Source organism: Tiliqua scincoides, chromosome 7, assembly GCF_035046505.1.
Source record: "Tiliqua scincoides isolate rTilSci1 chromosome 7, rTilSci1.hap2, whole genome shotgun sequence".
NCBI lineage: Eukaryota > Metazoa > Chordata > Lepidosauria > Squamata > Scincidae > Tiliqua > Tiliqua scincoides.
This window is the reverse complement of record NC_089827.1, coordinates 43,719,730-43,843,352: the sequence shown is the minus strand read 5'-3', so window position 1 is coordinate 43,843,352 and position 123,623 is coordinate 43,719,730. Positions and strand designations below refer to the sequence as shown.

Here is a 123,623-nt window from a genome sequence, read left to right as displayed (position 1 = left end):
ACGGCCTGATCCAGTGGGGCTGTTCTTATGTTCTTAGATTTTGCTTCTACCTGTCCACTGACTGAGTTCATCCACCTTCAGTGGGGTGTTAGGTTGGGGAAGTTTTTCCTCACCACTGCACTGGCCAACAAGGAAGGCTGAACCCCCAGACTCCTGGTACCCAGTAACAGGTTGTTTGAGAGGCACACATTTTCTTTTCCAGCAAGAGCTGGGTTATTTGCTCAAGCCCTTCAGTGCAGGACGTGAACTTGCTTCCCCTCTTATAGGGACTCTTTAGTTGGAAATTGATTTTGTTTTCTTTTACTGGAAGTTCAAGTATCTCATTTAACCTATGCTTTGTGCCAGTGGTTGTCTATCTTTAAAATAAAATTACAAAAAGAAATATCTTGTCTGTCTCATTAAGACAAAAACACAAGCTATTGCCCTCCTTTCTCCATTTGACTGAGTGAGCCAACAACACTACTGAAGGCCCTCTTTGTCTGAGTCTGTAAGGAGCAGTATAGCTGGCAACATTCTCTCCTGAATCAGGTTCCTGCTGTTGGGCTGCCAATTTCTGGTGGGAGGAAGACACAAAGTGATGCTATGAAGTCAACCCCTGGTGGCTTAAACAGGAGGACAGCATCCCATTCAGGATAACAGAATTGTGAGCTGCTGCATTGCTTTTGAAAAAGCAGTGCCCCTTACTGCACGCCCCAACTTTGAGCCAAACTTTAGGATGGACGTACAAGAACAGTGGCTGCAGCCATTTCTCATCCTCTTGTTGGGACACTCACAACTATCTCAGCAGTTGCTAGACTGTTGTCCTGGATTCTGATGATCGGTGGTGTTTTTTTTTTTCTTAGCATGACTCCCTCGCCTTGTGTTGAAGACCAAGAGCTAAGAACCATAGGGAGGCACATGGATGAAGGGAAGGCTTTGCCAACCCCTCTCCACCAATTATGTTTATTGAGTCTTTCTTTAACAAGTGGTAGAGAAGGAGACCCCAAAACATTCTTGCTTCAGTTAGGGCATTTCTTAACATCTTCTAAGGCTAAGAACAAACTACTAGGTGGTCAAATACCCATTGGGTTGCAAGCAAAATGGGAACTACCCCAAAATTAGATTGTGGTTTCTACATACTTGGTCGCCTATGTAGACAGCAGGTCATTGTTTTATGAATTATACCCACCCAGCCTGATTTAGACTGTACATGCTCAGTGCCTCCCAGGAACCAGGTTGTGGTGACAGATGGAAATAAGATAACAGCAAAACACGGGCCCTGCTTGAGCCTTTAACAGCTGAGGGTGGGATTAAGGTTGGAGAGATGCAACATTTTTGCTGCACGTCTCTCTTCTATAATAGCCATTCTGAGCATTTGGTTTATGCTCTAGAGTGAACAGAAGAAGAGCCCTGCAAGACCAGATGGACCTTCCCTGCTGTCATTCCTCAGTGAGTGGCATTCAACAATCTGCTCCTAACAAACATGACAGTTCTGTACGGCCATCTTTGCTAATAGCCGTTGATAGTAGGCTTTTTAATTTTTCCATTTCTAACACGCCACAAATGACTTAACACAGATATTTGTGAAATCCCAATATATGGTGGCAGGTTAGTGAGCATTATTTGTAAACTTCTTTGAAAGGCTCAATGACACCAGTCCGTGTTCATAATGTTTTAAAGATGGAGTCGTCTAGCAGTCACAAGTGGAGAAACGTCAGAGCGTTTCCAGGGGCAGACTCAGGGCCTGTTTTCCAGTCCTGGAATCTGTGAATGGATTGATCTTGAGCAAGTACAGAGGGCCTTTTCCTCACCACTACATAACTTTTACCAGCTCCTGCACACTTGAAATTAAGATCAGGCAACCTTGGTAGAAGCAGGCATGATTTTCAGAGACATTTGGGGCCTGGCATTTCTGAGGAAAAAGAGCATCTTATTCCCACTTTGCAAGCACTGTACACACATTCCTGAAGATGGGGGTTAATTAATTCTACATACCTGTATCTCTACAAGTCCTGGAGTGAGGGAGGAAATGGATAAATGTTCTCACTCACCAAGAGCAATCAGCAGGGTGTGCTTGGCCATGTGCCAACTCATCTTATTGGCAAACACCTTGGGTACAAGATTGTTTTAAAGGAGGAACCATTTGCAGAACTGTGTGGATGAAGGAAGTTCTTGGGTTTGTTGAATCTCCGCTTTTGAGTTCCATCTGCTTACTGGTGCTTCTATGCAGGCATCTTGGGGATGAAAAGAAAACAGAATGGAAGGCCAAAGTAAAGTTGACCTACAGTGTGCTAGGTCACAAGAAATGCTTGTGACATCACTGGTTAGGAAGATTCTTTCCCTCTTATCCTTTCCAGCAAAACAATTTCACTGTCTATTTGCATTTGCATGATTTTCTATTGCTAAATCATTTCTTGGTTTCAAATTTGTTCAGCAACAACTTCATCAGCACTGTAGAATCGACAGAGAAGACAGGGAAGATGGGAAATTATGTATGAATTTGATCTTAATCTCAAACAGGTAATGAGCAGAGCTGTGTACACATTTATACATCCTTTAACATTTAATGAGTCAATGAATCAACTAGAAGTTTGTTGACTGACTGGTGAGAGCCATCTATGGAAGCAAATTTTAGTCAGGGAGGCTGAGAGTTATGTATTTTTAAAACTAGCCTGGTTCATTTCTGTACAAGAGAATGAAAGAAAAAAATGTTGAATGAGCCTGCAACACCCCTTCACACTTGGGTGTCTGTGTTTATGTGTGCAGTTCATGTTAAAACAAAAAAAAATACAAAATAAATCAACAGAAGTGACCCAGGACTAATGGAATGTGCTATGGTGGGGTGGGGGGTGATCAGACGGCCAGCAGGATGTAAGCAAAACAGCTTTTTACTTAATTCTTGGAAAGTCGGAGAAGAGGAAGGGGGCAGGTTGGAAAATTGGCTCCAGGGTGTGCTTTGCAGCCAAGATCCACCCTCTCCAGCCCACTCCCCATCCATTAACCTTCCCACACCGAACTTCCCCTTCTTCTACCTGACCTGTGCTGGTGGTGTCTGGTTGATTCTGGTATACACACATATTCTACTGTCTGTGCTGTAGCAGACAGCACAGACGGTATGACGGAACATACCAAGATGTTCATCCGTCATCCGTCAGTATGATGGAACATACCAAGATCCAGGTCTACAGAGCTTGCGTCCTGAGTACTCTTCTGTACTGCAGCGAGTCATGGACTCTTCGCTCACAACAGGAGAGGAAACTGAACGCTTTCCACATGCGCTGCCTCCGACGCATTCTCGGCATCACCTGGCAGGACAAAGTTCCAAACAACACAGTCCTGGAATGTGCTGGAATCCCTAGCATGTGTGCACTACTGAAACAGAGACACCTGCGTTGGCCCGGTCATGTCGTGAGAATGGATGATGGCCGGATCTCAAAGGATCTCCTCTATGGAGAACTCGTGCAAGGAAAGCGCCCTACAGGTAGACCACAGCTGCGATACATCTGCAAGAGGGATCTGAAGGCCTTAGGAGTGGACCTCAAGAGGTGGAAAACCCTGGCCTCTGAGCGGCCCGCTTGGAGGCAGGCTGTGCAGCATGGCCTTTCCCAGTTTGAAGAGACACTTGGCCAACAGACTGAGGCAAAGTGGCAAAGAAGGAAGGCCCATAGCCAGGGAGACAGACCAGGGACAGGCTGCACTTGCTCCCAGTCTGGAAGGGATTGTCACTCACGAATTGGCCTTTTGAGCCACACTAGACGCTGTTCCAGAACCAACATTCAGAGCACGATACCAGAGTCTTTCGAGACTGAAGGTTGTCTACAGCTGTAGCAGGGGCATTTATGACAGCAGGTCAATAGATCTGCTGTTGTAAATGGTTCATAGGACTGGGCCTTAAGTATTTTTGGGCTGGAGCCTCAAGTGAGGACTGCTTTCCACATGACAATTTGCTTTGAGACTATATTTCTAGCACCAAAAATGTGCCATGCAGAAAGTGGATATTATTACTGTATTTGGACAAAGTGAATAGGATTAATGTTTAAACTGGTGAGGAAAGAAAAGAGAATGTTAAAAGATATAGGAAATAGGAGGGGTGTGATCATACCTGCCTTCCCATTCATTTACTTGGAGGAAATGGACTCTGCAGCCTGGTCCTCTGCAAAATTATGCACATTTAAGCCTCTTGGAATCCAATGGCTTCAGAACACAATACTATGCATGTCTGCTCAGAAGTAAATCCTACTGTATACAAAAAGGCTTACTCTCCCAGGAGAGTGTATATAGGATTGCAGCCTTAATTCTGTATGTATAGGTCTGCAGCCTTATAACCTGATCCCCTTAAGAATGTAAGATGAGTCCTGCTGGATCAGGCCAAAAGCCCACCAGCTGCCTCAGGGAGCACACAAAAGAAACCTGCATTCCAGGGCCCTCCCTTGCATCAGGCCTGCAGAGACAGCCTACTTCTGAAACCAGGAGGTTGCACATCCCCAATCACAGCTTGTAACCCATCACGGGTTCTTCACCCAGTGTGTTCTTAGCCTGTGGAACTCCTTGCCACAGGATGAAGGATGGACTTTTCCTCCCAAAATCTGTCCAATCCCCCTTGAAAGGCATCTGTTCTGGGTGCCATCATCGCATCCTGTGGCAAGGGGTTCCACAGACCAAGAACAGAGTGTCAACATGGGCATTGACCTGGGCGTAAATCTCACTGAACACAGTGGGGCATGCCTAGGAGTGCAGTAGGCAGCCCAGGCTCGCAGTGCCACGCTCTACACAGGCTGACCTGGGAGCAAGCTCCATGGAACACAGGCTGCAGCTGGAAGCCACGCCCCTTCCACATAAACTCCTCCCCTCGAGATGACGCAACAGAACAGAGTCAGGTTGCGCACGCTATCTTTTATGCAGGTGGGAGACTCGAGACACACTAGAGGAGGAGGAGCCTCCTCTTTCCAGCCAATAGCGTTACAGCGCGCGCGCGCTGAGCGTTCTAAACAGGCCCACGTGGGGAGGAGGAGGAGGAGCCTCTTCATTGCACCAATAGTGTTGGAGGGCGCGCGCTGAGAGGAATGTTCTAAAGGGACCCGCGTGGGAGAAGGAGGAGCCTCCTTATTTCAGCCAATAGCGTTGGAGCGCGCGCGCTGAGCGGAATGTTCTAAACAGGCCCGCGTGGGAGGCTTCCCTTAGGGGAAGGAAAGCCTCTAACGTCACTTCAGGGAAAGGGGCGGGGCCCACTTTGGCGCTTGCTTCGAACGATCGCGCGAGTGGCTTGTAGGGCCGCTGGTTGGATGGAGGCTGAAAAGGGACAAGAAGGTGGGGTAGGTGGTGAGATGATGCTTCGCGACCACCTTCAGTCGGGGGTGTGTGAGTGAGCGTTTTGTTTCCTGCCCCTCCTAGCAACAGCTGCGGGCCTCTGCCCCAGGCAGTGCCTGCTTGCACGCGGGGACCACCTGGATGAGCCCTGGCTAGACTGGCTGGGCGACTGCCTCTGGTCCTGATGGGGGGATCTCTAAGCTAACACTGCAGCTCCTGGAGCCCCTATTTCAGCCTGGGGATGGATGAGACATGCAAAATCATGCAGGGAGTGGCAGAGGGATGCTCTTTTCCCTCCCACACCACACCAGAACCAGGGTGAGCCACTAAAATGGAGCTTCTGTGGAACTCCTTGCCACAGGATGTGGTGATAGATAGAGTGGAAGGAGGGATGCTCTTTTCCCTCCCACACAACACCAGGACCAGGGGACAGCCACTATAATGGAGCTTCTGTGGAACTCCTTGCCACAGGATATGGTAATAGATAGAGTGGATAGAGGGATGCCAGTCTTTCCCCTCTCACATCACACCAGAATCAGCGGACAGTCACTAAACTTGAGTGTCAGGAGAGTTAGGACACACAAAAGGAAATGTTTCTTTGCCCGGTGTGTAGCTAGTCTGTGGGACTCCTTGCCACATGATGTGGTGATGGCATCTGACCTAGATTCCTTTAACTTTATTCCCATGTCAACACGAATGTGGACAATGTCAATTTCTTTACCAGCCAATTTCTTTACTGTGGAACTCCTTGCCACACGATGCGGTGATGGCACCTGGATTAGATGCCTTTAAAAGGGGACAGGACAGGTTTCTGGAGGAAAACTCCATCATCACAGGTGACAAGCTGTGATGGGTATGTGCAACCTCCTGGTTTTAGAAATAGGCTACCTCAGAAGGCCACATGCAAGGGAGTGGCAACAGGATATAGTTCTCTTGCTTATGTACTCCCTGAGGCATCTAGTGGGCCACTGTGAGATGCAGGAAGCTGGACTAGATGGGCCTTTGGCCCCTGATCCAGCAGGGTGGGGGGCCTCTTCTTAGGTTTTTATGAAATGGGGAGAAAATATCACAAGCCAGATCATTCTGCATCTTATGAGAGGCTTCCAGATCCTGTGTGTCCTTCCACTAACAACACAGTTTTGGGCATGTTTACTCAGAAGCAGGTCTTTCCTTTATTTAGTCACAGTTGAGTCCCGTAGAGGACTGCCTAGGATTACAGCCTTAGCCAGGACTTATGAACACTAGTCATAATAGAACAGCGGTGCACTTCCCTTCCTTCCATCCCTATTTTGACAAAGTTATAAGATATACCCATGGTCTTCAACCTTTTTCATGCCACGACCCCAATAATTACGAGAAGGATTAGGCTGAGGACCCACTGTTGATCCCTCCCACCCCAATGCTACCCTTCTGGCAACCCGTACATTACTGCTGGTCAAAAATGGGGAGAGGTGCTGATAGAGTCCCCCAAGAGGTATCCCAAGCTCTCCCAGGCACACGAGGGACAAGAGGCTGAGAGCCAGTGGGCTCAGGCCTGTCTAAACTACAGCAGCAGCAAATGTTTGACACTGGGAGGGAGGAGAGAAAAGCACAGCGCTCCCTCCTCCTCCTCTGCCTGGACAAAATGAGTATGAGCTTTGTCTTGCCCAAGTGAGGAGGTTCCCCTTTAGCAAGATCACTATAAGCCCACCACTATTCCCTTTGAAGTGCCAGTCTCCTTCTCATCAAAACAACAGATAGGTCACTCCACTTCCTCCTTCCCTCCCTTGTCATGAGCTGTCCCTCCTTTGTACTGTTGTAGCAATAAGTAGCAACAACCTGCCACAGGGCCCAATTCTATCCAATGTTGTAGCACTGATGCAGAAATGCTATTTCGTCGTGTGCTGCATTCTGCACTGCGTCCAGTCTTGGAGGCCTCCTCAAGTTAAGGAAACATTTGTCATTTTACTTTGGAACTGCATTGCTGCTACATTGGCACTGGAAAGTTAGATAGGATGGTACACACAGTGTGTTTGCTCTGTCGCCCCCCCCTCTTCTCCCTGCATTTACAGCCACTGATGGGGATTGTAGTTTTCTTGTGTCGCCCTTGTTTGGGATACAGTGGGCGCAGGGACTACTAATCCCAAAATGCATTACTGTGCCTATCCTTCCATATATATATATATATATATATATATATATATATATATATATATATATATATATATATATATATTAAAAAGAGTCAACTCTGGAGGCTTTGAAGCTGTCTTGTTTGCTTGCATACTGCACAGATCATCTTAATGTGTGTTAGAGAAGCGGGCAACTGGAAGAACGCACAAGAAGGGGCTTTCTCGTCCGTCCTGCAGCCTGATAAATCCATATCTGAACAGGAGCCAAGCAGAGAGGTACACATGCACCTGCAGAGGGACAGTCTCTCAGCTATAACCTGTGTTGGGCTGTGTTTTGTTTTTCAGCGCTAGTGTTGTAAACTTCTGCTGCCTTTCTTGCAGCAAAAGTTTTTCTGTCTAGTTATATGGGTAACATACATCATGCCTGGAATGGGCTGGAATTGGGGCTGTGGAGTTGCTACACAAACCTCCAGCTCCAGCCGAAATTGCCTACAACTCCAACTCCAGAGCGCTGGCTGGATTGCCATCCCATATCTGTTCAGGCTGCCATAACTGGCCTAACCATCCTATTTCCTCCCCCACCTTGAGCACTGTTAATTTGAATAAAAAAGCCACAATCATGGATTTTGCCCCTCCAATACATGTTTTCTATATGTGGGGCGGGAGTGAAGGAACATTCAAAAATGTAGCTCTCCCATCAGAGACCTGAAGTGGTGCAGTCCAAAATTCTGCCATTTTATACTTGAGTAACATGGGCCCAAGTGAATATGCAGTAGACCCAGCCAGCCATGAACAGTGCTTCACTGGGAAGAAAATGAGGCCCAAAGGATGACTCAGAGATGGTTTAGACTGTGAACACAGTTCTGCCGACATTTGGTATAGTCAAGGTAGGATATAAATAAATAAATAAATTGCTGGATATCTATGGCTAAATCGTTTAAAGACAACATCAGTTGTGAATATTGTGGAAGAGGAGTGCCTGTGAGATGTTCTTTGCATTTATTATTAGTTAGTTCTCGTTATCTGCTAGGGTCAGGTTCCCGGAAAACCTAGTACAGTGGTTCTCAAACTGGTGGGTCGTGACGCACCAGTTTGTGTAACGCTTCCCCCATCCCTTTAAGGGGTGGGGGAAGGGGAGGGAGGCAGCGATACGATCCAAGGGATTGTGTAGCTTCCCTATCCCCTCCTCCGCAAGAACTTACTGAGGGAGTAAAGCTCCCTCAAAGTTTGAGAACCTCTCGCCTAGTGGATACCGAATTAGCGGATACTGAATTATTGAACCTATGGGGAAAATGGGATTAGGTTCCAGGGAACTCTTCACCACACACTCTATGAACCTGAATGTGTATGGGGATGAGTGATAGTGAGAACTCATCTACATCTCCATCATCTGATGCTTCCTCCTCCCTGCTGGATATCCCTTGATGCAGCAGTTTTCAACCTTTTTCATCTCATGGTAAACTGACAGGGCGCTCACTTTCTCCATTGGTCCTACTAATTATTATTATTATTAACAGTATTTACTGCTTTTCAACAAAAAGTTCACAAAGCGGTTTACAGAGAAAATCAAATCACTAATGGTTCCCTGTTCCAAAAGGGCTCACAATCTAAAAAGATGCAGAAGAACACCAACAGACAGCCACTAGAAAAGACACTGCTGGGTTGAGGAGGGCCAGTTACTCTCCCCTTGCTAAATAAAAGAGAAGCACCCACTTGAAAAAGTGTCTCTTACCTTGTTAGCAGGTGTTATCCCTCGATTTGTTGAAGGTTGCTGGCCCAACAATGAGGCTTCAGAGATCAGCAGTGGGGAGAAGGTTGTTTCACATGTCTTCCTTCTCCACCTGTCTCTTGGCTCCTTCTCTTGGCTTGCCCCAGCCCAGAGGTAGCCTTTCAGAGATCTCTCATCATCAGCCTCTCTTCATTGCCAGGGTTGTGAAGATTCTACTGGAGTCCCCGAGATGGTGCCCAAGATGGCACGGCAAGTCTGGAAGTGGACACAAATGGGTCCAACAATTCTCCATGGGCCAATACCAAAGCCCACTTGATGTGGCACCAGCATAGTTTAGTGGATAATGGGAACAGAGTCGCAGATAACGAGAGATGGTGGCAATTCTGCCTCTCGCAGATAAGCGAATTCATGTATAAAGAGAACTGACTGTATTTTTAAGGCTATGGTATTGATATCCTTTTAGTCTATTTTTGTAGAATGACATCTACATGTTCAAGAGTAAGATGACTTAGATATGTTATAGATCTCTTTTTCTATACAGGAGATGGCTGTAGAGACAGACGAAAAGGTCAAGATAAAATTTCCGTTTCCTTATACGCCATATCCCATTCAAGAAGAATTTATGGCTAAACTTTATCAGGTCCTGGAGGCAGGAAAGGTTGGAATATTTGAGAGTCCTACTGGCACAGTAAGTTTGGGTTAACCTTCATCATATGCTTTTTAAGCTGTTGCAGTCTAGACCTGTGAAGTCAGTGACAACCAGAGGGGAGGAAAGTGAAGGAACAGGACAACTGGTGAGAAACAGTGGTGTAGTTTTCCTCTTGATTCTCTGGTTTGAGATAATTGCTACTCTATCCATGTGAATAGCCGGATGTCAGATTGCTTCTCCAAACTTTTAGAGCTTCAGCTGTAAAGTGTGTATGTGTGTGTGTGTTTATTGTTTTAGTGTTTGAATGTCCTATCTAGGCTTTAATGAATGTATTTTTTTTAATTCTTGAAAGGGAAAATCTCTGAGTCTTATTTGTGGAGCTCTTACATGGCTTCAAGACTTTGAAGAGAGAAGGAGGCAGGAAGAGAGCCAGCTACTTGCAGCAGAACTTAATGAGAAGAATATGATAGAGCAGCCCAAGATGTGCAACACAGAACCTGCAGGTAGCCAGACCAGAGAGCCAGAATGGATCACCCAGTTTGTGCAGAAGAGGGAAGAGAAGGAAATGATACAGAGGCTGAAGGTAAAGTATTGTGCTTGTTGAGTAGAGCAAGATAAACCTAGGTGTTGAATTCAGAGGTATAATGAAAGAGATATAATTGATATAATTAAAAGGACCTGTTTTATATGCTTTTTTTGTCTTGTGTCATTCTTGTCTCTTAACGGAATCCATTTGGCACCACCTTGAGGGTGGAGCTAGAGGGATGGGGATTGTCTTCACAGTTGTGCTGGGTTTCTGCAACTGTAGGAATGATCTCCTCATTCCTTCATAGCTCCAGATATGGACTGGATACTGTCCCTGACCTTGTGTTGCACCTCTCTGTAAGGTGAGAGCCAAGGACCTGGAGTCCACAAGTTTGGACTGCAAAACCAGCTGAAATTTTGAATCTGCAACCCATGGAAAGCAGGAGGGCTGTTCTTGAAGTGGGAAGAACTGCCGAACACAATAAAGCCCAAACTACAGGCATTATCAAAAACAAAAAAGAGCCTTGTTCCATCTTCAAGGTAGAATAGATTTATTGTGAGAAAAATTATTGTGGGCTAGAGCCTGCTTAATTAGGTGCCCAAGTTCTCTTCTTGCTAAAATATCTGATCAAAAGCAGTACTTTAGCTGGAATAAAGAATACTACAGATTTTGACTGCTCCTGATGAGAAGCATCAGCTCAAAATGTATTTAGCACTATGTTCCTTGTTATTAAATATTTGATAGTACCTGTGGCATGTGTGTGTTTATACTATTATTAAAAATAGTTTTAGTATTGCTGTGCCAAACTACGTGTGTCCTTTTGTACCTGCTCACTACGTCTACCTCCAATTTACACAGTGGTCAGTTTTGTATAGTTAAAGGTGTGTGAATCACTGGTTTTCTGAAGATGCTGTACTGTTTGCTTGATGTATTTCTTTATCCAGTATTGCAGCTATTGTGTTCGAACATACTGCAGAAATGAGGGATCAGAAGAAATATATCCTCTATGAAAAGCATAAGCTGGGATTTAGGAGGGTCTAACGTGCCTGGAATTCACAATGGGGACCAAGGCAGTATGTTGATACTCCTGTTCTAGTTCTAAGTCTTAAATGGCAAAGCTTCCCTTGATGTTGCTTGTCTTTAGGAAGAGCAGTTGAGAAGAAAGAAACGAGAAGAGCGCCTTGAGCAAATTCGTCACAATGTGCAGCTGAAATATGCATCTAAACGAAAGGTGAGCTCAGCCAGTCGCCAGAGGTCTGTTCTTGAGTCTGTAAATGTCACATGTGGCTGCTGGAATCTTGCAGCACTAAGGTTTGCATTGGACTAAACCAATTTCTGGTTAGATAATTTTAAAAAATTGTCATTTAGACCCCAGTCGAAGCTGCCAATGAGTAATGTTTAGTTTTGGACAGGTGGTAGGCAATCTGGATGATCATTAAGAATGGTCGAGCTACAGTTAGCTAAGAATTGCCTTACTGGATCAGTTTTCCACTCTGTCTAGTTCTGCATTCTAGTTCTGCATTTCCAGCAGTGACCAGGCAGCGTCCCCAAGAAGCTCACAAGGAGAGTGATGGTAAAGGCCATTACCTGTCTGCCTGGTAGTTAGAGATACATTCTTTTTGAATATGGAGGTTAATTGTTACCATATCTAAGTTATAGTTACCATATCTAATAACCTACTCTAAGTTATCTAAACCTTTTGAATGCTATCAGTGCTGGTGACCATCACTAAATTTGTGACTGAATTCCCCAAGCTGATTGTATGTTTATATATATGGCTTCCTGAGTTTCTGGCTGTAGCACACAAGCAAGAGTTCAAGAGGTATCTTTTTATTGCTGAGAGCAAGCTACCAACCATGCAAGCTGTACTCCTTGTGGGTGTCCAACAGTAATCCGTGTTAGTTGTGAAGGCTGGTACACAGACATGGATTGAAGCACGTGAATGCACTAAAACAAATAATCCTTTATTTGCAGGCTTTTATGCTGAGTATCTGATTTTTCTTGACTACTTTCACTGTCTTTTATAGATACGTACAATAGAGACATTGCATTTTTAAAGATACATACAGTAGAGAAGCTGCATGTTTTTTTTTGTGGGGTATTGATTAGAGCTAGGAGTGAGAAGACCTGGCTTTAAATTCCTCTCTGCCACAAAGCTCATTTGGTGACCTTGGGATCAGTTGCTATCTTTCAGTCTAACCTACTTCACAGTAGTATTGTGAAGATAAATGGGCAAGTGGTGGAAGAATGACGTGCTGCCTTGAGCTTTTTGGGTGAAGGACAAGCACAGAACAAACAAAATACTGTGCTGCCTGAAAGGTCCAATACATTCTTCTCTGGTCTTCTGGGAATGTATTTGAGAACTAGTTCCTGGGAGAACCGAGTTCACAAGTCTTGTGACATTTATTGGATGATGACTTAATTGACTTGGAGTGAGTGGTGACTCTGTACTCATTTCAGAGAATTGAGGAAGAAGAGACAGAGCAGCTGCTCCAACACAGTAAGGATATTTTGTCTAACCTGGGTGAGTCGGGTACTTTGGAGCCATTGGATCAGAATGAGGAAGAGCTGATCCTTGTGGAGTACGAGAGTGATGAGGAGAAGAGAGTGGGAAGTAGGTAAGGATTACAGTGGCAACATTAACTTCCAGACTATAAGATGCTCAAGTAAGAGATTAAATTGCTCAGGGAAACTATGGAGTTATTCCCTTTAGGTTTAAAGAAAGGTTGGACCAGTACCTGCTGGGTTGCTCTCACTATTGAATATCCTGCCATATGGTAGGGGTTGCACTACGTTAAGGGTTGGCAGCAAGCTCCCCCAGGTCAAATTTGTCCCTCCAAAGGTGACTTGTGGTCTCTCAGCTGCCAAAGGTGGGAGTATTTGACTACTATTTGTAGCAACAGATCTTGGCAATGGACTCTTCTGCGGTGTGGGTCTTGGGACATGTAATGTCAGTAGGTGTGATGTGGGAACATCTTTTAATCAATTCCTTCTTAAAACATTTCAAGAGGTGGGGGAATCTGGAGGGGAATGTAAAAATTCTCCCAGTGCATATATTAGAGGTACAAGACTTAGGACCTGGTTAGAAGATGTTGACTCTATGTAGTTGTGGACTGGGCCTTAACTTGACACAGTTGAAGGTTTTTTGTTTTTTGTTTGCCATCTAGCAAACTAACTCAAGAACGTGTTTTCAGTGCTGTATATGATAAAAATGTTTCAGAGACCTGCTGAGAAAGTGTCTCCCTTTTGATTTCACCTCTTAGATTAGGGGAAGAGGAAGATGATGATATTGAAGAAGAACACATAACTAAGGTAAGATTTCCAGAGGCATCTGCTTAGTGATGTGTGGCCCCTCTAATGAATGTGTTTCTGGTTTCCAATTGTGTTTTTTTGTCTTTCTTTTTCCCAGATTTACTATTGCAGCCGAACACACTCTCAGCTGGCCCAGTTTGTTCATGAGGTTCAGAAGAGCCCTTTTGGCAAAGAAACTCGACTAGTATCCTTGGGGTCTAGGCAGGTACACAGCACCCAGATGTTCCACAAGGGAGCTGAATAGCTGCTGAGACTTCTCTTGGGGTGGAACTAAATGTGATGTTGAGTAGAGGATTACACATCCAGAATCTTGGCGTGTCCGATTTTGCCCCTTTCCCTCCTTGTAACATTCAGTAAGAGAATGATGTTCCTCTTCTTTCCCATCACCAGCAGCTAGTAATGTGGGACAGTAAAATATGTGGTAAAATGGGAGAGAAGGGGAAGCTGGCTTGGATGCATTGCTGCTGTGTTCAACAGCAATCATTTGAACTACGTCATGTCTAGTTCAGTCTTCCCTGTAAGCTGTGTGGCAGTATGGCCACCCAGCTATAATGGAAGTCCCGAGCAGCTGAACAAGGTTGCTGCGACCTGCCTACAATTTCATAGCCACACTTTCTCTCTCAGCACTTTGGAGCTCAGTGATGATGTTTCTGCTGAGTGCTCAGAAGGGCAAGAACTGTAGCGGCTGTAGGGCTCTTCGTGTTCAAGGTAAAAAGTAGAGGGAATATTGGCCTAGTTGTGACTCGGAAACATATTTCAGTGAAACTTCGGGAAAGTGAGAGAGAAAGTTTTTCATATTGAAATTCCGCACAAGGTTAACAATTGCTGCAATTGTTTTTATAAATTTCAGCGTGCAGTATAAAGAAACAGTATCATCAGGAATCCAAATTCAGTGCCAGAGACCAGACCAGTGCCAGAGCTCTCTGTCAAGCTTAAGGCATTGTAAATCTTGAACGTCTTGGGTTTGCATGGCTCTAACCATTTATAGTGTTGTCATAATATAGAAAGGACCATTCTAAATTGCCTTCCATTCCTCAGCCCATCCCGACACCATGAACACACTTCAGTGTGTCTTGATAATGGGTCTTCTGTCTGTTCTGACTTCTATTTCTGCCTCAGAACCTGTGCGTGAATGAGGAGGTGCGCCGCCTGGGAGCCATCCAGCTTATCAATGATCGCTGTATGGAGATGCAGAAGAATAAATGTGGTATGATGATGATTCATGTTGGGTTTACTGGGAGCTGTGACTAAAATGACAAAAACACAAAATGGAGGGTGCCATGCATATTCCAAGGGCAATTTATTTCCTATCCTTTCTCAAAGAAATTCAGGTTTGCATACATTGCCCTCCATCTCATTCTGTCCTTGCTGTAACCCTGTGAGGTTTGTTAGGCAGAGAGAGAGAGAGTGATTGCCTTTTTTCTGCAGAGAAGAAGAGTGTGGATGAGGAGACAGAAGGAAAGAAAAGGCGTGTGAGCCGAACGGTGTGTCCATTTTACTCCTATGAGCATATGCAGTTTCTTCGGGATGAGGTTCTGGCTGAAGTGAAAGATATTGAGCAGCTGGTCAACCTGGGGAAGGAAGCAAAAGCCTGCCCTTATTATGGAAGCCGACATGCCATTCCAGCTGCTCAGGTGAGCACATGTTGCTCTTAAAGCTGGAATATTACACCTTAACACCGGAATGTTTCAAGCAAGTGTACAAACTGACTGCAGTATTCTAGCTTATAGAATAACCTAATAGGTGAGGGCAAGTTTTACTCAGAAGGGCTGGCATTTAAGACCACACTGGTTTATCTGCATGAGGCACTCTTGTTGTTTGAATGTTACTGTAATAGGGAGTGAAAAGAAACTATTAAAGATGGCCTTTGTTAGATTGTAAGCTTCTTGAGCTCCTTGAGTGTTTGGTGATATACAATTTTAATTGATCAGCTGGAGATTGGTGATTGATCAGTTAAACATTATTTAATTGTCTGTCAGCCCACGTACAAACCAGATGGTGCCTGCCATTTAGAAGTCTGTTTTGTCCTCTGGAGGAAAGAGGGTTAACTGCCTTCCTGTTGCTTTCTTCTTTATCTGTCTCCTACAGCTCTTTCACACATTATGCAGTGGCGAACCTGGATTTGCTACTGAAGGACGTTCAATAGAAGTCATAGCTGTCCTCAACTTCTTAAGAGTATTTGTACATTACACACGTTTGCGAATCCACTTTGTCTCTACTTATTGGTCATATTTTACATTTTCAAGAGTAACATTAACTTGGCAGTGTGTGAAAGTGTCCTTTATTTCTGTTTGTCCCAGAAATCTCTTTCTGCAGCTAGTATTGCAAAAATGATGTATTTTCCTTGTGATTTAAACTTGTTTCTCTGCTATAGCTGGTGGTGTTGCCTTATCAAATGCTTCTTCATGAAGCTACCAGAAATGCATCTGGGATCAAGTTGAAGGATCAAGTGGTGATCATTGATGAAGCACACAATCTGGTTGATACCTTAACCTGCATCTACAGTGCTCAGATTAGTGGTTCTCAGGTGAGTGAGACCTGAAGTCCTCACCTCTGCTACCTGCTGTTCTGTTGCAGAGACTTCAGATTTCCGTGGTGTTTTTTTCAAACCTCCTTCAATGCCAGTGTTTTATTTCCGTTGCAGTTGTGCTGTTCCCATTCTCAGCTGTTGCAGTACATGGAGCGATACAGGTGAGGACGTTTGGATTTATTTGTACAACCTGCAAGGCCTTTTACCGAGTGCAGGCAGTAAAGTGTATTGCAGACAAGAGGGTGTTTTAAACAGTGTTGCAGGTTTTCCAGCCTCCGGGAATGCACCACAAGGAGAGTTCATAGTTCTACAGAGCACATGCTTTGCATGCAGATGGTCCCAGGTTCAGTCCTTGGCATCTCCAGCAAAAAGCTTTTAGTGATAAGAGAGACTTGGGTAGTCACAGTAGACAGTACTGGGCTGGGTGTTTCAGTCTCCAGCAGTTTCATGTTCTTAGAGAAGGAATGTGGAGACAATGAAATCCATTGTCGCCTTTTTCCTTATGATTCTTGTTGCCCTCTTAGACCCTATATGCCTAGCCTGTAGGACTGGTTCTGTTGGCAATGAGAAAAACACAATTGGTAATGTCTTCTTTGTCTTTGTACTCAGAGGAGCAAATCATGAGCACTGTGACCCTTGGCTGATATTTAGCATATTTTTATGCAGTGCTTTAGTTTGCACATTAAACACTTATCTGATTCTAGCCAGGACGTCATTTTGTACGAAAAATCCATGCTCTAGGCTTTGCTTATGTAGTGCTGGGCTGACAGTGGCATCAAATCCACAGAACAGTGGCTACTGCTGATTATGGAATCACTAGGGGGTCATAGTGATTTAACTGGGCATGTCGAGGCAAAATTAGATTTGGGGATTCCTGCTTCAGTCTTAGCTGCTATACCATTCCTTTTTTTAACAGAAAGATATTTACAGGTGTGCACTAGTCATCATTAAAGGTGTCTAACAGTAATCATGCTCTTTTTCAGCTCAGGTGGTAAAATGCATATAATAGTTGACTATGTATGATGTTACTGAGTTGCCACCCATAGAAAAAGTCTGTCTTCATGCACCCTAACATAGCGTTTCTCAAACTGGGTTGGGGATCCACTTGGTGGATTGTGACCTGATTTCTGGTGAGTCCCACAGAGCATCCAATGAACACAGGATGATGGAAAGATCAGACAATTAATTGCCTCAAGCCCTGAGGCTAGTTAAAAATCAAATAGCTGCTAACTGCATTACAAAGAGTTGAGCTCCTGCAGTTCGAAAGCTTGTGTAAATACCGTCATGCGCCGCTTAATGACAGGGATTGGAACCGTGATACCTGTCGTCAAATAGTGCTTTTCACAATCCGGACCCTCCGCAGGGAAGGGGGATGCTCTGCTCCCCTCCCCTCCGGAGGGTCCTCTGAGCTTCCCAGAGGCAGTGTGTGTCCGCTTGCTGCTTCTGTAGAGCTCAGACTGAGGGAAATCGTGTCTCTCACGCGACTTCCAATTTCACAGAGGAAACCGGAAATCGTGTGAGAGACGCAATTTCCCTCAGTCTGAGCCTTGCAGAGACAGCAAGTGGTCGTCGGTTATGTCATCCCAGAATGTCACTAAGGAGCGCACACCTGTATAGGGAAATAAATGTTTGAGTGTCTTTTTTCTGGTGTGTGTGTGTGTGTGTTTTTCCTCCCAAGTACATCAATTATAGGTAGTGGGGGCAGGTGAAGGCTGGGTTACTAAACTAAGAGCCCAATCCTGAGCTCTTAGCGCCAGTCCAGATGTGCCTTAAGTCATGTCTGCAGCCCTCAGCATTGGTCCAGTGCCAGCTCAGCGCCAGCCAGTGCTGGGCTAGCACCTGTGGACTGCCACTGCTCTGTGGTTGCCTGAAAGCGGGGCAATGGAGAGGTAGTGGGCAACGGAAAGTGGGAGCGTGGGGAGAGGTGGGAAGGAGGCATTCCGGGGCAGGGGAAGGCGGGGGGAGGGCGGGAAAGAGGTGTGTTGGGAGGGGGCAGGGCAAGAGGGAGGCAGGACCAGAGGACCTCTGCTCCTCCACATCCAGAGACTCCGTGTCAGGTCACTGGCCCAACATGGATGCTCTTGATTCTATGGCAGCCCAAGGGCTGCCACATAATTGAGTAGCTCCATTGTGGGGCTGCATGCCTTACCTGGGGGAAAGTCCCCTTCCCCCGAGGAGCCACTGGTGGCTGCCCTGTTGCATGCAGGATGCCGCAGCAGCTGTTTTGGCATCGTGTCAGTCCCGCCTTTCAAGCCCTGAGGTTATTCATTAGGGCTACCTCATGACGGGAAATGGATCAAGTTTTTTTTGCAAATAAAATATTACTTGTAAATAAAATATTATTCCTTTCTAGATCACCTTTTATTTTAAAGTCTTGTAAAGCTAGGTGGGTCCCATTTTAAAAAGTGGATTCCGGTGCTAAAATGTAGGCCCACAGCCCTAGCACATATAACACCAAGCTTCAAATTAGTTGTATGTTGTATCAGGACTCGTCCTTGTGAGCTTTTATATCACATCACTGTTATCTCTTATAGGAAACGCTTGAAAGCCAAGAACCTGATGTACATCAAACAGATCTTATTTTTGCTGGAGAAGTTTGTGACTGTTCTTGGAGGTGAGAGAAAGAGCAGGTCTGTCAAAGTCCACCTGATTGTGTTCAGCAACCTGCTGCTTTTCCCAGTGGAATCCTGTACAGTTTGAGGTTCAAGCCAGATCATTTTGCAAGTTCTGAGGAATTGCCTCAAAGCCCTTGAGGGTAATTCTGTTTCTGCCATTAGCTTGGGTGCAGTAGCTCTGTGGGACTTCTGCATTACCCTAAATATGAGCAGGGAAAAGGAAAGGGTTCCCAAAAGGCAAAGCAGGACCAGGATAGAGGGTGAGACTCATTTTATCTTTCCCTTGTTTCTTTCCTCCTTCAAACCTGGTCCTTCTCTTGTTGCCATTATTATTCAGTAATTCTGCTCTTATCAGCCACCCTAATTGGGAGTTATAAGGAGGATGCACACAGCAATATATCACTGAAGACCAGCTGCTAGGAGACAAGAGTGGGAAACCCTCTAGCACTGCCTGTGGGTTTCCTACTTGGCCACTGTGGACAGTGGGATGCCAGACTACATGGACCCACTTTGGCCTGATCCGGCAGAGCTCTTCATATACAGCAAAATGAAGGGAAATTCTCTGATTTAAGGGAACGGGTTAAAGGAAACGCTGTTTCCCTTAGCTTGGCATGCATAATTTACTTCAGGTATCTGCTTCTGCCTTGGGTAAAGGCTGTATAATTACACTAATATTCACTTCAGTTATTTACTGAAGTTGCTACAAGCTTAATATAATCAAGTTCAAAATTGCTTGTAGAAAATCTTATTTTGTCACATGTACAAATGTAATAAACTTTTTAATTGGAAGCAAATTAGAATTTGTATTTACAGAATTTGCACAACACTGAGTGTACAGTATCAGAACATTTCCCTCTGAGGAACAGCTTTGGAGAGATAGTAAACCAGGCTTTTTCTTTACTGGCAACTGCTGATTGGCTAGACGTTTACAGAACACTTCAGTGCGCAGTTACTCAGGAGTAATCTCCTGAGTAATTTCCTACTTTCAGTGAGGCAAACTGTTTAGTCATGTGCCTAGAACTGTAGCCTTATTGTGGTAGTGTTTCTATGAATGTGTCCATCAAATAGTTTTGGAACATGTGCTTCCATTTAGAGTAGCTTGTAAGTTTTTTCCTTCTTTTTTTGGTGTGTGTTCTGCAGGAAATGTAAACCAAAACCCAAATACTCAGAGCATTCCACAAGCAGGTATGTTTCACATGTTTCACATTGACTGTATGGCTAGGGGTGGGAGGGATGCATCTTAAAATGAGTGTGTTGCAAACGTGCCGTAAAGCATGTTGGTGCCAACTTGGGACCAGCTGGTCTGGCTTGGAGGCCTGCACCAGATCTTGAAGGCCGGATTTAGCCCTGGACAGGGTAAGTTTATGCCATCCGAGGCAGGCCAGCACAGGGGATGGGAGAGGGTGGCGGGAGGGTGTTCTGGGGTGGGGAGGGGGTGTGGAACAAGAGGTGGTTTGGGCCCCACAGGAGGGCAGGATCAGCTGTGGTGGCAAAGGCTTAATCTTAACCCCCACTGTGGCCCAAGCAGGCTTATGTGGGCTTCTAGATTTGTGCCAGTGAAATATCTGGCAAAGAGCCAAGTACTCCCATAGGTGTAGCTGGGGCTTGTAAAAAACATCCCCTTGCCCCAAGGTGACCTCCAGCCTGCACCTAACCTGTGCTGGATACAGTGCAAGCCACTCGGCCTGCATGTTCTGGTGTTAGGATTGCGCTCTAAGTAACATAAGAATAGAGAGTGGCCCTGGTTCTCCTCTCTCCCCACTGTCCTGTTTGATTACAATAACTGGCCTTTTTTTTTCTCTGTCAGGTGTACAAATGAAATCTATTAATGACTTCCTCTTCCAGTGTCAGATTGACAATATCAACCTCTTCAAGGTAAGGAATTACTTGTTTTGTGCCAATGACTAGAGCTGCACTTGTGGAGTTTGTTCTGGGGCTGAGATTTGTGTCTCTGTCTTTGTGTGGTTTTTTTTTTCTTCCCGCCAGGCCAGGCTCTTTGCAGTATTGTGCTTTTCTCTGAACTACTTAAACAGTAAAGATTCTGTGGTTTTCTCCCACACCTTTGACCTTGAACCAGCAGCCCTTGTCTTCATGGAGAAGACATGTCAGGTGGCTCAGCCACACTCACTTGCTGACTGCCTAGGGTCACTCACAAGAACTCCCACCAGAGCTTACAACCTTTCTCTTGTTTTCCACCAGAAGCTTTCCAGCCCCCAGGTCTCACCGTACAATGTTCATACGGCCTACTTTTTTTTTTTTTTACATCTTGTTCTGGTTCCTGAAATATGTTTATTTCTATCATCTGTTTCATGTGCCAACTTATGCTGAAATGAAAGAGGACACTTCAGCCCTCATTCACCCCTTGGGGGAAAAGAACGATGGCTGATACACTGCCTGTCTTAGTTTTGCAGAAGGTGTGTGCATGCATATGTGGTTCTTAACCAGTTACAATTGTATTGCCCTGGTCATGGGCTTGCAGGTTTTGGGGATGTCAAGGAAAAGACATGACAGATGCAAGGTTTACTTATAAGGAGTTCTTTATTTTAAGTGTACCAAGCACTGGAATAGGCAGCTGCAAAGACACACACACAGAGCCCAGTTTCAAGGGCAAAACAAAGCAGCATGGTATATATACATGGGCTGTAGCTGGTCACATGGAATGTAACAATAATGCTAGTAGGAGCCATAGTGAGTTTGTGTGGCAATAACAGAATGTCAACTCGTAGAGGCAGGCATCCTTCCAATATGGTAGGACTTCTTGGAGGATATTCTTATGTAAAACCACAAATAAGGTGCAATTCACTGCTAGAATAGTTAATAAAGTGGTGAATTAGGGCAAACAAGATGGGCAGGAGCCTTTTAATGCTTTTATCTTCTGCTTCTGACAGGTTCAGCGATATTGTGAAAAGAGCCTCATCAGCAGGAAGGTACGGTACTGTCTTTTATCCAAGATAGGATGCTCCTGTTGTCCTGGGTTGGGTAAAGAACTTTGCAGTGCCCTAAAATTCTGCCACATGTCCAGTGGTGGCTTTTTTAGGTATCGCTGAACATTTCCTTAATAACTTCAAAGATCCTGCCTTTGCAGTTTCAAGGGCTTGAGATGCCTTCAAAAATGAAGCCTGCTGTGCTGAATTCTGCTGTTGCTCAGATTGGCTGCAAAATGAGCACAACCCCTGGGCACAGAGCTCATATTAGTGTGCTAGATGTTCAGTGTTCAGGTTACAATCAATGTATATGGGATAGAGTAGAGGGTAGGGGACATATTTCTTGGGAAAACTCTAAATTAATGAGAGTTTAATATTGATTCTGTTTGATGTGTTTTTGTTTTACTTGTCTTTTGCTACTTTGGAGGCTTTTTTTTTGTTAATAGTGTATGTTCTTCTTTTTCTTCGAGTGATCCCAACTAGTGGGTTTCACATACTGAATGTGATATAATAACATTTGTGCTGACATCACTGAAGCCTGATGAAGCTAATTTAGAGTGCTGGTAGTGCTTCCTCAGCTAGCCACATGGATGATCTAGCCCAGCAACACCCAAACTCGTGACCACTGTGTAACGGGAATGTGTTCCCTGTTTGGACTGCAGCTTACTGTTCCACCCCTGAACGGCTTATCTTTTGAGTAGATCTGGGCAGTCGTGTCTGTTGCCCGGCGTCCCGGAAGGCTGCGCAACAGGATGTCTGGATAGATGCAGCTGCTTAAAGAATCCTGGCACCCAGATCTACACAAAAGATGTGCTGCACAGGGGCGGAACAGTAAGGTCCACTCACTAGGCGGACGGGTTCATCCAAACCCTGAATCTGGTCCCCGGCCTGGGGTTTGGACCACACTGATCTAGCCAGTTAGGATATATTATGAAATAACTGAGGGCAAAGGAAACCTGTTTGTCATGTTTCCTAACTAATCAAGCACTTTAATCACCTTTCTCAGCAGTGCCACCTTCAAGTTTTGACCCAGACATAGGTCATTTGGATGTAATTTTGTAGAAAGATGGTTTATAATAAAGAAATGCAATTCTGTTGAAGATGTTTGGGCTCATTTCATTAAGCCTGTTTGTGCTTCTAGCACAGCATTAATTCTTTGTTTCTCTCTCCTGTGAACCCCTCTGCTGTTGCTAAAAAAAAGTCGCCCTTAAAAACTGTCATATTGCCTGGTAATAATCAATGTAATATTTTTCTACTATGAAAATTCTGTGCCTTTTGTGAGAAAAAATCTGTGGGCAGTGCTTAATTGCACCCACAAGGCCAAGGGAAGGATTGGCACTTACCTGCTTCTGATCTTTCTGCTCCTGGCAGCTGTTTGGGTTTGTGGAGAGATATGGAGCTTCTAGGGCTTTGAAGCCTAAGAAAGAAGACCAGAAGATGATGGGCTTACAGAACTTTCTGCAAACCTTGAATAAAAGGCAAGGGAAGGAAGGTGAGGCTTATCCAAATCTGTGTTTTGTAGAGTTAGGAGCTGAAAAGAGAGTGACTGTAAGATGCAGAAGAATAATGGTTGTCAATGCAGTGATTTTTTAATAGGTTTGGGAGTTCTGATAGAGATCTTCTACGTAAGGGTACCTCCCCTTCACTTCAGATCCATTTCTGCATTTCTTTGTATACTTGGATGTGCTTGGTCCATAAAAATGAATGGGAACTTTATGTATGTATCTGTGTATCCAGTTGCTCCTGGGGAAAGAGGCAGTGATTACAGTAGCAGTACGAGAAAAGGAGAGATATGGTGGATGCAGCCTGATCTGTGGTCTATGCACATTTCTAGATGCTGGCCTCTGCATACATTTTTAGGTTTGAAATGATTCAGTTTTGGCAAAGGCTGCAAATGTTCTTGCACTTGGGGCTTGAATCGCCTTTCCCTTTACACTGGTCTGTAATGCAAATAGAAAAACTACATTGGCAAGAACATAGTAGGACATTTCTATGCTGGTTCTCACATTGATGTCATTGGAACTGACATAAGCTTTTCAGGGCTGAGTATGAAAACAGTCTTGTAGCGCTCACAGCTGATGAATGCTCTGGGCCTGTGGGACTACTTTCTTCGGCTGAGTTCTCTTTTAATCTGCAGGCATACCGCAGAGCGCTCCTGAAGAGGCGGAGGATGACCAGCCCAAGATGGCATCTCCTCTGATGCACATTGAGGGGTTTCTAGCTGCACTCACAAATGCAAATCAAGATGGGAGAGTAATCCTCACCAAGCAAGGTACTGTGTATTTTGATGGCAGCATATAACTTCCAGCTACTGAAGTAGACCACGTTCAGCTGAGATGCCTCCCTTGGAGCCAAAATCATTTTTATTTTGTGTTTTGTTTTGCTTAAAAAAGTATCTGTCTAATAATTGTATTACCATTTCTGCACTGTGTGAAGTAGACAATCAAACTTTAATGTAATGAAGTGAGGTACAGGTGCTAGCCAGTAGGAGCCTGCAGCAACTGTACATCCAACTGTCAGGGTTCTTGCTTTTCAACCACAAAAATTCTCAAAATGGTTTATATAGATATAGAATCCTTTATTGGCATAAAAACAAACAAATCTACAGCTATATAGATTTGGTCAGCCAGATAACAAATCAACTTCTCGATTGCACAGCTCAATGAGCTGATGGTTCATATAGCAGAGCGTGCTATGGACAAAGTTTAATGCCAAGTGTGCCGGAAAGCTTTTGCAGTAAAAGCAGGACAGGAAAAAGTACTTGTGAATTGCAGGCAGTGAGGATTCCATCAGTCTACCTCAGGATGACAAGATGTCCTCCTTTTCCAGGACATGTCCTCTTTTTAGTCTCATGTCCTGGGAAAGAACTTAAATGTCCTCCTTTTCCCTGTGAGCAGGCAGCACATAGCCTTCTTATAATTCATAAATTATATGTAATATAGTTTTGGATTTAATAATAAGTAATATAGTGTTTAAATTAACCACATGAAATCAATATATGTGTTGTTAGTTTTTATTTTGTCATGTCCTACATTTTTCTTGGCTGCCCTATATTTTGGGGTGCCTTGTCCTCTTTTGCAGTTATGACATCTAGTCACCCTGGTCTGCCTCTACTACCTTGCTGGCTATCCTGATGTGTCTCTTTTCCAGGTACTGTAGCTCAGAGCAGCCTTAAGTTCCTCTTGCTGAACCCAGCAGTGCACTTTGCCAAGGTGCTGAAAGAGTGTCGAGCTGTGATAGTCGCTGGGGGCACCATGCAACCGGTAGGGGTGCTTTTGACCTCTTTAAACTTCATTTTATTCCTGTGGCAGTAGTTTGTAAATGATAATAGTATTTCAATTGTATAGTATGGTAGCATATTAGTTGTATACCAAACAGGCTGAACTACTGTATTAATGTTAACCTGTTTTTTCTGTTAAGAGAATTTTTTTGTTGTTTTAAAGACTAGTCTAATTGGGAGGATTATTTACATAAATACTGCCTTGGGATTTTTACGCTGCCCTAGGACTCTTTTATGCAATAGGGATATAAACCCTTTCAGGTATGAAGGAATAAAACAAAAATTGAGAATGTTGGGGAAAATGACTCTTGGGGACAATGACTCTACATCAGGTGATGTGAGGCCACTTGGTGGCACCGCTACTCTTCATTTGGTAGCATGGCTGGTGGAATGGAAGAGTGTAGCTGTATCTCAGGTGAGACTGAAGGAGGAGGAATGATCAAGATAAGCACTGTGTTTCTAAAACTGGAAATAGTACAATTTCAGTGATGTCTTGCGAATTGCTCTTCTTATGTGGGTTTAGCTATATGAGTCTAGGGATGCAGCTGCTTTAGTTTTGGGCCTCCCACACGTGGTGCACGTCTGATCTGTTGTGTGGATCAGTGTTGATTGCATGCTACTGTACAGCCAGCCTAAAATGATCTACAGATTTGGGCTTATATAGTCTTATTGGATGGCTTTTTCCTTCCCTGAAGAGTCCTACCTTGATCCATTCATGTTCTGGAGACACCAGAGAAAGAGTTTGGCAAGCTTGTGTAGATCAGAGTCCCAGTGAAGTAGTTGGGACTTACTTTTAAGCAGATCTCTTTAGGGTCAGAATGAACACCCTGTTGAAACCAAAGGCCTACTCTCCTTGGGTTCCTGTTGATTGAGTGGTAAGTTTCTGTGAGAGTTCTGGAAGAAGGCAGGCTGACCAAAGGGAGTATTACCTAGTGGTTAGCACATAGGTAGCTCTTCTGTCTCCCTGCTTTACTGGATCAGCAGCTGAATTGGTTTTATCTCAGAACCTGGGCTACAATGGCCCATAGCTTAACATTAAAAAAAAAAAAAATTAAAAGGGTGAGGCACAGCTTGCACTTCCTGCCACTTGACCCTTTCTGCTACTTGTGCTTTTTTTGCCACACGGTTTGCAGGTGGCCGATTTTCGGGAACAGCTGCTCGTGTGTGCAGGTGTTGGCAATGAGAGGATTGAAGAGTTCTCCTGTGGTGAGTCTTGGAGGAAGGGGAGCGCTTGTTCTGCAGCCTGCTTGTGGCTGAGGGCCGTTTGCAGGGAGGCTGTTTGGCTGCCTGCTGCACTTGCTGCAGCCTTTCCTGCCAAGTGCTGCAGCCAACAAGGGGCTCAGATGCCTTTCACCTCTGGCTGCGCTTTGTGTGAGGGAATCGCAGCCAACATCAGCTGGCAGTCTGCTGCATTGCATTCTACAGAGAGGACCAGAGGGTGGTGTTCACACAAAAAGCCTGCAACCTTTACTCCTGCAGTCTTCTTGGTTGGATTTTTGCAGTCCTGCAGTCCACTTACTGGGAAGTAAGTTCCAAGGCCATCCTAGTCATGAGGCTGGCTGATGTACTCGCTTCAAGCACCAGGTTAGGGGGAGCAGTGAACCAGCAGGGGTTGCTCTGTGCCCCTTATCTGCCTACTAAGCTGCTTTAATCAGCTCTCCGATTGTCGCTTGTCGAGAGTGAATTGGAAAGAACAGGGGCAGCCTTTCTCTTTCTCTAGCAAGTGATTCTAGTGGCAGAACTGCAGCAAGCAGAGCGATCCTGTTTTGATGTTTGGGTTTCACAAGCAGTTAGAACACCTAAGCAGCCAGGTGGAAGAGGTGGCGTCGGCAGCAAGAGCAGTAGTGGGGCAGGCTGGATGTGGAGGGGGGGCTAACGGGGCTGTTGGATCTCCTCAGATTGCCCCTGGTAAGTCACACTGAATTCAGCAGGCAGTGTGAACACACACAGATATATATAGGATGTAGCATCAATGTTTGTTTTTCTCTCTTCCAAAGTATATCAAGGGCCTGCTTCTGTTGGAGAAGCACCTATTGGAAGCTTAGCTTATCCTTCAGACTGAGCCAGAATAGCAGAGAATCAGCAGTCAGCATAAGTCATGCTAGGCCTTGGGCAGAATTGCTGCAGACTTCCAGAATCAGCAATATGTTGAGACTGCTGCTTCTCTCTTGGTGGAAGAAAGACATCCAGAGCAGGTTATTTCCTCCCAGTCACTCAAGGGTCAGGACTTATGATAATTAGCCTAGGCAGTTGGAGCTCCCTCAGAGGTGATCTCTCCAAGTTTCCAGTCCTGCTCACTTTTGAGACAGACACCTGCTTAGCGCTCTGTCCTCTCTTGGCCTTCGTCAAGCAGCAATGAACATGAAAGAGCACTTTTCTCCATCTCATGGCCTTCAAAGCCTGATTAGGAATCTTCTCTCTTCTCTCTTCAAATAGGGATAGTGGCAAATGGGGAGAAGATTCTCCCATGCTACTTGCTTGGCTATTAATAGCTGTATGTACTGGGACTGGCAGAGCTGTGTGTGGGTCCAGAAGCTTCATGTGGGGCTTGATTGATATGTAACAATGAAATGGATGGTTGTCATTTCATTCTTTTCTGTTTGTTTTGCTATCAGGTCATGTGATTCCTCCAGATAATATTCTACCCATCATCCTTTGCAACGGTCCAACCAATCAGCAGCTGGAGTTCACCTATGAAAAAAGAAATCTGCCTCAGATGGTTGGTATTTCCTCTGTGAAAAGACGTTTCTCTAACTTTTCAACAACTTGCCTTCATCCTTTGATATCATGGAGAGAAGCAAACCAGGGACTGGAACATGTTTGCATATTGGCAAGGGGGTTGACAATCAAATTGGCTGATTATGGAGAGAAGTGGGATCTGGGTTTAGAACTTCTTTATGTGGCGTCATGCCCAAGTATTGATTGTCCTTGGAGACCCTCCTCTGGACATGAGCTGTGTTAATGACTGTGGAATAGGCCTTTCCATGGCAGTGCCTCAGCTTTAGACCCCAAGGATGCTTGCTTGACACCAAGCCCTTGTGTCTTCTCCATGTAAGGGGAAGACTATTTCTGTTTGCCCAGGTTTTTTAGACTTGCGTTTTGTTATTTATCTTGTGAGTTGGGACTGCTTTGCTGGTCTTAATAACCTTTTACTGAGTAAAAGTCTTTGAACTGAAGAGTAGAATAACCATTACTTTTAAAAGATTTAGAAGAAGCCAGTGGTGCAACTATAGGTGGGGCCTCCGTATCCACAGATTTGGCTCAATGCAGGTCCCCCAAGCCTATGTTGAGCCAGACTCTGGCCCCATCTGTACCTTCAAAAGCGGGCCGGAGCTGCGCTCTGGTCCCTCTAGTGGGCTTTCTGAAGCCCACAGAAGCAGTGTGCACCTGCCTGCTGCCTTTGTGGGCTTCAGAATGGCCTGCAGAGGTGAAAAACGCCACTTCAGGTTTCCCAAGGGAAACCAGTGATGCTTTTATGAAGGCATTCTGAGGCTCAGGAAAGCCCCTGGAGGCATTTCTTCACCTCTATGGGGCCATTCTGAAGCCTGCAGTGGCAGCAGGTGGACATGTGCTGCCTTTGCAGGCTTCTAAGGGACTGGAGGGGACTGGAGTGCAGCTTCTCAACAATTTTTGGTATCTGCGGGGGATCTGAGAACAGATCCCTCACAGATACTGAGGTTCCACCTGTACAGAGTGGCTGGCAAACTAAAGACAATGGAGAAGCTCTTCTGTTTGGGACCAAGCTTTGGCTGTCCAGTATGGGACCCTAGAACCTGAAGGTGACTGCTTTCCTTTTTCAGGTGGATGAGACTGGGCGGATTCTTTGCAACTTGTGCAACATTGTCCCTGGGGGCGTGGTGTGCTTCTTCCCCTCCTATGAGTATGAGAAGCAGGTGTACACACACTGGGAGAAGACTGGGCTGCTCACCCGCCTGGCTGCAAAGAAGAAGGTAATTGCACACCTCAGTACTGCTCTTGGTTTTAAATGTCAGCAAGTTGTTATATAGTCAAACAGTCATTGGAGTCTCTCTCTCTCTCTCTCTCTCATATCATATATGTAAGGGCACTTTTAGGTAACTTCTAGATCTGGGGTTTGGAAGTTTTACTCCATAGATGGGAGTTAGTATGGGACCAGCAGAACAATTGACTTTCCTCAAGGTATCTTGTTTCTCACTCCCTTCCCACCCCACCCTTCTCCCTTTGGAAAAGGAACTTGAGATTTTCCTTAGAAGAAAAAATTGTACCAAATAAATTCAAATGTGCAAGAGAAACTACATGTTTGTGACCTGTATAATCTATGCAAATGAGGCGGCTTTGCATTTATTCTGTTGGTGTGTAGTTGAAGGAAGGTCCTTCTATTGCACAGAGGGCCCCTGTTGGAAGCACTTCTTTGGTTCCATTTCTTGGTCACACCAGAGTGTGATAAAGAGACCGAACTTAGAAACTGTTGAGTGTGTGTGCAGAAAGCTTGTCCTCTCCTCTTCTCCCTTAGAGCAACCATGTAACCTCACAACAACACTGGAAACAACATAGATTTTCCTGAAGTAAAAGGCTTTGCCTAGAACCACTCAGTGAGCATCACAATGGAGTAGGGCAGGGCTTCTCAAACGAGGGCATCCCAACAACCCAGCCTGAAGGCCCTGGCCTCTGCCTCCTTAAGGGGTGGGGGAGGCAGTGACGCAATCCCCAGGATCGCGTCACTAAGGGGGGTGCAGGGATGTACTTACCAGTCTCTGCAGCAGCCTCCCAGGGGTGCAGGAAGCCCTGCACAACCCTCCACAGGGCTCCCTGAAGCTTAAAAAGTAAAAGTGGAGTGATCACGCTCCACTTCTGGTTTTGCCGAGGTGGGACACGATCACTTTGCTTTCGTTTTCTAAGCTTTGGGGAGCCCTGCAGAGGGTCATGCAGGGCTGCCCGCACCCCCGGGAGGCTGCTGCAGGGACTGGTAAGTAAATGCCAGTCCCTGTACCCCCTTAGTGACGCGATCCTGGGAATTGAGTCACTGCCTTCCCCCCCACCCTCCGCAAGGACTCAGTCTCCCAGAGAGATTGAGAACTGCTGGAGTAGGGATTTGAATCTTAGATTTTCCACGTGCAAAAGCCCTTTGAAAAAGAATTTACAGCTTGAGGTTCTTGGTATACAGAATTTGGTACCAAGAACTTTCTCAGATGTTCAACATGCATGTATGTAAATGTTCAGCTTCTCTCTGCTACAATGAATGCATTATATGTCTTTAACAGATATTTCAGGAACCCAAAAGAGCAAACCAGGTGGAGCAGGTGTTGGCTGAGTATGCAAAGTGCATCAAGGTGAGAGAGGGAGGGCTGGCAAGCAGCTAAACTGCTGGGAAAGGGAATGCCCTTGAAACTGGGCCCAGATATGCTCCTTCACCAGCCTTCTAACCACCCACTGGGGCTTCTTTTCATGTAGCGTTGCAGTCAAGCAGGAGGCCCCATGACAGGAGCACTGCTGTTTTCTGTGGTCGGTGGGAAAATGAGTGAAGGAATAAATTTTTCTGATGACCTGGGAAGGTAAGTGATTAGCTTGGGCTACCAGACTTGGAATTTCATATGCTGAACCCTCCCCCCGATGCAATTCTGAAACTTGGAATAATGGTAATATTGGAATAAATCGGCATATTAATGTTGGCACCTGTTTTGTTTTAGGATATAGAGTATGCCAATGGCATGAAGGAGGGTATGATAAGGAGGCAAAGAAATATGTACAGAGTTGGGTGCTGGGCAAACATATAGTGTGCAAATGGATGTATAGCACCTGGTTGTTTGGAAAGACCCATCCAAATGACAACTCCATACTTCTGAATGTTTCAGCCCACTTAGGGGATAAAACTGTGCCTTTAATATGAAAGCAAGTTTGGGTTGAGCAAGGCTAGATGTGTCCTGTAGCAATGACTTTGAACTGCAACCCTTCTCCAAGAAGTCCATTCATGTGTTGGATAGTCCCTTCCTCCCAGCCCTGGCTCCCTGAAAGTTCTTTAAAAGGTTATGTAGGCGTGGGAAAACTAGCAGACAATGAATGCACAGTATGTATCTCAATTAATGTGGCTTGGAGTGAAGCACTGTTATGTAACTTGTTAAAGAGCACTGCAATATTATTAATAGCTATCAAAATATTTGCGGGGATTTCTGTGTTCTCTCGCCTGCCCCAGGTGTGTGATCATGGTTGGTATGCCTTATCCCAACATCAAGTCTCCAGAGCTTCAGGAGAAAATTGCTTATCTTGATAAGACAATGGTAAGGGTGCCAGTCTTTTAACAGTGTGCTGTGCCTTAACACAAGGTCACAACTGCATCATGAAGATCTCTCTCCATAGAATTGTCCCATTTTGTTATTCTTGGAGAGAATTATTTCTCCTCTTATGATAATCAGCCAAGGGTTGCTTTACAATTGAGAGGAGTTGGAATCCCTGTTCTTATGTGAACAGGGTTAACTGCTGGATTGTAATAATGGAATGTAGTAATTGCAGTACTGTCCTTAATGAATGAGGACAGTAGCTTGTATGATCAGACAAAATGGGCCTGGTGGACACCACTGGATGTAACTTAATGTGGTATGTATGAGCCTGTCTCATATAAACAATTTTATGGAGTTTTAGGTGATGTGAAAGCTGCGTATGAATGCTGGCGCATGAATCAATCATCACACACATGTCAGCGTCCTCCTCACCACTTGTAGTTATCCACTTGTGGCTATACATGTGTGAACCTGCCTTTAAAAGCTGAGGGGTAAGGACCATAACTATGGTCTGTTTATTGCGTTTCCCTGCAGCAGTGTTTCTCAAACTGTGGGTAAGGACCCACTAGGTGGGTTGCGAGCCAATTTCAGGTGGGTTCCCATTCACTTCAATATTTTATTTTTAATATATTAAACTTGATGCCACCATGGTATGTGACTGCATTTGGGGACATGTTACAGACCTGTACTTTTAACAAGCTACTGTGAATATTCTTTTAACAATGATAGTAAATGGGACTTACTCCTGGGTAAGCATGGGCAGGATTGCAGCCTAGGAGTATTAAAACTTTTCCTGCTTCTTGATATCATTTCTGGTTATGACATCACTTCTGGTGAGTCCAGACAGATTCTCATTCTAAAAAGTAAGTCCCAGTGCTAAATGTGTGAAAACCACGGCCCTACAGAAAAGGACACTTCCACGTCCAGACACAATTGAATTATAGGCTTTGAGTTTTGGCTGCTCCACCTTTAAGCTCATTGGCCTGCAACAAAACAGCCTAAAAAGTGTTCTGCCTCTCTTCAAAAGTACTAGAGGGAGCTACCTTAAAGTGCTTACATTCAACCCTCCTCTTCCCTGTAGCTCCACTAAACTCAACTACGTATAACTGCCAGTAGCTGCAGAAGAGAAGCTGACTTGAACGTAAAACCAAAATGTGGTTCAGGCCAGATTCTTTCAGTCTTCTGCTTCTTGCCTCACAGCAGCAGCTGTGAACTGTTGGGCAGCTCTGAAGCTGCAGTAGTGTTCACTGGGTAGGTAGGTGGGAAGGCTGCAGTGCTTAGACTGACTTGCTCATTTTTGTCTTCTTCTGTCTTGGTTTCCCTTCTTCAGCCAAAAACTGCAGGTGAAGCACCAGGCAGGATGCTTGTTGAGAACTTATGCATGAAAGCTGTCAACCAGTCCATTGGTAAGGAAGTAGTTCTTAAACACGGCAGTCCCACTTTGCCTGGCTCTGTTGGATGTGGTAGAAGTGGCTACTTCGGGCATTTGTGGCTTGTTGCCTCGGAATTGTAGACAGTGGTTTGAGATCCCTAGGCCAGGACAGCAGCTGCCCCTGCTGGATTACTGTGCTCCTTGAACAATCACCCACCACCTTAGTCTAGACTCTAGGCTTATAAACAAGTACCTGCCTTGTCTGTGAGAATCAAGACTCCCCCTCCAGGCAGCTGGCTTGGTAAACTGGAAGAGAATGTGGTGGTTCTACTTCAAATTAATTTGTCCTATAGACAATTATATATAGCCTCAGTGTTCACCAATTGTGGGAGCAAAGGTTCCAGCTGCTGTTAAAAATAAGGGGTCATGTTGGAGGACAAGGAAAGGGATGTTGCTGTACCTAAAACTGTTGATGGTCTCCAGTGCTGGTCCATTTCCTGCTATAGCTCCACCTAATCTGTCCGGTTGCCATTAACAGAAGAATGATTTGTCAACATAGTGCGGCCTTTCTGGTTTGTGTGTGTACAGGGAGAGCAATTCGCCATCAAAAGGACTTTGCCAGCATTGTACTGTTAGATCACAGGTACACACGGCCATCTGTCTTAAACAAGCTACCTCAGTGGATCAAAAGCAGGACCCAGGTCAAGCTCAACTTTGGGGCAGCATTTGCAGCACTAAGAAAGGTAAGTGCTCAAAGAGACTCTGTAATATCTTACTCTCTGTAGAGCTACATTTCAGGCAGGGGACTGCATAGGCCCTGTGCATGTTGATACTCCCCCTTCACTGGCTGAGAATGCAGATTCCTTTTCAGAGAGTGAATAAGGAAGCACAGGTGTAATATCCTTCCTGCTTTTACTTTCAAAGCACTGAAGCTGCAGTGAGGCCAAACCTCTTGGGCCAGTTCTTCCCTGAGCAGTATATCACTGTGGACAAGACTGAAAGAAGGGACAGGACTGACCTTTCTCCTGCTATTGTATTTATATAGCACCAGCAGTGTACATGGTTTCTTATACATACAGAGAGAGGGGTGGCATTATAATCTAGTCACCAGGGAAATGAAAACAAGGGAAGGATGGCAGTTGTATCTACTTCAACTATGTGGTCCTTCCCCACTGTAACTAAAATGGGTTTTCTCTTCTAGTTCCACTGTGAGACAAGAGCAAGATATGAGACTCTCGCTTCCTGATGTTAACAAATGTGTGGTCAGCCACCACCTCTCTGGCTATGAAGTGACTGAAATGGACCATGTAGTAGATCATCTAGCCTTGCTGTATATTAGTAATTAATAAAGTTAATGTACTCTTTTGGCAGTGACTTCAGAGTTGCGCACCAACTTTATGCACATATTCCTAAATGAGTTCTAAATCAGAGCAGGCCTGTGAGGGGGCACCCGTTCTGTTATTCCAGATAGAACTGCCTTTCACTGCTACAGCATGCTGAAACAAAAGACTAGTAGTGGCTGTGACTTCATGTGCCGCTGCCCTGCCTGTGCTTTCTCTTTGCCTTTTGTAGTGGTGGTGGTTCTGGCTTTTGCTGATCTAATACACCAAGGTTGTCGTTTCTGGCTCAGTTGGTTCTTACTGCCAGTCTGTAATGTTTAGTCAAGGCAGTCCGCAGAATTTGTGCTACAGTCCCCAGCCAATTCCTCCAATAAAAAACTTGGATGCACCAGCTGCCTCTCTAATCTTCCTGACCTGTTTTAATAGCCCTGCTGGCAAGGTAAGCCCAAACTCACTATCCAGCAGTGCACACAAATGTGGCCAACTACAAAGTGAAAGAAAAAGAGCATGTGTCAAAAGGACACTGACTGGGGCGGCACTTCAGCTTTTGAAGCATCAAGCCTGGCAGCCAAGAAGCTTAAATTTAATGAGCCCCTTTGTTGGAGGCATGCCTGGCTTTCAGTGTGCTTATCTGACCTTTAAGCAAAGGCTCCTCTCGTCAGAGAACAAGCACAGGACTGTTGGAGCAGTCCATCAAGGCTAGCTGTGGAGTGGGGGTGGCAGAAGGCAAAAAGCCTCTGAAGCTGCTCACAGTGAGGACAGCCCAGCAAAGTTTCTCTGTAGAACTAGAGGAGGAAGAGAGAACAGCACACATGCAAATATGCACAGCAGGGTCCTGTCACCCCACAACAATTGCTAGAACCGCCAGTCTTTGGTAAGCACAGCAGACTTCTACACCTGTCCTTAAGAAGACATAAATGGGGCCAGGCTTTCCAGCCCAATCAGGGTGCCCAGAGACATAAACACAGACATTTTTACACTTGTCCAGACATTAAGTATTCCCACAGCTGTTCTAAAGCACAGAACTGCCCTGCTCTGGCTGGTGCCACAAGCAAAGACCTGCTTTTTTCCATAGTGTCAAGATCAGAGAAGGCCACAGGGAAAATGATAAAAACCCCACATGTCCGTTCTGAGCCAATGGGAGGAGGCTAAGCCAGCTGCTCTATCGCTGCAAGCATATAGCTCCTCCCTCCAAAAAATAAACTTCAGATTTTTGCCTTTAAGCAGCAGATGTGGCTGTTCCTAGGTAAGGATGAGGGAACTTGGCATCTGCCTTTAGTGGGTCAGGTTAAAGAACAAAACAAGTCCGTGGATGTTTGCCAGTCTTTACCAGTCATCCTGTATTGACAAGTGAGCATTCTCTCATGCAACACTGACTACAGGAGAAAGGGAGTATCTCCCAGCATTTTTGCGTCCCACAAAGGCTCTCACCTAGCACAGGGCAGAGGCTCAGCTGTAGACAAGAAGGTACAGACTATTCCGCACAAAGAGTTAGGTTGGTGCTTTTCATACATCACATGCTGATGGCCTACAGGTTACTTGCAAGGACAAATTGCCCACCAGCCCTTGTAGGGTGCCCACAGCCTTGATGAGAAAGAATTTGTATTAACCAGCTAGGAAGAAGTAGTCATGTCCACTGATGTCCACCCAGCAGAAGTTAGTAATGAGCTAGAACAAAAACAAGCTGGAAGAGAAGGAACCAAGCCATCAGGCCAGCATTCACTCTCTTGCAAGGCGCCGTCTTCAGGGTAGTAGCTCCCACTGCCAGCTGGCAACAGGGAAGTAGGCTCACAATGATAACATGTAGCCATCTAGGACTCCCAGTCATCTTCATCTTCCTCACCAACAGGCTGTTGCGGGGGTGGCAGAGGTGGGATTGTGTCAGATATACGACCAAAAGCACCACCTGGCACATTGGGTGCATTGTCATCTCCTCCAGCAGCAGGCCCCTTGCCAGAGATGCCTGGGGAAAGGAAAGCAACTGTTAAGTGAAGCAAGTGGCACCTGGAGATTTGCAGTTTGTCAGGCCTGCGCAGCTGTAATCTGGTTGACAAGGGCAGAAGAGAGCTAGATTCAACATCATGACTTCTCTAGACCAGCAACCAGAACTAAGATTACTAGGAGCACATTTGTTCAGCTACTCAATCAGAACTTTACACCAAATAGGAGTCATGAATACAGATGGAAGCAAGCTAGAAATGCATCACATCCTACATTCCATACATCCTTAACAAATGGTAGACATCAGCATTTAGAGAATCTGCAAGTGGACTGTTAAATCCCTAAATCTAGAGAAGGGTAAGGCTTGGGGAAGTTTATATAAGCTTCTCATGGGTCGGGTGGCAATTTTAGAATATAGGGTGATTCACATTCCAAGTGGAAGTCATCTGCCTTGTGCAAAATTTTGTGCCACAGCCAGGGAAGCCTAAGGAGAGGAGTCCTAAGCCTAAGAACTAAATCTGTAATTGTGGAGGAATGCCATTGGGTCAGGATCCAATCCTGGAGTCAAGTTATGCCACTTAAGGATTATAAAGATGGCTGATCTTATGACAGATGCTTAGGAGAGAAACACACTCCACTCTACCACAAGTTACTGCCTGTGGCTGATAAAATTGCTGGGAGCAGAGAGTTACAGCATTGCAGCATCTAAGTTGTCCTTTATATTGGTTAATTTTTATTGCACTTTTAACACTAGTGGCTAATCTGGGACCTGCCTGTTCACTACCTCAGCTCTCAGGCTCATGAGGGCAGGGGGATATACACTTGTGGAACATGCACTACAAATACCCTCTACCTGTGCTTGATTTGGAAATGGTAATACCTTTCAAGCACAGGTGAAACCCACCCACAACCAGAACAGGAATGTATAGCACAAGCAATTTTTACAACAGGTTCTTCCCATTACAACTAAGTTGTACATGGACCATGGTAAAGTTACTAGTCAACAGAAGCTCAGACCATCTACCCCAACATATACAGTGACCTGGTACTTGTATGCATCTTTCCTCCCTTGGCTCACAACAACTTCCACTGGGAAATGTTTACCAAGGAAAGAGTGAATACCACCTCCTCCTCCAACACTGCTGTTCTGATCCAATTTGGACTTCCCCAAGGCTGCTTTGAAGCATTAAAAACAAAACAAACAAGGCTGGAAAATTCAGTCCTAGGACTTCTATGGATATCTTAGACCAAGATCACTTGAACTTAACTAAGAGCTTCACTTCCTTCCAGTAGGAGACCCTCCCCAAGCATTTGCCTTGCAGGATCCAGCAAGAGAAGCAGGCAAGTACCTTTGCGTCGAAGCACCAGTTTGTTGAAAAGATCTGACATCAGGTCTCCACCTTGCCCCGTGGCTCTCACTGAGGGAGAACAAAGCAGCACACAGTCAGGTTTGGAAAAAGCAGAAAATGCAACCAGTCACAAGAGCCTGTGAGTGAATCTATAGTACTCCACCAGCTTTAAAATGATACTTGACCAGACGGTTTTTGTGGTATGGTCCTTTTTAAAACAAAGCACTCACACCCCCACACAATTCAGGGGGCAGTACTATGCATGTTCTGCAGGAGCAGAGACCACTTGCAGAACAGGCACAGGACTGGGCTTCCTGAGAATCTCAGCAAATGGAGGGCTTGCAGAATCCAGTTCTTCATGGCACAAATCTTTGTATTGCTCGTGTACACAGAGTATGCAGTGGTTGTGTAGGCAAAAGCTTCACTGGCATGGCTCTCTGGAGATCAGGCTAAGTCCACAGGCAAGATTGATGGAGAGTTCACATGGTGCTTGCTCATCACTATGATGGCAAGACCAAGTGATGCCTTTTGTACGTGAAATGGTCATTTCAACCCACACCATAAAAGCAGGGCCCTCCTGGCACATAAGAAAAAGCACTCCACAAGGGAGGCAGATCACAGCGAGAGCTGTGATGAAGCAACAGCTAAATGTATAAACCTTCAAGAGCCGATGGATCCACAGCAGCAAGAGTCTGATTCTTGGTTTCTGAAAATGAGCGAGGCCCCAACATTTTCACAGTCCTTGCCCCTTACAGCAAGTTTTCCCCATCTGCTAGAGGGCACCCATTTGATTTTGACACCTAAGTCCACAATTGTGGTACCTGCCATCCTGGAAAAAAGCCCAAAGGCCAGGCCTGAGCCTCTTTCAGAAATGCAAAATTATTTTATTTGGGCTAGTTTGAAATTAAACTTTTAATGCTTTTTATTGACTACAAATGTTTCCTTTGTTCATTGGGTATTTGTAAGTGAGATTTTAATATGGTGATCAAACTGAAGACAAGACTGCAGCAGGTATTCCAATCCAAATAATTCCTGGGCATCTGAGGCTCGATTTGAATGAACCTCTAGGCATAAAAAGAATGCACATGACAGGAGGGATGAACTTCATGGGACTGTCCCACTGCCAGGTATAACAGATGCCCATGAACAGGACAGAAATCAGGGCCCAATCCTATCCAACTTTCTAGTGTTGATGCAGCTGTGCCAATGGGGTGTGCACTGCATCCTGCTATGGGCGGACACCCATATAGACCTGCTCAAGGTAAGGAAATGTTTGTTCTGTTACTTCGGGGCTGCAGTGATACTGGGAAGTTGAATAGGATTGGGCCGTCAGTGGGTCCAGAGATGGAATAATTCTATCTACTTACTCAGGGTGGCCATAATCCTCTTCCCCATCATAATTTAATATGAACTGAGCCTAAAGAAACAGAAGGCTACGCTATAACACAAATAGGAAGTGAAGAGTGCTCAAAAAGGACAATTTTCAAAGCGGTAAGGCACTCTAAAGCTGCCCTCATACCCAAATAAGGATACTAACCTTTCCTCGCAGCAACAGATTTATTCCCAAGTGAAGCTACTAATGCCATAAAGGGGTTAACATGGCCTGTAATCGCTATGCATAGAGCCCAGTTAGGGGTCCTTCAGGGCTACGTGTACTAATCAGATGTATGGAGGGATTGGGGGGTTCCCATTTGATGCAGTGAAATGGAGAGGGGAAGCAGCACCTTGCTCTTGCTCTTTCTGCTTCTTCTTCTCCAGCTTCCGCTCTTTGACACTACGGAGCTTGGCCTTCCCGATGCCACCAGCCTGGCGGATAGACTCCAGCAGCGTGGCCCGGCCGCTGGAGGGATTCACCACTTCCTTAGGTGCCCCCTGAACAGCAGCTGCAGAGGGAAAAATTAAATCTCAGACGACAGCTCTCAATGCAGGTTTCAAACGAGCCGAGTTACAGGGAAAGCCCCTTTAAGGGCGAGATCAAGCTAGAGCAGCCTGCCCAACCAATCTCCAAAATAGCCAAGGAGGATCGCTTTGTTGGCTTTCCAGTCTTTCTGGTTACGAATCTCAGGCCTTACCTGATGAAACGGGACCGTTTCTATCTTCAGGGGCTGACTGAAGAGAAGCCGGTGGGGGTGGTGCATGAGGAAGAGGAGGGGGTGGCGGTACAGTAGCCGGTGTTTCTGGTGGAGGTGGGGGCGGCGGCGGGGGAGGCGGCGGTGGGGGTGCACCCTCTGAAACATCTGAAAACAGAAGGGAGTGGTAGGAGTCACAAAACAGAACTTAATACCAGCCATTTATCTCCATTCTTCGTACTCCTAGATAATAATCCTATTACAATAGTAATAATAATAGTGTTTATAAGACACTTTTGAAAGTCTTTCTTCCTTCTGGTTTCTCATCAGTTTCATCTGCTCCGTCCTTTGTCTTGCTTTCACTGTCCTCTCCAACTATCTTACTTTTCCACCTGTACTTTAGACTCCTCCTTTCTTAAATCTTTTTCTGCTGCCATTCTTCCTTTTTTAAATACATAATTCTAACATTTCTTTGATGCCTGGTGTTTCTCCTCTCGACTTGGTCAGTTGTTGCTCCTCTTTTGAAAAGCCCCTTCTTGATCTCTCTTTTTGTCCTAAGCTGTCCTGGTCTCCTTGCTGCCTTATACTTCTGCATTCTTGGAGTGGGCTATGCTTGCACAATGCTTAGAATTATTCTGGTCTAATTTGCATTTTGATCCTAATCAATCTGGTTTTTCCCCTTCCACCTTAATGAAACAGCTTTCACTTTTATTACCAACTTGCTGCTTCAGTCTAAATTGCAGAGTCAGTTTTCAGTTCTTTTGTAGCTGCATCTCATCTCTCCTTTTGATACCACTGATCACACAATTATTTTTTCCATCTCTGCATAAACTTGGCTTCCTTCTTATCGCTTCAGCCATTCTTACTGCACTTCAATCAATGGGTCCTTCTCAGCCTCATTTCCGCTATCTGTTGATGTCTCCCAGGGTTCTGTGTTGTTTGGACTCTTTCATATTTTTCCACTTGGATTACTTATAATTGATACCAAAAATACATATTTTCACTGCTCTATTTTTTCAGTTATGAAAACTAAGTGTCCTCAGTTTCTCTTGTTTCCTCAATTTCAGTGCCTCAATTTCACCTACTCCACATGCTGGGATTTGACATTTTTGTCTTCTTCATGGCAGGCTTAGGCTCTTTCAAAATCATGTTATTATCAATATATTTCTAGGGTTAGTTCTTTTCTTTCTGAAGGTAAAACTCTCATTCACTCTCTTACAGCCCAGTCCTATCCACACTTTCATGGGAGTAGGTGCCATTGACTCTAATGGGATTAACTTCTGAGTAGACATGCATAGGATTGGGCTGTTAGTCTATCTAAGTAAGATTATAGTATTTATCTTTTTGTTGATTTTCATTCATCTAAAACTCACTGGCGTCGCTAAGGGGGTGCGGTGGGTGCGGGCTGCACCAGGTGACGCGCCCTGGGGAGAGGATGCACTAACATCGCGGGGTTAGGAGCTACCGCGTCATGCCATAAACCGTTGGATGCGGAATGTCCAGCGGGGTGCAATGCAAAAAAACAGAACTGAAATAGCTCCTTTCCTTCAAAAGTTATGGCCAAAAAACTGGAAGGAAAAAAAATGCATGGAGCCCTATGGAAAGCGAAAGTGAGCCGTATCGCGCATTTACTCGTGAGTAGGCATACTTGCCTTAGTCGGTTGGAAAGGGCAGGCTGAGAGGAATAAAATGACACCAGAATGGTCCCGATCCAATGAATGCAGCCCCCCAAAAACAACCGAGAAGCTCCCCCCTCCCAGCTGCGAGCCTGAGCCTGAAACGAAGCCACGTGGCTGCATTTACTCGTGAGTAGGCGGACTTGCCTTAGTCAAGGCAGGCTGAGAGGACTCCAAAGAGGTCAGAATCGTCCTCATTCAATGAGTGCAGCCCCCAAAAACAGGAGAAGGAGGTTCCTCCCTCCCAGTCTATGTAGCCCTATGGAAAGCAAAGCAGCCTCATGGTCGCGTTTACTCGTGAGTAGGGAGATGTGCCTTGGCTGGTGGTCAGGCCAGGCAAAGGGGGATGTTAGGACACCAGAAGGGTCCTGATCTGATGGAGTTGCTCCAGAAGGCAGCCTCTCCCCACTAAAAAGAACAAAAAAGAGGCTTGAATGGTAAGGGGAATGTTTTCTGTTTTGCACTTGTGAAGCCAGGTGGGTCTTTATTCTGATGTGCCTGAAATAGAAGAACTTTAAACTGGGCACTAGGGAGGGCTTGAAATCTCCCTGATTCTTTTTGGGGGGTTGTTGTTACAGGCAGACTACAGAGTAAGCTCCATTGACCACTATGGGACTTACTTCAGAGTAGACACGCATAGGATTGGGCTCACAGGCTGCAATCCTACCCACGTTTTCCTGAAAGTAAGTCCCATTGACCACAATGGGACTTACTTCAGAGTAGATTCACTTGGTGGAACAGGACTGGCTCCCCCTTATTTAATTATTTTATTTTAATTTAATTATTTATAATTATTAATTTTAATTTGCTTGATGATGTCACTTCTGGCCATGACATCACTTCCAATGGGTCCTGGACAGATTGTCATTCTAAAAAGTGGGTCCCAGTGCTAAAAGTTTGAGAACTGATGCCATAAGGTGTTAGTAAGTTGACACAGGTGTGTGCGTGAGAGACTCTACAATTTTTCAAAATCACTAAAATCAAAATTTGGAGGAATAAGACCATCATGTTATATATCAATCAATGCGTAATTTCATGCAGAATGCAATGAAACAAACCACATTGAAATATCTGTGTTCTAACAAAAGGTACAGCCAAAAAACCAGTGTGGGGGGGGCGATGGTACATCACCACGCCCACCTGGGGCATTGCCCCGCCTACTACATGGGGTGACGCACAGGGCTCCCGCACTGGGTGACGCGAATCCTAGTGACGCCACTGCTAAAACCACTAATATCTATTCATTCTGCAGCTCATTTCATTCTCCTTGTCTGTAAATATGGTTATGTTTTGCCTTCTTTTTTCTTGACGCTGACTTCCTTTCCCTTACTGGTATTCAATTTAAAGTTCTACAGATTACCTTTAGATGCCTATACTCTGTTGCGCCTCTTTATCTTTCCTCCTTATATTCCTCCCAGAGCTCTACATTCTTTGAACACCATTTGACCAAAAGGTTACACTTTTCCAATTTTCTTTCAGATTCACTGCCTCCAGACATTTGTGTGACTCAGTCCCTTTCACTTTTTTCAAGACATTTTCTCCTCTCCCAGGTCTTCCCTAATATGCTGCAATTTTTAGCTTTGCACCAATCCCCCCCCCCCCGCTACCTTTCCTTATGTCTCCTCCCCTTCTTTTTCCATACATGTCTATTTAAACTGAGAACCTGCAGGCAGGGATTTGCGGTTAGTTTTCTGTATAGTATGTACAATGCCTTATTTCTTAGGCGCTTAATATTATAAAATACTCAGTCACACAGAGTAAGCAATGCTCCAGTATTATGGTTTAGCTGTTGCTGCCATGCGCTGATAAGGAAAAGAGGAAGGAGTCGCTTGTTGTATTCTCCCTGCTTGACCATGTAAATGTGGCTACTGGATACGACTGTAAACAAGTATCTGTCTGTTTTCTTTCTAACTGCCTGGTTTGTCTGTGGTTCTGCCTCTCCTACAAGAACAGGGAATGCAAGAGCAATACCTTGCTGGAAAGGCTCCACACACTCTGTGTTGAAGGTGGGTAGCTCTGGGATAGCAGTGCCAGGAGCAGAAGGGGCAATGCCAGGCCCAAGGTCAGCGCTATACATGAGATCAGCAGCAATGCCAGGAAGGTCAGGCAGATAGGATGGCACATCTATTTCGGGCACCTGCCCTAGGTCTGGCACATAGAAATAATTTTCAGCTACCTGAAATACATGGAAACACAAGTCATTAGCTAAAAGATTGTTTTCTTTCTTCAGCGGGTCACTAATTAAACATGGGAAAGGGCTGGCAGGTTTCATCAGGGCTCCCTTGGTTTCACAGTAGAAGCTAGAAAAATAAGCCACAGCATTACAAAACACCAGTTCGGTATTCTAGCCTGCTCTAAAGGGGTGGCCATAGCCCAGTGGCTTTGCAGGCAGACACTCCCAGATTTAATCCCTGGCACCATCTCCAGGTAGGACTGGGAAAGCCCCCCCCCCCAGCTCTGGACACTTGTGCCCACTCTTAAAAAGACTCACATGCTGATCCAGCTGACCCCTCTTGGTGATAGAGAGGGGGGCATCAAACAGTTTCTCCTCGGTCTCAGTTGCCAGAGCCAAGGTCTTGGTCACAGCTCCGGCCAGAGGATCCAGAAACACATACTTCTTATAGCTGGAAGATGAGAAAATATAAACAGCCCATTTCATTCAGAGAAACAGAAGCAAGCAAGAAAAATGGGGATAAGACTGAAGGTATGGAAGCTGGCTACTTCCTCCCTTTCAAACCAAGGGGAACATCTTCTAGCAAAACATGTGTTTTATTATTGAGGTTACTTGGGTTTCACCACCCCTCTTGCAGAGACGTCTGGTAGACACACTGTTAGGAAAGACCTTAACCCACATACATTTCCCCCACAGCTAGCAGCCCTATGCCAGTTTATTACATGATACCTACTTAACAGGGAAGCGAGATTTGAATGAAAGCAGAAAAAGTATAGAACAAAGAGAACCTAGAAAGACAGAATTAGCTCAAAGTCAAAAGAAGATCTGAATGTGTATCTTCTCACTCTTATGCTTAAGTTCATGCTTGGTGACTGAGTCACTATTATCTTCATTTTACTGAGGTTAACCAATGGCAGCATGGCCTGGGAAATCATAGCAGAGATGGACCCAAACCCAGACCACGTTCAATGCAGTGGACCACAGGACCCCTTAAAATTGCATTGAATATGGGGCAAATGCAAGCATTCTTCAAAGTAAAGGGGGAAGGGGGGCAGAAAGACCAAGTGGAAGGTACTAATGTAAGACAGGGGAAACTGGAGAGAGAGCTATGGCAAACCTATCAGCATTCCCTACCTTCTTATCAACTTCTGTCCTTCCCCTTCATTTTGGGACATTTTAAGAACACGGTACTGTTACAAAGCAAACCTCTTCTGAATCAAGAATGCCCCGCTTCCTAGTCTGCAGCTGATGTATAAAAAGTGATAAGATACAACATTCATGAGAAACTGAAGACAACAGATGAATTTGGAGAATAGGAAGGAGAGGGCAGAAAAATCACAAAAAGATGTGAGGCAAGAAACTGGGGCTAGGAGGGAGAACTGGGCTTTAAATGAGTAGAATTAAACCTTCCCCTCCCCAAAGAGAGAGAACAGTACGGTGGCCCTCCAAAGCAGATGAGGTTGCTTCAGAAGGAGAGGCAGAAGAGGGTTCCAGGTCCATTCAGAACTGGCCCCAAGGCAGCAGCACCATCAGCCAAGCAGTCGCCACACTTACAGGTTCTCATTGGTATTGAAGAGCAACAGAGAGCTGAGGGAGCTGATGTTCCTGGGGAGACTCCCAAGACCTTCTTCAGCATCATCTTCCAGAGGAACTTTTGTGGCAACACAGACTGGGAAGTACTTCAGTTTCTCCTGCAAATACAAGCAACATGGCTTCTTTCAAGGCCCTGGCAGTAGCACCAGTGCTTGTGGGCAACACGTTTGGCCCACTTACCAGGAAATGGTGCCTCAACGAAGCCATCGCTATGCCTCAGGAACCTATCAAGGGTATACACAAGGAGACAGTAGGCACCCTATATATCCCTAACATGAGACGGCCACCTCTCCCTCCAAGCACAGCACCTAATTTTCCACCTCCAGGAATGAATTACAGTACTCTCAGAATGGGAGGAGAGACTTATTCAGTGGTTCCTGTCAGCAGGGCTAGAGTTGAAACTACAAGGAAGTAGGTTAAAGGTAGAGATGAGGAAGAATTCCTTAGCACAGCAATTCTCAAACTGTGGGTCGGGGACCCAATTGGTCATGACCCAATTTTTGATGGTTTGTGAAACTGATAGGGTAAATTAGGCCCTGTGCATCAAAGGTTAAACAAGCAGCTACTTGGGGGGGAAAGCACTGCTGTCAAATAACCATTATAGCCACACCATTTGGCATTAGAAATCAGGCAGTAGCCTCTAAGGCCTCTAAAAGGTTTGGGAACCAATGCCTTAGCTTATAAGGGTGTCCAGCACTGCAACATTTTCTCATGCAGTTGGGAAGGGAGGCTCTCTTTCAAGCAGGGGTTGGATGGGCCATATGTCGTTGTAGTCACCTGCACCTAACAGGGGCTCGAACTAGATGACCTCCAAGGTCCATTCCAACCCTAACACACCCTTAGATGAAATGAAGTAGAGGTGATATGTGCCAACATTTAACAGGTGAAAATAGATTTACAGTGACATCTCTTTCTTCATGCCAAGGACCATTGTAGACTCAGTTATTTAACTTCGAGAGAGTAAGTAGCTCATACTTGAAAAATGGCACATGTAACAACATTTTAACGAGGCGTCCCCAATAGGCAAGAACAAGGGCAGCGATTTACTCCAGACATGCAAAAACACCCAGCTCTGTGCCTGGTTAGTAGGGTCAACTGTAACATATGAAGTTACTCAAAGATATCATTGAGGCTGGGCTATACCTGCCACTGGAGATCCCAATTTTGAACAAGGAGACTGCAGCCTGTTTAGTTCATTCCACAGGATTCAACAGAAGCTACTGAAAAGCTCCTCTCTGCCTAGCCTTGCTCCAGGTTCTCCTTTGTAGTCATGCGAGTGTGTGACAGAACATTGAGAACTGGCTTAGTATATATATGCATGAAGATGTTTAAAAAATTAGTTCTGACTTACAGGGCATTCTCAGAAGTGAACAACTTGCCATTTGCCACAGTAAAAGCAAATGTAAGGAAATGACAAATGGTTATTAGGGAAGGGTCAAGGCAGTTCAGAAGCAAGAACTTCCTTCTGAACATTAATATTCATGTATTGACATTTAATTTTTAAGCATCACAGAGTGCCAACGTCTTCGCTAGCACTGCTCACCATCTCCACTTAGTCCTGGAGCAGTGAGTGGTTGCAGAAACTTTCCCTTTATAAATTTCAGCTCGCGCTGGAAGCACAAGGGCTTGTCGCTTTGTTGAACGGAGTGAGAAGATGGAGGATTCAAGACCTAGGCAATGTATATTACTACATCTCTACATTTAAGAGGTCTCACTCCAGGCATCACTACAATATATTTTCCAGCTTGTGTCTCATCTTTAAACCAGGTGTGGGAGTTAAGTTGCTATGGAGGATTGATCCAGTAATTCTACATACCAGTATAAGATAATTTGGGTGCCCTTTGAGGAAAAAAGTGGGATAAAAATTGGGTAAACGAATGAATGAATAAATAAAATAATTTTATCTGAATGAATGAGAGATCATCATGAGGACTAGAGCCCAGCCCCATTTAGACATGAATGCCTTGTGTTCCTCGGACTGAAGCAGATAGGCAGAAATTAGCGGACTCCCTTTGAAAAATCTCATTGGCGGTTCCAACCAACTGCAGCCCAGTGAGGGCCCAAGAGGAGCAGCTGGCAGCAGTCCTACTTAGGGGTGGGTTAGAAAGCTCTCTGTGAGCTTCCATCACCAGCCTGAAATATTCATGCCACTTTTGCCTCGACAGACTCTGCTTCCATTAAACTACAGAAAAGTTTAAAGCACTGAATTATTCAAAGGCAGCTTTATTTTTGGGCTCACTAGGAAGAGGAAGAGAAGATAGCCCAGTTTGTTCCTAGCCTAAAAGTGTTTTTCAGTTTTTTTCAGGTTCCCAAAGTTCACATCAGTGTGTCCCAGGAAAGCAGGATCACACACTGGACTCTTCTTGGGGATAGAGTACTCCCCTGGCTATGACAGCTAATTTATAAAAAAACAAAACAGTCTAAAACTATTGCTGAGTGGTATCCTCTGTGGCTCCCACATATAAACTAGCTATTCTTCCCCAGCCACAAGGGAATTTTAAGAGCTGGAGAAACTGCCAGGTGCATTTTAACTCATGTGCTAAAAGGAAAATACTTTGTTTTGTGCTTACATGGACTCTTACCCAGAAGATCTAATGCAGTGTTCTCACACTTTTAGCACTGGGACCCACTTTTTAGAATGAGAATCTGTCAGCAGTAGTGTAACTAATGAACGTGTACCCCGGTGCGAATCTCAAAACAATGCCCTGGAAATGATGTCACAACCAGAAGTGACATCATGCCTGGGTTTTTTAAAAAGTGCAAATTGGGGGGGGGGGAACTTACCTTCTCCCCCCAGCAGCTCACCACCCACTTGATCTGCCACCTGCCCCCAGCCAATGGCATAGCTAAGGCATATATCTGCTACCTATGATCAAAGAAAATTTTGTAGCCCCCCCCCCCCAAAAAAAAATCAAATTTAATTAAGTAAATAAATAAAAAGTGTGCCCCTTCTTGGTTAGAGACAATATGCTGGGGTGAAGAGGGATGGTAATTCTATTCTTGCTAAATTTAAGTTAGCAGGAGTAGCTGTATTATGATACACGGAAATGAGAGCTGACTCATATTAATACCTTATTGGTTCCATGCTGTATCATAACAACATCTCATTGGCTCTCAGAACTCCCAGTCTCATAGGTCAGTTTTGAGTTAAGAAAATCCACTTTTTATTCCTTAAGGCAGTTGTGTATTAGTTTTCTGGTTAATTGGTCATAACTTTTGATAGAATACAGATATTCTATTGTGATTTGTTTCACTGTATTCTGCATTAAATTACCTTTCCAATGATATTCACACATACCAATATTTTCACAATTTTTGCCACCAGTGTCAAGCTCAGCTTGTTGCCCGGTGCAATCGCTACCCCCTGAACCCCCTTAGCTACGCCACTGTCTATCAGTACCCACTGGAAGTGATGTCATGACTGGAAGTGGCATCATCAAGCAAGAAAATTTTTTAACAATCCTTGGCTGTAATCCTATCCACACTTACCCAGGAGTAAGCCCCATTAACTATCACTGTTAAAAGCATATACATAGTAGCCTGTTCAAAGTACAGATCTGTAACTTTTACCCAAATGCAGTCACATACCATGGCAGCATCAAGATTAATATATTAGTCACGACCCACCTAGTGGGTCTCGACCCACAGTTTGAGAAACACTGCTCTAATGATCTTTTGAAGCCTTGAATATTTAAAATAATGTTACACATGAGCCGGAGCCACTGAAGAAAAATAAACCCGCCCAATAGCTTTCCTAGGAGTACAGTTAGAAAACACCAAACTAGAGCTACGGAGGAGCCAGGGCCTGCCCAGGACCTCCTGATGGCACAGACCACAAGCCAAAAGCTGCCCCCCCTTATCTGATGGTGTACCAGCCTCTGTACCTCCCACTCTCCAATATTCTAACTCGGCACTCTCCCCCTTTCCACATTTCTTCTTCCTCTCTGTTCCTCTCTTCCTTTTTCAATCCAGGGAGAAGGAGAAGCACAGGAGGCAAGCAGATGGAAAGAGATGGGCGCCCCCCCCCCACCAACGCTGCCTGAGGTGACAGCTTCAATTGGCCTCATGGATGGGCTGTCTCTGGGAGGAGCATACAGTTGCTGAAGGGAGTGGGAGCTTCCCTCTTCTTCCATCATCCCCCTGACATCTGAATGGGACCAAAACCACAATTCCTTAATACATTCTCTCCTCCCCACTTCAACTGACATAACTGATTAAAAAAAAATTCAGGTCTGGAGGTCCAAAGGCAATGTCCTTTGCAATATTCTTGCTTCCCTGGGATGATGCTCTTGTGCCATTCCTCTTTCTTTGCAATCCCTCACGGTTACACACTGAAAGCCAAAAAAAGTCCTCTTCTTTCAGTAATGTGCCTCATTAAGAAACCCCGACCCTTCCACAATCCTTACCTGGAGAGATTTCTCATCTAGTGCCCTGTGCTTGCTCTGAATCTTCCGCCTCTGTCGTTTCTGTGCACTGGGGTCCTCTGCACCAGCGAAGATGGAGGAGTACTCTTGCAACCGCTCTGGAGCAGGGTATTTTGCACTGGAGAACACCTTGGAGAATGAGGTGGAGCATGAGAAAAAGAGAAAGAATTTGAGCAGCTCATTCTAGATAAATACACACTGCCAACGCACATTAAAGACAGTTTGAAGTTTGGCAGCAGAGAGTAAACGTGTGTTAAGGCAGAACTAGAAATTACAGATGACATTCAGAAGCAGTCGTCTCTTAGCATCAATTCATCTATAAAATAACCAACATTACTGCGGTGTCGCAAAGCTCTCCTAGAATGTAACTGTGCAGTCAAAGTTACAGATATGTTTTAAGTACAGCTATTCTACTATAATAAGCAATGGCATTGATGGGGCCATGCATAGTGCTCAACACCAGCATTGGGTAGCACTGGTTCAAATTCTGGCTTAATTAAGCAACTCCTTGGGGACCATGGGCAAGCCACTCTGACTCTGTCACTTACCCAGCTGCTTACAAGAGCACAACAGCTCTGTCAAGGACTTTGTACACTGAAAAGTACTACTACTACTACTGAAATACAGAGTAGGAATTGTCTGTCTGCAATATCTAAAGAGAGGCATTGTGGAATATACAAAGGCAGATCACCACTCTCCTTTGGACTGAGTACCGTCTAGTTCTCTAGAATCTGACATGAAATCCATGGAGGGGAAGGTTAGGCCTAAAGAAGAGAATAAAAACCACAGAACACCACCAAAGGGCAAGAGAAGCTTTTTAAAGATATGTTTGCAGAACTTTGCAATGCTTCTGTATAACCTATTAATGAACTCCACACATCTGTGTTCAATGCCTTAAGCCTGTTGTAAGTGCCTTGTACGACATTCAACCTGCATTCTGTAGCCAATGAAACCTCCTGTTGCATGTGTGGCTTGTCCTATTTCAGGTGGGCACTGATTTTTCTGGAGGAAAAATCCATTATGGGGTACAAGCCATGATGTGTATGCGCAACCTCCTGATTTTAGAAATGGGTTATGTCAGAATGCCAGATGCAGGGGAGGGCACCAGGATGAGGTCTCTTGTTATCTGGTGTGCTCCCTGGGGCATTTGGTGGGCCGCTGTGAGATACAGGAAGCTGGACTAGATGGGCCTATGGCCTGATCCAGTGGGGCTGTTCTTATGTTATTATATCTTATGGTCCCCAACCACCAAGTCCCTCCTCCCCCAAACAGAGGCAGATTAAAACATGTGAATAGTGAATATGTGAGCTCCTCTAGCTTTGGCCTGCAAGTGCTGACCTCTAGCATTGCTGCTGCTTGAGTTTTGACTTTTCCTTTGGCACCAAATGAAACTTTTTAAAACTAAGGTAGCGAATGAGTGTGGGCGCACAAGATTTGAACTGGAGCAGTGGTGGGGGTCACCTACTCACCACTGGAATTCCAATCACATTTCTGCCCTTCTTTTGTGTGCTATTTATTAAGATTGGAAGGATACAGAGTAACATATGTGTTGACCCGTAGATACTTTTAAATAGGCCTGTTTCCAGACATTTTTAAAATCAGGGTGCCTTGGATTGCACACATTACAACTTCCAGTCTTTAAGTTTACACAAAAGTACTTTATTGAATTTTGGTCCACTTTCAAGGGACAGAAGCTCATCTTTCCCATTTTCAGATTCTGGTAATCAGGGCGTCTTGTACTATGTGGATGCAAGATTTCAGCTTTGTAGACATATTTCTACCTGAGTCTGTCAAGTCCCAATCAACATACAATTACAATAAATAGCAGTGATAACAAATGTTTCCTAAGATCATAATTCTGAGAGCTCTGCCTGCAGGAAAGGAACCCTAAGCCATGGATGTGGGAGGTGGTTCAAATCAAAGATCCAGCACCTTAATAGCCTTCTTGCTGCCCTTGATCTTCTCAATTTTGGCTTGAGCAAGAGAGACTCTTTCATCAATTGCCCGCAGCTGTGTCCGGCTGGCCTCCACTTGCTGGGAGATCCTGAGAGGGGAAAAAAATTACAAGAATTTAACTTGTAAGCAAACCGTGAGGTAGAAGTGCCATTTAAGGAAAGGTTGCTGAATCTTCCACCTGAAAAAGGAAAAAACTCTATCTACTCTTTGTGGCCTCCCAAACCCAACTGGAATTCTCTCTTGCTGCTGTGCCTGTGACTACAATCAGTTGACTCTGTGACATGGTTACCACATAACCTAGTTTGCTTAAAAAAATAACAATATGTTGGTCTCATGGTTCTCTCCTGATAGCCAACTTCAAGATCTGACCTAGCAGTGTGAATGGTCATCAATTCCCTCATTTGGGATTGAGGAGAGATCATACTTCAGTGGAGGAGCACCTGCTTGGCACCCAGCATCTTCAGGTAGGGCAGAGAAAACACCCTGACCAAAACCCTGGAGAGTCACTGCCAATCGATGATCCTGAACTACACAGGCAGACATCTGATTCAGTGTAAGGCAGCTTTGAATGCTCTTATAACAGACATTAGGACTGAGAAAGTTATGTAGTAAGGACAGAAGAGGCAAGCTATTAAAAGGGAAGAGAATGCATTATGTTTGGATGGAAAAGGAGCACGGTAGAACTCTCTTAAGGGAGAGTCAAAGGGTTGTGGTTGGCTGCCCTTTCCAGCAACACTGTGCCTTAGCCTGAAGGAACTTTGTTCATCAGGAGGACAGGTTGCAGTGATGTCTGGGCTAAATAACTAACATTGCTTCTTTTTTCACTCAGCATTTTTCCTTTCCTCCCTCCACCCCAGCTTAATCCTTCTGAGCTTCTCAGCCATTCCAACAAAATCTTAGCCCGAGGCATGCATCAGTGTACAAACAGCATCTAAGATCCCCCAAAATTAGCTAAGTTGTTGCTGACTAAGGGAGGTACAAACTGATCAAGTCCCACTTCAGTCCGACTAAAATTCACAGCATGCATGAAGTGACCCAAAAAGTCACAGCAATTCAAGTTATATATGCGGAAACACTGTTGAAATGAGCAAGCCATAGTGAAGTCTCCAAGGTTTTTCTAGCACTGGTTGTGCAGAAACAAGTAGAAAAACATGAATTTCAACACAAAAAGATTATGTTTGTGGTTTGACAACATCCTGCAACATAATTTCAAATGGCAATGTATTCCCTCTGTGCCCCCACCAGACCATTAACTAAAGCAATATCCCATGCAACTTTTGAAGGACAAACTGGCTTTAACCCACCACACAGTGCATGCAATAACTTGCTAAGTTGCTCATTTATATCCTTTTCCCACTTCCCTTTTCTTAGGTTTCTGAACAGGTGCAGTAATGTATCCCTTTCCAAATGACAGGCAATACAGACAACTGGCTTACCAAGTGTTTGTGTGGACACTGTGACACGTTAGCACCTGGCAATTGGTAATCTGTATTCAACCCAGTCTGAACTGAATTACGACCAGCATATGTGATACACCTGGCAGGACAAAGTGCCAAACAACACAGTCCTGGAACGTGCTGGAATCCCTAGCATGTATGCACTGCTGAAACAGAGACGCCTGCGTTGGCTCGGTCATGTCGTGAGAATGGATGATGGCCGGATCCCAAAGGATCTCCTCTATGGAGAACTCGTGCAAGGAAAGCGCCCTACAGGTAGACCACAGCTGCAATACAAGGACATCTGCAAGAGGGATCTGAAGGCCTTAGGAGTGGACCTCAACAAGTGGGAAACCCTGGCCTCTGAGCGGCCCGCTTGGAGGCAGGCTGTGCAGCATGGCCTTTCCCAGTTTGAAGAGACACTTGGCCAACAGACTGAGGCAAAGAGGCAAAGAAGGAAGGCCCATAGCCAGGGAGACAGACCAGGGACAGACTGCACTTGCTCCCAGTGTGGAAGGGATTGTCATTCACGAATGGCCTTTTCAGCCACACTAGACGCTGTTCCAGAACCAACATTCAGAGCGCGATACCATAGTCTTTTGAGACTGAAGGTTGCCAACATCAGATTCACATTATCACTTCTTACCACATAGGTGGAAAACTGCAAGGATCCTTGCCTTAACCAAACAGAACACACAAAACCACACTGCCACTCTAATGCAAGACAGCCAAAGTACCATGCACTTGAAAATGAAAAATGTGGAGTCCAGGTCAGTTGTTAAACATGCACTCAAAAACTGAGACCTGCAACATGCTTATTTCAAAGTAGGTAAGGGTGGAAAGTATGCTTATGGTTCATATAAAGTAACATCTGCCCCATTCTCCTGATTTGTAGGAGTATGGGAAGATGAATACATCAGAGATGGAAGACAAACCTCCCCAGACAAGCTAATTTCAAGATGCAGAAAGGTCATTAGCAGGTAGGCAGTGCTGTTATAGGATGCAGGCTATTCTTACTGGGATGCCTGCGATTCCTCCTGGACTGAACACAAATGATTTCCATTAGAGGAGCTCCTGTTAACTCTGCTTATCAACTTGAGATACAAATGAGGCTGGCCAGGGCTTCTTCCTTCAAAAGTATCACATAGTGCCCTGGAGGACTCAGTCACTGTGACAATCAACTAGCGATTCTCTATTGGGTCACCAGTGTGAGGCTTCCTGTCTTTAAAATGGACCACTTACAAGAACTAGTTGAACAAAACAAGAACAGACTCCAGAACCTAACCTGTTGGTAAGTAGGGGAGCTTCTGCAGTCTTCTCAGAGACTACCCAACATGCACAGAAGGCATTTTTAGTACATAGCTGCAACACTTGCGCTTGTGTGTATGCACAGCACCCCTGAAGAACTGCAAGAGGCAAAGCCTATCTCCCAATGAAATGACAAACCAAGTTAAGTTTGCAATTGGTCTTATATATAATATCTCTAAGCATAAAACCAGAGACGCAATTAATTGCAGATTAACAAAAAAAAACATGAACATTGATCCAACCATCTCGGGCTGTTCCACTGCTGCAACAATAGTTTCTTCTGTTTTCTACTACTCAGAAAGAGAGGTTGATCAACAACTCATGCAGGCTGATTGAGCAGGCCCACAAACAGAACTGCACCAGGAAGGAAAGCTGCACTGCACAGCCAAACAGATGTGGGTGGCAGACCCCAACAAGCATATAGTGTCACTGTGCACAGCTATCTGAAGCAGAATGGAGTTCTCCTCCGTTATTGAGCTATGGTACCTACTCCAAGAGGTTTTGGAAGAAAGCAAAATAAGACAGAAAGATAAATTTCACATTTTGACACACACACACACACACACACACACACACACACACACACACACACACACACAAAGGAAGGAGAAGGCATGCATGAGGGCTTCCCAGAGGCTTCTCTCTAGCCAGTGGGACAAACAAATGCAGGACAAGAGAGATCTTGGGTCTCGATCCAGCAGGCTGTGCTCATGTGCCTTCTCCTAATTTCTCTACAGATGACAGCCAGATTGCTGCTCGATTTGATTGACATGACAATGGCAGAAGTACTTTAGTAAGACAAAGCCTATACAACAGGAGTCCAAGACAGTGTGGTTTATAAGGTCAATATTACGGTCTCAGACCAGTGAAGTTTATAAGGTTTGGATTCACAGGACTGTGTGTTAGGGATGTATCAAAAACAGAAGACTACATTCTGCATAAGATATGGCCAGAAGCTCAGACAGGTTTTCATGAAAGATTGGCCAACACTACCTAGTTTAAGGAGGAGGGTCATTTGCAGTTAGTAGCTGGGTCCCAGGCACACAAAATCAACAGGCAATAGTTCACTCCAGTAACGAAAGGGCCTGAAAGAATGGGAGGAGGTTAGGCAATTACAGCTGAACATCAGAAATGTCAAGAGAAGCTGTGAGGGAGACCTCCCCAGAATACCAAGCAACCCCAATTTCATGTCTCAAGCACAAAAGCAAATAATCAGTGAAGGAGAAAGAACATTACAGAATGGAATGAGAAATGAACATAGGAGAATAAAAACAGCTCAAGTATTATATGATTTGTCCCCCAGATTTATTTATTTATTTATTTATACAGGTATTTATATACCACCTTTCTTTGGTCGTCAGATTTCTCCTCGGACTTTAATCCAAGGCGGTTTACATAGGCAGGCTGTTCTAAACCCCTGTAGGGATTTTTACAATTGAATAGTTCTAGTCTTTCATAGAACTCCTCGTTCCAGCTGGATTCCTTCCCGGTCTGGTCTCTCTCTGGCCCTTCACCTCCCACGCTCCACTTGATGGCAACTCCTCTCTGCCACCGAGGGTCCGCTCATCAGTATATCAGCGTGTCCTCAGTTCTCGGGTACTTCCGGTTGTTTCAAACTGGCAGCCTCAGATCTTCAGGCATACAAGGCAGCAGCTCTACCAACTGAGCCAGACCTCCTGCCTACCACACATGCTCAGGAAAGGGCGGTTAATAGGGAGAGAGGGCTAGGAAGGGGACGGTGGGGAGGAAGCTGGTCCTCAAACCAAGCAGGTGGCCATGAGAGATGCCCTGCAATTGTGCATGCTGGAAATGAGCATTGGAGTTAATTTGATATGACAGATTTGGCCTAGGATGAATTCATCACAGAGCACCCACACCCACCATCTTGTTGATTGCTGGACCATACAGGCAGGGTATAGAAGAGCTTTTCTACACTAAGTCATTAGATTATGTGATCAGAGAGGTCTAAAGAATTTGTTCCACTGCCAGCTCTTGGGACAATGCCGCCTTTGTTCATGGGATTGCCAACTATTGCGGGGGAAATCCTACACAGCTCCTCTGCAAAACCAGCAGGAGCAAAATTATGACAACACATTCCCTTGATTTGAGTAATTTAAGACTACCAAGTTCAGCTTTTACTGGTTTTATTTAGGACAGCAGCAGTGAATAAACCACCCTGGATTTACAATTGGGAAGATTATGTCTTCATAATGACAGGAAGGAGTGACAAGTATCAGTATCATCATCATCTCTATAGTGCCGTCACAATAAGTTCTTGGAACAGATGGTCTGATGCAGATACCACACATATATGCCTATCCTGCCGTCTAATTTTGCAGCTATAATTAAAAATTATTAATATTTATACACCAACTTTTAGTCAAAAGACTGATGAATAGAGGTGTTTGAGTGAGATATTATTACAGCCTAAGTCTTACTGAACACAATGGGCTGAGTAAAGTAAATAACATCATTTTCAAACACCTTTACCTATAAGGTAGTTAAGGGCTTAAAAAATTACTTTCCAAAAAACAGCTGTCTCCAAATGGATGCCATTAACTTGAACAGTAAACCTGCACCATCCTTGACAGATGTGTCATCAGAGGATATGAGTTCGGGTCCCACTGATCCACTCCATGGTTGCTGCAGGACTCGCAACAGTCTAAAAGTCTACTTTAAAAATCTAGACCACCTTCAGCCAGTGTGTCATGGCATACTGTTGTGCCACAATGATCCTCAGGTATGCTGCATGAATTTGGGGGGAATCATTTATTAGTAAGGTTATTGGGGATGTGAGCCCCCCACCAGTAGCACGGTGTGCCTGGTCAAACTGTCATAAAACTGATGGTGTGCCTTGACAGTTTCAGTGCCATGCCAGCATGCTGGGAGATGAAAAAGATCTGATCTAATGATGAAAAATCACTGATCTAGTAACAGAAGCTGTACTTTTTGCTATACAAAAAGCTATTTTCTTTTTTATATCTTCTTAGCAGTACAGGCAGCTTGCACCTGCTGCCCTTGCCCATGTGAAGGCAAGGAGAGGACTGCACAGCTAGCACAGCTTCTACTACACACTCTATTATTTGCTAATAAAGATGACACTGGCAGTTTATGTTCAAGGAATGTTCAAGGATACATTGAAAACTCCATTAGAAATGCCAGCTACCCTTCAGAGTTTAAAAGGTTGTAGATTACAGTGAACAATTCGCCCAGTCAACCCAAATGAATGCAAGGGTTCATTACTGGGTGCAGGGTGTTGCTTCATGTAGGTTTTTCCTGCATTTGTATTAGAGCTATTTATGTGCAAAAGCTTTAGGTGAGTCTCATTAGTGGGAGGATAAATTCCTTAGAGCAGTAGTTCTCAAACTGGTGGGTTGTGACCCATCAGCCTAAGGGCCCCTGCCCTATTCGCTTTAAGGGGCAAGGGGAAAGCAGTGATGCAATCTGCAGGATTGTGCCACAGTGGGGAAGGGGGCCTGCTTATTTTTTTTTTTAACTTTACTTACTTGCTCCCGGGGTCCTGGGGTGCAGGACGCCCCATGGAACCCGCTGCAGGACTCCCCATGGAATGTAGAATGTTAGAAAAACAATCGCAACCCACTTCCAGTTTAGCAATCACAACCAGGAAATGGGTTGCAATCTTTTTTCTTTTCTTTTTTTAACACTCTACAAGCCACAGGGAGCCCTGCAGAGGGCTCCATAGGGCTCCCGGCATCCCAGAACCAAGTAAGTAAAGTTAAAAAACAGTCCCCCTTCCCCTGCAGTGGCACAATTCAGAGGATCACATTGCTGCCTTCCACCCTGCCCCTGCAAAGACTGTCCCTGGTTCTCGAACTCCCAAAGGGTTTGAGACCCAGTGCCTTAGAAAGTGGAAGCTTCTTTAGCCTTTCTGGTGGATGAGACCTAAGGGAGTGTTAGCCTGACTCCTTTACTGTGAGTAGATGATAGAACAATGCAGTTTTGGCCAGTCAGAAAAGTATAGTTAGATTGCATCAGGTTTTTAATCTTTTTTTGGTTGCTTTTGTCAGCAGGTTCACAGAACGTTTTGCCTTGAGGGAGTCCAGCAGGACTGGGAGCCTCTTATAGTTGTGGCACTCTTATTTGACTGTATCATTTGATTGTAGAGAAGCCTTTCTTAGTCATTTTATATCAGTTAATAGATCTTAATAATTTTTTTAGTTTTTTCTATTTTTCCTTGTCTGGATTTTTTTTTTTTTTTTTTAGGTATCTAGGAGTTAATTATTCTCCCCCTCATTGCTATGAGAAAATTAAAGAGAAATCCTTAAATACCTCTATATCAGGGGTCTCTAAACTTTTCGGCTGAAGGGCCACATCAAATATCTGGCACAGTGTCAAGGGCCAGGGAAAAAATTAAATATACAGGTGAAGCCTATTTATCTGCGTGATAAATCACACAGAGTGATAAATCACACAGAGTTAGTTCTGTGACTCTGTGTGATTAACAAAAAAACACGTTATGCTAAATTCCATAGAGTTACGCAAATACACTGTCCTGACACTTCAGGATGGAAGGAAATTAAGGCAGCTCTTATCAATCCCATCCCCTCCGTACTCAGCCCTCCCTGTTGCCAGCCATTCTGCTGAGCTTTTAAGAGTCCAGCCCTATGCGTTTCTACTCAGAAGTAAGCCCCACTGACTGGAATTACTCCCAGGAAAGTGTGGAGAGGATTGTAGGCTAAATCATATGATTTGCTAACTGGGAAGTCTTGCTTGTGTCGGTGATTGCCTGCACCATCTCAGTGGGGAGGTCGCTTGTGTCAGTGATTGCCTGCACCATGGGGCGGGGGGAACACTCCCTGGTTTTTTTTAAAGCAATCACCTCTGTTGCTACCGAACCTGCCCCTGTGTGTGTGTGTGAGAGAGAGAGAGAGAGCGCTCCACCTTGCTGTACGTGTTCTGGCTACAGAGATTTTCGCCCTCCCCTCCCCTCTTCAGCCTCTTTGCTGGCTCAGGGGCTCCAGGAATGTTACTGTTCCTTGCAAGGGGAACCTCTTCTAGGGCTCCAGGGTTATTTCCCTGCCTGGGCAACGCGGAGCCTTTTTGGAGTGTTTCGGGCTGCCTGGAAACAGATTGAGATGCCAGTGCAGGGCAAAGGAGGCAAAGGTGTGTGTGATTTTCAGTACCCCCACCCCATTCGCGTTGAGACAAATTCACAGATAAAAATATCCGTGGATAAATAGGCTGCACCTGTAAAATTTAAATAAATATGTTAGAGATGGAACTTGAATGAATGAATGAAGCTCTAATGTCCAAGATTTCACCAAGCACCAACGCAGCCCAAGAAATAAAGCACACACTTAAATGAATCCCCATTCCCCGACGCCACAACTCTGGTTGTGTTTGGTCAACAGAGCCAGAGGCTCTAAGGGAATCAGAGGCTGGCCGTGGGCTGGATAGAGGCTCGCCGCGGGCTGCATCTGGCCCCTGGGTCGGGGTTTGGAGACCCTTGCTCTATATTATAGGAAGAAGGATTTAGCTCAGGGAGTCCTTCTAGTGATGCTGTTTCTTGGGCTGGTGGGAGCGGGGTAGCTACTCAGAGAATTTTCTTTAGATAGTTGTGAGACCATCTAGCAAGAAGAGTGGGTGCCCCCACTTGACTCATTTGCTTCCTGCTCTTTTCGCCTTTTACATTTAAACAGCTTCTTCACAACATCCTATTTCATGTCTGAGTAAGTGCAATCAGAAGACTTGATGGGTAGAATATCCCCCAGGGGGAAAACGTAATCAAGATTTCATCCCCCACTCTTAAGTTATTGGTTATTATCTTAATTAATGTTTATCACACTTGATTACTCCTTCAGCCTGATTTGCAGGTGGCAAAGTGCTAGATGACAATCCCACCCTGGAAGGTGCGACACAGCCTCCTGGAGCTTGTAAAGATCAGAGCTGTCAGGTCGGGCGAGCAGGCATGGGTGTACGTACACACACACACACACACACACACACACACACACACACACACAGCCAGCTCTTGTGTGCAACTAATGCTAGGAGCATGTTCTCACCCTTGAATGTCAGAGTCCTTTTGGTTCTGAATTTTCCATTCAGTGTGCCCCACAGAGTTAAAAAGGTAAGGAATCTCAAAACTCCTCCCTTCGTCATTCTCATAGCCTGGGAGCTGCTGTATCATGGCAGCTTCCTGTGAAGTGAGTCCACAACGTAGCTCCTGTTTCTGAGACAGAAATGCTGGTCGGGGGGAGAGGCTCAATGGTACAAGCTCCTCGACATGCCCAAAGCAGCCCATGCTACCTGCGAGACAGAGGAAGGAGCAAGGAATGACAAAAGAAGGACCCCCAAATGTCTAACAGGGGTGCTCCCAGCACCCATGTTGCCTTCCTTTAGAGACCACTTGCAAAACTCACTATTGTATATTGCTTTCCAAATTTGCTCTCTTCTAGCAGATTTGTAGATTATGCATCACTCCATTGGACCTTATAGTTCAACACGCTCTGTAAGTCTATATGAAACAGCCAAATCTGAGGAAGTTTAAAACAAAACTGGGTACAAGAATGCTCTGCCCTCTGTTCTTGGCCTTTGACAGTGCAAGATTGAGGAACACCCAAGATATTCAGAGAGACGTTTCAAGATCCCTCTCATTTTGAACAGACATATCCTCCAGTAGTCCAGGCCATTATCAAAGGCAGTTCCACAACTGATAGTCCTGCTTTTGGTGACAGTTCCACAACCTGTTGCTCTCTGCACACCTGGTGGAAGCAGCTCAGTCAACTCTTTCCTCACAAGTGTGATGCTGCAGTAAGGTACCAGGCACAGAGATTGTGCCTGGAAGAGTTCAGACATACAAGATGGCCCCAAAGAGGCTGTTGTCCCTGTGCAGGAATATGACTGCTTGGAGCCAGCATTGCTGAACGAATGCCAAGCGCTCACAGCTCAACTCCAAGACCACCCGACTATGTGGCACAGACTGGGTGTAGTAGGGTGAAGAGCAGCTCTCTTGGGATCCAGTCAGGTAGGGATCTTCTGAAATTTGGAAGGGGTCCTGTGCCAGAGGGGTCCTTCTGACTACACCATCACCTACAAAGGCTGCACTGGTGTCAGGGCTTTATCTATCATGGCCCCTAGGGCATGTAACTCCCTGCTTGGGATAGTCATAGGACTCTCTAGCAGGCCTTCAAACAGTGGCTTGAGAGTTTTCTTTAGTTGGCAGCTCTCTGTTTTTGACTCTCCTGCTGCCATTAGAATTACCTGGTTACTTTTTGTTTGTTTGTTTGTTTTAATACACAGTAATGTATGCCACTTTGAATTCTCTTCTCCGATTGTAAATGTAGGATAAAAACAAATTACCTAAATGAATAATACTGATTCTCCCAGCTTGTAAGCTTAAAGTGCCAGGTATAAAACTGTTAATTTTCAAAGTTACTGTATTCCAAACTGCTTTTGGAATACAGTGAAGCAAGATGTCTGTTAAAGGCTGTGCAGCCTTTATACAAGCGATTCTATCCAGGAGAGGAACTTAAGTGATCTCACTACCATTACCAATCACCTCATAACCTTGTGTTTCAGCTTTACTACTGATGAAACAACAATAGCAGAAAATCTCTCGTCCAATTGCTTGGAGAATTAAACCCATAGATTTGACTAGAAAATATTGAGCAGATAGTTATATAAGGGGGGGGGGAATCAATCATTGAGAAAACTGCTGCTACAGATTTGCAAGGTCCCATCTGATATGTTTAACCTCCTTCAGCTTTTCACAAGCACTATAATAAAGTCCAACTATCTGTTTACCTGTCCCTTAGCATAACGGCACTTACTGTTTATTGATTAACTAGAGATTTTGGTATTAAACAAGCCAGTTTAGCAAATTTGTCATAAAACACACACAGTTGTTAACTTGACCTTTTCAGGTCTTTTCCCAGGTATACATCTAACATACATGAAGTGCCAGTGGAGACATACCCAAAAGACTCACACAAGTATACATTATGCCAAGACTGGCTGCAGTTCCAAGTTGATTTCACACAGGGAGATAAATCTGGCTTTGTTGTTTTGTAATCTCCAGCCTTGATGGGCTGGGCCTATTTCTCATCATGATAGTTAACCTATGTCTAGACTTCACCACTTCAGACTATAACAACTGCATAGTTGCCGGGGGGGGGGGGCAGTCATAGGGAAGCTGTGACCCTTCCCCCTTCACTTGCAGTCAATTACCACCCCCATGATCTCTCACATTGGGATGGTGTTCTAAAACCTCCAGAAGGCCTTAGATTGTCAGTTTGGTTTTTTCTGGGAAAGTGATGTTTTAAGGTCTTCTGAGTCTCAGGAAGGACGCGCATGGCCTCCCTGAGTCTCAGAAGAACCTCCCCCTGGACATGACTGGAGCACAACACCAGTCGTATTTGGAGGATAAAGGTCAGGGGGCGGCCATGGAAGATGTGCCCTGAAGTGGCATCCTTCCAGCTACTTTGCTGGATCAGAAGAGAAAGTTCATGTGACTGAATGCTCCAGCATTAACGAAACAGAAAAACAAACTCCCTGCATGAAAATCTAGCATGTGAAGGAAAAGGTTAGGCTAGAACCCTCCTCCCAAGTTTTCTACATGCTGAGAAAACTTGTGTGTGATGTGGCATACTCAACTGTAAATGCTCCCTTGAAGTTGAATTAACTCATCCCAGACACAAGTTTACAACTTCAGACCTCGGTTCTTTGGCCTGAAGTTCCAATGGTAAATTGTAGTGTTTAGTGGTTATGCAGAAGCACTCTTTGGCTTTAGGTAACGTGGCAGCAGGCAAGCCTGCCCCCCAACGCACACCGGAGGGGAGCTGGTTCCTAAAGTTGAAGTCTGAGAATAGCTGATATAGCATTCTATGAAGTGCCCATTGTTCATAGCTTATAGCCTTGCAATGCGTTATCAAGTAACTGGGAGTAAACTGGTAAATTGTTGCAACAGAGAATAAAAGGCAGTTAGGAGGCTTGCAAAAAGGCCCTTCCCTCTCTGCATTGAAATCTTGAATCTGCTTGTTGTCTCTTCATTGCCTCTCTGACTTTTCACTGCTTCTGCTCCTGCACTACATCAAGCAACCTGGCCTAGAGTCCAGTTTGCTTCCCAAAGTCATTGCTACAGTAAATTCCCCGACAGTTAATGCAAGTACCCTTTTAAACAAGCCAAAACCATTTTTTTCGCTCTTATGCTTTGATGCCATCATGCATCTGGATCCTAGAGTACAAGATTCTTAATCAGCATGCTTCCAATACAGTGCTTTTCAATCTTTACTGCTACAACCCACTTTGTTGGCCATGTCAGCCATGTCATGCCCCAGAATGCCTTGCAGCTAACTTCTGGGCAGTGTTGGCTTGTGACCCACAGTTTGAGAACTGCTGTTCTAATTCAAATCTATAGTGTCATGATTCTGTTTCAGATGTCTGAGGCTTCTTGTGTTGTTGGCAAATTGGTAGCTAAGAATGTTAACAAATTCACTGCAAAAAAACTGTTCTCAAATAGGCAAAACGCAAAACACATCTCTCTCTCTCTCTCTCTCTCTCACACACACACACACACTACAGTTGCAAGTTGGATCAGGTCCCCCACCGGTGCTTTTTACAAGCACTTCTGGCTTACTTACTGTGTTAAACTAGATAACAAGCATGACACAATTTCCAGTTTTGCCCTTAGCTTTGCCAATTCTGATTTTCTGGAGAAATTCCATCCTCTCTCTTGGACTTACCTTTTAAGAACATAAGAACAGCCCCACTGGATCAGGCCATAGGCCCATCTAGTCCAGCTTCCTGTATCTCACAGCAGCCCACCAAATGCCCCAGGGAGCACACCAGATAACAAGAGACCTCATCCTGGTGCTCTCCCCTACATCTGGCATTCTGACTTAACCCATTCCTAAAATCAGGAGGTTGCGCATACACATCATGGCTTGTACCCCATAATGGATTTTTCCTCCAGAAACTCGTCCAATCCCCTTTTAAAGGCGTCTAGGCTAGACGCCAGCACCACATCCTGTGGCAAGGAGTTCCACAGACCGACCACGCGCTGAGTAAAGAAATATTTTCTTTTGTCTGTCCTAACCCGCCCAACACTCAATTTTAGTGGATGTCCCCTGGTTCTGGTATTATGTGAGAGTGTAAAGAGCATCTCCCTATCCACTCTGTCCATCCCCTGCATAATTTTGTATGTCTCAATCATGTCCCCCCTCAAGCGTCTCTTTTCTAGGCTGAAGAGGCCCAAATGCCGTAGCCTTTCCTCATAAGGAAGGTGCCCCAGCCCCGTAATCATCTTAGTCGCTCTCTTTTGCACCTTTTCCATTTCCACTATGTCTTTTTTGAGATGCGGCGACCAGAACTGGACACAATACTCCAGGTGTGGCCTTACCATCGATTTGTACAACGGCATTATAATACTAGCCGTTTTGTTCTCAATACCCTTCCTAATGATCCCAAGCATAGAATTGGCCTTCTTCACTGCCACCGCACATTGGGTCGACACTTTCATCGACCTGTCCACCACCACCCCAAGATCTCTCTCCTGATCTGTCACAGACAGCTCAGAACCCATCAGCCTATATCTAAAGTTTTGATTTTTTGCCCCAATGTGCATGACTTTACACTTACTGACATTGAAGCGCATCTGCCATTTTGCTGCCCATTCTGCCAGTCTGGAGAGATCCTTCTGGAGCTCCTCACAATCACTTCTGGTCTTTACCACTCGGAAAAGTTTGGTGTCGTCTGCAAACTTAGCCACTTCACTGCTCAACCCTGTCTCCAGGTCATTTATGAAGAGGTTGAAAAGCACCGGTCCCAGGACAGATCCTTGGGGCACACCGCTTTTCACCTCTCTCCATTGTGAAAATTGCCCATTGACACCCACTCTCTGCTTCCTGGCCTCCAACCAGTTCTCAATCCACGAGAGGACCTGTCCTCTAATTCCCTGACTGTGGAGTTTTTTCAGTAGCCTTTGGTGAGGGACCGTGTCAAACGCCTTCTGAAAGTCCAGATATATAATGTCCACGGGTTCTCCCGCATCCACATGCCTGTTGACCTTTTCAAAGAATTCTATAAGGTTCGTGAGGCAAGACTTACCCTTACAGAAGCCATGCTGACTCTCCCTCAGCAAGGCCTGTTCGTCTATGTGTTTTGAGATCCTATCTTTGATGAGGCATTCCACCATCTTACCCGGTATGGATGTTAGGCTGACCGGCCTATAGTTTCCCGGGTCCCCCCTCTTTCCCTTTTTAAAAATAGGCGTGACATTTGCTATCCTCCAATCTTCTGGCACTGTGGCCGTTTTGAGGGACAAGTTGCATACCTTAGTCAAGAGATCTGCAACTTCATTCTTCAATTCCTTAATAACCCTTGGGTGGATGCCATCAGGGCCCGGTGACTTGTTGATCTTTAATTTATCAATGAGGTCTGAAACATCTTCTCTTTTAACCTCTATCTGACTTAACTCCTCGGTCAGGAGGGGCCGTTCGGGCAGCGGTATCTGCCCGAGGTCTTCTGCCGTGAAGACAGATGCAAAGAACTCATTTAATTTCTCTGCCATCTCTAAGTCTCCTTTTATCTCCCCTTTCCCTCCCTCACCATCCAGAGGGCCAACCGCTTCTCTGGCGGGTTTCCTGCTTCTAACATATTTGAAGAAGCTTTTATTATTCCCCTTAATGTTGCTGGCCATGCGTTCCTCATAGTCTCGCTTGGCCTCCCCTATCACCTTCTTACATTTCTTTTGCCACAGTTTATGTTCCTTTTTATTCTCTTCATTAGGGCAAGACTTCCATTTACGGAAGGAAGCTTCCTTGCCCTTCACAGCCTCTCTAACTTGGCTGGTTAGCCATGCGGGCACCCTCCTGGATTTAGTGGAACCCTTCTTTCTTTGCGGTATACACCTCTGCTGGGCCTCTATTACTGTTGTTTTAAGCAGCCTCCATGCATTCTGGAGAGACTGGACTCTTTTTACCCTCCCTTTCAACCTCCTTCTAACCAGCCTCCTCATTTGAGGGAAGTCCGCCCGTCGGAAGTCAAGGGTTTTTGTTAGAGATTTGCCCGGTATTCTTCCCCCAACGTGCACGTCAAAACGGATCGCAGCATGATCACTGTTCCCCAATGGCTCAGTAACATTTACATCTCTAACCAGGTCCTGCGTACCGCACAAAATTAAATCCAGAGTCACCTGTCCTCTGGTGGGCTCCGTGACTAGCTGATCTAAGCCACAGTCATTTAGCACGTCAAGAAATCCGGTTTCCTTATCGTGACCAGAACACAAATTGACCCAGTCAATATGAGGATAATTGAAGTCCCCCATGATTACAACCCTGTCCTTCCTTGTCACCTCCCTGATCTGTTTCCTCATTTCAAGGTCCCCATCAGATTTCTGGTCTGGAGGACGATAGCACGCCCCCAGTATTACATCGCTGCACAAGCCTGGTAATTTAACCCACAGAGATTCTACGGTGGAGTCGGACCCACCTTCAATCTCTACTTTGCTGGATTCTATCCCTTCCTTAACATAAAGGGCCACCCCACCTCCAACACGCCCCTGCCTGTCCCTCCTGTAGAGTTTATAGCCCGGGATTGCGGTATCCCACTGATTCTCCGCATTCCACCAGGTTTCCGTTATGCCCACTATGTCAATATTTTCCCTTGTCACCAGACATTCCAGTTCTCCCACCTTTGCTCGTAGACTTCGGGCATTCGCATAAAAGCATTTATACACGGAGTGCCCCAGGATGGGCTGCTTATTCACTCCTTTGTCCCCGCATCCTCTCATTGTGCCAAACCGTCTATCACATCCCATCTCCCTACCTTTCCCAATTTCTTCTCCTACCCTGCCTTTGTCTTGTTGTTCTCTAACCTCCCCATCCTCATCCCATAGGGATGAGGAGTCCCGAACCGGATGCCCCTCGGCTCCTGTCGGCCTTCCCCCAGGGATCAGTTTAAAAGCTGCTCTGCCACCTTTTTAATGTTATGCGCCAGCAGTCTGGTTCCATTCTGGTTCAAATGGAGCCCGTCCCTCTTGTACAGGCCCCGCTTGTCCCAAAACGTTCCCCAGTGCCTAACGAATCTAAACCCCTCCTCCCTACACCACCGTCTCATCCACGCATTGAGACCCCTGATCTCCGCCTGCCTAGCTGGCCCTGCGCGTGGAACAGGTAGCACTTCAGAGAACGCTACCTTTGAGGTCCTGGCTTTCAGCTTCCTGCCTAAAAGCCTAAATTTGGCCTCCAGGACCTCCCAGCTACACTTGCCCACATCGTTGGTGCCGACATGCACCACAGCCGCTACCTCTCCCCCAGCACTGTCTACCAGCCTGTCTAGACGAGAAGTGAAGTCCGCAACCTTCGCACCAGGCAGGCAAGTCACCATGCGGTCCTCACATCCGTCGCAAACCCCCCTCTCTATGTTTCTAATAATCGAATCCCCCACTACAAGAAGCCCCCGACCCCCCTCCCGCCGAGGAGTATCCCGAGTGCGCTCGGATACGGGCCCATCCCCTGGAGAAGGGATCCCCCCTAGGGGATTGTTTCCCTCCTCTCCAGGATGACGTCCTCCAGTCCCGAGACTTCCCACCCGGGCAGCCGAGGAGCTGCTCGCCTGAGGTTGGGACGAAGCCTGATCGTCCCCAGAAGTCTCCCCACGGTCCTCCTTTGGCTGCCTGCGCTTCTCCAGGTCGGCCACCAAGGCTTCAAGGGAGCGGACGCGTTCCCTGAGAGCCTGGAGCTCCTTGCACCTAGGACACACCCATGACTTATGCCCCAGAGGCATATAATCATACATGTGGCACTCGATGCAGAACACTGGATAGCCCCCACCCTGCTGCTGGCTGTCTGACTGCATAGCTTTTTTGTTGTTATTGTTTTATTTAGGGGTCCTTTTAAAAACCGTACACTGGATAGCAGCCCTCTTCTGAAGGGAAGAGGAAGGGCAGCGTATGGGGCCCTGGCCTCCTCGCCCTGCTGCTGAACTCGCCCAGATGCTAAACTCTTGTGCCTTACCTGGCACTTAGTTCCCAGAGGCACTTGGTTCCCAGAGGCCACACGCGTCTGCAGAGAGCCTCACGCGATGGCCTGCCTAGCTTTATACTCCTGGCTGGCTCCTCCCCCTCCTTCCTTCCTGATTGAAAGGGGGCTGGCCTTCCCAGGTGAGTTTACAAAAGCTCAGGAAGGCAAATGGCTGCTGATGGGCGTGACCTACTCTGCAGGCTCCTGAATGGACTGCTTGGATTAGCCTAATGGGGCTCTTAATGGGTTGGGAATTGGCCCTTCCCCTCCTAGTTCTGTTCTCTTAGGCTGGACTGTTTTTGTAACCTCAAGCTAGTTTTTATTTGGGTTTGTTTAATTTATTGCTCTCTAGATCCTGTGTCCCAATTTACTGACCTGTTTAGGTTAAGTTCTAACTTAGATTAGGTTTAACCTGGGTTAAGTATAGGTTTAATTTAAACAAGTAGAAAACCTGCTTTTCACTTTATCCTCCTCCCTTCCTTCGATTAAGTGCTACCTTAGGTGCAGCTAACTTTCAGTTTTGATTTAAATGCCTGACCCTTGGGCACTTACTCACGAGTAGGACTCTGCTCTTACTCACGAGTAGGACTCTGCTCTTACTCACGAGTAGCCCTATGTACCTCCCTTAGGTGCTAACTTTCAATTTTGATTTAAGGTTGCTTTAAAGGTAAGGTTAAGGTTAGAAGACAGGGAGTTAGAAAGACAAAGCGTTAGAATGAGTACACTTACCTCCTCCTGCTGCTCCTCCTCCTCTCCTTCTCCAAAACTCAGAGGTCTCCTTGCCTTCTCCTCGCCCAGATGCTAAACTCTTGTGCCTTACCTGGCACTTAGTTCCCAGAGGCACTTGGTTCCCAGAGGCCACACGCGTCTGCAGAGAGCCTCACGCGATGGCCTGCCTAGCTTTATACTCCTGGCTGGCTCCTCCCCCTCCTTCCTTCCTGATTGAAAGGGGGCTGGCCTTCCCAGGTGAGTTTACAAAAGCTCAGGAAGGCAAATGGCTGCTGATGGGCGTGACCTACTCTGCAGGCTCCTGAATGGACTGCTTGGATTAGCCTAATGGGGCTCTTAATGGGTTGGGAATTGGCCCTTCCCCTCCTAGTTCTGTTCTCTTAGGCTGGACTGTTTTTGTAACCTCAAGCTAGTTTTTATTTGGGTTTGTTTAATTTATTGCTCTCTAGATCCTGTGTCCCAATTTACTGACCTGTTTAGGTTAAGTTCTAACTTAGATTAGGTTTAACCTGGGTTAAGTATAGGTTTAATTTAAACAAGTAGAAAACCTGCTTTTCACTTTATCCTCCTCCCTTCCTTCGATTAAGTGCTACCTTAGGTGCAGCTAACTTTCAGTTTTGATTTAAATGCCTGACCCTTGGGCACTTACTCACGAGTAGGACTCTGCTCTTACTCACGAGTAGGACTCTGCTCTTACTCACGAGTAGCCCTATGTACCTCCCTTAGGTGCTAACTTTCAATTTTGATTTAAGGTTGCTTTAAAGGTAAGGTTAAGGTTAGAAGACAGGGAGTTAGAAAGACAAAGCGTTAGAATGAGTACACTTACCTCCTCCTGCTGCTCCTCCTCCTCTCCTTCTCCAAAACTCAGAGGTCTCCTTGCCTTCTCCTCGCCCAGATGCTAAACTCTTGTGCCTTACCTGGCACTTAGTTCCCAGAGGCACTTGGTTCCCAGAGGCCACACGCGTCTGCAGAGAGCCTCACGCGATGGCCTGCCTAGCTTTATACTCCTGGCTGGCTCCTCCCCCTCCTTCCTTCCTGATTGAAAGGGGGCTGGCCTTCCCAGGTGAGTTTACAAAAGCTCAGGAAGGCAAATGGCTGCTGATGGGCGTGACCTACTCTGCAGGCTCCTGAATGGACTGCTTGGATTAGCCTAATGGGGCTCTTAATGGGTTGGGAATTGGCCCTTCCCCTCCTAGTTCTGTTCTCTTAGGCTGGACTGTTTTTGTAACCTCAAGCTAGTTTTTATTTGGGTTTGTTTAATTTATTGCTTATTGGGCACCCTACTGAAGGAATTTCCTTCCCTTGGATAGATGCATCATCTATATCCAGGTCAAAAATCCTCCTTAGTATTCATGGTGAGTGTTCTTTCCCCTCATTCTCACTGGTTATACATTGTTCTCCCTCCTTTCCTTTTTCTCTTCAGCTCAGCCCCCCACCCCCTATGTTCAATTTCTCTTCTTTGTTTTACTTTAGAAGAGCAAAGCTCTTGCCAGAAGAGGAAACAGCAAAAGAAAAAAGCCAAACAGCCAAGGAGGCCTCTTACACCAGCGCTAGAGAATGTCCGGGGATATTCCCTGCCCCATAGAAAAGCTTCCGGGTCAGCTATGTGACTTGCTTGCATACAGCCTGTTTTGTAGTCACCCCCTCCTCAACTCCAGTGAAGCTGGTTGTCTACTGGCAGAGATCATGTCTAGTATGAACAAATACAGCAATACCTTGTACAAAGTCTAGTTAGGAATCAGAGACTACTTTATACCTGTGAAGGCATTTTACGTCCAGGTGTGATCTAGTAGTCTAAGGCACATGACTCTCCCTGCTGCCTTTTCAGCATGTTCTTTTATTAAGCTACCAGCCCTTGATATTCTTCAGACCTTGGTGGGGAGCGGGAGGGGAGAGAGAGAGACAGAGACTGCAGCCATTCTGTTGCACTTAAAGCACAAGACAAATCCCTCCAAACTGCACTGTGTTTTATTCTCTTTCATGCCTCTGCTTCACATGCCCTGAAGTCTCAGACCTTTCTAACTGCAGGCAAAGCACATCGATGGCATCACATTAAACCCAAGCAGGAGGACCAAAGAGAGATAATGTAATCTACCATTCAAGTGTGAAGAGCAGACCTTTCGCACCTCTTCCTTCCCTTCTCACTTGGGTTGCTGGGAGTTTGCAGCAGAAGATATTTCAAGCCATTGAGTGTTATATTTCCAGACAGTTCCTTCCCTGCTGATGGAAGTCACGCCTGTTAAGAAAAGTGACTTCTCTGCATCTCCTCCTCTGGGGCCAATTGAATGGAAGAAATCTACCCCTAAGAGTAGACGTAAAATTAATCCCAGATGGGAGAGTTCAGTGATAGATTATGGTGGAAAGAGGTAGAGCCTCCTTTTTCAAAGGCAAATCAAAGCTGGTGATAGAAACCTGTGGGTGAAGTCTTCAGGAGACCAGAAAAGGGGGGTGGCAGGGGACAGTGTCCATCATGCCATTTTAATTCCTCCCTTCCTACATCACTTGGGGGTACTTACATAGCTGTTGGAGGGAGGGATCCTGTCCCTCTATAAGCATAAAACCTTCTCCCTTGCCATACTCAATTTGTTTTTAATCCAGGCAATAGGGAACTCTCTAACCTCCAGGGGTCCCCAGAAGTGTCCAGGAGGAGAAGCAGAGCTTTAAGGGCAGGGCCCTGATGAATGACAGAGACCTCAGGCTGGGGGGGGGGGGTTTCTCTTAAGTTGTCACAGTGTTCCAAAAGCCAAATCCACACTTAAGTGAAATTTTCTCAAAGAAGGGACTTTTACAGTTCCGTTTTCATTTCCCTCGTAAGCATGACAACACATTTTCCCTTTCACTTTAGCAACTTGGAAGGGGACATTCTGCCACACAGAGCATCTTAGGCTTTATATCTACAACCACTCACCTGGGTAGTTTTAAAAGCAGGTCTCTAGCCAGAAAACCATTCCAAACTAAGAGTATAAATGGCGGCTCCTGTATCTACTAGTAATTGGACTAGCATTTCCACACTTCCCACTGTACCCCCAATAAAGGCTAATGGCAGTGCTCTGGGAGTTAGGCAGAAAACCTTGGGGTGTTGGCTTCTGCAGCAAGTACTCTGCAGCTTTCTATGCTCAAGTAAAATTGGACACACACGCAGCTCTGCATTATAGGCGAAGCTGAGCATGGAAGAAAGAAAAATCTTTCACTGCGCATTTGTCCCAAAGTGCTTCTGTCTGAGGCTGATATTAGGCCCAAAGTTCTGTCGACTCACTCACTGAACATGTTGCACTGGCAGGGCTCCCATCTATAACCCCAGCAAACTGTCTCTTTGAGGCTCGGAGCAGAATGCTGCCCCTGATAAGCACCGCTTTTCTGGAAATAAGAGATCTCGCCACCTTATCTGAAGGAAGCAGAAAGGAAAAGGTCATTCTCTGCTAAGTGCAGAGATTCTCACCTTGAAAGCTTTCCCTTTGATTGGCACAGAACATCCAAGGTTGTGGAACTTTTAATCAGATGCCTGCATAATTACCAGATCATTATTAATTATATCAGAGAGCTCTGAGGAAAGGCAAAGCAAACAAAAGGCCTGATGGAGTCTCTTCTGTTGCTGGAAGGAATTAGTAATTACAAGCCAGAAGAGCACTCAAGAGTAGGGAGCAGAACCAGAGTTGTCATTCCAGGCTGGAAGTGTGACACGCATGCTAACACAATCAGGTTCTCTCTGCAGGCAGAGATGGGAGGGGCTCTGCGAGACACAGAAGTGAGATTCTTCCCCGAGTCATTCCTCATGCACACAAAGATGACATCAGTTTTCAAAGCGGAGCCACACATGCCATTGAGCATACCAAGACTCCACAGGATGGCAACCTCTAAAGTGCATTTGCAGTTCCAGAGGTCCAGTCAAGTCTAAGCCTGGGGATTCCGTTTGCTTAAAGTAATGCAAAATACCTTAAACATGCATTTATAGACTGACGATATTCCAATGCCTTGCATATAACCATAAAAGATTTTACCAGTCAACTCATGCATACCTATGTGTCGCAGCATAACCTGAGTGGCGCAGCTGGCAAGCTATTTGCATGGAAGTAGCTATCAATTCTCCCTGGACAACTAGCCAACACAAGGCTGATTCCATTGCACTCCGAAACACCTTGATGGTTCATTGGATACCACCACTGACAGAGTTCAGGGGTCAGCCTTGTTTCTGACCTAGCCTACCTTTTACAACATCCCTTCTGTATTTATTCCATGCTTTTCAAATATGCTAAATCAATTTTCAAGAACATTAAGAAATCATTAAAAGTATGTCAGAAAATAAGACCTCCACAGATCCACAACAGTTGGAGTAAAACCAGCAAAATTTGACATGATGATCAAAACCAACTGAAACAATTTTCAAGCTTGCACCAGAAAACTGGGAAGCATGACTAACCCGATATCCCTGAATAGGACATTCCATAGGTATGATGGTACCACTGAAAAGGTCCTGCCTGGCACCTGAACACCATATTTTTATGAGCGGCAGCTTAGAAAGTGGGGCCTCTGTGACTGGCTTGTATGGGAGCAGGCAGTCCTTAAGGTAACCTGGTTCCCAGGATGTATTGTATCTATAAAGCAGGATCTCACAATTGCACCCCAGTCTTAGACTGCATTTCCTTGAATGGTTTGGAAGCAGACCTATGGCAAAGAGACACGTTCTAAACATTTAAACCCATGTGGAGTTCCACATTCCCGATGTATAAACCACGTTGCTAGTGTATGCAATGCCACCAACTTTTCAGGACTGCAGAACCCTGGGGTGCCAATGCTGCACATGCAGGCGCCGCTGACCCAGTTTATATGCAGTGCCGAGCATGTAAAACAGTACGGGAAATGTTGCTTTATAATACACCCAACGCATGATGTTTGTTCTGGGCATTAGCTCCCTTCTAGAGCAAGAGAGAGTTACCAATCACCTCCTGAGTAGCAAAAAAAGGTACAGCTCCTTTCCCATTTTTGTTATAATTTAAACAGTGCTTCCCAAACTTTTAAGCACCGGGACCCACTTTTTAAAATGACAGTCTAGCATGACCCACTAGACCAAAAAAAAAGGAAAAAAAGAGATCTAGAAAGAAATAATTTGTATTTTTATTTTATTAAAATATTATTAAAATTAACAGCCAACACTGATTACAAAGAACGGCACAATAATGTGGCCAAATTAGTTCAGTGGGCCTTATGTAAAAGGTTCAACATACCCGCTTCAGAAAAGCCATGGCAACACCAGGTAGAAAGGGTAGTAGAAAATGAAGACGTCAAAATCCTGTGGAACTTTCGGATACAGACTGACAGAGGCATAGAGGCCAATACTCCAGATATTACCATCATAGAAGCCAGGTGCGTGTTAATTATCAATGTCACCATTCCTGGCGACTCACGAATTTTGGAGGAAGAACAGGAGAAAGTATCCAAATACCAGTGCATAGAATTGACACGTATCTGGATGAAGCATGTAAAAGCGCTGCCAATAGTAATTGGTGCACTAGGGACAATATCAACAAAATTTAACGATTATTTTGCACAACTGGATGCTCCGGCAAAAACATCAGTCGAATTACAAAAGACCGCCATAATTGGCACAGTGTCCATCCTTCTTCGGTACCGCATCTACATCTAGATGTCAGGCGGATGTCCGTGTGGATGAGGATTTACCAGCTGATAAATGTTGTGTTTCTTGTGTGTATATGATCATTAACAGCTGTGTTGTCATTGTGATGTGAATTAATAACAACAACAACTATTATTATTATTATTATAGTGCTGTGCTCTTAAGGCTGTTGGAGACCATACATATAGTTGTGTGTATAGACATTTGCTAGACTCTCCAGGGTACCCAGAAGGCTGAACTGGAGAGCAAGATGTGCAGTTTAGGGACTTCCAGGCCAGGAAAAGACTGAAACTGGGTTCACATGTAATCTGTGGCATGCCAATTACAAGTTTACAAGTTTACAAACTGGAAAATGTGACATTTTAATTTTGGGGGTATGAAGATGACCTCATACCACAGGTTCCAGCTAATGATTTTCCTTTTTTTCTGCAAACTGGAAAGTGTGCTTGCAAAGTTTTTTTTTTTTTAATATTTCAAAAACCTTTTGCAACCCATCAAAAATCAATTTGTGACCTACTGGTGGGTCATGACCCCCAGTTTGGGAAACACTGATTTAAAATGTTACAGCAGGGTGGCTTACAAGATTCCATATAACAACATTTAAGAGCATCAACAGCGAGAACAAAACTGTGAGCAGGGCACAGATAACCAAACAGAAGAAATTCAAGGAAAAGCCAACAAAATCAAAAATGTCTTAAGAGCCTGCTTAAAGGAGGGCAGTATAGGGGACAGCCTGATTTTATGAAGGAGTGAGTTCCAAAATGGGGGAGGGGGAGGAGGCCAGGACACTGAAATGATCCTGTCTCAGGTTCCCAACGACTGCATCTCAGACAATGATGGGATGCCTCTGGGGGTGGTCACAGAGAATAGACAGAGTGATGCAGGAGCAGATGATCCTTCAGACATCTAGTTCTCAAGTTACCATTGGTAAATTAATTGTGTTTAGCTGAACTATTGGAAGGGGAAGACCTTGGACCACTAGATACTGTAGTTGCAAAGCATGTGTGTCAAGTGTAAATGTTTTAAATGATATCCATTTGAGGGGCAGGCAGAAGTAGAGAATCAACACCTCAGCTACAAAACCTCCTTAGCAGCAAGCCTGGCAAAATGGCTGCTGGCTTCTTGCATTTGTGATGTGTAAAAGGAAAGAGAGATTGTTAACATATTCAGACCTCCCAAGTAACAAAAACGTGGGGGGAGGGTTCAGCATAAATGTCAGTGTAATCACGCTACTCAGAGCATCATTAGCACTAGATATACCTAAAGACTTTTTCTCTGTCTAACTGTATCTGAAAAATGGCACTCATCACTCCTTAGTCTTACATGCTACCTTAAGAGCATGGAGAGGTGGGATTTATATATCTGCATCCAGTCTCACCATGCATTTAAGGCAACAGACAAAATAGATCTCACTCAACTTAAGCACAACAGCTATTTAAAATATCTAAAACCATCAACAACGTCACAATTCAATGTGTTTATACAGTTACCGCAGCCTAGTCTTATCTGTGAAAGTCCTTGCAAGGTCAGGTCACCTTTGACATTTTCCCTAAGTGCCAAACAAGAGGTACGAACGCATATCCCTCTGGGAGACTGCTCCATAACCGTAACACTACTGCCATAAAACACTCTGCTCCTTGCTACAGGAATTCTGCTTCCCACAAGGAAGGAATACAGAACAGGGCCCTATGAGACTTAGCCAGTGGGAGGTTCACACAGGGAGAGGAGCAATCAGAGGCATGTTGGACCCAGGTCCTAAAGGTCTTTTGCAGGACAAAGTCAGGTATGGTTATCACTGTGTGTCTACAAAGAACCCAGTCTGAACCCAAAGAAGCTTGGAAAAAAACTCAGACTGCATTCCCACATAGCAGAGGATATGCAAGAGGCTCTCCTTGCAAGATGATCACCTCTGGAAGAATTCTGCTCCTAAGGAGTTCTATTTTGATTATGTGTCCAGAGTGGGGAAATGCACACAGAAGGGGCGGTTCCTGCCTAATAGCTAAAGGAGAGGGTAAGGATGTCTGGATTCATCAAGCTGCTGCTTTCACAGCACTGATCTCTTATGCAGAGGAAAAGCAGGGAGTGAGAAAGTGGAGGGCAATCTGTCCTATAACAAATTCTAGCATTTGCCACCCTTTGGAGCCTCAGCTGGAAAACGTCTGAAATGGCAACGTGGACTCTGCACCCCTCACCTCCAACAATGCAGGAAGCCAATTCTTTTTCCCAGCTGCAATACAACCAATCCATACCTGTTGAAGATATCGCCAGAGACTTTCTGCAGATATTGAAGTGCATCTGCTATCTGATGAATAGCTTCTTCCCTGCGAAGGTCTGGCTGGATGAGTGGCACTGAGTAGGTCTGCCCTTCCAGAAAATACTTCTGGGTTGTGGTACCCATTTTTGCCTGAGAAGAACAATTAACAGTAAAGTCAAGTTTGGCAACTGCTTTCTTTGCTGAATTACAAGTCCCGAGTGCCTGTGACACCACCTTTTTTCCCCCTGGTGGCAGCAACACTCTCTTTAGTTAAGAAAGGCTAAAGAGAGCATCAGACACTGTGGGTCATAGGATTTGGCAGTCCCATCATCAAAATAAGTCAAGAGCCTTGAGACGTATCAATTCAGAGAGACAGGCTGGAGCTCTGCAAACAACCGAGAAAAGAAATGAAAGCCATCTCTTAAAGTTACTGTACTGGGTTCAAAACGGAATATGAAAAAGTGACAGAAGTGGGCCAAACGAGTGTAAGAGGCAGCCCATTTGAACCCGGCTACATCTTGCTTCCCTCCTTCAGCTCAGCTGGCAAGGCGGCTCTGTTGCATATTCCTGTTGGGGATGGCAGGGAGAAGAATTGCAGCATTCATGAAATGGCTGCTTCCCCAGATCAAGAAGACAGATTCTACAAGCGTCAAAACCCAAGTTTATCTTGCAAAACTCACCTGTGCCTTTTTATAAACTTGTAAACATAAAACCAATGAGAAGGTAGTTCAGCATCCATCACGACAGGAAGGGAGCATGCACTATTCATTCCAAGTACTTCACAGTGGGAAAGTATTAAGGACATAAAAAGAACCTGGTTATTCAGGACAGCCTCTCTGAACACACACGAAGCTCTTCAAACAAGTTTAATATTAGCATGACATTTCTGACTGTGCAGCCTCTGCTACTTTGCTAATCTTTCAAACCCTATTTGCATTGCCCTGTACTTTATTGATCATTCTGTATGCACTTCTCTCCAATGGGAAAAGCATTCACATTCTTCTCCAAGTGAGCAAAAATCAGATAAACCATGCAAGAATACAGAAGAAGATAGATTCAGCAGAGTTACTTGAGGGTGGAGATGTGTCAGTCTCCAAGTCAAGCACTCTTTAATTTGCATTTATTTAGAATTAAGCAAGAAGGTGGGAGATAGCTAGGTAAAAGGAGAGGGAAGAGATGACGTCTATTTATATCCTGCTTTAATTAAACTGTGTTTCACAGTGTTATTAAGCAGCAATCAGGGATGCAGATGGTACTGATTTGATTGGCAAGAGTTTCAATGCACTGAATAATAAGAAATGTTGCTCCTATAAATAGGCCTAATCATCATCTGATGGCTGGAAGGAAGTGTGGGGGGGGGGGGGGAGAGAGCATAAGTATAGGTGTAATTAGGCCCTTCAGCAGGCTGCACTTCAAGTTGTTCTCATTACCTAGCACTTGTCTAAACACAGCTCTGGTGCTCACAAGCCTGGATAAGGATCATAAGAACCAAGATCAACTTACTTCAAACAGCTTTTGCCTTCTTGCAGGACACTCTGGCTGGTCATTGTCAAAATACATCATTCTGCAGCCAGCTGGTCTCCCAAGATCTGAAGTGAGCAAGAGCCCCACTAGGGATTGCATCTACAGCTGTGACCCCCTTGCTGAGTCTCATGGTAAGTTAATTCAACCAGGCAGCCAGAGTTCTCCAGATGCACAGAGGTACTGGTAGAAGAGGCAAACAGTAGGGCACCTTAACAAGATCCAGCCGTCATCCTTACCCACTAAAGAAAGCCACAAGCACTAGTGCCCTGTAAACTGGGACAAACAGGAAGGCGGATTTGGCGACTGGAATGCAATTTTTACTTTCTGCTCTGATGCAGGTAAAGAGCGCAGGTCAGACTCATGAGAAGAACACAGCGGCAAGGGAACCTTCTCAGGTCATTCTGCAATCTAAAATGCCCATTCCAGCTTTTTTTCTCATGAAGGTTTTTCAGGACGTGCTATCGCAGAATGGCACGAGGCATTACCGTGAAAATCATTCAGAAGTCCAGTTCTGGAGAGTGGCAGAAAAAAAAACCTAATCACGCCAACATCAACCAGGAAACAATGGCTATGTTAACCTCTCCACACATACACCCACTTAGCATACTGGATTCCTGAATTCAAGATCACCCACACTCTCTGGGCTACAAATTGACTTGCTTTATCCTCAACACAGTTTTGGTTTGCATTACTTCCTGTAAGCCTGAGAAACTGCCCGAAGGCAAATATAGAGCTTTGACAGAAGTTGGCTGGATTTCAGAATTTGGTCAATTGAACTTGACCAATTCTATCTTTTCTAAGGCCAGTTCTCCCACTCAATACTCAGACAGCTTGTAAGTGGCCATGTTTAATTTCCACTAAGGATAAGTCTCTGTTAGGCAGCAGAAGCCTCCAATTCCTTTCAATCCTGATGCTAACCAAGCTGGAGTATTCTGTGAGTGCTTTACAGAAATTTCCTAATTCTTCTCAGATGATCCTGTGGGGTTAGAAAGTACATCTGTGCCTTTCCTGAGTCTAATTAATGGCTCAACACTTCAGAGCCCTTTGTTGAAATTCCTTCCTCCTTTTTGGCATGAGAAGCAAAAATGACAGTGACAGCAGCTTCTCTGAACACCTGTTGTGACCCTAGATCAGTGATTTTCAACCTTTTTCATCTCATGGCACACTGACAAGGTACTAAAATTGTCAAGGCACACCATCAGTTTTTGGACAATTGTCAAGACACACCTTTCTGTTGGTGGGGGGCTCATAACTCCAATGGTCCTATTAATAAATGACCCTCCACCAAACTCCCGCAGCACACCTGGGGACCATTAGCAGCACACCAGTGTGCCAAGGCACAGTGGTTGAAAATGGCTGCCATAGATTTTATAAGTAGGTATGGATTAGTCCAATTTCACTAGGGGTGGTGCAGGGCTGAAAACTCTTCTCCATATGAAGCTGCTTTCAACTGCTAGAAGACAGAACCTGGGAAATTTCCTGTTAAAAATTGCTAACCAGGGCAATAAACTTCTTGATTTTCCTTGCTTCCTTTCTTGAGTAAGATGTGGCTCTTTCCATTTTGAAATGACTTGAAACAAAGGATTGCATCAGAATTATGTCAGATTTGGGGGGGGGGCGGAGCCTTGCCTGGCAGTATACCAGGCAAGTGGAGAGCAGTGCTTGCCAAAGGAATTCTAGATTTTTCTACTGCTTGTGTTTGTTTTTGCCAGGTTTTGAAGTACAACATTTACTTCCTTTTATATTTAACTCCTATAAAGGGAAATATCCTAAAAAGAAAGACAGACTGAGACAAAAAAAACCCCACATACACAAAAAGTGAGAGAGGCTGAGAACCAGCGCCTCCGGGAGTCTCTTTCTCTGCTCTGGAACAAAGCTAAATTTACTTCTTCTGTCTGCCCAGCTACGTGAAGACAAAAATCCTGCCTCTAGGGATGTGACAGTGGAATCTGAGTGCAAAACTCCAGCTAAGGTAGAACTATTTCTTCTTTAGACACTCCAAAAGGGAGAAAAGCGCATATTGTTGCACAGGGCATTTGCCATTCATCAGTGCATATGGGGAAGTAAAGCAAGCATTATAAACTAGACACCTATCTTGGTAAACATAAAACCGATTCGTGCCAGGGTACCCTGACTGCCTGCAGTTTGCCAATGCGTGTCTGTATTTATAAGCAGGTGTTTCTATTTCACACTTCATGGTGCTTGCCATCATTGACACACAGGTGCACGGGGCAGCAAATCAGGCAGCATGCCAACTGGCTTTGTAACTAGGTAAAGTTGCTGATTTCTCTTTTTCCCACCATATCCCAGGCTCAGTTGTTTTATTAAAGGACAACATGCCATCCTTCAAGGCGAGCTCTTAAGGCAGAATCACAAGTTTTAAAAGCCACTATATCACATAAAATATTCAGCAGAAAAAGAACACACGGTGTCAAACCAGATAAAAGCAGAGGAACCAACAAAAGCAATATAAATGGGCTTTTCTGGGAAAGGTATTTCATTTATGGGACACCGCTGAAGAGGACCTCTCTTTGCCCACCCAACTGCAGAAGACAGGGAGACTTTGAGAAGAGTCTCTAACTATGAATGTAAAACCCGAGCAAGCTCATGTTGAACTAGGCTGTTTTTAGATAACTGGTCACAATCCGTCTTGGGCTTTTAAAAGGTAAAAAGCAGATTCAGACTACACTCAGAAACTAACTAGTGGCTAGTAAAGTTGCATGAGGGCTGTCCAAATGTGATAGCTGTAGCCAGTCCTGGTTAGCAGCCTTGCAACTGTATACTGTACTGAACTAACAGCTTTCCACATGGCCTTTGGAGGTGTGGCGATGGGAACTTTTGAACAGCATTTTCCACAGACCTTCAGCCTTCTAGCAATTCCCTGCTGCACACAGAGCAAGGTTTCAACACCACTGCACTAAATGTTATTAACAGCTGGAAGGCTCATTTTTTTCTACCATGGAGAATTTCTGTCACAACAAAGGCATTCATCACAACATTTGCATTTTTGCTACAAACATTAGTAACAGAGGAGAGTGTTCACTGAAAAGAAGAACTTTGCAGTCAGTAACTGAAAATGCATCTATTATTGCCAGCTATTAGTAATAGTGATTCAAGTGGATCAGTCAAGGGGCTGTGAGACTATGCTGCGAACCAGAAAGTCCCCAATTCAAATTTGCCTTTGCCATGAACTCATCTGTAAGTCTTAGGCAAGCCACTATCTCTCAGCTCCAATACCATGTCTGCAATGTGGGAAGGAAGCTACTGGCTGCCTTAGAGGCCAGGTGCAAAGATTATCTACATCAGTAGTTCTCAAACGTTTAGCAGCGGGACCCACTTTTTAGAATAAGAATCTATTGCAACCCATAGAAGCAATGTCATGATCAGAAGTGACATCATCAAGCAGGAAAATTTTTAACAATCCTAGGCTGCAATCCTACCCACGCTTACCCAGCAGTATGTCCCATTTATTGTCATAGTTAAAAGTATATACACAATAGCTTATTAAAAATACAGATCTCTAACATTTCCCCAAATGCAGTCACATGCCATGGTAATATAAAGCCTGATATATTAAAAACAAAATATTGAAATGAATGGGGACCCACCTAAACTTGGCTCATGACCCACCTAGTGGGTCCCGACCCACAGTTTGCGAAACACTGATCTAGATAATGTATTGAAGGCATAATAAGTATGGGTTTCAGAGACCTATACTTAAGCAGAAACATACTTCAGTTGAAACATTTATATATACGACATAAACAAAATTGTTAACAACTTTCCGTAGTGGTTGAAAAACAGTATAGAAATATTACTATAAAACAGTTTTCTCCTTAGTGAACTACTCTGTAGTAACTGTAACACTACTCCCTAGCGAACTACTCCGCTTTTTTGTTGCGAATGTACAAAATGGACCTTAAAGGAGCTTTGATGAGGAGGCTGTGTTTGCATTAGTTGCACTTTACAACTTACATTTTACAAGAAGTTACAATTCGCATTTGTATTAGCTGGAGAGGAACACAATTGTATTAGCTGGAGAGGAACTCCTCCTGACCGAGGAGTTATGTCAGATAGAGGTTAAAAGAGAAGACATTTCAGACCTCATTGATAAATTAAAGATCAATAAGTCACCAGGCCCTGATGGCATCCACCCAAGAGTTATTAAGGAATTGAAGAATGAAGTTGCTGATCTCTTGACTAAGATATGCAACTTGTCCCTCAAAACGGCCACGGTGCCAGAAGATTGGAGGATAGCAAATGTCATGCCTATCTTTAAGAAGGGAAAGAGGGGGGACCCGGGAAACTATAGGCCAGTCAGCCTAACATCTATACCGGGTAAGATGGTGGAATGCCTCATCAAAGATAGAATCTCAAAACACATAGATGAACAGGCCTTGCTGAGGGAGAATCAGCATGGCTTCTGTAAGGGTAAGTCTTGCCTCAGAAACCTTATAGAATTCTTTGAAAAGGTCAACAGGCATGTGGATGCAGGAGAACCCATAGACATTATCTATCTGGACTTTCAGAAGGCATTCAACACGGTCCCTCACCAAAGGCTACTGAAAAAACTCCACAGTCAGGGAATTAGAGGACAGGTCCTCTCATGGATTGAGAACTGGTTGGAGGCCAGGAAGCAGAGAGTGGGTGTCAATGGGCAATTTTCACAATGGAGAGACGTGAAAAGCAGTGTGCCCCAAGGATCTGTCCTGGGACCGGTGCTTTTCAACCTCCTCATAAATGACCTGGAGACAGGGGTGAGCAGTGAGGTTGCAAATTTTGCGGACGACACCAAACTTTTCCTAGTGGTGAAGACCAGAATTGATTGTGAGGAGCTCCAGAAGGATCTCTCCAGACTGGCAGAATGGGCAGCAAAATGGCAGATGCGCTTCAATGTCAGTAAGTGTAAAGTCATGCACATTGGGGCAAAAAATCAAAACTTTAGATATAGGCTGATGGGTTCTGAGCTGTCTGTGACAGATCAGGAGAGAGATCTTGGGGTGGTGGTGGACAGGTCGATGAAAGTGTCGACCCAATGTAGTGAAGAAGGCCAATTCTATGCTTGGGATCATTAGGAAAGGTATTGAGAACAAAACGGCTAATATTATAATGCCGTTGTACAAATCTATGGTAAGGCCACACCTGGAGTATTGCGTCCAGTTCTGGTTGCCGCATCTCAAAAAAGACATAGTGGAAATGGAAAAAGTCCAAAAGAGAGCGACTAAGATGATTACGGGGCTGGGGCACCTTCCTTACGAGGAAAGGCTATGGCGTTTGGGCCTCTTCAGCCTAGGAAAGAGACGCCTGAGGGGGGACATGATTGAGACATACAAAATTATGCAGGGGATGGACAGAGTGGATAGGGAGATGCTCTTTACACTCTCACATAACACCAGAACCAGGGGACATCCACTAAAATTGAGTGTTGGGAGAGTTAGGACAGACAAAAGAAAATATTTCTTTACTTAGTGTGTGATTGGTCTGTGGAACTCCTTGCTACAGGATGTGGTGATGGTGACTGGCCTGGACGCCTTTAAAAGGGGATTGGACAAGTTTCTGGAGGAAAAATCCATTACGGGGTACAAGGCATGATGTGTATGTGCAACCTCCTGATTTTAGAAATGGGCTATGTATCAGAATGCCAGATGCAAGGGAGGGCACCAGGATGCAGGTCTCTTGTTATCTGGTGTACTCCCCGGGGTATTTGGTGGGCCGCTGTGAGATACAGGAAGCTGGACTAGATGGGCCTATGGCCTGATCCAGTGGGGCTGTTCTTATGTTCTTACAAGTACCATTTTATTAGGTAGAATCACTCAGTTTGCTATTAAGTACACTGACCTGTCTAACCCATTATGGTTTGGTCTGACTGGGTGCTCTTCTCCAGGGTCTTGAACTGAGACTTTTTCTAACTTTGCTACCAGAGCTAAGGATAATAAAGATATCAGGATTAAACCTGCCAAGCATGTGCTCAGTCACTGAGCTATAACCCCTTATACAGCTCATTGAGTAGCCTCAGGCAAGTCACTATAGCTCAGCTTCAGCCTTTTCATTCTAAAATGAAGACTACAACAGTCTCTCAAAGGATAAGAAAGGGTAAGTATCATACATTGTAGTGGTTATCTACACAGGCGCTGGGCTTAGCCTTAGTAACATGGCAACCGGCAGGCAAACTTGCTGGTTCCCCCCCACTCAGGCACACCAGAGTGAGCCAGTTGCTGAGTCTTCGCCCAAAGCCTGTAAACAGAGGATGTTATGAAGAAGCGCTTATCTAGGAATGTGTACTGCGGTTAAGCCAGAGCCAACAGGTTTCTTAGCAGTGCAGATTTCAGCAACCTTCAATAATTTTCCCTAGTGTCTTCATGTGCTTTGAGAATGAATCAAAGTCTGAGGAAGCTAGCCAGGAGGACGGACTTCTCTCTCAATCTCATACTGTCCTACTTTCGGCTTAGCTCTCCCTGCATCAACTCCCTGAATGTCTGCTGTGTCTCTCATTGCTCTGACTTCTTGCTGCTCAAGTTCTAACTTTCAAACCCTCAGAGTGCTTCTGCTTTTAGCACTCTCACTCAGGCACCAAGGTTCTAAACCCTGGGTGCTTCCCAAGCAGCATTGCGCTGCAACAATACATCCTGTTACAAGGTGGCATGTAAGTCAGCTTTGCAAGGATGTGAACAAAAGTTACTAAGCCATATTTATTGATTTTTTAGAAATTTGATTATCAGACCTTGTGCTAGTTATCTGCTACACAACTGTAACCTGAAAGGAAAAAGACAGAGTGCTAACTTGCTTCCAGTTCTGAAAGGCTGCTTGCCTCAAGAGAAGTCATAAGAGCATAAGAACAGCCCCACTGGATCAGGCCATAGATCCATCTAGTCCAGCTTCCTGTATCTCACAGTGGCTCACCAAATGCCCCAGGGAGCACACCAGATAACAAGAGACCTGCATCCTGGTGCCCTCCCTTGCATCTGGCATTCTGATACATAGCCCATTTCTAAAATCAGGAGGTTGCACATACACATCATGACTTGTAACCCGTAATGGATTTTTCCTCCAGAAACTTGTCCAATCCCTTTTAAAGGCATCCAGGCTAGACACCGTTGCCACATCCTGTGGCAAGGAGTTCCACAGACCAACCACACGCTGAGTAAAGAAATATTTTCTTTTGTCTGTCCTAACTCTCCCAACACTCAATTTTAGTGGATGTCCCCTGGTTCTAGTGTTATGTGAGAGTGTAAAGAGCATCTCTCTATCCACTTTATCCTTCCCATGCATAATTTTGTATGTCTCAATCATGTCCCCCCTCAAGCATCATCAGTAACTTAGTAAAAGTCTTAGATAAGTCTTAGTAATGTGTCACAGGGTGGGCACAACAGAGGCTGTCTATAAGTCCGAGCTCATTCACAGAGAAGTTTTGTTTTCAGCAGAGTTTAACTTTCTACATGGATTTCCACACAGAGCACTACCAACAGAGTGTAACACAGCACCAAAAATGACTGAAACAAAATGTTGCCTGATCTCACAAAACTCAGCACCTGGTCAATCACTTGGTTTAAACTGTAAGGATTCCATTTAGAGATGACTACTGTATTACAAACAGCAAAGTAGTATCAGAATATTGCAAACTAAAAACTAGGTTGCACCTGGTCTAAATTGATGATGTCACTTCTAGGTTCAAGACATCATGTTCTGGTGTGTCCCAACAGACTGTCACTCTAATAAGTAGGTGTGTGTGAGAACCACTGGTGTATAGGATTGCAGCCTCCCTGTTCATGGGAATCCAGCCAGCATGTTTCTTAACTTGTAGGTAAGCACATGACTAACACAGAAACTAAAAGGAAAAAGGAGGGAAAGCCTGAGGGTGGCATCCAGCTCCATCCCACAAGGGAGGTCCCAGGTTTAAGGCTGCAACCCTACCCACACTTACCTGGGAGTAAGCCTCCTTGAGTATAATGGGCCTTACTTCTGAGTAGACATGCATGGGAGTGGGCTGTGAGACTGTTAGCAGGAAAAGGCCCAAGAAGCCCTTGGGAAGTGCCAGGAGGCTGGGTGCTGCCCTTCCCCAGCAGCAGCGCCCAGAAGACGCCCAGTCAGGCTCAGACCCTCTAGAGGGGCCTCTGCCTCGCTTAACAGCTGAGGGAGGGAGGTCACCAAGGCAACGCTCTCACCTGTACTGAGGAACTCAAGCCAGGCCCCCTCCAAGCGGTACCCAAGAGGAGATGCAGGCACTTCCGCCCACATCAGAGCCTACTTCCGTTGGGCCGTGCCGTCACTTCCGCCCGTATTCGGGCCCACGCGGTTTCACTAGCCGGCTCCGCAGGCACTCACTTCCGCCCTTAGTTGCTCTCTACAGGTCCTCAGGAGGTGCAAAAGACCCGCGCTTTCCGAACGCGATGTCTGTGTATCTTTTTGCAGCCGCCTCCCTTTGATCAAGAGCCTGGCACGAGCCTCTTGTGGGTGGAGCTCTGGAAGCTGATGCGCCGCAGCAGTTTTCAGGGAGGGAGGGGCAGGATCTCCTTTTTCATGGGCACTCCCGGAAGAGGAGATGGGTTAAAGCCCACTCCTAAACAAGTCTACTTAGGCGTAAGACCCATTGTAGTCAATGGGGCTTACTCCCATGTAAAAGTGTATAGGACTGCAGACTTACAGCCCACTCCGATGCATGTCTACTTAGAAGTAAATCCCATCATAGTCAATGGGGCTTACTCCCAGGTAAGAGTGGATAGCCTATGCACACTTTCCTAGGAGCAAGCCCCATTGAACAGAATGGGACTTACTTTTGAGTACACTTGCTTAGGATTTTAGTCTGGATTTAGCTTAGGGCTGTTTAGTCTGCTGCAGCAGAAATAATAAAGAGGCTTGTGTGGCACCTTGAAGGCTAAGAGCCCAATCCTAGGCATGACTACTCAGAAGTAAGCTCCATTATAGTCAATGGGGCTTACTCCCAGGAAAGTGTGGCTAGGATTATAGCCCACCGCACTTAATTGTGGATACATTTATGCTGCAATAAATTATTTTGCAATAATAAATAATGCTGCGATAATTACTTTCAGGTACCACAAGGTTCTTTGTATGTGTGATCAGAGAGGGCCATTTGTAGTAACTGTGTAGGAGAGTCAAAAGTGCAACATCTCCATGCAGAGGAAGAAATTGCTTGTAAATTTCTGCCAGCTGTTCAAGACACAGAACCACAGAACACTGTAAAAGAAACCAGGATAATTCAAGAAAGGGGATGTTCAGCCCTAATGGCCCCTGTTCTCACCAGGTAGTGCTGTTTTCCCAAACAGTGATAACTAAAGATGATCAGGTCCACAAAATACATCACTTATTGATGGAATGGGATATTCTTCAGTTAGGAAGCTGTACTACTTTTCTTGCTTGTTTTTTTTTAATCAAATGGATTTCGTTTTACTGTTTGTTGTTTATATTGAATTTAAGCTATTTCTGCCCAACATTGCATATATGCAACAGGGATAAAATGTGCACCCCTGTGAGCTGGGTAGAAATGAGTTAATTTATGTAAAGTGCTTAGCTCCACAGAATAATTAACTCCATATTCAGCTTGTGTAAATTCTACAGAATCCTGTATTTACCTAGCACCTCTAAACCAACCTATAGCCTAAACCAGCCATTTTCATCCACCGTGCCATGGCACATTGGTGTGCCATGAGTGGTCCACAGGTGTGCCACAGGAATTTGGGAGAAGGTCATTTATTAATAGGGCCAATGGGGGATGTGAAACCCCCCACTGGTAGCGTAGGTAGCATACCAGCCCCCCACTGGTAGCATTGACTGCGTTGTCAATTGCCAAAAACCTTATGGTGTGCCTTGACAATTTTAGTGCCTTGTTAGTGTGCCATGAAATGAAAAAGGTTGAAAATCACTGACCTAAAATGTAGATCTGTGTTTCTCAACCAGTGGTATGGGTACCACTGGTGGTACTTGCAGGACCCCTGGACCCTAGCTACCCAGCAGCAAGACCAGGAACATGACACAACAAAGAGCTGTAGGAGGCTCGGCTTGGTGGGCAGAACTCCAAAGTGTGCTTTTCCGCCCTTGAAAAAGCCCTCCTGTTCACCCTGAGCTTCTTACTGGTGTTTGCCATGTCACATCTGTCCTCTCAACCCAGATGTAACGGGGATGATGTCATTGCCAGTTACTTCTGGTGGTACTTCAAATAGGTGGACTATGTAAAAATAGGTGGAGAAACCAGTCCACAGGCCTGATATTTGACACTTCTGAGTTAGGGCCCAATCCTATCCAATTTTCCAGTGCTGGTGCAGTTGTGTCAGTGGGGTGTGCGCTGCATCCTGTGGTGGAGGGGCAGTCACTGGGGCCTTCTCAAGGTATGGGAGCATGTGCCCTTTACCATGGGGCTGCATTGTGGCTACACTGGAGCTGGAAAGTTGGATAGGATTGGGCCCTTAGAATTTAGAGTTAAAAGTATTTAGTAAACTTTGGGTAAGATCCAGAGCGGACACTGGGGGACAGGACAGGGACCTGCCCTGCTGAACCCTCAGTACCAATGACAGCTGTAGTAGCCAGTGTGCCATCAGGGGGTTAGTGGGTGGTGGCACCATGGAGGGCCCAGTGCAGGTCTTTGCTCCAGAGCTCCCAGTAACCTGGTGCCACTGCTGGGTACATCATTCCTAGTCAATGCAAAGGAATAAGGGAGAGTCACAACTTCTTCCCAACTTTGGATAAAACAGGCAATACAGGGCCCAATCCTATCTGACTTTCCAGCTCTGGTTTAATTGCAATGCAGCCCTGAGGTAAGGGAACAAATGTTCCCATACCTTAAGGAGGCCTCTGTGACTGCCTCTGTGATAGGATGCAGTGCATGCCCCATTGGCACAACTGCACTGGCACTGGAAAATTGGATAGGATTGGACTCACAAGCAGTTAATAAAGACCTCAACTGCTGAAGTTAACATGGGAATGAACTGTTGCTGTTTGAACTGGTCAGGGTGCTTGCATTTCCGTTGCTATCTTGAGAACTGAAGCATAGCATCTCCCCTGCCTTTTGCCTTCTTGCTTTTGTCGGCTACTGTTTTGGAGAAGAGCAAATAAAGGAAGTCGCTGGGAAGTGGTGACTCATTCTCACATGCGTGCTCTTTCTTCCCTCCAGATTCCATTCCTGATGACGGACAATTAAAATGCATTTGAAATCCGGACTGTTGGCTCCGTTTCTTTATTAATTCCTCCACAGGTAAGGCTGGGCTGTTTTCACACTTGCTTTTTTTGGCAAGCATTCCAGCAGCTACATAATAATCCCAAAAAAATATTCATGGAATGTGCCCTTCAAAAGTTGATGTGGGGGAAAAAAATGAATTGAAAACAATTTTACTTTTTTATGTCAGACATGACCTGCTTGATTTCAGTGAGCAATAAGATATATGTGCCTGCCTCGGTCTACAGTCATTCTCTGCTTTTACCCCAAACCACACCCAAGCCAGGCTTGGTTAAGCCTTTCGCAGCATCTCTTCTTTTCGGTGTAAACTGGCACACAGTATTCAGAAGTGAAGGTTTGCGGGGAGGGTTTTTTGCAGTCCTTTTCAGTTAGTTTTCTACTTGCAGGGAGATTTTTGTTTTTCGGTTGGGGAGCAGTCAAAAATAGGATCACCCCCCACAGTTTGCTCTCCCACCTCATCATCCTGCTGCAGGCACAGAGCAGGCCTAAGATAGGAGACAAGCAGCCATCGGAAACTGAGCACAGAGCACACGTATGTGGGTGGAAGAACCTGTCAGAACCAGAAGAGGAGAGCGGATGAAGAAGTAGTAATCCAATCTATCCCAATCCATTTTTATTTATTCTCTGGTTGATGGAAAGCTCTTCAAGTCCTTCACAATTACTTCAGATAAAAATCCAATTCAATCCAATTCAGAAAGCACTACGTTAAGAGAGAACGGGCATCTGTCGTGCCAGAATAGACTGGAGAGAACGGAGAGAGAACCAGCGGCGAGAAAATAAACAACTCATGCAGGGAGACATTTTGAACAACTGGGCTGGGAAAAAATGAATGCTGTACCAAGCAAAAGACCTTCGCCTGGAAGGCAGTTGAGCATTGCTATCATTGTCCAGATTTGGGGGTGTGGGGGTTGAGCCTAAGAAAGGGCCAGCTCCTGATGCCTGAGGCAGCATGCCAAATGCTGTCCCCTTACCTGATGATGTACATGCCTCTGGTCCTCTACTCTCCAGTGTTCTAGCTCATCACTCTTCTCCCCTCCATATTACCTCTCCCCCTCTCTCTCCCTCTTCCAGTCCAGGGAGTGAAATGAGAAGGAGAAGTAGTGGAGGCAAGTTCGCAGACGGAAATGGGTGCCTCCCACCGATCTGCTGTCTGAAGCAATCACTCCCATTGGCCTCATGGATGGGCCAGCCCTGGGTGTCTTGCACAAAGCCATCAAGTGAACTCACAAGGTTTAGAACCAACCCACACGATCTGTTAATTGCACGCTTCAGCCTGTGCTTCCATCACGTCACTGGTCATCTCAGCGGAAAGGAGGAGCCGTGCTCGGCCAGCATCTGGAATGTTCATCTATATGACACCTTCTTCCTGAAATCCCTGCCACTTTTCATTGGCATGTGCTAATCAACTTGGATGTTAAATCTGAAAGTTTCTATTGCCTCCTGCTGCAGTGGAAACAAAATGAAAACTTCTGAAAGGCTCGGAAACAGAGCAAAACAAGCAGAACAAGAAATCTCCAGTGGATTAAAACCAGCCGTGCAAAATTCCTTTGTCTTCTTCACGCAATTGTTTGCTAAACATGTTTGTCTGTGTGTGGGAAGGGGGAAATAGCTTCATTAGAAGTAGCATAACGCTTTTCACAGGGACCATGGGGGAATGGTGAACTGCAAAATGTTTTTTCTTTGCCATTTTCTTCTTAATTGGAGAAAAAACAAGTACTCAAATCTCCTTTTAAAAAAACAACAACCCAAGTTATAATTGGACATACGGTATATTTGCAGTCTGCGCAGAAAGAGACGTACTCTGGAATTAGTACAAGGTCACTTGAATCTGCTTCCTAGCACAGTACAGCTGCATAGCACTACAACTTTGTACCCTGACATTTGTTTGGGACAATGACCTTTTCCCAGTTAATGAGGCAATATTGCTGCGCTCAACTCTGCAGCCTTGTGCGGTTCACCAGAAGGAGCAACAGCCAAGGGGCTTCCACTTGAGGCTTGCCAACTGAGGGTTGAGGGTTGCCCTCAACGCTTTGCATTAAAATTCCAGTATGGGCCTGGGAAGCAAAGACACCCATGTCCAGCAGGGGAATCCAGAATTCATTCAGGAACAGAATTAGAGCAGAGCCCAGTGAGTTTGGGTATGTGTGGGGCTGGAGTCCAGCACACATTCTGCCTGTTCACCAGGGCTGCACTGTTAGCTTGATTAATTGGATGAATTAATCAAGTCGTACATTTTAGTTGACTTAAAATGTGCCCCAAATAATTGATAATCTGCTTTTAAACAGTGTTTACTTCGTCCTTGACTATATTTGCACATAGCGGTTGTTCCACACCCACAAATCTATACTTTCTACTAGTTTGATTACATATCTCTAGAAGTGTGATTTTTCAGTGACAACAAAAAACACTAACACCACTTCTTGCACTTCTCAATTTTGTAAACAAACAGACATGAAACCCAAACTGCAAAAAAATAAAACATCTATACATATTGGTCATTGTAGGCTGGTTGGACTGGATTGGGGGAGTGCATGGGTGATTACTATACTTGCATCTGCTGACAGTATATCACCTATACCACCTACCTAGTACACTTTTAAAGCAATTATAATTTATAAAATGTGCCCCTGGAACAAAAACACAAAACACTGCTTTCTGCACATTTCCCCCTTGGGAAAAAATGAAATCTGCAAAAAAAAAAAAAAAAAAACGTTTACATATATGCTCCTCTTGAGTTGGCAACCTTCAGTCTTGAAAGACTATGGTATCGTGCTCTGAATGGTGGTTCTGGAACAGCGTCTAGTGTGGCTGAAAAGGCCAATTTGGGAGTGACAATCCCTTCCACACTGGGAGCAAGTATAGTGTGTCCCTGGTCTGTCTCCCTGGCTATGGGCCTTCCTTCTTTGCCTCTTTGCCTCGGTCTGTTGGCCAGGTGTTTCTTCAAACTGGGAAAGGCCATGCTGCACAGCCTGCCTCCATGTGGGCCACTCAGAGGCCAGGGTTTCCCACCAGTTGAGGTCCACTCCTAAGGCCTTCAGATCCCTCTTGCAGATGTCCTTGTATCGCAGCTGTGGTCTACCTGTAGGGTGCTTTCCTTGCACGAGTTCTCCATAGAGGAGATCCTTTGAGATCCAGCCATCATCCATTCTCACAACATGGCCGAGCCAACGCAGGCGTCTCTGTTTCAGCAGCGCATACATGCAGCGCATACATGTTAGGGATTCCAGCTCGTTCCAGGACTGTGTTGTTTGGAACTTTGTCCTACCAGGTGATGCCGAGGATGCGTCGGAGGCAGCACATGTGGAAAGTGTTCAGTTTCCTCTCCTGTTGTTAGCGAAGAGTCCATGACTCACTGCAGTACAGAAGTGTACTCAGGGTGCAAGTTCTGTAGACCTGGATCTTGGTATGTTCCATCAGCTTCTTGTTGGACCAGAGTCTCTTTGTGAGTCTGGAAAACGTGGTAGCTGCTTTACCGATGCGTTTGTTTAGCTCGGTATCGAGAGAAAGAATGTCAGAGATCGTTGAGCCAAGGTACACAAAGTCATGGACAACCTCCAGTTCATGTGCAGAGATTGTAATGCAGGGAGGTGAGTCCACATCCTGAACCATGACCTGTGTTTTCTTCAGGCTGATTGTCAGTTCAAAATCTTGGCAGGCCTTGCTAAAACAATGCATGAGCTGCTGGAGATTTTTGGCAGACTGGGTAGTGACAGCTGCATCGTCGGCAAAGAGGAAGTCACGCAGACATTTCAGCTGGACTTTGGACTTTGCTCTCAGTCTGGAGAGGTTAAAGAGCTTTCCGTTTTATCTGGTCCAGAGATAGATGCCTCCTGTTGCAGTTCCAAAGGCATGCTTCAGCAGGACAGCAAAGAAAATCCCAAACAAGGTTGGCGCAAGAACACAGCCCTGCTTCACACCGCTTCGGATGTCAAAGGGGTCTGATGTGGAGCCATCAAGGACTACAGTGCCCTTCATGTCCTTGTGGAAAGATCTAATGGTGCTGAGGAGCCTGGGTGGACATCCGATCTTGGGGAGAATCTTGAAGAGGCTGTCCCTGCTGACCAGGTTGAAAGCCTTCGTGAGATCTATGAAGGCTATAAAGAGTGGCTTTTGTCGTTCCCTGCATTTCTCCTGCAGCTGTCTAAGGGAGAATACCATATCAGTGGTGGACCTGTTGGCTCGGAATCCACCCTGCAATTCTGGATAGATGCTCTCTGCAAGTACCTGGAGCCTCTTTAGTGCAACTCGGGCAAACAGCTTTCCTCCAATGCTAAGGAGAGAGATGCCACAGTAGTTGTTGCAGTCACCTCTGTCACCTTTGTTCTTGTACAGCGTGATGATGTTTGCATCCCTCATGTCTTGAGGTACTCCACCTTCTCTCCAGCAGAGGCAGAGGATTTCATGCAGCTCAGTGATGATGATCTCTTTGCAGCACTTTGGGACTTCAGCAGGGATGCTGTCTTTTCCAGGTGCCTTGCCAAGTTCAGGGCCACGTGAAGTTCTTCTAGGGTTGGTTCACTGTCAAGCTCCTCCAGCACAGGCAGGCACTCAATGTTGTTCAGCGCTTCTTCGGTGACTACATTTTCTCTGGAATATAGCTCAGAGTAGTGCTGCACCCAGCGTTCATCTGCTGCGCCCAATCCTGGATGACCTTGCCTGTGGCAGACTTCAGAGGAGCAATTTTCTTCTGCGTTGGACCTAGGGCCTGCTTGATACCATCATACATCCCCTTGATGTTGCCCATGTCAGCTGCTATCTGTATCTGGGAACAGAGCTGGAACCAGTAGTCATTAGCACATCTCCTGGCAGTCTGCTGGACTTTGCTGTGAGCAGCTCGGAGGACCTGCAGGTTGCACTCACTTGTACAGGCCTTGTGTGCTGCTTGAGCTCTCCTCTTTTCCTCAATGACTGGTGTCAGCTCCTCAGAGTGGGCTTCAAACCAGTCTGCCGCCTTGTTGGTCTTCTTGCCAAATATGGACAAGGCGGTGTTGTAAACGGCATTCTTGAAATGTTCCCATCTGTTGGATGCGTTTGCATCGGCCAGGCCTGGAAGAGATTCCTCAAGCGCTTGTGCAAATTCCTCCACTTTTCTCTGATCCCGGGTCTTGCTGGTATCAATGCGATTGATGCAATTCCTTTTTCGTGTAATACAGTCGCTTTGTTTGCAGTTTCACTCTGCTGCACACCAGGGAGTGGTCAGTGCCGCAGGCAGCACCCTGATAACTGGCTGTGATCTTGATGCTGGGAAAGCTGGAGCGTCTGGTGAGAATCAGGTCGAGCTGGTGCTCCTCTACACCTCTACATATATGCTGTGTAGGATCAAGCCAAGAGTTCATCTAGTCTAGCTTCCAATATTTCACAGTGGCCCACTGGATGCCTCTGGGAGCACACAAGACACCTATATCCTGTCACCATGCCCTGACGTTCAGAGATAACCTACCTGCAAAACACATAGGTTGCATACAAGTCATCATGGCCTGTAATCTGTCATAGTCAGGATTGGGCCCTTAGCCAAATGTTCACCAAATTGCATACAGCCGTCTTTGGGTTATCCTTCCCCACCATGAGTCACTTAAAGGGACCTTGTTGTTGTTTTTTAAAGGCAGAGTGGGAAGAAGCCAGTCTTGCCTTTTCTAGCAAAACAAAGAAACAGGACATGCCATTTTTTGCCCAGGTCAATTTTGCACTCCTAGTTGAAACCCTGCTGATCCGAACCCAATGCTTTGAAACATGTGTGGTGTCAGACTTGTGAGTCTCTAATTCAATGATTTTCAACCTTTTTTGTCTCATGGCACACTGACAAAGTACTAAAATTGTCAAGGCACACCATCAATTTTTTACAATTGACAAGGCACACTGGGCTGTTGATGGGCAGCTCACATCCCCATTGGCCCTATTAAAAAACGACTCTCCCCCAAACTCTCACGGCACACCTGCAGACCATTCACGGCACACCAGTGTGCCATGGCACAGTGGTTGAAAATGGCTGCATCTAATTGGAGGGGGGGAGGGTCTCTTTTTTTAAAAAATATGCACATTTTTAACACTTCTTTTTTTAGATAAAAGATTGTAGAGGAAACATACGATCCTGCATGCAAACACACATAACTACTATAGGAAAGTAACAAATACAAAAATGATGACTGCATAATGAGGGACTTTTTTGCTATTTTAATGCATTAAAATATTATTCAAAAAATGATGGCTGCGGGTTAGGAATAAAGAAAAAGACAGGGGCATGACACTAGCTAGCAAATTAAAAATAAATGAATTTGTATCTAGGTGGTACACTCTTACGGGGGAAAGACCTTCAATGTCACATATAAAAGATGACCAGATTATTGTTGCGTTCAGGCAGCCCGATCCTAACTAAGGGCCCAATCCTATCCAATTTTCCAGTGCCGGAGCAGCAGTGCCAATGGGGTGTGCACTGCATCCTGTGGTGGGGAGTCAGTCACAGAGGCCTCCTTAAGTTATGGGAACACTTGTTCCCTTACCTTGGGACTGCATTGCGGCTGTACCAGTGCTGGAAAATTGGATAGGATTGGGCCCTAAATTCCTTCACAGCAGTGCAGCCTGTGGAGGAATTGCGGCTGCTGGAGTTCTCCTCAGGGTAAGGGGACATTTGTCCCCTTGCCCTGGGGTAAGCATCAGCAGCCACAATGTGCTAGATATCGCTGGTGCAAGTCCACACTAATCCGCACTGGTCCACATGTCTGGGAATCAGACTGGGAAGGGGAATAGGATACAACACGTACCGGCACCACTGATCCTGCTCCCTCCTGGGGTCGATCTGGCCACACCATCCTTGTCGCCACCCTTCCTCTGCCCTGTCCCACCTCCTCCCCACCCTCCCTCCACCATTCCCACCCCTACACTGAACTTCCCTGGTCCAGTGGGCAGCCCAGCGAATGCTGGTGTGTGTGAGAAGGCTCTGGACTTCCTGCCAGTGTGCTGGCTTCTTAGGACTGGGCCAAAAGTTGGGTTTCTAGGTTGCCTTGTTTGTTGAGTTGATTTGTTCTTCCTCAAAAGGTGTTTTTTCTGTCCTTGACTTTCCAACCAGAGGACATTGCTGATACTGTTACGAGAATACCCAGCATCCAGTGCATTGAAACAGGGTATTGTGACGGATGTGCTGTGCAGCAACATGACCTATTCTAATTACAGTTGAATCGGTCCTGACATCCCATCTCTAATCAATACCCTAAGCTGTAAAACTATATAATGCTGAATTAAGCACACAATGTCCCTAATAGGTGTATGACATCATCCTGCGGTGGCAACAACATTGTGATGCCATAAGAGGCTACATGATTTGGATCGTATTAAAAATGTCAGCGGTCTGGAGGAAATCAATACTTATGAATATCTGAGCTGGAATGTTGGACACTGTACAGATAAGAAAGCAGGCAGGATGCAATTATATCAATGATCTGGGATGGCCTTGTTGGAGGAGTTAAGTGTTTCCCAGAAACCTATCACCATTGAGGAGCTGCCAATCTGTGGTGATGAGCAAACTAAGTAAAAGATAATGAAATATCAGATACCCAGGGAGGCATGTAATGTAAATGTACCTTAATGGAGAAGGACCCATTCTGGTCAGGGGCTCCAGGGCTAGAACTAGGAACCTCACAATCTGAGCGTGGTTCATGATCTAGGCAGCTGCTTGGGGCTAAATGTGCAACCACACCTCCAAGGCTTCTGAAATCACAAAATGAAAAATGCATGTCTTTTTAGACCTTGTGGCAGGCAGGACATGTGAAGCCTCAGGATGGAAATGCTTGTTGCATTTCAAGGGAGAAAGACAAGGGAATAAGAACAGTCGGGGCAGGTATGGCATCTAGAGAAAGAGGACAGAAAAGGTATCTGCAGCAGCTGCAGAGAGTGGGGCTTTCAATGAAGGTGGGAGGGGAGAAAGAGAAGAAAACAGATTGCAGGCTGGCAGCAACAGAACTGGACAAAGAGTCCTCAGCTATGAGAACCAGAAACCAAGGCTGAGACTGGGGAGTCAGCCAGAAAGCCTTTGGACAGAAGGGAGGCCTTTGGTGAGCCAGCCAACCTGCCCTTGGCTTCAGAGTAGGGAAAAAGGGTGAAGAGGATCCCTGCCTTAACCCATTTTTGCCCAGACCACATTTGGCCCCTATTGCATATATGCAATGTTGGGAAGAAATGGCTTCAATAAGGTCAGATAGATCCAGGCATACTGAGGCATAAGGCCAACTGAGGCAAATGCCTCACGTACAGATTAACAGGGGAATGCTCACCTCCATCAACCCACTTACCTCCACTCCTCCATCCTCTTTCATTGCATGGATTGGAAAAGGAAGGGGGGACAGAGTGGAAGTGTCAGTGAGGCTGGTGGGCTAAAAAGTGACCCTCCATATTTCCTCTTCTGCTCCCTTCCCCTTTTCCAATCCAGGGAGTGGGTGCAGCACCAGACAAGAGGGGGCAGTATTTGACATGACACTTCAGGGGCTATGAGGTCTTGGGGGAAAAAAAATAAACTACAGTGATACAAGCCTTTGTGACCAGACCTTCCCATACCGACATGTTTCAATAAAGCTGACTGAACTGAAAGAGGTGGTCCTGAGTCCTGCTGTCCAAAAGAGAGAAGACAAACAGACAAATGGTGCATTTAGGGCTCATCCCTCCCATCTGTCTCTCCTAATGAAGAAGGAATGGATCCTTTGTCTGTGTCTTGAGTTCATGATACAGTAGAAGAAATATGGGATAAACAGTAGATGTAATGCATAGAGCAGGGGTGTCAAACTCATTTCATACAGAGGGCCACATAGCATTCAGGATGCCTGCTGAGGGCCGGAAGTGATGTCATTAGGTAAGAAGTGATGTCATTAAACAGGTCATAACTAAACATAAACACTTTTTTCTCACTTAGGAACTCATTAGCTGCAAATAACAAAAGAGAAAATATATGAATCTTGATCGTATTTCAAGATATGGGAGATCCCAATTTTCATGTGGGCTGCCCTTTCAGCAGTAACACCTCAGCACTGCTCAGCAGCTGAGAGCCTGAGGGCTGGATGAAAAGCTTCTGCTTTTCAGGGGAAGGGGAGGGAGGGGTGGATTCAGGTGGCACCAGTATGTCCCAGGAGCCTATGCTCTCTTTTTGAACCCGCCCACCCCTTTTTGTTCTTCAGACATACACCAGCTGTATAGCTGACATAGGTCCAAGGAGCCCTGGAAAGTTGGATAGGACTGGGCCCCAAGTTCAGTTAACCACAGTTCAGTAAACCACAGTTAACACATTCAAATGCTCAACAGCTCATTGTAAATGCAAGCTTCACAACGGGGGGGGGGGCAGGATGCACAACCCCTAAATGATGCAACTTCCTAGTGCTCCCCCCCCCGGCCTCTCTTATAGTAGTTCAGATAGCTATGAAACACCCTTCCTCAAGAAGTACATCTTGCTACTTCATGGCTAAGGGTGTGTCCACACACACAAAATTTTAGGAGCAAACCCGCTGTGGAAGTGTACCCGGTGCATTTTGGTCAGATATATAACCTGACCTATGTAATATGATATATAATTTTCTGCCTTTGGAGGGAAGACATTCTTCCTGTTTCTCCTGAACTGGGTGAACTCATTAGCTCACATCCCCTGTTTCTCTCAAAGCAGGTTTCCAACCTTTGAACAACTTGATTCTGTTTTATTTTCTTAAAATAAGCAGGGGGGAAACTTGTACATTCAACCAAATCAATGTACTTGGTTTTCAAATAAAAAAATGGACAGCTGGCTGAAAGAATATAGCGTAGGAAAACACTGGCTACTGAATACACATTCGGTTTGCTGCCCAGGATGCCTGTCAAACGGATTATTAAGATAGAGGAAAGCCAATCTCAAGCCAGGAGAGGAAAAAAACTGCGGCCAGCTGTGATTTGTATGTACCTTGTCATGTCGCTCCTCTTAATTTGCTGCCGGTTGTTGTTAAGTCTGAGCCGGTAGGCTTGATTTGAATATCGTGAGTGCTTTTTCAGATGTTGTTGTACATTGCCTCGAGTACTTTATGGTGGAGGTGCAATTTATAAGTATTAAAAAATAATTATAAACGAATACAATAGAGGTGGTAAACAACTTTGCCAATTATGTAAATGCTAAATAATAAGAGTAATGATATGCACCCACCTCTCAAGGGAAGACTGTGTCTGGTGACTGGGTGGGGGAAATGGCACTTTTTCAGACCTGAGGTGGTGTAATTGAGCTGCGAGAAATTAGAGCCAGGACTTGCACTTTTGGTTGTTACATGCCTGCTGTTTGTACGGGAACAAGGATGGTTAAATGGTCATGTTGTGAATACTGAGGAAGATGCTTTGGCTCTTTGCAGTGGCATAGCTAGCCGGGTCCTGGGGAACACTTGTTCCCGGGCAACAGAAGGGTAGGGGCGGCATTCACCACCACCCCTGCACCTGCTGCCTTCCCCAAGAGGCATTCTGAGGGGTGTCTGAAAACCAGAAGTGTAATTTAAAGGCCCTCCTGAAGCCTTAGAAGCTCTTCTGAGGACCGGGAAGACCACACGCAGAACACCTCTGGGGGGTGGCAGTGGGCCCAGGAGAGTGTGGGAGAGGCACCCCTGGAGATGTGCCCTCAGGTGCCATAGTGGCTAGGACTGCCACTGGCTCTTTGACAGAACATCTGCTCTGCATGCGTGTTCACTCCTTGACACCTCCAGGTAGGGCAGAGAAAGACACCTATCTGAAACTCTGCAGAACCTCTGCCACTCAGTGTACAGACAATACTGAGCATGATGGATCATTGCCTCTGAATACCAGTTTTGGGGGAGCAATGGTTCGAGTAGGGCTGGCCCATTCATGAGGCCAGCCAAGGTGGTGGCCTCAGGAAGCACGTTGGCAGGAGATGCCCACCTCATCCTGCCTACCTGCCTTTGCTGCTGCTCCTTCTGCTCTCTGGATTGGAACAAGGAAGAAGGGATGGGCCAGAGATGAAAGTGTGTAGGAGAGGAGAGTGTCCATCTCCAGTTCAGGAAGTAGGAAGAGGAGAGAATGGCACATTCTCAGAGGAGGACAGCATTTGGCTCAATATCACAGTTACCAGATCTTGGTCCAGCCTTGGGCAGGAGAGAAATATATCATTTTTCCCCACTTGTGGGCTTCCAAGAGGCAGCTGGTGGACCACCGTGGGAAACAGGGTACTGGATTAGATGGGCATTTGGCCTGATCTAGCAGGGATTTTCTTATGTGATGGTTTGGCTCAGTAGAAAGCAGCTTCATTTGGACTTTGAAGGAACTACAAGAAGGTGAAGGAGGGTATTTTCCTTCTCCTCTCTGTCTCCCTTGCACCCCAAAAGCTTCCCCTCATCTCCTTATACCCCTCCCCACCATAGGTTGGGGCATTTTCCTTTGCAATTGTTCTTTATGATTGTCTAGCATCTTTTGGTCCTGACAGGATCTGGTGAATGCTGGAGCTGGCTGGTATCTTTTCCTGAACGGTGATTCAATGCAGTTGTTCTCCAGCGCAAAATGCCTGGGAGCCTTTCTGTCCACCTTTGCTGCACAAAGCGGACTGTGCAAAGGACTTGGGAACTCGACCTTTTCAGCAAGCGGGAAGGTGGGTCGGGCTTTGATGCAGCTCAGGCAGTTAAGTCAGAGAGCATTAGGGCAAAGCAACAGCAAAAGTGGCATTCTGAAGAAAGTGCCAAAAGAATTCAGAAAAAAAAAATGTCAAAAGAATATGGGGGTGGGAGAAGGCTGCCAAATAAAAAATGCGAGAGGTTGAAATAACGCAAGATAATTCTGCATGGTAGTAGCTCAAATCCAGCAAATAAAAAAGCTGTGACTTGTAGAAATCATGTAACTTAGGATGCAATCAAAAGCTGCCCTTAAGCCAGCACAAGACCCTTGCACTAACCTCTGGCTGTCTCAAATGTGCCATAGAGCACGTTCGTGGCACTGCAGGAGTCAGGTGCAAGGATGGGCAGGGGCCTCCCCACACTGGATCGGGACCTTTGCTGGTAAGTTTGTGCTGGCAGTGGAGTGCTGGTGCAGGGGTGTGGAGAGGATAGGGGGCGGGCTTTTGGGGGGTGTTTGAGTGGGGGACGGGATGGTGGGCAGGCCAGTGGGCAGGCCAGGCCCAGAAGGGGGGTGGGACTGGCCTCCAACACTAAGACTGGATCCTAACCGCCCCCTTGAGTAGCCCCGTTTTACGCCAGGCTGTTTGGATCTGCACCAGTGATTTAGCTGGCGCAGTTCTGAATAACCCTACTGCGGTGGCTGGGGCATTACTTGGGGTAAGGGGAAATTATACCTGAGCTGCACTACAGCCAACTCCATCCCTGTGCTGAATATGGTGCAGGCCCGTTGGCCTGCCTATTCCAGCGCAGGTAAGGATTGGGCTGCCCGGCTGCAATCCTATACACACTTTCCTGGGAGTAAGCATCACTGGATACAATGGGACTTACTTCTGAGTAGACATGCAAAGAATTGTACTCTAAGCAAGTTTACTGTCACTTTGTCCAATACATATGCAGCTTCTGTTAGTGATGGTGTGGGGAGCGGAAAAGAACTACAGGAAACACAGCTCTAAGTGCTAAGAGTTGTCAGTCCTGTTGATTCCCCAGCCATACTACTCAGTTTCTGAGATTTCATCCAGCATTGCTCTGAGGTTTAAAAGCATGCCTTCAGAACAACAAGGACTAGAAACTTGATTTCTTCATTTAGAAAAAGGAAAGTTGAGATTGGCTGTGTGCCAATGGTTGCACTAAATTATAAGCAACCCTGATTGTACTAGAGGATACATCATAGAGACTAAACTATATTTTCAACTGTCTGCTTCAGGGAGAAAAAAAAAAAAGACCAAACAAGTAAAAGACAAAAAAAAAGTATAAAAAGTATAAAGTCAAAGAGCAGCAGCTGTTTGCTAACATTCAGAATGATTAGCACTGAACACAGTGTAGCCCTTCTGAGTAAATACAGAGAGGATTGTAATGTGAATGTCTCTAGGATCCAATATGATGTAAGATGGAGGCAAGGGGAGGGATATGGAAACATTTTGCTAGGAGAATGAGGAGGATTCCTGTGCTATTTGCATATCCTGTTGGTTTTCAAAGTGGGTCTTCCAATTCAGAAATTAACAGCCAATCCTATGGGCCTGCTGCACTACTGGAACCAGCGTTCTGATGGTGCAGCGTGTTTTATGCTGTTCACAAAATGCAACCCACCATTCTACACAGCTGGGCTGCCCCCCAAGTGAGTACAAATCAGCACCCTCTGGAGAAGCCCTAGCACCAGGAAGTTGGTGCAGGGGTGGGCAGCACAGGGAGGGGGAGGAACAGGGCAGAGACTGGGGAAGGGAGGAGTGTGGATTGAGGCCAAGAAGAGGGTGGTAATATTCTATCCCTTTTTCCAGGCTCAATCCACCTACTCAGGTCCACTGACACTTGTGCCAGCAAAAATTTCTGGTCAACAGGGCAACAGAGGCTTACCCCCAGACAAGGGAACAAATGATCCCTTACCTGAAGGTGTCCTCTGGAACTGCCCCTCTCACAGGATACAATAATAATAATAATAATAATAATAATAATAATAATAATAATGGTATTTATATACCACCTTTCTTGGTCTTTATTCAAGATGGTTTACATAGGCAGGCTTATTTAAATCTCCTTAGGGATTTTTACAATTGAAAGAAGGTTCTTTTTTTCAAGAACCACAACATTCAGGTGTTACATTCTGATCTGGTTTCACATTCTGGCCTCCATCCTCCCACGCTCAGAGCAGATGGAATAGCTAGGCTTCAGCTTGTCAGCTGCTTCAAGGTTGCATGGTTCCGGTGGCCCCGAACTGGCGACCTTGTGGATGTTATCTTCAGGCAGATGGAAGCTCTACCCTCTAGACTAGACCTCCTGCCCAGTGGTCCTACAATATGTGCTCCAGTGGTGTGGCTGCATTGGCAGCAGGGGTGGGGGGGGGATAGGATTGGGCTCTTAGGCTGCAGTCCTATACACACTTTCCTGTGAGTAAGCCCTACTGAATACTGTGGGACTTCTGAGCAGACAGAATTGAGCTGTTACTGATGGTTTTGTTTGAATGATATTTTTTTTTAAATATGGGGGAGGAGTGCTCCAAAGAACTTAAAGAGCCTGGTCGATTAAGGAGTACCACAGAAAAGCTAACCTATACATTGGCTCGATTTCCTGGCTACTGCAAATGCTCAGAAACATCTCCAATGCCTTTTGTAGTCAATAACCTGATAGGAAAAGGCTGGTGTTCTTTTGTTTTTTCCCCCCACCTTCTAGTGGATCTGAATTTTTTTTTTTTTAAACACATAACTGCTTACCACTTATCACAGAGATCTTATGTCAGGTATAACATCAGTGTTCAAGACCTGCAGGTGCTTGCGCATGGCATTTATCCACAAAACACTTTCTATCAAATCAACCAAAGATGCTGCAGTACGTTTGGTCTTTGTGAATATTGGCCTACGGGAGTTTATGCCACGTGGCATTTTTTAATACCTGTTTTAAAAATCTACCCCATGCATATTTGCAAGGGAGGGATTTAAAGTCCCAGACAAAACATTGCAGCTTTCTCTTAAAGCAGTGAAAAGACACAAGGGGAGATTACAAGCAAAACAAGACTGAGATTGCTACTTTTGCCATTCATCCCCAACCATATGGCAATCAGAGGTACACTGCCTCAGAATCTGGAGGATCTAGTTTTAGCTAATGGAGCTAACTTAGAACTTTCTTCCTAAATGAATGTCTCCCCTTCTTATTAACAAGCCACTTACATAACAGGGATGTGCCATAGTCACAGCACTGAATCGGCTCCCAAGTCACCACCCCTTAACTTGAGTTGCCCATGAATCATAGCAGGTGGCTGTCATAACTCACCCAGAGCCATTTTTCGAGCCTCGCCCAGGCAGGGAAATAGCCCTGGAAGAGGTTCCCATTGCAAAGGAACAGTAACACTCCTGGAGCCCCTGAGCCAGCAAAGAAGCTGAAGAGGGGAAGGGGGGGCCTGAAAATCTCTGTAGCCAGAACACATGCAACAAGGTGGAGCTAGCTAGCTAACTCACTCACTCACACAGGCAGGTGTGGTAGCAACAGAGGGGATTGCTTTAAAAAACCCAGGGAGTGTTTGCCAAATTCCCCCCCCCCCCAGATGGTGCAGGCAATCACCGACACAAGCAACCCCCTCCCATGGTACAGGCTATCACCAACACAAGCAAGCCTTCCCACCAAGCAAAGCATGAGATGTAGCCTATAATCCTTTCCACACTTTCCTGGGAGTAAGCTCCATTAAATGGAATGGGGCTTACTTCTGAGTAGAAACACATAGGGCTGGACTCTTAAAAGATCAGATCCCATGTGAAAGAAGCCGGGCAGCTGGCAATGGGGAGGGCTGAGTACAGAGGGGAGGGGATTGATAACAGCTGCTTTAGTTTCCTTCCATCCGGAAGTGTCAGGCTGCAGTGTATTTGCATAACTCTATGGAATTTAGCACAATGCGGTTTTTGTTAATGGCACCAAGTCACGGAATGGAACTAATGCGGATAAATAGGCTCCACCTGTACTTATTTTTGAGTAAATCCTGGTCTACTAGATCCCATAACATTCTAGCCTCTGACCTTGCTTCTCAGTTTGATCAACTTATCTCTGGTGTGAGGACATTGGCAAATTCCCTAATTGCTACATTGGCTTTGAGTATGCCCTTACTTCTGACCCAAGTGGCCAGCCTCCCCCCCACAACTTTATTCCATTACCCACTTGCCTGGAGCTCATCCTTTGCTAAGACAGACATGGAGCCCTGTCTTCTGTTGGCCACCCTGATTTGCAGCTTGTGACCCATTGAAGTAAACCACCTACCATTTATGGCCTTGTGTTAGGTGGTTGCTGAGCCATCCTAGGCCAACCATAGGAAGATAAGGTTTTGCAAGCTTTTGGCTGGCAGCCTGCGTTCAGATTGCTGGAAGTCTGGAAGAATAGGTGGAATTGTCTAAGGCAGGGGTGCTCAAACTTTCAACTTTAGGGATGCTGGACCTTTAACAAATGTATAAAAGAGAGAATTTCAGCAGGTGCAGCTTGTCATCTGTGGGACGACAAGTTGCACCTGCTGAAATTCTCTCTTCTATACACTTGTTAAAGGTCCAGCATCCCTAAAGTTGAAAGTTTGAGCACCCCTGGTCTAAGGGAACAGGAGACATCTGGATGGTTGAGGGGTGTTAGGGTTGGCATAGTTGGACTGAGGGCATAATGGTCATCTGCTAAAATGGGAAAGAAGGGCAGAAAGACAAGGGAGCACTATCATGGAGAAGCATGCATAGAGTTGCAAAAATGAGGGTCAAGGCAGCAGAACTAAAAATGCTTATATGCCCATATCACTTGACGTAGCTACTGAGATTTGTCAATGAGGTCCTGCTTGCAGGCCTGCCATTCACAGAGAAAATTTTGGTAGGTACCAGGGGCAGGGCATTCTCAGCAGCAGCCCCACTATAATTATTATTATTAAGATTCCTTATATTCCGCTTTTCAACAAAAAGTGGTTTAATTATGGAATTCTTTTCCTGGAGAGATGGAAATGACTTCCTCATTTGCTTTCTTTTAAAAAGTACTTTAAAACATGCTTATTTTGCAGAACTTTTTCCTTTGCAATCATGTTTTTTAGGTATCTCCAATTTTATGGGCTGTAATAAATTTGTATGGGCTATAGTGTTTTTATTGCCCGTTCTGCTTTCGTGGAGTGTTTATAATCTGCTTTGAGTTTAACGAAACGTGCAGTATCTGTTGATTAACTGAGTAAATGAACTGCACGTTCCAAGAATGTGAAGGTAAAGAGAGAAGCTGACTTGTCACGCTCGAGGAGTAATTTAACTTTGAGCTCCTGCCAATCAAATGGGAGCCCTGTAGCAAGAGAACATCCAGCAGTCAATCTGGGGCTAAGCCACCAGTGTGAACTCGGCCTCCACGTGCCAGTAAGTCTAATATCTTCTCACTCTTGGCCTCCCTGGTTGTGCGCTTATTATATGCATAATGCATCCTATTAGCAAAACAAAGGCCGGTTTCTCTTTCTTTCTCTCATTTAATTTGATAAACATGATGATCCCTTAGAGAAATGGATAGAATTTATATTGGCAGATTTGGCAGCAGGTTCATATCAACTTGGCCAGAAAATTGAAATCTGTATTTGGGATTCTCAGTAAGAAGGAAAAGCGGGGGAAGGGGGGGTGAGGGGAGGTGAGAGGGAATAAGCTATTATCTATTTAAGAATTTGTGACAAATGGCTGTGGCATAGGTAAGCATGTTGATTATAATTATGCTCGCTGGAAATGAATTAGAGGCATCTATATTCTTGCAGATGGGCGTCCACTGTTCTTCCGCAAAGGCATTTTGTTTTATCATATTTCTTGCTGTCATGCTTGGTTGCTTATTTATTTATTGATGGGTATATTGCGTGCATGTGTGCTGATGGCGGCAAGAAAACACTGTACGTAGGAAATCCGCAAGCAAAAAATTCTCCCCAGAGTGGTTTCCGTGCCAAATCTGCCCTTCAGTGATTTAATTGTGTATGAAATGGAGTACAAAACAACAGAAAAGCAGCTTTAAAACCATAAGTATCGGCAGATGCTAACTCTGGAGCTACAGAAAGCTCTTAGCTAACTTATGCTGAAGTTAATGGCCAACCACCTATTGAAAGCCATTGCAATGTAGAGACTGAGGGTAGAGACTGAACTGTGAGCCAGGGGGAATGCCCATTTCAGGCACAGAGTTCCAAGGTGGCCTCAGGTAAATCCACTTTCTCTCAGAACCTGTCCAAGACCCTTGGTGCTTGGAATGCCTGGTCTTTCATTTTGGGCAATGCCCCCACCCAGTGTGAAGACTACCAATATGGTTCCTTCCACCCTGAAACACTTTTGAGGAATTGAGTAGGGCAGTGGTTTAGCACCGGGACCCACTTTTTAGAACGAGAATCTGTCAGGACCCACTGGAAGTGATGTCATGACCGGAAATGACTTCATCAAACAGGAAAATTTTTTAACAATCCTAGGCTGCAATCCAACCCACACTTTCCCAGGAGTAAGTCCCACTGACTATCATTATTAAAAGAATATACATATAGTAGTTTGTTAAAAGTACAGGCCTGTAACATTTCCCCAAATGCAGTCACATACCATAGCAGCATCAAGTCTAATATTAAAAATAAAATATTGAAATGAATGAGGACCCACCTGAAATTGGCTCGCGACCCACCTAGTGGGGCCTGACCCACAGTCTGAGAAACACTGGAGTAGGGTCAACTGAAGCAGGTAAGACCTCAGTGAGGGATTGTGTGGAGCTCTAAAGCAGTAGCAGTGTCAATGAATGTGTTTTCAACTCCACTCTAAACTCATCCTGTGCAGGATTTCTTATTTGTCTGCAGGGCCAACCCCAATTTGCCTGGTGCTTGAGAGGGCATGCCAAATGCTGTCCCCCTTACCTAAGGATGTGCCAGCCTCTGCTCGTCCAATGTCTTAGCTCAGGGGTGGGCAAACCCTGGCCTGCGGGCCATTTGCGGCCCGCAGAGACCCCCAATCCAGCCCGTAGGCAGGTCCTAGTCTCCAATGAACCTCTGGCCCTTTGGAGAGTGTTGGAGCCCACACTGGCCTGCAACCACTAATGCAAGCTGCAGGCCGAGTTAGAGCAAGGCCTTTTATAGTCTCTATGTATTTTCTGCTTTTCCCTGGGCATTATTTTAAGCCCCCCCCCCCACCCATTACCTCTGAACAACTTACATCTCCATGTGTTTCTGGCTTGGTCTGTATGTTTTCATGGTGCAAGAGGTGTGTGGCAAACAGTTCATAGTTCTCATGTGGTTCTACATGCCTGTATTACAGTTCTCATGTGTATTATAAATAAGCTCAGTTAAATTCATTCATTCTTTTAAGTTCCATCTCAAATATATTCATTTACGTAAATTTATTCAAATTTGAAATGTAAATTTATTCTTTTTTCCCCCCAGCCCCCAACACAGTGTCAGAGAGATGATGTGGCCCTCCTGCCAAAATGTTTGCCCGCCCCTGTCTTAGCTCAACACTCTCCTCCTCGGAGCCGGCCTTAGGCAATTTGACCAATATGGCCAAATTGGGCCCCGTGCCTGGAGGGGGCAGTGAGTGGAGCTCCCACAGCTTGCTCTGTAGCTGATGCTCTGGCTTGGTATTCCCCATACCAAGGTGTTGTGAGGACACAACAAGTAGAGCATTTCCACTGAACGGTCCTCCCCCCAGCCCACCCCGGGTCAGATTGGCTTGAAATTCCCCCTACCCCGAAGCAGTTTAAGGTGGCCACTACCAGGTGCCTCACCACTGCTGTTCATCCTGGTAAGTAGGAAACCCCACAGCCCTCCCCCCCAATGTTTTTGCAGCTCCTAAGATTGGCCTGCTCTTTCCCTCCACATTTCCTCTTCCTCTCTGTCCCCCTCTTCCTTTTCCAATCCAGGGAACAGAAGGAGACGAAGGAGCAGAGGTGGCAAGAAGATGGACAGAATTGGGCACCCTCCAACTGTTGCCAGAGGCGACCACTTCGGTTGGCTTTATGGATGGACCAGCACTTCTTGCTTACTGCCTTGATCCCAAACCTCTTCCTTTCACTGTTCTCCGAAACATTCCTTGAAGTGTTTCTGCAAACCTCAACAGCAAGCTAGCAACACACTCAATGGGGCTGTTTCATTTTTTATTCATCCTGTTATGAAAAGAAAAAAATTCCAAAGGGCAGGGGTGAGGGAGAGACATTGTGCTTTATGAATTAGGCAAATGCACAGCATGTTAAGCATAAAGGATAGCTTTTCTGTAGTGTTGGTTTTTGGTTTTGAAGCTTATTTGAGTACATGGACACATGCATGTTTTAAAACCCCCGGTAACCAATCCAGGTGACATTCCTGCCTTATAATATCAAAGATGTGCATGTTGCACTTTATGTGACACACTAATGGTGGTGATGATTTGTAAAGCCCTTCTTTAGGTTTCTTCCTGCTTCTGCCACTAAGTCAAACAGTCAATAACGGCTAGACTGATATTCTGCTTATAGAATGAAAATGTGGGCACCATCTTGAGGCACACAAAACTCAGCTTGGACCACCAATCTGTTGAGGTGAGTGGCTAAGGCCTCTTTAGCCTGTCTTTCAGAGAACTGGTATTTGTTGTTCATTTCATTCTTTTTTTCATTGTTTTAATATGCGTGTGTGTCTCTTTTAATATGATTGCAAGTTCTAGCCTGTAAACCATTGAGCCAAAAGGCAAGGGCACAGTTGGGGCAAGGACCAATTAAAGAAATCATTGCTGATTGATTGATTGATTGATTGATTGATTAAAGCTACGCACAACTAAAATACAGTTGGGGCCTTTGTGTCCGTGGAGGCTATGGATCTGGCTCAATGTGGGTCCCCTGGACCTGCGTGAAGCCAGATTTGGCCCCACCTGAGCCCTTCAGAGGCAACTGGAGCTGTGCCCTCTGGGGGCTTCCCCAGGTTATTCTGAAATCTGCAGAGGCAGCAGGTGGACTGCCTCTGCGGGCTTCAGAAAGCCCTCTGCAGGCAACTAGAACACAACTCCGGTCCCTGTCGAAGGGTGAAAGGGCCAAAAATTGTGGATTTTTTAATCTGCAATTTTCTGTATCCACAGGGTACAGAGAACAGATCCCCTGTGGATACTGAGACCCCACCTGTACAATCATTTGGAAGAGAAAAAGCAAACTTTTGTTTTTAAATGGTCCGTGTATATCTCAACAGGCACTGTGATAGACAAAGGAGGGAGAATTCTTTTGAAATTTTGTCTTAACTACATATAGACATGCTTCCCTGGACTGTTAGGACTTGAACCCATGTCAGACCTTGAACGGGTGCTTTGAGAGCTTCAGGGCCAAATCCTATCCAACTTCCCAGCACCAGTGCAGCCGCAATGAAGCCCCAAGGTAAAGCAACAAATGTTCCCATATCTTGAGGAGGCTTCTGTGATTGTCTCCCCACCAAAGGAAGCAGCACACACCCTACCAGTATAGCTGCACTGGCACTGGAAAATTGGATAGGATTGGGCCCTTAGTCTGCATGCCACCACTGGCCAAAGGATGGAACTGTGAGAGACTCACTACTGAAACATCTTTGCCTTAATGGGCCAGAGCAGCGGCAAACCTCCCCAGCCTGGGACAAAGGTCTGCGATGGCGCCCCCTGCAGGCTGTTGCCACCTCTGTGAGAAAATCTGCCCCCCCCTCACCTGAGGCTCTCAGAGCCTCGCGCAATTATTATTAATTACCTCAACCCACGTCAGGAAACCTCACCCCACATCAGGAAAACCTCTCTGAGGTTCCCCAACACTATAAACTGTGCTTCTGGAAAACCGGAAGCACAATTTCCAGCCCCATCGCGAGCCTCAGAGAGGCTTCTGCAGGGTCCTAGTGGCTTGCGTCTGGAGCATATTCCCCATCAAACCCAATGGCAGGTCCGCAACTGGGCCAGAGGTGGTTGGTTGATATGCCCTGACCTTATAAAAGCTTTCAGGTCAGGCTGACTTGCTGAAGATACCAGCATGTGTCAACAAGAGACGTGATGCTTGGCCCAACTGTGTCTACCAAGATTCTGTACATTAAAAAAAAATTGGTCAGTTGTTTGATTGGCAATATACAATGAACAGGGTCGACATTTTAATATATTAAACTGAATATAGAAGCATATCATGCCTTCCTTGGGAGCCCGTTGGAATAAAAGGAAACCCACTTTTCCGGACACTGTTGCTCATGCTAAATGTTAAGCCTCTGAGCCTTTTGATGCTAATGGCTCCAAAATGAATGATGTACTTTTTTCTTGCATGCCTGACTGAGCCAAGCTCTAAATGACGCATTACCATAAATGACTTATGTCATTCCTGTTCATAAAGCATACTTAGGATGAATCGAAATTTTCCTGAATACATTTTTACTTATAAATTACCCCTTTAACGCCCATAGCAACTTTTATTTATGAAAACGTTCGGCCCAATCCTAACTGGGCCTTGTGCTGCCGGAATGCTCCGTAACCCTGAGCAGGCCTCTGGAGGTTGAAAGGCCCCCGTGGGATTCAGTGGGTGCCACATTGGTGCTGGTGCATTGTCATGCATGGAGTTAAGTTGGATTGGGTCACCTGTCTCTCATCCATTGTGTATTTTTCCCTGTGATCTATTACGGAAAGCTAAACCTTTCCCTATTTAGAGGTGGTAAACTTCTACTGCTGACATGGGGAAGGGCTATAACCCAGTGATAAGGCCCTGCTTTGCATGCAGAAAGTCCCATGGTCAATAACTGGAATCTTTAGCTGAGCTAGATGCACCAAAGGCTCCTTGAGTCTCCTCACCACATTTCTGGTTATGGGTCTGGAAGTATGTAGGAGAAAAGGAAGCAAGGCTCAGAAGGCTGAAGAGAGAGGACACAGGGCCCAATCCTTTCCAGTTTTCCAGCAACTGTACCAATGTTTCTTAGGACAACAAGATCAGACAGAGTCAGTTGGAATGAAGAGAGTTCAGGTAAGGTTACCAGGTTGCAACCTGGAGATCTGTGCTGTATATTTAAATTCCCATGTGCAGTGGGAGACAACTCAGTAGCTACAGTGTCTCTTGTCCACCACCACCACCTCCCTTCTCCACCACCTCCCTTCTCCAGCTGTTTTTAATAAGTAGGAATCCAGTTGTATTGCACACCAGGCAGTGAAGGGGTTGAGCAGTACTGGAGGAAGGAGTAGCCACAATGTCTTGTCTCCCTTTGCGTTAGAGAATTTCAGAGGATAGTGCAGATCTCAGAGTCCCAATCTGGCAACACCAAACCATAGCTCATGATGGCTAGAATGATCAGTTCCAAAAGAAAATAACTGAACACAGCCGCAAGGAGAAATGGGTGACTTGCACAGCTACAAGACTCAGCAGAGTAAAACATAATGCTGAAAAGGTGACCTTTGACAAATAAAATAAAATCTATTCTATATTTACTTGTAATCCATACAATATATGAAATATATTATGATCAAAATTCACAAAACTGCAGGTTTTTTTTTAAATATAGGGACAATAAAAAAAATTAAAGGCTACATCATGTTCATTATTATCCCAAATTTCCCTGACGATAACATCAAATTATTCTGAGGGTATCTGTTCTCAAAATGTGTTTCCTTGGAGAGGATCTAATAGTAAATACAAGCAGAATTGTTGTCAAACAGAATGGCCGCAGGCATACAGGGTGACATTTTGGAGCCCGTGGCAGGTGGAAGGACCTCTCTGTACATGTGATAACCTTCATGACTCCTTACAGCTGACAACTGGTGAAGCTGCACAGTGAACTCTACCCATTTGGGCTGGAATTCCACATTGCCCTGCAGGAGAAGACAGTTCTGCTTGCAACCAGCTTAACTGGATAAGGACAAACCTCTATGCTGTTGACTGTCTCAGTCTTCAATTGCAATGGACAATATGAGAATGCCAATGCTGCTATTTTATATACAGTAGAACCTCCAAAGTTGACCACTTCTCTATATTGACCACCTTAAGTTGACCTAATTTTTTACAGTATGGACATGCATATACACTATACATATACACTGCATATACACTATGGAAGACCAACCTCTCTATATTGACCACCTCCGTAAGTTGTATCTTGACCACTTCGACCATTGCACAGAGTATTAATTTACCCTCCATAAGTTGCCCACTGAACGCAGTACTGTGGGCCTGTGTTTTGTCTGGTTTGTCCCATCTTGGAAAAGCAAGAAGCCATGCGACAATCCCTCCTCTATGCCTGCTAGCATAAAAGGGTTTTTATAGGTGGGCACACTGCACATAATCGACAAACCTGCGCCAGCTGCTGATTGTACCTGGACGTGTACCAAGTTGTGAGGGACATGAGGTTGCTTGTGCATAGTGAAGCCACTGTCCTTTCACTTTGGTTCCCATCACCAGTGCATTACTTTACACTTTTATTGAAACACAACTGCTATTTTGCTGCCAATTCTCCCGGTTTGGAGAGATCCTTCTGGAGCACTTCACGATCCCTTCTGGTCTTTACCACTCAGAAAAGTTTAGTGTCATCCACAAACTTGTCCACCTCCCTGATTATCCCTTTTTCTAGGTCATTTATGAAGATGTTGTAAAGCACCAGTCCCAGGACAGATCCTTGAGGCACTCCACTTGCCACCTCTCTCCACTTTTTTGTCAATTGCCCATTGACACCCACTCTCTGTTTCCTGGTCCTCAACCACTTCCCAATCCATGAGAGGACCTGTCCTCTTATTCCCTGACTGTGGAGTTTTCTCAACAGCTTTTAGTGAGGGACCATATCAAACACCTTCTGGCATTTAGTGAATCTGAGGAGACCCAGGGGATGCCAGGCAGCCTAAGTAAAAAAGTGTTGTTGTTTTTTAGCTGTTGGGGCTATGTAACATGCTACATACTATGGGCTGGCAAGGAATAGCATTGGTCTGCCTGTCTGCTATGAAACCAAGTATTTTTTTTAGCACAATTTTTTTTAAGCTTATGAATTTTCAGGGTTTTTTTAAAACACTGATTGTGGGCTGTTTATTCTCTGTCTCTTGATATAGATATAGATGATATAACTAGTAAGCATCACAAGAGGATCAATTCTCATTGATATTTGCAATAAAACTTTTTAAAAATCCAATCTAAATAATAACTTGGCCTTGCATTTGTTGTCCTGGGACCTAAACATGATAATATTTAAATGCCTTTTTCCCGTACGTTGACCACCTCCCTATGTTGACCAATTTCCTCCAGTCCCTTGCATGGTCAACTTAAAGAGGTTCTACTGTATTGTACTCTGTACTAAATATTGGAGCGATATGCTCTCTTTATTGAGAAGTTGTCATGGGCTCCCCCCCAACTACTACAGTTGTAGGTGTATAATTGCTTAACATCATTGCCCAGAGGGGCAAGAAAAGCCACAGTTGCTGTAATTTCCTTGAGTATACTATGGTTAAAATTTCAGGAGCTTTGAGATTCTATAAGAATGTGAGTCTGCATCTCACATCAAGCATGTCTGACTAGCTACGTGGGACTGGTGGCATGCAGAAGTGGACGTTCCCATGGCATTCATCACTAGATGGCACTGTGGCACATAATCAAGCCAGCTGCTTTTTCAATGGCATGTGAAGTTTGGGGCGGGGGGGGGGGGACACTGTATTGAGGATGGCTTAGGATGTAGGTTATGTGGGCAGAGATATGGAAAGCAGCAAAGGTATCTAAGATGTCTAGTTGCAAAAGCAGGATGGAGGTTGATCACAGTAATAACCCCAGAGCTTTTTCTGATTTGTTAATTCTGAAAGTGCTCCTGTAATGAGGTGGAACAGCTGTCAGAAGCAACTCATTATGGATTGGGTTTTGCACAAGATTGGATTCACAAAATTTGCCCCCAAGGACTGGTATAAAAATAGTGCTGGGGCAGAAAGTAGCAGTGCATTCCTTTGCATCTTTACTCTGAAGTAAGTTCCACTTAATTAGATGAGACTTACTCCCATCCCAAGGAAGTGTGTGCTATATAAGGATTGCACCCTTAAGACTGCAATCATTCACAGAGTTGGGCTTCTTAAATTCAACTGAAGTCAAGGTTTCTGTCTGATTCATACATGCATGTAGATCATGTGATATTTCACTATTAAATGTTGTCACAGTATAGTTCTGGGCTTAGATCCCCTCTGAGAGAGATGGAAGCTGAAGAGCCTTGCACAATCAGACCCTTGGAAAACCATGAATGTAGGTGGAAAGCAAGAATGCAAGAGAGTAAAAGGCCTTTGTTGAATTCATATTTTCTTCACCTTTCGCTATGATCCAAGGATTCAGCCAAATTTCAAATTCAGAAATAAGAGAACTTATTTCTCTTGGACAGAGAGAGAGAGAGAGAGAGAGAGAGAGAGAGAGAGAGAGAGAGAGAGAGATTTCCAGCATTCCACAGGGATGGATAGTGTCACAGGTTACAAGTTATAAGAAACTCGGCCAAGGCTGCAATCCTATGCACACTTACCTGGGAGCAGGTCCCACTGAACTCAATAGGACTTCTGAGTTGATAAGCATAGGGTTGGGCTGTTAGTCATAGTAAGTTAACCCCTTTATCAAGACCAACTACAATGTCACAAAATAGGGAGCAACCTAGATCTCCTCTTCGTGATGTACAGTTGGGACCTCAATATCCACTGTTTTGGCATCCACTGATTTGCCACTGATACCAGGGTCCACATTTAAATGCCTTGTAACAAGGGGGGGGGGGGGAAGCAGCAAAATCCCATTTCCTACCTTCATGCTGTTATACTGCACCAGTTGCAAGCTTCTCAATTGTCAGCCCAGAATGCATCAGTACAGTCACTATAATGCAATCAACCACTAGATGGGGTGAATAATGGAATCTAAAAAAAAAAAAAAAATTATTCCCCAACTTATGGCTGAATGCAGTATAATGTCTATACCTTGCATTCTGGAGTGACAATAGAGGAGTAAGAAGTGGGTCTTTAAAGCTATCTTTAACCCTGAGAAGCTTGCAACTGGTGCAGTATAACAGATAGATGAGGATAGCTGCCGCTCAGGTCCACTCAGAGTTGCACCAGCAAAATTACTAGCACAGGTCTGAGTAGAGACGTATCAGGGACATGGAGGCTTACCTCAAGGAGGCCTCTGGGACTGCCCCCCAGCAGGGTACAGCATGCACTTCATTGGCATGGCTGCATTGGTGAGGGAGATTTAGTTAGGATGAGGCTGTCTCTGCTAGGTATGAAGTAGATGTTCATTTGCACTGAGGGCTGCATTGAGGACCAAGACCTACCCTCAGGATCACCATCCTCACTGCACTGCTGTTTTCTCTTTGTTCAGGATACCTGAGAAGGTGAGAGATAGTGTGGAGATATTCTTTGCTTGCATGCCCCACCTCTTCTAGATTAAGGAGGTCCTTTTGGACACTGTGGTGCTTCTTGGGTCCCATTCTTATGGAGGTAGCAAACCTTATGTGCTGACTTTGTTTGCTCACTTGGTGCTTTGTGAGTTGGATTGTTTTAACTATCCTTGTTATTTTTGTGTTTGCGGTTGTTTTATAATTGTGTTTCAGATTTGCTTGTTAACCACCCTGAGGCAAATTGAATGGACTGAGTATGCATTTTCCAAATATCCCTACATCTGGGCTATACCACTTCAGACTGCAATGGGGAGCTTGTATAATGGAATTCTCCATTTCCCTCTTAATCCTGGTTACTTCCCTTATGATAAACTGCTTGTGTTCTGTGCAATTCAACATGTACACTTATGGTGCTATATGAATAATAGAGGCATACCGGAATGCACATGGAAAACTAGGCTAGGGAATCCGTCTCCCTGGCATCTACTTTCAGGGAAACCTGATATATGGAAGAGTAATGTGTGAATCCCTCACCTCCAGGGCTGGCTGAAGACCTGGTGCCTGAGGTTGCATGCCAAATGTGGCTGTCCTTACCTGGTGGTGTGCCAGACCCTGGTCCTCCCACTGCCTGGATTGGAAAAGGAAGAGGAGGTGGAATGGAAGAGAAACTGTGGAGGATAGGAGAGATACCCACCTTTCTCTCTTCACTTATTTCCCCTGATTCTTCTCCTCCACACTCTCTCTTCCATATATCCTCCTCTGCTCTGTCCTCCTCTTCCTTTTCCAATTTAGGAAGTGAAGGGAGAAGGAGGAAGTGCAGTGGAAGTGAATGGGCAGACAGAGATGGACACTCCCTGCCAACCTGTGCCTGAAGCAGCTGCCTCAGTCAGTCTCATATGTGGCTGGCCCTGCCCACCTTCCACCTGATTTGTCCAATCCATTCACAGGTTTATTCACCTCTGTGGCAAGTAGGCCTAAAGTGCCTGAATGTAGCTAAGAAGCACTGCGTCCTAGTATGATGATTATCTTGTCTTTTGGTGGTCTTGTGCTGTTTGTCACCTTTGGTCAGAAAAGCAGAATAAAAACCTATGAAAATAAACAGAATAAATGAAAATGGGCTGTTGCCTGCCTACTGCCTCTCTAACCTGCCCTAGCCATTATCTGAGTTACCCTGATGCCCTGCAATGTTTTGTAGACATTTCATCTGCTCAGGTTGAACACTGAACTGCACATTGACAAATTCCCATGTCAAAAGTGACTTCTCTGTAGGAAGTCGGTTATGTTTTGCAACCCACAGGGCAACTGCTAACCCTAGGCAGTGCAGGGACTGTCCTGAAACTGTCTGTACATTAGTGATAATATTCTGTTTGCTCTAGTAGTCTACAGCTCTGTTTGAACTGTGCCACTTATAAGGTGCATCCATCACATTAATGAGATCAATTGGATGATAGCCAGTTGGATTTGAGACAAGATTTCTCTTTCTTCTTATTTAAAAAAGGAGAAATAAAACCCCACTCTAGGATCATTGATAATATTTAATGCTCAGTCTTCTGGGAAATTGTAGAAAGAACACAAATTGCCTGTATAAAAGCCAATTTCCAATATCCTATCCCACTATGACATCACAGGAAAAGTCCATCACAGGTTATGAGTAAGGATGCCTGTATGCAACCTCTGGATTTTAGAAGCAACCTGTCTCTGAAAGCCAGGTGCAAGGGAGTGGCAACAGGAAATAGCTGTCTTTTCTATGTGCTTCCACAGGCACATGGCGGGCCACTGTGAGATACAGGAAGTTGGACTACTTGGCCGGATCCTGCAAAGTTCATCTTATATTCTTATGTTCAAGAAAAAACTCAACGGGGGAAACACTCATGGAGGCACAAGTAAAAGTAAAGAGCTTTACTTGGGGTACAGTTTCCGTGAGAGCAGAACTCTATTCCCCCCCCCCCAATCCTGTGGAACCTGACTTTCAGTGACATGGATCCTGCAGCAGGTGCACACTGTCTCTGTTTGCAGAGATGCCTACATCCCTTGCAATATACAAACCTTGCCTCCACCAAATGTCATGTTGCTAGTCCTGTAGGGCCAGGGCAGCTGCCAGAGTTTCCTCTGGGTAAGGGAACAAATGTTCTCTGACTCCGTGTAGAACTGTGGCAGCCCTAATAGGTCTCCTCAGAGCTACGCCAGCTCTTGAGCTGTTGCAGAACTGAGGAGGCCCATGTAGGGCTTTGCGACTGAGGAGAGGACATAGGATTTGGTGGCTGTTTCTGCTGCTGTCTCTGATCCCTCTTGGGCCTGATCCTTTCTGTCTGCCCAGTTCTGCCCTTCCCCGCCTTCCCCCTGCCCTGAAAAGCCTCCCTGCCATCCAGCGGGGATACTTGCTGCCTGGTGCTCCAGCGATGGGTCCTCCTGACACTGAGGCCTCAATGCCAGTGCAGCAGACTTATCACCAGTGCCAGAATGTCTTACATCACTTTTATGATGCCTGGAGCCAGAGGTGGGTAAGGAGCATTGGCAGTGCAGCACGTAGGATCTCATTGAGTTCAGTGGGGCTTACTTTCAGGAAAGTGTGCATAGGATTGCAACCACAGTGAAGTAATGGTAAATGAGCATCCCCTTGAGCATGTACAGAGTACTTTTCTGCATTACAAGTTCATTGCAACTGACCTCCACACATCTGGAGTTGTGGGTCAGAGTTTCCAGACTTGAAAATTTAAGTCTCACTCTTCTTTGGATGTTGACATCTCTCTTTTAGAAATTAAGTGGTACATGGAGGAGCAGGTAAGGTGCAGAAAGAGTGGCACCTTTGGTTCATGGGAATTTTTGCGCTGTGTTCTTTCTTCTGCATGATAAAAGCAGTGCCTGCGGCATTATCAACAAGGCTAGGTAGTTGAAAACCTAAAACAGTGGTGCTCAAACTTTTAGCACTGGGACCCACTTTTTAGAATGCAAATCTGTTGGGACCCAGTGGAAGTGATGTCATGACCGGAAGTGACATCATCAAGTAGGAAATTTTTTAACAATTCTAGGCTGCAATCCTACCCACGCTTATCCAGGAGTAAGTCCCATTTACTATCATTGTTAAAAGTATATACATAGTAGCCTGTTAAAAGTACAGGTCTGTAACATATCCCCAAATGCAGTCATATGCCATGGTAGCATCAAGTCTTATATTAAAAATAAAACATGGAAATGAATGGGGACCCACCTGAAATTGGCTCATGGCCCACCTAATGGCTCCCGACCCACAGTTTGAGAAACGCTGACCCAGAAAATTAGTCTCTACATAGTGTTTTAAAATGCAACCTGGAAGATTGGGATGGGGGTGGGGCCTAAAAAGGATCAGAAAAATGAAGATATAAGACCCTTAAATGAAAAGTCTGCCTCATTAGATGTCTGCTGTGTTCCTGTGATGTCACAGTTTTTCTCTCTAGCAGGGTTGAAAGTTGGAGCTATTCTATAGCATTTGCAAAAGCATCAAGGAAACCCCAGCACAGCAGAGAAGCAAAGTAAATTTGGAAAGAGATGCTTCAGAAGAGCTTCTTTAGAGAAAGGTAGAAAAGAGATGAAAAGGGCTTCCCATGACAAATTAGGCTCTTTTATTTAGGGAAAGCACTAGTATTTAAAAAATAATTAATTACACTTTTCTTCAGAAGAATACCAAATAGTTAACAACAGTAGGAAACAAACAGTGTGTAACAGCCAAAACAACAATATATAACAACATGGAAAATTACCATGAGATATAATGGGGCAGCGCGCAGCAGATAACCAGAAGCTTGTGAAGCAGTAGCTAAACAACAAACAGCATAACTAACAGTCTGCTTCCACCAAAACTCTCTCAGAAAAACCATACCTTGATAAGGTGATAAAACACACTTAGGATGGAGGGCATTCCACAGTGCCAGGGCCACAGCTGAAAATGCCCTGCTTCATCCATCTATTCGCTGATTGCCCTGTAGTGGGGTGGAGATGCAGAGTTGGATCTCAGATGTTGATTAGGGTGCAAAGGAGGAAATATATTGGGGAAGGCAGTGCTCAAAAAGCAGCTGTTTGAGAATCTGGGTTAATACAGTTGAGAAGTAATGGAGCAAGAACATCCACCCCCTTTTTCATGCTTGAGATACATCTGACTGGTGGAAGAGTCAGAACAGATAAAAGTAAATACAGTATTTATTTCTCCAATGTATAATTCATCTGTGGAACTCCTTGCCACAGGATGTTGTGATGGCATCTGGCCTAGATGCCTTTAAAAGGGGATTGGACAGATTTATGGAGGATAAGTCCATCATGGGTTACAAGTCATGATGACTGTATGCAACCTCCTGGTTTTAGAGCTAGCTTATCTCTGAATGCCAGGTGCAAGGGAATGGTACCAGGAAACAGGTGTTTTCTGCTGCCACTCAATTTCTCTTCTCCTTCCTTATTCCCCTCCTGATTTCTTCTCTCCATCCTTTTTATCTTCCTCTCTCTTCCATATCTAGGGACTGGCCTTAAAATCTGCCACTCTTTCTCAGTCTCCTTTAGCCTCCCTCACCACTTGTCACATTTTGCCCAGTTGTAATCTATCCCAGTGTTTGTCGACCTTGGGGTTGGAAAGCCTCAGTTATGGGGTCACAGCAATTTACAGGAATGACCACTAGACTAGAGCACCACCAGGTAAGGCATCTTGTGTACCCCTTCAAGGTACCAGGAAATTGTGTCTGAACCCTGCTCGGATTCTCAGCAATTGTGCTAAAATAGCTTTCTACCAGTGCCAGGTTTCATGGTAACTTTTTTTCTTCCTGTTCTCTCTAATAAGAATATTTGGTTACACTGATCAGTGCTGGGAGGGTGTAGGGGCCAAGGAGAGTGCAGTGACATGGTGGGGGGTGGATAGGGTCCTGGGAGGGGGTAGGAGTGACAGTGGGGTCCCGAGTCTCATAGTTTTTCATGCCATGAACCAAATAAAAGAAAGAAAGAAACTAGGAACCCCACTGTTGCTCTTGCCCCCTCTGAGGAATCTATCTGCCCACCTTCAGCCCTGTCCCCACCCAATCCCTGCCCCCATCAGTGATCCAACCTTTTTCGTGCCATAACCCCAATCAATCAATCAATCAATCAATCAATCAATCAATCAATCAATCAATCAATCAATGTGAAAGACCACTGATCTAGCCCAAATCCACTCCCACCCACTTGGATGAAGTGCCCTCCTTGGTGGCTCTGGTTCTTCCCACCTTTGCCCACCTTCCCTCCTTCCTTGCAGCTCCCACCCAGACACCTGGCCTGCCTCCTGCCCAGAGCAGCGGAGGGGGAGGGCGCCTTTCCTGGGAAAGGGGCGGAGCCCGCCCTGGCCCCTCCCGGTGTGTGCATGACGCGCGGGCAGCGAGGCGGGCGCCAGCCGCCCTTGCTGCGTGTGTAGGCTCTGCTTGTGCGTGCGTGTAGGAGGAGGGAGCGCGAGAGAGCGAAGGGAAGGCGCGCGCCGAGGCGAGCAGGAGGCGAAGTCCCTTGCAAGGCAGGGCAGGCGGGTGGGCGCCGGGGCCCGGCCGCGGGGCATGGAGAGCCTGTTGGAGAACCCGGTGCGCGCCGTGCTCTACCTGAAGGAGCTCACCGCCATCGTGCAGAACCAGCAGAGCCTCATCCACACCCAGCGGCAGCGCATCGACGAGCTGGAGAGGCGCCTGGACGAGCTCAGCACCGAGAACCGCAGCCTCCGCCAGCAGTACGCGCCGCCGGACCAGCCCCAGCAGCAGCAGCAGCCGTCGTCCCCGCAGCCCCGGCTGCCCGCTCCCCCGCCGCCCAGCCCCGTCGCTCCCCAGGGCCAGCAGCAGCAGCAGCCGGAGACCCCCCAGCTGCTGCTGCTGCAGCCGGAGCAGTTTCAGCACCACCAACAGCTCCCAGCGCCGCCGCAGCCTCCGAGCAGCAAGCAGGCACAGGCGGGCCCCGCCAGCAGCAGCGGCAGCAGCAGGGCGCCGGCCCCCCACCAGCACCCTGCTCTCCAGCCCCATCAGCACCACCACGAGAGGGACAGCAGGGAGAAGAGCTGCTGCGCCGCCCTCCTCCAGCACAAGGCCCCCCAGGCGATCTGCAAAGGCGTCTTGAGCAGGAGACCAGAGTAAGTGGGGAGATGCGGGGTGGGTGGGTTGGCAGCTGGAAGGGGATGTCTCTGGCCGGGCCAGAAGCAAGGCAAGATGATGACGGTCATCACCTTCATCTTTATCATCATCATCATCATCATCATCATCATCATCATCATCATCATCGCATCACGTCAAATATGAAGCGACCCGTCAGGATTCCTCTCTGGGAACAAGGATCTGCCCTCCATCCCACGTCCTGCCTACTCTGGCTGCCATCAAACAGAGTGGGCGGGTGGGGAAATCCCTTCCCCAGTGAATTTCCCATTTCCATAGGATGCAGTGAGGAGCTCACTGCTGCCTTCTCCAAGGGTACTGAGGCTGCAATCCTATCCCCAGTGACCTGAGAGCAAAGCCCATTGAGTATAATGGAACTTACTCCTGGGTAGACGTGCATAGAATTGGGCTCCGGGCTCCTTCCTTCCAAGCTGGTCTTCTTATCAGGGCAGTTTTTTGGGGTGGTGGTTTCAATATTTTTTAAAAGGGTTACCTTGGAGTGACATGTGGGGTTTTTGTTTTAGTTCTAGGTGGTGATGAGCTTTGTAGAATAAAAAGGGAGAAGACTTGCAGCCCAAGCCTATGTAGGTCTACTCAGAAGTAAGCCCTATTGTGTCCAATGGGGTTTACTGTCAGGAAAGTGTACATAAGGTTGTAGCCTTGGTGGTAGACTGTCAGTGGCTGTTTGTGTCTTCATTTGGACTGTGCAGCTCTTTTTGGAATGTAATTGCCTCTATTTCAGGGCTAAGGTTTTCCCCTCCATTAAGGATGCAGGATGAAAACATTACATACATTTGCTGCTGTTGGCAGAAATCCTTATGATGGTGATGATGGTTTTTAACCATTTCCAATGCCAGTATCACTTGCATGGGAGTTTAGCGTACGCCAGGGTTCGCTGCCACATCTCCCGGGTGCTGAAGTGGCAAATTATTATTTCAAAGGGTTTCCTTTTTGGCAAAGGAAGCATGGCTGTACAGATGTGTGTTGGTAAGAATATGTGGTGTGCAGAAATGACACTCTGCTGCAATGGATGGTCTAAAGTAATACTGGGGAATTTGATTTTCTGGGTTATGCACAAATTGAATCGTAATTGGCTTTTTTGCTTTGCGTATGCCTCTACCTAGAGATCTCCTGACCCATCTTTCTTTCGGAGTTTGCTATAGATGAGATACCATTATCCTCTTTGCTTGGATATGTGGGCAGCCTAAGCCAGAACTATTACAGGAGTAGAAGAAGACTAAGAATTAATTTGTGGGTATTTCAAAGATATAGAAGCAAAGTTGCATTTTTTAATTACAGTCTTTATTGCTGGCTTAATGGCATCACAGAAAGCTGAAGTCCACGGACCACTTTGTGAGACTAGAAAATGTAGCCTTCTTGCTCCTCTTCCTGCCCCCACTTCTTCTTGGAGGAAGAATTCTTTCATTGCTCCCTTTTTGAATATGGGATGGTTGCAAGAAATATAAGATGACTTCTGTTGCTTCCAGCTAAG

At 45.5% G+C, this 123,623-nt stretch overlaps 3 protein-coding genes across 4 annotated transcripts in view; 2 read left to right on the top strand and 1 right to left on the bottom strand.

The window, feature by feature from the left end:
• The first annotated feature begins 5,237 nt into the window (after positions 1-5,237).
• DDX11 (DEAD/H-box helicase 11) lies at positions 5,238-33,910 on the top strand. Its single transcript, XM_066633195.1, has 29 exons — positions 5,238-5,286; positions 7,560-7,673; positions 9,668-9,814; positions 10,128-10,358; positions 11,446-11,532; positions 12,762-12,919; positions 13,565-13,613; positions 13,711-13,818; positions 14,733-14,820; positions 15,042-15,247; positions 15,988-16,140; positions 16,258-16,304; positions 18,678-18,757; positions 19,899-19,943; positions 20,566-20,633; positions 21,647-21,685; positions 23,054-23,174; positions 23,451-23,455; positions 23,831-23,954; positions 24,833-24,945; positions 26,096-26,168; positions 27,578-27,681; positions 28,763-28,912; positions 30,203-30,271; positions 30,393-30,493; positions 31,132-31,216; positions 32,547-32,622; positions 33,177-33,331; positions 33,790-33,910. Exons 2-29 carry the CDS (start codon positions 7,569-7,571, stop codon positions 33,832-33,834), a joined length of 2,832 nt encoding a protein of 943 aa, XP_066489292.1. The 5' UTR covers positions 5,238-5,286; positions 7,560-7,568; the 3' UTR covers positions 33,835-33,910.
• A 1,331-nt stretch (positions 33,911-35,241) lies between these two features.
• Positions 35,242-86,208, bottom strand: WASHC1 (WASH complex subunit 1). 2 transcript variants are annotated; one of them, XM_066633198.1, is made up of 11 exons: positions 86,137-86,208; positions 76,446-76,600; positions 51,086-51,197; positions 49,136-49,282; positions 44,691-44,827; positions 43,455-43,587; positions 42,935-43,139; positions 39,291-39,455; positions 38,943-39,101; positions 37,219-37,287; positions 35,242-35,891 (listed from the first exon to the last, which is right to left on the bottom strand). In XM_066633198.1, exons 2-11 carry the CDS (start codon positions 76,592-76,594, stop codon positions 35,740-35,742), a joined length of 1,428 nt encoding a protein of 475 aa, XP_066489295.1. In that variant the 5' UTR covers positions 76,595-76,600; positions 86,137-86,208; the 3' UTR covers positions 35,242-35,739. The 2 variants fall into 2 exon arrangements, with proteins under 2 accessions (XP_066489295.1, XP_066489294.1); XM_066633197.1 differs by lacking the exon at positions 86,137-86,208 and adding an exon at positions 85,896-85,965.
• Positions 86,209-121,552: 35,344 nt separating this feature from the next.
• Positions 121,553-123,623, top strand: part of IQSEC3 (IQ motif and Sec7 domain ArfGEF 3) — a 161,184-nt gene continuing 159,113 nt past the window's right edge. The window contains exon 1 of the mRNA XM_066633344.1: positions 121,553-122,112. Coding sequence (XP_066489441.1) covers positions 121,553-122,112 — 560 coding nt within the window. The remainder of the gene's footprint in view (positions 122,113-123,623) is intronic.

What these genes read in the sequence shown, in the direction of transcription:
- DDX11 (XM_066633195.1), top strand. Translation starts at nt 7,569, where the DNA reads ATGTGTGTTAGAGAAGCGGGCAACTGGAAGAACGCACAAGAAGGGGCT. An exon ending in TATCCTTGGGGTCTAGGCAG is followed by an intron (nt 13,819 to 14,732) that starts GTACACAGCACC and finishes TTTCTGCCTCAG; the next exon opens with AACCTGTGCGTGAATGAGGA. An exon ending in AGTAATCCTCACCAAGCAAG is followed by an intron (nt 23,955 to 24,832) that starts GTACTGTGTATT and finishes TCTCTTTTCCAG; the next exon opens with GTACTGTAGCTCAGAGCAGC.
- WASHC1 (XM_066633197.1), bottom strand. Translation starts at nt 85,949, where the DNA reads ATGCATGTCTACTCAGAAGTAAGGCCCATTATACTCAAGGAGGCTTAC. An exon ending in TCAAGGAGGCTTACTCCCAG is followed by an intron (nt 76,601 to 85,895) that starts GTAAGTGTGGGT and finishes TGTTCTTCTCAG; the next exon opens with GCAAAAATGGGTACCACAAC. An exon ending in GCAGAAAGAGCAAGAGCAAG is followed by an intron (nt 37,288 to 38,942) that starts GTGCTGCTTCCC and finishes GTTCTCCCTCAG; the next exon opens with TGAGAGCCACGGGGCAAGGT.